General features: G+C 40.9%; 1 protein-coding gene and 1 long non-coding RNA gene across 2 annotated transcripts; one reads left to right on the top strand and one right to left on the bottom strand.

Annotated features, from left to right (window-relative positions):
* Positions 1 to 1,197: 1,197 nt before the first annotated feature.
* TMC1 (transmembrane channel like 1) lies at positions 1,198 to 70,706 on the bottom strand (the record flags this gene model as incomplete). The annotated part of the gene is made up of 18 exons (XM_075932632.2): positions 1,198 to 3,619; positions 5,784 to 5,907; positions 6,010 to 6,088; positions 8,805 to 8,930; positions 10,635 to 10,874; positions 13,767 to 13,834; positions 20,848 to 20,976; positions 24,862 to 25,014; positions 25,718 to 25,897; positions 32,130 to 32,324; positions 34,877 to 35,021; positions 38,900 to 39,042; positions 43,599 to 43,697; positions 45,646 to 45,752; positions 52,589 to 52,670; positions 54,778 to 54,868; positions 64,073 to 64,213; positions 70,270 to 70,706. Coding segments are annotated over 18 exons (2,820 nt in total), but the record flags the coding sequence as incomplete, so codon positions are not given.
* A 9,904-nt stretch (positions 70,707 to 80,610) lies between these two features.
* LOC142829840 (uncharacterized) lies at positions 80,611 to 115,950 on the top strand. Its single transcript, XR_016349863.1, has 5 exons — positions 80,611 to 82,506; positions 102,183 to 102,324; positions 106,099 to 106,172; positions 109,651 to 109,734; positions 111,828 to 115,950. It is a non-coding gene; the product is annotated as an uncharacterized LOC142829840 (long non-coding RNA).
* The last annotated feature ends 2,005 nt before the right edge of the window (positions 115,951 to 117,955 follow it).

The raw sequence follows: 117,955 nt of genomic DNA, 5'->3' as shown, positions 1-117,955 counted from the left end.
AATGTGTGGAAGCATAAAAATCATAGCTTGCCTGGTGTGCCAAAAAACCTTGGGCCGGGTTGCAGGGGTGCTCTCTGGGACACTAGGGAGAGGTCAGAGGTGCAGGTAGCCTGACTAGTGACACTGTTATTACTAGTTTCCAGGCAAACTGAAAAACAGAGAATAAAGGATTTGCCCAAGATAGTACAGAATGTGTGTGAGGAAAGAAGGAATTGCCATTGGGTCCTCTGAGTCCCACTTCAGCTCCCTGCCCATCCATTCTTCCACAATAATAATCATTGCCACAGAAAAACCCATCCAAGGAAATTTACTCACATAAATTTGGAAATCTGATTGTGAGCAATAATTGAATTTCATTATATTTTTCCTTAAATTTATTCACGGAATGCTAATCCAGACCTGCCTGAGTACAGAGATAGAAATGCACAGTTACAGTGCCCATTGCAAGACTTAGGCTACGTCTAGACTACATGACTCAGTCGACAGAGCCATGTAAAATAATTTATTCGGCATAGTCAAAGAAGTGGGGATTTAAATAATCCCTGCTTCATTAAAATAAAAATGGCCGCCACACTGTGCCAACGATCAGCTGATCCGGCACAGGGTAGCAGTCTAGACATGGTGCGGTCAACAAAGGCTTCCTTTGCCTCGTGAAATGAGGTTTACCGGAGCGGTCGACAAAGGCTTCCTTTGTCAACCGCGCCACGTCTAGACTGCCGCGCTGTGCTGGATCAGCTGATCATCAGCACAGCGCGGTGGCCATTTTTATTTTAATGAAGCGGAGATTATTTAAATCCCTGCTTCTTTGACTATACCGAATAAACTATTTTACATGGCTCTGTCGACTGAGTCATGTAGTCTAGACGTAGCCCAAATGTCTTCATGAGGAGGAAAAAGAGCCAGTATGTAGGCAGATGAGAGAGAGAGGGAACTAGAAAGCAGAAAGGAAAAGGGTTCAGCTGGCTGAGGGGTTGATCACTATGGCTACGTCTAGACTACAAGACTTTTTAAAAAGAGGCTTTTTCAAAAGAATCTTTCGAAAAAGCCTCTTTTGAAAGAGAGCGTCTAGACTACAAGCAGATTTTTTTTGAAAAAGTAAGCCGCTTTTTTGAAAGAGTCTAGACGCTCTTTCGAAAAAGCACAGTTTGCATTCAATAGCGCCTTTTTTCGAACGAGTACTTTCGAAAAAAGGCATTATTCCTTGTAGAATGAGGTTTACCACAATCGAAAAAACTGCCACGTTCTTTCAATTTACTTTCGAAAGAACACAGCTGCAGTCTAGATGCAGGTGAAGTTTTTTCGAAAAAACCCTGTAGTCTAGACACACCCAAATATATAGACTTTCACTTCATATATGGTATGAGGCTGCTGTTGAAGTCAATGGAGTTATGCTGAAATACATCAGCTGAGGATCTAACCCTTAATTTCAGTACTCTAGAACAAATTCAACCCTTGGGCGAGGAGGCACAGTTCACAGATTTCAAGGCCAGAAGGTACCATTATGATCATCAAGTCTAAATTGTTTCATGATGTCACAGATTTTCCCCAAGGGTTGCCTTGTGGAACAACATTGCTTCTACATTACAAAACAGAGTTGTGTTGTAACAGAAGATCCCTGGTATGAATACATTTGTATTTCAGATGTGGGCTTATTGACTAACTTTTTCTACATGTTTTATAGATCTCATGCGTCAAATTCTGATCAATCCAATGAAACTGTGTAGTTGTTCTCAAACAGGTGTATGTAAATAGTTGGGCTGAGACCACCTTTTTGTCCTGTTTAGATAGCCACTGTTCTGGTCTGTTTCTGGGGCTCCCAGATGCTACCATCATATACATAAATAAGTAAGCAGTAATAGCAAGTGTCCATTATCCTAATACTGTAAGCTGTGCAGTTGTGTGGTCGCTCAGGAGAGTTTCCAAGCTGATTTGCATAGCACCCACTGCTGATTTGCATAGCACTCACTGTTAGGATTGTGTTTCTCCTGGTGGTGTACATTCACACATGCCTCAGTGCACATAACAAAATTTATTCCTCACATGGATGGAAAAATCTGCACATGGGTGGAAAAGATTAGGGGGCACATTGCCTAACACTCCACCGTTGAGCAACTCAACCTCGAAAAGCATTGTAGGGTTGATACCAAAAGACAAGGCTGAACTGTTTCCTTCAAATGTAGTTTCTGTTTGCATATGAAATACTTCAAAAATGTAACAGGGAAACTTGCCCCATGGGCTGGAGAATTTGGAGTTAAACCAGGCCCTTGTACAGGGTTAGCCACACCTGGGTTGAATCAGGTGATTCCCAGGATAAAACAGAGTAAGAAGTTGCAGATGCTTGTAAGGGAAAAAAAAGTGGAGGGAAAAAAGTTATGGAAGTAGGAGTAAATGGGAGAAAGGCCTCTAAGATAGAAGGCCTGTTGGGAACCCTGTGCAAGCAAAAGAGATACTGTAAAGGCCAGCTGGCATGAAGACTCCGTGAATTTATGTTTTGTGTTATTTGGGATAAATCAGGAGAGTTGCTTGGGGCCTAGAGGGCCAGAGTCTATCAGAGAAATAAATAATTGGGACTCCTTGTGAAATTGTTTCGAACCACCTTTGAATTGTGAGTTTTTAAAGGGTCCTGGATAGATCTAAACAGAGGCAGGATGCTACAGAGTGACCTCTGCTCATAGGCAGGTGCTTGGGGAGGTAGCTGTATGGTACTACATACGATAGGAATTATTACCGTACTGACAGGAAAAGTAGGGATTTTAATAAAATGAAAAGCTCAGGGGCATAATGCTTCTGCACTAGGAAGCATGCACTCCAAACACTAGGCCATATACTATCTCTTGGTGTGTAGAGGTATTGCTTTAGTTGTTGCTATATATTTCCAGTCTAAACTAATCAGGTGAATCTCAGTCCTCTGCTGCCAGCCAGCACAAGCTGTGTGTGCTGCTCCAGGAAAACTGATTCTGCTATAATTTCCAAGCAATATAGTGACAATTAACGGTGGTTTTCAAAATAAACCAAGTGCCCATGGGATGTTACAGAAACACGTTGAGAAGCTTAAGCAAGCATACGTGACTATTTTCATTCTCCTCATACGTATTTGCATGCTTCGAAACACTGTGACACGGATGACAACATATGTCTTTCAAATTAACAAGCAGACTAATGTAGTGGCTTCTGTTCAATTTTGGTACTGAAGCCCCCAATCCTGAAAATACTTGGGCTCACCCAGCAACTTCATGCACAGGAGGAGTCGCATTGAAATCAATGGGACATCTTACCAGGACTGTACCATACACTCCTATCTTTCACTCTTACTAGAGGAAAAGTGTAGTGCAGCCTTATTATCTATAGTTAGGAATGCCTCGCATTCTTGGGTGTCCTCCAGGAAAACCTTCAAAACGTGGATTTCTGGGGGGGTAGCCAGACATGCCATATCCTCTTGGCACGGGTGGTCGAGTCACAGCTATGTGTGGGGGCGGACCAAAGCTTCCTCCTCTGCCATGGGAGGAATAATGAGCACTGGGAACAGGGCCATGCTGCGGAGATTGCTGAGAGGCGCTTGCTTCCTGTGGGTGGCTTGTCTTTTTCTTAGACTCTTTGTCGCCTCGTCCTTTCTGGGTACCTAAAATGTAGTTAGAAAACCAAACTGAGCCATGGAGCCAAGATTGCCTGTTGGAGCGGTGCCAGGGCTGGGGCATTGTCAGGTGCAGACTGTCGCAGCAACAGTAGAACAAGGGCATACTCTGCCACACCCATCTCTGAGACTGAGATTATGGGAAATGGGCCACAGGCTCCCTCTGAAGTTTTCTAGGCAGCCTTTCCCCTTCCCAAAGACATCAAGCAAGGAAAGTAGAAACTCCAACCCGTACAGAAGGCAGCACCAAGTAAGTTGTAGTGGTCAATAGCGGAAGAACTTTGTACGTGTTAGTTTAGGGGTAGTGAGGCCTGCATTCTTTCCCCCCTTTCCCTTTTCCCTATATCGGATGAGCCAGAAGCAAGTCTTTGGGAACATATGCCACTTAAGATAAGTATTGTTGCCAGTATAACAGAAACAAGTATAAGACAACGGTAAAGGGCAAGAACGCATAAACAATTCTGTTTACCCTAACGTACTGATCACGTAAACAGGGCCAAAGAACAAGTAGATCCAGATCAGTAACTAACAGCTAAGCCCTACATCAGCATGTAATGAATAATCCCTGGAAATTTCCAAACTGCAAAACAAAGCAGGGAAAACTGTTTTTAAGTCTGCCTCAGAGCCTAACAAATCGGACCTCACCGATGGGCTTTGTGTACCGGTGCCTCAGAAGCTGAGACAACCTCCCACTTCATCCGCAGGTTACCCGGGATTCCAGGCTTGCAGGAAGGGACGTAAGATATGCCGCTTCTTTTTTATGTTGTTCTTCCAGTTATGGGGCACAGCTGTTAGCTGTCAGGAAATAAACTACTTGGCTACGTTTAGACTGGCATGATTTTCCGCAAATGCTTTTAACAGAAAAGTTTTTCCATTAAAAGCATTTGCAGAAAAGAGCGTCTAGATTGGCACGGACACTTTTCCACAAAAGCACTTTTTGCGGAAAAGCGTACGTGCCAATCTAGACGCAGTTTTGCGCAAGAAAGCCCCGATCGCCATTTTCGCCATTGGGACTTTTTTGCACAAAACAGTTTTCAGCTATCTACACTGGTCCTTTTGCGCAAAGGCATTTCCGGAAAAGGGCTTTTGCCCGAACAGGAACGTCAAAGCATTTGCGCAAGAAGCATTGATTTCAGACAATAGAACGTCAGTGCTTTTGTGCAAAATCAAGCAGCCAGTGTAGACAGCTGTCAAGTTTTTCCGCAAAAGCACCTGCTTTTGCAGAAAAACTTGCCAACCTAGACGCAGCCCTTGTGTTTGACAGATACCTGTGTGACGTATTTTGTACCTTGAGAGCCCAGTGTCGGACCTGAGACTTACTCTGGCCAGCTACGTAAGTGGAGGTGGTTTCTAGGGCTACTGAGAGAGTGAGATGGCAAAGCTTAGCAATTTCATTATAAAACTGGTAAATTGCAGCAGAGTACACTTGGAATTTCCCACATAGCTCTGCTGGTATATCACATCCCTGACCTTCAGCCTCCCTGCTATGGCAGCCTGACTTCTCCTGGTGCCAGCCATGACAAACCCATGTGCCTGTTTTGTGGCCTGGACAATGAGGACAGTTGTGCCTGAGTGCAGAGGCGAGAGCACACCACATCCTCTTTAAGGCAGGTAGAACAGCATATGTCGCCCAAAACTACACATAGGAGAAAGTTTGGTTGAGCCAGAATTCTTCCAGAGGATTCCTACTATATCCTGCACTTCACCCCTTCCAGCAGGAGCCTAGGCTGAAAATCCACAATCTGGGCTTCAATAATCCAGTATAAAAATTAGTATAGTATTCTGTACTTGAGACTACCAAAACACTTATGCACCTGCTTAGTTTTTGAGTATGTGAATAGTCCCACTAACGTTAGGATCCTGCTTAAGATCTTTGCTGGATTGGGGCCTAACAGTTAAAAGTACTATAGCTTGCAGTTTGTGACTGCTGTTCCGGATTGTTATCGAAGGAGTTTAGATATTTCTTATAAGGCAAGGAGGAAAACCAGGCAATGACAATTAAGCTGGTAGCTGCAAGCTTTTGTATTGTGGTTATTTTGTACTGTTTCATTTTAATGACTTTCCCTCTCAGGGTGTCACAATGAGGTGAGTAGCGAAGTTGAGACAGTGTAGAGGGATGGAAGCAAATTTACAGACATCCAAGCAGTTGCACCTTGATCAGCAGTGGAGTCTTGTTTGCTGCCTCGCTGCTTGGGTTTCGGCTCAAGGGAGTTTTCTTCCATCTCCCGTGATGACTGTGCTTTTTGTTTGTTTCTCTTTTTGTTTTCCTCAGCTTGCTGGTTAAAGGGGAGAGAGGGAGACATACTTTAACTACTCAAATTATGTATCTATTTTGCAACAATAAAATAACATTTCTACACTATTTATGGCATCCTTACACTTTGCAGCTTCTTTTTGAGATCCAAATTAGCTTCCTTATAGGATTTGGAGGTAGCATTGAGGTAATAGATGCTCAATCTATATTTTAAAATAAAAAGAATTTAGTTTGTTAGGTAACAATTATAAAAGCTAGCACAATTATTAGTAAAGCCACATAACAATAAATAGGTTGTCCTCATTTTCTACAATGTGTTAACATGAAAAAATGGTTTTTACTCAACTACCTGTATTGTTAACACTGACACTTTTGACAGTTCAATTATGTGCTTCTTCATGGGACGAAAAAAAAGTACATCTCTACTTGATATCACAGGACAACTCAACTGAAAAATTCACTTTTCCCTATTTAAGAACTTTCCTTTTAGTTATAGTAATTAAGGAGGCCGTTCCATACAGCTGTTCTTTCATTACATGGGTATTCTGTAAAATGAACTTGTAAAGGATGTATATTTTAAATTACTAAATGTTGTTTATAAAATCCTTTAAGCCTGCACAATAATAGGCAAATTCAAATGCTGTCATGAGAGCAAAGACAACAAGTAAAACATGAAAAACCAGGTGACTTTTGTTCCAAATCATAATCTTCTAACACACAAAATCACAACTATGTGGCATTTTTCTTTGTAAAATAAGGTTAGAAATGAGCATATTTTCACCCCGTACTCTCATCTAATAAAACTCTAACTGGAGATCCAGCTATGTGGGGGCAATATTAACAGTAAGTCATGCTCCTGGTTGAAATAAGTGTTTAATCTTCTCTCTATTTTGCTTCTATTTTGCCTTTGTATCTGCATTTTTGGCCACCGTCCCCTAATACACAATACAAGTAGTAATCCTTGAAATCAATGGGAGCAACCCATTCTTCAGGTTCGCATGACTGTCAGCAAGTCTTTGCTGTTTCAAAGTTGCATTCTGCATGTGTAAGTTCCTTCTGCAGTGTCTATTACAACACATGTTGTAAAATAGTTGTCCATACTCTTGTGCGATGTTATATCATGACTGAATTTCACCCAAGAGGTGACTGAATGTAATTTTGTGTGTGCTAAATGATCCTATAGGTTTATGTATCAGTTTAACTTTGAAAACTTCTTTGAGAAGAATAGTTTCAGGATTTTCATTCTTATTCTGGACTGATTTATGGACAAACATCCATTCCCAGTCCAAATCCTCAGAAATTAGACTTTGGACAGGGAACTTGCAGTAAAAGGGTGTAGCAAGCCTGGCTGACAGCACAGCTCTTTTACTGGTGTTTCAGAGAGGGAGTCTAGATTGGAAGCCCTCTATGTGGCTTCTCTTCAACATGCCCCCAACTCTTTCCTCAAACCTAGTTTAGCAAAATGATGGTTATTCACTTGCTTTTCAGGCTTCTTTATTATTATGGAAAACTCAAGATGCATAGGAACAGGCTTAAAGAAAAGCTCTGTCTCAAGGGAAGAGCGCTTCAGAGAGTGCACTGCAAAACGTGCTAGGTTTTATGATGTGCAGTTCTGCTTCAATAGACTGATTAAAGTCACTGAAACTTGGATCCCATATGTGTGTGTTTGCTTGCTTCTTAATGATTTTTGGCACTATGGTAATAAAACAATAAAAAAAGCCATTGCACAAAAAAGAGGGGCTGGAAAGCCTGCCCTTAGTGCAGCTACACTTTAATTATGATCAAGCAAAATTATTGAATTCTTCAAGTCTCTCAACAAAAGGCAATCAGTGTTGTACTCAGCTTGATTATAGGATGACTATGAGCCGCCATTGTGACATGGCTTTGAAAAAGGCTAATATGGTCTTGGAATGCAGTAGGCAAGGTATTTCCAGTGGGGATAGGGAGGTGTTAGTGCCGTTATACAAGGCATTGGTGAGGCCTCATTTGGAATACTGTGTGCAGTTCTGGTCTCCCGTGTTTAAGAAGGATGAATTCAAACTGGAACAGGTACAAAGAAGGGCCACTAGGATGATCCGAGGAATGGAAAACCTGTCTTATGAAAGGAGACTCGAGGAACTTGGCTTGTTTACCTTAACCAAAAGAAGGCTGAGGGGAGATATGATTGCTCTCTTTAAATATATTAGAGGGATAAATACCAGGGAGGGAGAGGAATTATTTAAGCTTAATACCAATGTGGACACAAGAACAAATGGATATAAGCTGGCTAGTAGGAAGTTTAGACTTGAAATTAGACGAAGGTTTCTAACCATTAGAGGAGTGAAGTTCTGGAACAGCCTTCCAAGGGAAGTAGTGGGGGCAAAAGACCTATCTGGCTTCAAGATTAAGCTAGATGGGTTTATGAAGGGGATGCTTTGATGAGATAACATGATCTTGGTACCTAATTGACCTTTCATTATCAGTGGTAAATAGGCCAATGGAGGGATGATAGGGTTACTATAGAGAACTTTTCCTGGGTGTCTGACTGGTGAGTTTTGCCCACATGCTCAGGGTTCAGCTAATTGCCATATTTGGGGTCGGGAAGGAATTTTCCTCCAGGGTAGATTGGCAGAGGCCCTGGAGGTTTTTTGCCAATCACAGCTGGAGGATTCTCTGCATCTTGGGGTCTTTGAACTATTTGAAGGCTTCAATATCCGAGATATAGGTGAGAGGATTATTCCAGGGGTGGTTGGGTGAGATTCTGTGGCCTGCATTGTGAAGGGGGTCAGACTAGATGATCATAATGGTCCCTTCTGACCTTAAAGTCTATGAGTCTGTGTTTCCGGTGGGCAACCTAGAGTTAGGGAGACATAACGTGAAAGGAACTAGGCAAAGATTCACATAGGAAAGCTTTGAGCTGAGTTAAAATACTGTACGTACACCATAAGCAATATGAAGGGCAGGATCAGTCCAGGATTAGAAGCATAACTAAATACTTTCCCAAACCAGGATGGGAAGTCATTCTCCAAGGTTTCCGAAATGACCTCAAACATTCTGGTTTTCCCACTGTTTAGAAACAGAAAGTAACACTGTATCTCATAACATGTAGACACCAGTTGTGTATCAACATATAACATGTTTTTATCATACCACGTCTGGGCACAACAATAAGTTATTGTTGTTAACATTATTGAAATGCTTTTTACTGAGTCAATTTTAAGACTCCCATAACATTTTATACATTTTAATAGATTAAAGCAGCACACAGAAAAAGCAAAAATTGGTAGCATGTTCACTCAACTTCACCCCTGGAGGGAGAGAAGAAGAGGAAACTTTATAGGAAATGTTTTAGTTTCTCATCTTAAATTGTACATGGTCTGGGATGTCAGTTACACAGACCTGTCCCCAGAGGGCACCCTCTGACTTACTAAAAGAAAATTGGTAATTATTATCACCTGTTTGTATCAGTTCTGTGACCTCCAATCAGTTTCATGTCTCAGCAGATTTGCTGGTATTTCATGCATTTCTCCCACATAATGATCCTGAGTGTGACACTCTACTGAAAAAAATCTCCTGAATGTTTTGCCTATATCTAAAAGAACGTTTAGAGCTAAGACATCAAGACTTCCTTGCCTTTAAAAGATGCACTGGAATCACTTCACTCATGGCATTAATGGATGTTTCAAGCCTTTCCCTAGAAACTGGATGTCCAATTTACTATCCTTTTTCTTTTACTCCATTAACACATTTTTGCAAGTAGATATCAAACAGTATCATATGTCTCCCTAAATGGCAAACAGGGGTGCTGGAGATTTCTCTCTAATATCCAATTTTGCAATGCACAGGGTGAAAACTAGGGTGTGGGATCAACTGATTCTTGAATGGGAAAGTGTCTTCATACTTATACTCCACTTGTGCTATCATCTACTTGTAGGGGAATGCAGGACCACATTTTTCAAAAGCAACTAGTGGTTCTGGATGCCTTATTTGAGATTGTCAAAGCGCTAGCATCCAGCATTTTCTGAAAATTCCCTTTCATGTGTTTCAATATGGGCATCCAAAACCTGAGGTGCTCATAATCACTAGTCCCTTTTGAAACTGTAGGCCACATTATCTGGGATATTGTTTTTTCTTGTATCAAAATGCATGGATTTACACACATAACTGCTGTCAACACGCACTCCCTTTTTGTCCGTCATTCCTGAGAACTCCAGAGGGTGTCTCACAGCACCAGAAATACCAGTGCTGCTAATAGAACTCCCTGAAGTACTGCAGAAAATCTCAGAAATTTGACCTGGAAAAGCATTGTTAGGTCATCTAGCCTCCCCCTCTGCTACTGCTAAATCCTTTTCTGCAGTATGTTTTTTTGTGCTTGAGGCACACTAGTGCTAAATGTCAAGCAATGAGTCTACTCTCACTCTACACTTGAACAGATCATCTCAAGCAGGCAGAGCATGTATGTCCAGCAGAATGGTTCTCTATTCCTGACATATAACTTCAGACTTGATTACATCAGTAAGAAACTTTATTTAAAAAAATAATAATTTCTGTCTTACCAGTTAGTGAATACTTTAAAATAGTTAATCATTTCTCTCACATTTAATTCATCTTCAGATATTATGGCCCTCTATGCAAATAAAATTAGTATTGTTTATAAAGTGCCAACACCTACTAAGGAAGTTAGTTTTAGTTATGTCCTTCATTGTACAATTATCATCCCATGAGATAACCTATTTGTCAAGAAAGAGATGGATATAAAATGCAAAAGACCTGAATGGACCGCAGTCAAAAGATGGTGGGATAGAGACAATAGTGTACACAGCAGGCAGGGTGGAAAGGAAGAGAATAAAGAGCAGCATGGCCATGTAGAAGTTATTGGATCTAGAGGCTTTAAAGACCCTCTCATGGGGGACATTGCAGCACATCACGGCCCAGCACTGCAGATACATTGAGGTGTGGAGGCGGAACACATTGATGGCTGGCAGGCCTGGAGCGTAAAAAGAACCCATCCTAGAAACAAACAAGAAAGTGCTTTGTAAAACTCTGCAGATTGAGATACACCATAACCTTTCACCCACTCTGGGCTTTCATATCCCCTTATTTTGCAGCAATACATAGTGCATGAACCCATGTATCATCTCCTTCCATTGACTTCCTGCCAGGGATAAAATATTCGTTGAATTATCTCTTTCTCAGTCTTAATGCTCCCCTGACCTCCTTTTATTCTCCAAATGAACTTTAACCATCCATTCAGAAAAAATATTGATTAGCTAGGAAGATGGTGGAACCTCCATCTGTAGAGGTTTGTAAGTCTCGGCTTGACAAAATTCTCTGACTGGGATAATTTAGTTGGGATTGGCCCTGCTTTGGGCAGAGGGCTGGACTTGATGACCTCCTGAGGTCTCTTCCAGCCCTAGGATTCTATGATTTTCCCCTTTTCATGTTCTTCTTTAAATGGTTCTTTCATTTTCAAATCCACTCAAGTAGATTCTTTCATTTTTGTAGAAGAGATAATTCCACACCCCTTAATCTCTTACTAGCCTCTGAGTAGCTTGTTTTATTATAATCTAAGTTAGTCTCAATTTAATTTACCCTTGTTTTATTAAGAATATTCTACTTGTCTCCTGTGCTGACATTTATTTTACTTATTCTGTTACCACGATGTGACCGAGAGCAGCTCTGTAACTCTGCACTACACATTATTGTAATAATCTTGCTGAAAAATATGCCTCATCAGGCATCATTTAAAAACTAATAGCACACTGATCACTAATATTCTTCTGCAATGTGTATATAAACATAAACTGAAATTATGTTTACAATGTGTTTACCAATATGGATAAAGTGGTCTCCCAAAGATGAATGACAAGTTGATGCTTCTAACCAAGTGTCTTCAAAGTTGATCAGCAGTCTCTAATCAAGTGGCCATTCTTTGGCAATGAAGGAGGGCATGAACAGATCAACAGCTAACACAGAGCCTCATGGGGAAAGAGATTTTGAGCCTCCTTCCTTACAGCTGGAATGATCTTTATATAGAGTTAACCCCTCAGGAAAACAAATTTCAAAGGAAGACTGGACTATACTTGAGGCTCATTTGTTCATTCTGTGTCTCACCTAAGACAACAAAGAACTCAGCCCTTTGACTTGGGGAGGGGGGGGGAGATATTCCTGACCTGAGAATTTAGTGAGAGCAGTTGCTAGGAACATGAGGTAATGATTTTTACCTTGAACCAAGTCTAGCTTGTCAAGTTTTAGCTACTAGAAAGTATCTTAGCTTTATTTGTCTTGTAATTACTTCTGACTTAAGTGTCTTTTATTCACTTAAAACCTCTTTTTTGTTAAATAAACTTGTTTTATTTTTAATCTAAATGAATCCAGTGTTTTTGTTTCAACTGAACAGTTTGGTAACTTTAGTTAATGTAGCAGACTGTTGAATACTGCAGGGGCAATGGACTTTTTAATATCCAGACTAGAGGAAGGCTGGCCAGTGCAGAACACACATTTCTGAGGAAAATTCAGGTCTGGGAATTCATTGGTGTCACACTGGAAGCTGACTGAAGTATTGTTGACGTACTGCCGGGGTCAGAGCTGGTGGACCAGAGCTGCAGCTGTACACAAACATTCAGGATGTAACCTGCATGCTGTTAGGCTGTTTATGAGCGGCCCAGGTTGGAGGCCACAACAGCAAAGCACCGCGAGGCATCCGAGGTTGCAGAGTAGGTGGGGACACAGCCCCTCACTACACCCCAATACGTTACACATTGTTATTTAGGGCCTAGTTCTAAATAAGTACCTATTGACTGTGAATATATAGTGTTAGTTACGTATATTTACATGTTTATGACTTTGAAACACTGGGCACTCATGTCTTTGGGCCTGACCTCACTCTTCTTGCCCTCAGAGGATTTACCAGTGTGGCCAAGTAGATAGAACCAAGACTTCTGGGTCCTATTTCCAGCCCCACCATTGGCCTACTAGGTGACCTGGGGCAAGTCACAGCCCCCTTTCTATGCCTCAGTTTCCCCATGTATAAAATGGGGATAATGATATTTCCCCTCTGCAGAAAGTACTTGGTGTCTGAAGAGGAAAAGTGCTATATAAGAGCTAGGTATTACTATTATATTGTAATTTTACCTTTTTTTTTTTTTTCATCTGTTAATACAAAGAGACCACAGTGTAGTGGTATGGTGAACTGTGGTCACTGGGAGCTGGGGGCAGCGGCGATGCTTGCGGGCTCTCAGTGTCAGTAAAAAGTCTCACGAGCTGCAATCAGATTGCCCTGATGGGCCAAAGGTTGCACCTTGCTATAGCAATTCTGCTAGTTTGTAGCTCAGGGCTAATACTAAACTGTATAGCAGAGTTAGTTATATATTTAGGCAATTATTTCTTTCTGCCATTTATTCCATAGGCTTCAGGGGTAAGGAAACAGCTTCTGTGCCTGGGAAACTCTTTGGACTTGGGCCACATAAATACGTTGTTAATTTTCAGTATAAAACTACAAATCAGAATCTCAGGAAAGCTCTAGCACCTTTGTGCTTCTCCAAAAATGCCCAACAGCTATACATTTGACTTGACAGCTGTGGTGTGAAACCCAAGCCAAGTGCATACCATACATTGGTGAATCTGGCCCCATCACCTTAGCCTGGATCTGATTCACCAATGTTACTCTAATGCTATGCTGACTTAACACCATTGATTTCCAGGTATCCAGTTTGACGCCTGTTGAGCTATATTGGCATAAAACTAAAGTAACGCAGTGGTGAATCAAGCCCAGCACTTCAAAATATGAATTTCATGCTTGATTTCATAGGCAATGTGAAAAAATTCACACAGCCCTGCTAACTAAACTGATCTAGTATACAACACCCTGTTGGTATCATAAATGTTCTCTGCCACACCTACCAGATCATGCCTTGGTTAAAGATCAGTCCCAGCACATTTCCACTTATATCAAACTCTGAATAAGAAGGCTGAAAGAAAAGACACAAATGCTTCCATTAGGCACACAGAAAAATTTTTAAACTGACACAGAATAGATTTAAAGTAGATTAAAATAGGAATAGATTAAAATGGTCATTTACAACAGCAACAATATACTGGCAATATCTTCTCTCTGTTGCATAATGAAATTTATTCATGAAACAAATGAATATGACTCAAGACCAATGTGCTGCCTTCAGTACAGCCTGAAGTATTTCACTGTAAATCTTACTGAGCTCTTTGCAGAGGTGAAGATACTACTGGGAAGTAAAAAGAGTTCCATTCTTATGGGATTTGCTCTGAACTTTTAAAACAATGATTCATAGATTCTGAGCCCAGAAAGAACCATTGAGATCATCTAGTCTGACCTCATGTGTAACACAGGCCTGAATGAATTCCTTATTAAACTAGGGAATATCATTTTAGTAAAAATCCATTCTATCTTGATTGAAAAGTGTTCAACGATCGAGAATCCACCACAACCATTGGTAAACTGTTCCAATTAACTTTTGCTAACAACCCTCACTGTTAAAAGTGTGTGCCTTAAAAATGTGAACTTTTTGGCTAGCCTGAATTTGTCTGTTAGACTGGAGAGTCCTCTATTATCAACTTGTGGAAGGAATTAGATAGTGACCAAGTCACTGTTAACCTTCTCTTTGATAAGCTAAACAGATTGATCTCCTTAAGCCTGTTGCTAGCAGCATGGTTTACAATCCTTTTAATCAGTTTTTGGCTCTTCTTTGAACTCTTTTCAATGTATCAACATCCTTCTTGAATTGTGTAATCCAGAACTAGACAGTGTTCCAGTAATGGTCACCTTTGTGCATGTATTTCTAAATGCATATTTAAAGAACACAAAAGAGTTTAAAAGCTTCAGAGGGATAGCCGAGTTAGTCGGTAACAGGAAAAACTTAAGAAACAACAAATAGTCTGGTAGTACTTTAAAGACTAACAAAACATGTAGATGGTATCATGAGCTTTCGTGGGCACAGCCCACTTCTTCAGATGACTGGACAGAAATGAGTTTGTATCTTTGAATTAGAGCTAGTTAAAGTGTTGGAGGCTAGGAGGTTAACGGTTCTCTGGAAAAGTTTTCACAGGCAAGGCAACCTTAGGAGATAGTACAATAAACTTCTGTACTGGACTTTGTAACCTTAATGTTCCTTTAGGGCTGTTGATTTTAATCACAGTTAGCTCACACAATTAACTCAAAAAATGAATTGCAATTAAAAAAATGAATCACAATTAATCAGAGTCTTAATCACGATGTTAAACAATAGAATACCAATTAATTTGTTACATATTTTTGGATGTTTTTCAACATTTTCAAACACTTTGATTTCAGTGACAACACAGAATACAAAGTATACGCTGCTGACAGTATACTATTTTTATTACAAATATTTGCACTGTAAAGAAACAAAAGAAATAGTATTTTTCTATTCACCTCATACCAGTACTGTAGTGAAATCTGATTATCACAAAAGTGCAACTTACAAACGTAGATTTTTTTTTTACATAACTGCACACAAAAACAAAACAATGCAAAATTTCAGAAACTACAAGTCCATTCACAGTCCTTATTGTACAACAAAGCAATTGCTGTACAAACAATTTTGCTTACATTTATAGCAGATAATTGTGCCCGCTTCTTATTTACAGTGTCACCAGAAAGAGAGAACAGCCATTCACATGGAACTTTTGTAGTCAGCATTGCAAGGTATTTACATTCCAGATATGCTAAACATTCACGTGCTCCTTAATGCTTTGGCCACCATTCCAGAGGCCATGCTTCCATGCTGATATCACTTGTTAAAAAAATAATGTGAACCCATTGAAGGGGAATTGTATGTCTCCTACTGTTTTATCCACATTCTGCCACATATTTCCTGTTATAGTAGTCTCAGATGATGATTTGGCATGCAGCTCATTTTAAGAACATTCTCATGACAGATTTGACAAAACGCAAAGAAGATACCAATGTGAGATTTCTAAATATAGCTACTGCACCCAACCCAAGGTTAAAGAATCTGAAGTGCCTTCCAAAATATGAGAAAGATGAGGTATGAAAATGCTTTCAGAAATCTTAAAAGAGTGATACCATGATGCAGAAACTATAGAACCCCTCCCCGCTCCCCCCAAAAAAGGAAATCAACTGTCTGGTGGTGGCATCTACGTCAGATGTCAAAAATAAACATGCATTGGTCCACATTGTTATTGAGCAGCATGGACACTAGTTCTGCGGAATGGTGCATGAAGCATTATGATTCTTTAGTGCATCTGGCATGAAATATTTTGTAACGGTGGCAACAACAGTGCTATGCAAACACCTGTTCTCACTTTCAGGTAACATGGTGAGCAAGAAGCAGGCCGCATTATCTCATGCAAATGTAAATAAACTTGTTTGAGCATATGGCTGAACAAGAAATAGGACTGAGTAGAGTTTTAGGCTCTCAACTTTTCTATTCTTTTATTTTTGTACATAATTCTACATATATATGTTCAACTCTCATGAAAAAGAGATTGCCCTATAGTATTTGTATTAGGTGCATTGAAAAACACAATTTCTTTTGTTTTTACAGTGCAAATATTTATAATAGAAAATATAAAGTGATCACTGCATACTTTGTATTCTGAGTTGTAATTGAAATCAATGTATTTAAAAACATAGAAAATATCTAGAAATATTTAAATAAATCATATTAAATTATTGCTTACCAGTGTGATTAATTACGATTAATCGTAATTCATTTTTTAATCGCTTGCTAGCCCTAGTCCTTTTAACATAATTCTTTGTATAAAATATATATGTCTATATATAATGCTGTGATATGTATGTTGTTTATACAGCCTTTGTTCTAAAGTAATAAGAACACTGCCCGCAAATACAAAATCTCTGTACTTATCCATAAAATAAAATCAATGTTAGTTTTGTTGACGTTGTATGAAGTAAACTATTAGATAAGTTCTATTTTCTGAATATTTATTACTGGTGACGATGAAAGAGGCAGAATAAACAAAGGTTGTTTTTTTTCCAAATGAAATATTGTCAACAAGGCTGGCAGTGGGAAAATCTTGGACAGATTCACCAATAAATTCTGGCTGCTTTGTGTGCTCCAAGAGCATCTAAAAACTTGGCTTAAATGGCTGTTTTAACTAACTAGGGGGGCAACACAAGGTAACTAGACTACAAATCAAAAGCTAAGGGTCCAAATCTCTTAAATGTGATCTTGCATCACCCATCGCTACTTCATTTAGCTTTATCAACCAGTGGCACTTAGTGAATAATAATTAATAACAAAAATAAGGAATCCACTTGCTCTCAAGTAAACATTCCACAGCTTTCATTAACACCTTTTTATCTGAGCATCCCATTTGCTAGCTGCCCCCAAGACCATGCATATTCCCAGGTTAGCCATCAAGAGAGTGCAATTGTATTCTGTCAAAGTGTAGCTGTGCATAACGGGCCTGCTGATGTGTAAAAGGTATGAGACATGGTATTTTGCTCTCTTAGTCCATGCTCTATACTTAGAGCTCTTGTCCATCCAAGCTTTGCTTTATTGATTTTGTTGTTATTCTTTTAACATACACAAAGGTAGCTAAGAGCAATAGGGAAAGAAAAATTAGGCAGTGGTATGAAATACTAACTGGAGAAATTGAAATGTTAGCTGACTGGATTCAAACATGAAAACTAGACACTAAAATCAGTCAGTTTAATACTTTAAATCCAAGTGAGTAAAGCAGTGTCTATTTTGTTCAGAGGGCTAAATTACTATCTTTGTGAGCCAGGGAAAGAGGGAAGAGGAACATTGTTGAAGAAGCTGAGTCAAGATACATGCTCTCTTAGTAGGGAGCAATGCCTCAAGGGCACTGGGCAGAACACAATGAGCAACAGGACTTGCTTCAAGTTGAGTGTCCATTCAGCAATGTGCTTACGCACACACTATTTTTATGTGTGAGTAGCCCATTGATTGTAGTGAGAGTATTCTCAAGCTTAAAGGCATAATTTGGCCTAACCCTATCTCACCTCATAGATCACTTTCTATGAAACAGTGTCTGAGTCACATTGCCCCAGAATCAGGGACAGTATTGTATTGTGGGGTAACAATGGTGATCTCACAAGTGACACTGCTTATTGTTTGCATGTGTCCAAGCTTTAGAAACCATTAGGAAGCAAATTGGCATATTTTTTTCATTCTTCTTCTAAAGCCATTTCCTGCAAAGAATGCTAAAGGAGTTTTGCCACTCTGTTCAAAGAAACTGACTATTATCCAGTCAGTAAGATTTACAGCATATCTACTCCCATGGCCTTTGGTAACATCAGATGCTACTCAGCTCCGTATCTCCTTCCCATCAAACCCTGACACCTCCCAGATTTCCTGGGACTTCAGTGAGGATAAATACCTACACAACGAGCAGCTGGCTGCTCCTAACACTGGGAAAATTAGAGTCGAATTTTGTAGGCAGAGGGAAACAGGCCAAGACTATAACATAACTCTAAATGGACGGCATCTGTTCTCCAATGGCATGAAGACTTGAAATCACTCTGGACCTTTCACTGCCCCTGGATCTCTTAATACCCCTAGTGCCCCAAAATGCCTTTTGCTCCCATTGGCAGGTGGAGAAGCTGAGACACTTTCTCTCTGTGATGACTCTCATGAACTGTCTGAAGTGATTCATGCATCCTTCACTTTCAACCTCAACTAGCCCAGTGTCTGTGGTAAATCTGAAGACTGAGGAAACTCTAGCTGGTCCAACATGTAGCAATCCATCTAAGTAGCACAGAGTAACAAGAGCACATCATTACAGAGCTTCACATGGTATAGTGACTCCCTGTCCAACACCAAGTTTCATTTATGTGCCTGTTTTTCACATGACAGAGGCTGGGTCTTGGTTATTTCAGGAACTGCCTGTATCTTGAGAGCAACAACAACAGCTTCATTTGTCCAGGATATTGGCTGTTAACAGGGCTAAAGCTGAAACTTGCCACAGCAGAGGGCTCTCTCAGTGGCTGGCTCATAGCTATGGAATTTTTCCACCAGAAACCAGAATGACAAACGTCCTAACCCCCGTATTAGCTTTCCCTGAGTAATAACCTGACTGAATGGTTCAGTGTCATTTTTTTCCCTGAAAATAGTGCCTAAAAAGCTTTGAAAGTATGTGTGGATTTATTATTGACTGTAATACAAGGCAAGAGGGATAGATGAGGAACAAAAGGAGAGGTCAGTTTTACCCCTGCATTCTATTTAATGTGTTAGTATTTAATATTATAAAGATGAATGAATGAAAATTACCATGAAATTTAGTGTGTAGGGGAACTCTGCTTACACGTAAAACTTACCTACACTAGGCAGGGCCATCCCAAGGGAGCACAGGGCCTGAGGGGCAAGTCCCTCCTTCCAGTGGCCCAGGTGTGGGACCTGGTGCAATCCCCCCACACCGCAGGCCCCGCCCCTTCTGCAAGCCCCATTCATGCTCTGCCCCCTTGTCCTCTCCCTTAAAAAATGTGACCTGGAGGATTATGGTGCCAGGTGCAGGAGCAGCAGGGATTGGAGCAGCCCGGCAGCCTGCTCTGCCCACCACGCAACCCTCTCCCAGCCTCCTGCACCCCACTTCTCCACAGCAGCAGGAAGCAGAGCTCCCTGAGGCTGGGTGTCAATGGGGTTCCTCCCATCAATAAGACAGTTGGGGTGGCCACTGTGGGAGTCCCCAAAAGCACGGGTCCTGGAGCAGCCACCCCGATTCGTCCTATGGACAGGATGGCTGTGACACTAGGAACCCGTTATCCATATACTTTACCTGTATACTGTACTAGCAAAAGCACTCCTAGGCTATGTCTACGCTCACGGCTTCTTGCACGAGAATTATGCAAATGAGGCTAAGCATGGAATATCACTGAGCCTCATTTGCATACCTAATGAGCCACCATTTTTGCAGAAGAGGCTCTTGCACCAGAAGGAGCTGTCTACATTGCCCCTTCTAGTGCAAGAAAAACCCTCTTGCGCAATGCCGCTATGCCGATTATTTTCAGGAATAACAGCATTGGGCAAGAGGGTTTTTCTTGCACTAGAAGGGGAAGTGTAGACAGCTCCTTCTGGTGCAAGAGCCTCTTCTGCAAAAATGGTGGCTCATTAGGTATGCAAATGAGGCTCAGTGATATTCCATGCTTAGCCTCATTTGCATAATTCTTGTGCAAGAAGCCGTGAGTGTAGACATAGCCCTAGTGTTGGCACAGTTTATATCAGAAAAAAAATGCTTTTACTAGTATATCCCCTCCCTGAGCAAAACAAGCTAAGGCGGCAAAATCACAATTTTGATGGTACAGTTGTGTCTACACTGGAGGCCTTTGCAAGCATGTCTAGTCAGACAGGGATCACAGCCCTGACAAACATAGCTGTGCTGGCAGAAGTCTTTAGTGCAGATATAGGTGTAAGTTTACATCAAGTTCCACTCTGAATGCTTTCTATTGTTGTTTGACTAGCTGGTGTGAATAGTCAAACCAGGGAAGAACTGGCATTAGAAAACATTCTAAACTAAGGATGAAATCCTTGCTCCATGAAAGGCCATGGGGTTTTGTCAAAGACTTAAATGAAGCCTCATGCTCTCATCCTAGATATTTCTAATGCACCTGTCACCAAATTGAGTCACTGTTTTAATCAGGTGAATGTAATATGATCATGATTAATCTTAGTTAAAACAATGTGCCAACTAAATTTCTAACCCATCTAAAAGCAGTTCTTTGCTGCTTTTTCTCCATTCCACTGGCCAGTTTAATCATATTAAACCATTTAAAGCTAGAGCCTTTAAAATGGAAATGTCTGTAAACAAAAGTAGTAAGAGAGCCAAAAGGAGAGGAGAAACTATGTTTAATGTGGGTCAGGGAATTCTGAAGTTAACATATCTTGTCTTCTCTAACCTTGGGATGTACAAGAGGAAAATAGAAATTACTACCAACAAGCCAAGTGAGTATCTGACAATAGGATTGAAAGAGAGAGATACTTACAAATCCGTACTCCAAGTCCCAGCACCAGCAGTAATTGAAAAACCTGACAAAGACAGCTCTCAGGAAATCCCCAATTAGAATTGTGATGTACGTTGTCATAGTGTCAGAGATGGTCAGTCGCACAAACTCCTGTTGACACAAGGTAATTTTTAAGATAAAATTTAGGCTAGTCATAAATAAATACTGGGAGACATTCCCAGATGTGCTCAGCAGGAGAGGGGAACAGTCTGCTCCATTAATACCACTAAAGATCTTTGGGGCTTACCAGGGGGCCAAACTGGTCCCCCAGAATGTTAAAGTAGTACCAGGACTGCTGTAGTATGGTGGATAAGAGCCTGCTAAGTGACCGCTACCCATTGGGACTGCCAGATTGTAATCCAATCTCCTCTGTGGAGTGTGAAAAATCCTCTGTCCTGGAACACAGGAATTCTGCAACAGTGGAATTCTCTTCTAGATGATCTCTGAAGTCCACTTTTCACTCCTGATACCGTAAACTTTCAAACATGTAGGCTACGTCTACACTGGCCCCTTCTTCGGAAGGGGCATGCTAATTTCTAACTTTGGAATAGGGAAATCTGCGGCGGATTTAAATATCCCCCGCGGGATTTAAATAAACATGTCCGCCGCTTTTTTTCCGGCTTGGGGAAAAGCTGAAAAAGAGTGTCCAGACTGGCGCGATCCTCCAGAATAAAGCCCTTTTCCGGAGGATCTCTTATTCCTACTTCAGGTAGGAGATCCGCTTTATTCCTGAGGATCGCGCCAGTCTGGACGCTCTTTTCTGGCTTTTCCCCAAGCCGGAAAAAAAGCGGCGGACATGTTTATTTAAATCCCGCGGGGGATATTTAAATCCCCCGCGGATTTCCCTATTCCAAAGTTAGAAATTAGCATGCCTCTTCCGAAGAAGGGGCCAGTGTAGACACAGCCGTAGGGTGCACCATTATTTCTTTTCCTACCCTAGTTCCCACAGGTATGAGGGCGGGAGGGAGATGTCCTAGTAGAAGCTTCACCACTTATTAGACCTCATCCCAGATTTACTCATCCCTCAATTTTTGGTCCTATTTTTGTGGTTTCCAGAAAGTCTGTCCCCATCACTGGTTGGTCTCAAATGCTGCTGAATTAAAACCTTCGTCCCTCTGTGGCACATAGGAGACTGAGTTTTGCATCTTGTAATTCTGCACCAGAGAGTCCAGCAGAGAGCCTGCTACACTATAGTTTACTCCAGGCTATCTGCTCCCTACTGGTGACATCTCCAGCTGGCTTCCTGAGGGGACTGTATGATTTTCCAATGAAGATCCTGATTTCCAAATGGGGAACTTGGCAGTGTGACTAGAGCATCAAAAGCTAGGATTCAATGAGAATTTGGTCTCCGAGAGAAGCCAAATGTTTGGTCTCAGAGGGTATGTCTACACCACAAAGTTAGTTCGAGCTAACGGACGTTAGTTCGAACTAACTTTCATAGGCGCTACACTAGCGCTCCGTTAGTTCGAATTTAATTCGAACTAACAGAGCGCTTAGTTCGAACTAGGTAATCTTCATTCCACGAGGATTAAGCCTAGTTCGAACTAGCTAGTTCAAATTAAGGGGTGTGTAGCCCCTTAATTCGAACTAGTGGGAGGCTAGCCCTCCCCAGGTTTCCCTGGTGGCCACTCTGGCCAACACCAGGGAAACTCTACTGCCCCCCTCCCGGCCCCGGACCCCTTAAAGGGGCACGGGCTGGCTACAGTGCCCGTGCCAGGTGCGAGCCTGCCAGCACCCAGCCAGCAGACCCTGCACCTGGCACGGAGCAAGCCACCCACCCGATGCCCCCCAGCCCTCCCCCTCTTCCCGGGACCAGGCTGGCGGCTCCCGGGAGCTTGCCCGAGACCGCAAGAGGCGGGCACCCGCCTGGGCTAGTGCGGAGATCGTGGACCTTGTCCACGATCTCCGCACTAGGCACAGGAAAGTGGCCGGCTTGGGCAGGAGATCTGCCAGCCTGGCCACCCAGGAGCAGGTGTGCAAGAGAATCAAGGGGGTCCACTGAGACCCCTGACCCTGAGCCCTGAGCTTACAATGGCCATCCTGGGTCAGACCAAAGGTCCATCTAGCCCAGTAGCCTGTCTGCCGACAGCGGCCAACCCTAGGGACCCTGGAGGGGATGGACCGAAGACAGTGACCAAGCCATTTGTCTCATGCCTCCAGCCTTCCACAAACCTTGGGCAGGGACACCACTCCTACCCCCTGGCTAATAGCACTCCATGGACCCAACCTCCATGACTTGATCTCACTTCCCTTTAAACTCTGTTCCAGTTCTAGCCTTCACAGCCTCCTGCAGCAAGGAGTTCCACAGGTTGACTCTTTGCTTTGTGAAGAACAACTTTCTGTTACTAGTTTGAAGCCTGCTACCCATTCCTTTCCTTTGGTGTCCTTTGGTACTCTTGGGAAGGGTAAGTGGAAGGAGGTGAGGGAGGAATGGGGCACGAGCCCCCTATGGGGAGGACTGGGCTGGCTCTGCAGGCTTCTGGGGGTGGAAGCTCTCCTGCAGCCCCCCAATTGCCCCCTCTCCCCAGATGGCAGCCTGCGGCAAGTGCAGCCGGGCTGATGGCCGAGTGCTGTGATGTGCCCAGTGTGGGCACTCAGGGCAGTCCAAGCCAGGACTGCTTTGCAGAAGCCATATAGGTCACTGTGACAGACTGCTGGCTAAGCCAGAGTTCTGCCTCTGTAACCTAACTGAAGAGGCTGATGGCAAACAGCTGAGCAAGCCCAGACCTGAAGGGCTATTAGAAACAGCTGTGGGCTTCACAAGCAGAGGACTATTTAAGACAGCAAAAGGGGAAGCGAGAGGAACCAGGAGGAGAAGCAAGGAGCTAGGGTATGGCTGAGTGTGCTCACGGGAAGATGCACTTGCTGGCTGTGTTCGCTGTAAGCTTTGTAAATAGAAGTGGGAACTGACAATAAAAGGCACGGGTAACTGCACCAGAAGGTCTCTGGCTGATTTGTGGACCAGAAGGTGTCCAAGGGCAAGGGACTTGAGTGAGGACCTGCAACAGTCACAGATAGTTCAGAAGAATGTGTCTGTTCTACAGATTAAAACAGAACTGCTAGGTATATCCATCAGTAAACTGTGCTGGCTGAAACAGCATAGGGCACATCTAGCATTACTTCAAAATTACCATGCGAGTGTCTATGAAATAATGGACAGCTTATTCCGAAATCTGTAAACCTCATTCTACAAGGAATAATGTTTATTCCAAAATAGTTATTTCAAAATAAGGTATGTGTTGACGCTCCACTTCTGCTATTTTGAAATAGCCCCTCATCAGGGCCATTCTAAGTTATTCCTCCTCAGTATCTCCTGGGGCTCTAAATTGAGAGAGCACATCTACATTAGGAAAGGCTGCCTCCCACTAATTTTGAAGCTTATCTGCAATGTAGATGTGCTATTTCAAAATAAACTATTCTAGAATAACTATTCCAGAATAGTTTATTTCAAAATAAGTGTGCAATGGAGATGTACCTCTACAGTCTTAAATTGCAGCAAGTCACCAGTTATAAAAGATGGAGAAATAACTTTTTAAAAGCACAGTGATGGCTATTCACAGTTTTGTAACACTTGCCATGTTGAACTTCACATTTTGTACCTTTTGACACACTCATTTTGCTGTCACAAATTAGCCTTGGGTTATCAAAATTCTTTGAAGGGGTCAATCGGGCACCTTTCATGAGTGCTAAATATGCTGTACAGGACAGAAAGAAGAAGAAGAAGAGAATAGAAAAACAGAGGAGAAAAGAAACATTTCCAGTCATTGTAAGCTATAGTTAACGTCTGAGGGCAAGGGGAACTGTGAGGCCCTGAAAGGATTCAACAAAGGTACAAGTATTTCTCTGCCCATTAGCTAAGAAGTGACATGGATCCTGTCTTCCCTTAATTCACAATCCTTTCCTATTTTAGGAAAATGCCAAGTGATAACAGAAATAAAGAGTGGTGGTGATATAAAATCCTCTGAGAGATTCATTATACTAAATAAACTGCATTACCTGCCCTACCATTGTTTCCCAACATGGCCCTCTAGGGACGTCTGCAGGATCCACCTGTATTGGAGGGGCAGTGGCATTTTCTGGTATTGTACCATTGTAGAGGCTGGCTTCCCATATTGTCATGTTGTACTTCACTATCTTCTCTTCTTCCAGCTAGAAAAAGAAATCCCAAATGTGTTTTTAATCGACAGATCAACTGTATGAACTTAACTCAGTAGTTCTTAATCTTTCCCATGCTTAGAACTTGCCTCCCTTAGAGCTCGATTGGGAATCATAGGGACATGATGAAGTGATCACTTCTAGAATGGTTGATGGAAGATTGGAAACAATTATCTATCCTGTGAACTTTTGAGATTTTGGGGGGAAAAAAGACCATCTTGAATCTGGGTGAAAAGTAAAGATCATGGGGAAACAATTGCAAAACAAAAAATGAAAAATAATTAGGGTTGCATCAGTCAAAGTGTTATATTTTGATTTTGACCATTACTCTATTTTTTATTATAAATAGTTTACATTTCTAAACAAAAAATTAGTTCACATGAGAGATTTGTGTTCTGAATATTTCATTTTGCCAATTTCAGGGAAAAAAACAATTTTTAGTTGAGGAATTTGTTAAACCAACTCTTTTTTCCAATAAATTTCAGGTTCAACAAATCACTGTTTTTCTGATAAAAAAACCTTTTTATTAATTGAAAAATTCCTCCCCAACTGTAGTCACAACCCTGTAACCCATGTTTGATCTCCCTAGAGATCACAGCACCATCTTGGGAACCCTTAACTTAACTTGACCCTCATTAGAAGTTTAAAAAAAAAACCATGCGTTCAATGGTGATGGAAGATCTCCTGGTTAGCTTGCCTTGAGATTGATCTCATCCATCAGGGCAATGATGAATGTGTAGAGATTGCCCAGGAAGAGAGCAAAGATGCGCCCCAGCTGCCATCTGAGAGCTATTCGAGGGTGGTAGTTTTCCAGAGAACTGATAACATCAAATAAAGTTGGACAGAACATTCCCAAAAGAGACATGACCATGTTCACCTGCAAAGAATCACACAAGAAAAAGTCAGACACAAGTCCTTGACTTTTGATCTTCCCCTGCCATTTTAGCTGGTATTTCACCCAGTGTACAAACAAAACCTTACTGTGGGAGTTTACATGAGGGGCTCGTCTACATTGGCCCCTTTTCCGGAAGGGGCATGGTAATTTTTGAAATCGCAATAGGGAAATGCGCGGGGGATTTAAATATCCCCCGCAGCATTTAAATAAAAATGTCCGCCGCTTTTTTCCAGCTTTTAGAAAAGCCGGAAAAGAGCGTCTACACTGGCCCCGATCCTCCGGAAAAAGCGCTACTTTGAAGTAGGAATAAGATCCTCCGGAAAAGGGCGCTTTTTCCGGAGGATCGGGGCAAGTGTAGACGCTCTTTTCCGGCTTTTCTAAAAGCCGGAAAAAAGCGGCGGACATTTTTATTTAAATGCCGCGGGGGATATTTAAATCCCCCACGCATTTCCCTAATGCAATTTCAAAAATTACCATGCTCTTCCGGAAAAGGGGCCAATGTAGACGTAGCCAAGATGTTTTCATGGGGGACTAAACTATGGAAAAAATCAACTATAAGCTACTGTAAATAATTGGGGAAATGTTCTTAATCTCTGTTTAAATTCTTTTTAACTACTAGCATTGAAAAGGATAATAAAACATTAGTTACTTTATTCCAAATTACACCTATTTTCAGGCCAAACTCTGCATCAGATTTGAGGGATTCACCATTTCCAATAATTTTTCATGTCAAATCCATCCCTTGTATATGTACGAATAATAGATTACCTAAGGGGTCTGGGTTTAAACAATATAAGGCATTTTTAGAACAATGCACCACTAAATCAACTGTGCTCTCCTTTCTATCTTTTGTGATTAGCATTCTGTAACTGCATTAAGTTATCTATACAACTTTATGGAAGTGTACTTTTCCCTCACTCCCTGATAGGGGAATGGGAAGAAAAGCAAGCAGCATCCATGAGTTGAATAGCCTATAGCATAAAGATATCTGCTAATCATTTTGAAACTCAGTATAGATTATACATTCCACAGAGTGAATCTAATTCCATAAGGTGTTCGTTTCTGGAGTACAGGTGAAATTGATTTTTGCTCTTTTGTGCGATTTTTCTCAGATATCTTGGGACTGCCTGAAATTAACCTCTTATGTGCCCACTCTTGCCAAAATGTAAGCAAAATGTAATGCATTTTCAACATTGTTATAACAAAGGATAGATTATACTTCTGTTTGCACACATTACATGACAAAAGAAAGAAACTACACAGCAAGAAAAATTACCCATTTGCATTTGCAAATTCAGAGCATTGGTGTCTCATAGCGTTTCATCAGTGGGATCGGTGTTCTCAATTGTAAGAAATAAATGGCATTTGCTGCTTTTCTATTTTTGGATTTTAATGAGTGCTAATTACTTGATGTTCATATTTATAGACAACCAGTAGCACATTCTGCACAGCGCTAATAGCACAGTGACTAGCAGGAGATTTTATGATTATACAAATTCAGTGCTGTTTCCTATAAATATAGAAAGGTGTTTAATTATCACTATTTAAACAACTAATTCTAACAAAAAGAAATAGCACTTGTTAAAACCAAACAAATAAGTATTTGTAGCTGGCAGCCCTAGCAGCTTCTGGCTTTATAACTGAAGAAGAGAGAATCTATTTACCCCTGAGTGCTATTGATTTAAAAGGTGGTGGTTTTTATGTGCTTAACTATTTTGCAAACCTAAATTTGACAGAAATCTTGGCCATTGGTTCTTATTTTCATGCCTTACGGTGAGGTGTTCTTACTTTTTATTGGTGTTATTACTGAAAAAATACAGGCATATTGATAACAATAAAATATCCATGAGAATCTCAGAAGTGCTTAAGACAGTACCAAGACAGTACTCTGAGACAGTACTGAACCACTGAACTAATGCCCAGAGAGAAAGAGAGACAGGTCATCGGTAGATTGGAATTGGGTGTTTCAATCCTAGAGGTGAATGCACACAAGTGAATTAACCCTGATACCCGCCCTCCCTCCAATATTCAACTTCTCCATATTTGCTGGATTTTTTGCCAACCACTAAAAATCTACAAGGAACAAGAAGTGAATTTCAAAAGTAATGTCTACCCTATGGAACGGAGATTATATTGTAAGCATGGAATAATAATCACCAGATACCCACTAACTGGTGTGCAAACTCTAGCTCCAAACACATCCTTTCCCCACACTGAGAAGTCAACTATTCTGGAGAGCAAACATTTCCATGGCACTTTGAAGGCTAGAAAATAAACAGCTGCACAAGCAGCTCTGATTTTCCCACTAAGTGAGGTTATGAATCTTATAAGTAGTGCTGTAACTGCAGGGAAGTCTAAACACAAGTTCCCAGCATCCTAAATCACACCAACGATGAATACTGAGTGCCCATTGCTTGCTGTTTAAATTACAAGTTTTAAGAATAAACAGTTTAGTCAATATAAATCACTCTTTCCCATCTTACTGAATGCAATAATAATAAGCCCTACAACTGAAGGCAGTAATAAAGGTGTATTTTTCATGTAAAATTAATTAGGAAGAGGATTTATATTTTATAGTAGCAAAATCTCAAGATGTCTAGAATTAAAACTAATATTTGACTTAAGGACACCTTACATACAAATGTGGTGATCTATTCTGCCCCCACTGCTGTTATTTTTAAATTGGAAGATATGTCTTTGTAAAAATCCATTGTCTTCGAGTATGCGAGATCTTAAATGTAAAATTTGTTCATGTGTGGTATTTTTGTTTGCTGTTGGTAAGATTTTTTAATATAACAAGACATTATCTTTCAAATGTTAATGACTCTGTGTTGGCTGAATCAGTGTGTCTTCCTACAAGCTATCTACGCTTTTATTATATGCCTTTTGTTTAAGTAATTCTGCAAGTACACGAGATAAAAACAAACAGAATTTATTATATGCATTTTTCCTGACGCTATCAATTTGCTTCCAAATAATAATACTTAGCTTTTATATAGGGCTTTGCATCAGTAGAGAGCCCCGTGTTTTACAACAGAGTCCCGTATCATTAACTCCATTTTACAGATAGGAAAATTGAGACACAAAGTGGTAAAGTAACTTTCCCATATCACCCAGCAGGCCATTGACAGAACGAGGAGTTAGATTCCAAGTCTACTGAACTCCACTCAGTATCTACTTTCTTTCTTTTCCAAAGAACAGGCTAGACTTTCAGAGTATGTCTAGACTACATGCCTCTGCCGCCGCACTGTGCAGGCTCAGCTGATCGTCAGCACAGCGCGCTAGTCAAGACGCGGATCAGTCGACAAGGGAAGCTTTTGTCGACCACTGCCTTATGCCTCGTGAAACGAGTTTTAAAGGAGCGGTCGACAAAGGCTTCCCTTGTCGACCGATCCGCATCTTAACTCGTGCGCTGTGCCGACGATCAGCTGAGCTAGCACAGCGCAGCGGTCATTTTTATTTTAATGAAGCTGGCGATATTTAAATTCCCACTTCACTGACTATGTCGGGTAGCCTATTTTACATGCCTCTGTCGGCAGAGGCATGTGGTCTAGACATACCCCCAGCTATGTATGGTCTAATTGGTTCAGCTGAGGTGTGTGTGGGATGGGGATATAAAAAGAGCCAGGTGTGACTCACTGTTTTTGAGGTTCTGCTCTGGCCCAGTATTATCCCAGTGGAGAATAGCAAGAGTACAATAGTATTCTGGTCATACCATGGGGCTACCTAAATGGATGGTGTAATAGCTAGTTACACTGACTCTACTCTGCAACCCGATGTACCAAGGAATCGCCCCTCTGTACCATCAGACGGATGTCAAAAGATTGGAATGCAAGAGAGAGTTTTGTCCACTGTTTTTTTAGAAGGAAAATGATGAGTACTATATATCATTGTGCTTAATATAGAGCCTGGCTTATCACTTCTTAATCACTCCTTGCTCTAAAAATTCTCCCAGTGGAGCCACTGAGAGGTTTGCTGGAATAAAGTACTGAATGTGCTTAATAAATCATAGTTTGTAGTTCCTTGCTACGTTAGGTGCTGTTGTGTGGCTGTGACCTGGGAATTAAGCCAGACAACAATAAATAGAGTAAACTTTGGAGAGCACCGACCGATGCTCTTCTCCTTTTGTCACAGAACAAGGATTTTTCCCCAGCTGCGTATAACAAAAATCTGTTATTTTAATCTCATATACATAAACGTACATCAGTGTAAAGCAAGAATAATAGTAAAGACAATGGAATTGCATCAATACAGAATCAGCATAAACAAAAGGGCAGTCAGGCCCAAAGTTTTTTTTTTTTTTTGGTGTGGTCTATATTGTAGGGAAATGTGCCACATTTTTTAGACCTAAACTTGTGTGTGTGTGTGTGTGTGTGTGTGTGTGTGTGAATGTCATGTTTATCCAAAGACTTAATGGAACTCCCCTATGTCCTTGAATTCACTCTGTTTGCTTGAAACTATGATTTATTACTTCTCCTTTTGCCTGTGTTTACCTAAAGTAACCAATAGTAAAGGCTTAAAAAAATAAATGTTACTGTTAATATACAACCCCATCCATCTTTTTGGCCAACTTGAACTACACTACTCAGCTGGAATGCAGAAATATACTGTCCATTTTTTCCACCAACATGGTAAATCGCAAGATACCTCACAATGCCATTAACAGGCTGTATTAATAAAGTAGTTGAGGACCTGTCATTAGTTGCTTTAAATGTGTGCAGGAAATTAGACAGCTTGATGTTAGACTTTGGTCTGTGTAAGGGATTCAACATAAAAGCTGTACTGCTGACAGACGGATAAAGGAAAGGGAGAATGACAGGAATGAATAAGTGCACTCAGATGAATCCAAAGAATCCATTCAGCAAACCCAGATATATAAATCCTTATACTCCCCTTCCCCACAAGTGAAGAAGAATCAATAACCAGCAGTATGAGGGTGGTTTCACTGGAAAGGTAGCAAAGGATGCAAGGAGTGTACACTGAGGGTACGTCTACACAGCAACATCATTTTGAAATAACTAGCACTATTCCGAAATAATGTAGTCCGCGTCTACACAGCAGGCACTTATTTCAAAATAATGTTGACTGTCAGGCTGGAGGACTTCTTACTCCAACTCCTGTAACCCTCATTGTACAAGGAGTAAGGGAAGTTGGAGGACGAGTGCTCTATTTCAAAATAAAAAGTGCTGTGTGGATGCTCCCAATTTCGAAATAAACTATTTCATAATAAGCTATGCAACTGACATAGCTCAATTTGCATAGGTTATTTTAAGTTAAGCCCTGCTGTGTAGACACACACTGAGTGTCCACAAATCTTACAAGTCGGGATGTGAAGGACTAGTCAACTAGTTGCTTCCCCCTCCGCCCCGTTGCTGCCCCTTGTTGGGGGAAAGAAGAAGGGGTACTTCAAAGTGGCAGTACTGCTTGAAGCCTGGGACCAGACCCCGGACTCCATGTGGTGCTACCGATTTGAAAAGTCGCATGCAGCTCGGGGCCAACTGAAGTGTCCCCAGGCAGCACACAGCATTTCAAAGCAGCAGCACCATATGGAGCCCAGGATCACCTAGGGACTTCCCAACTGACCCCAGGCTCCATGCGGCACTGCCGCTTTGAAATTCCACTGCAGCATTTCAAAGCAGCAGCACTGCATGGAACCTGGGGTCAGCAGGGGAGCCATGGGCTCCATGCGGCGCTTTAGCCTTTGAAATGTAGCAACAGCCCTAGGGTCATCCACAGACAAGTAACAGTCCAGTTCAGCAGCTAAGCCTTCTGCATCATCAGCCACCAGGCCCAGCACCCCCACCTCAAAGTTTCCTAGTTCACAATGATTCCCTTGCTCACCTCCCCATGAAACAGATTTCTGTGAAGTCAGTTTTCTTAGACCCTTTGCACACAGACCCTTTGCAGGGTTTTCTGGAGTCCTCTTAGGAGCTGAAAAAGAGTGCCAGACCAAAGAGCATGGAGGACAAAGGGGATATAATCAGGGCTGAAATTAAAGTGGGGAAGCCCAACATGAAAAGCTATTATAAAAAGCAAAACAAAACACACTTGTCTTAATGAATATGAGAAACAGAGAAAAGGGAAATCTCTTCTTACCCATTTACTATCCAAGCCCTAATTAAAAGACAAGAAAAAACACACTGTAGAGCAGAGAAAGAAAGAGAGAGCTGTGCCTTCAAACCACATCTGTTTCATAAAGTGTGCTGGGACTAACTTCATTTCTCTCCCACCAGCCATAGTTATCCAGGCCTTCCAAAGCAAACTTCTGGGATCTCCTCACAACAAAATAGATGAGGTACCCACTTCCAGCAAGCGTGCACAGGGCAAAGAAGTTAGCAAGAACTCTCAGGAATCGGGTTAGATGAATGTTTTCTTCTTTTCGGTTCTCCTGCTCCTCCACAATAGCTTCCTGCACTTATTGGAAACAAAAGTGTAGTTGTAAGTGAGCAGCATTAAGAACATCAGGCTCTATATTGTCTGTTCAGCTATTAGATAACAGGCTTTTTAAATAAATCATGATGAATGGTGTTTACTCCTGGGCATCTCTTAAGAAGGTGACGCTGATGTATCACAGTCTCTCCTGGATCTGTGGGGCCTTGCTGGGTTTGGCTTGCATGAGTATAGTCAGGCTCATTTTCTATGGCTTTTTCCCCATTGAGTTTGTTTCATTTTTTCTTACACCTGAATTCACATGCCGAAGCTGTAATTCAAAAAAAGTCAAAGCACTGATTGAATTCACCAGGTGCTGCCAGCACTGACTGAATTCACCAGGTGCTTTTAGAGACCCAGAAGCGTAAGTGTGGGATCAGCTTTCTGAAACCTTTTTGTTAAGGAACCAGGCAACTCTTGTGTGGCAGTGGAAACAGCTCTGTAAGTCTGCAAGTCTGTAGGTCTGTAAGTCAGAGGGACTGAAAAGGGTTTGTGTGTAGGAACCCCAGGCTAAACCAACTCTGGATGATTTCTGATATTAAAATGAAGGATTTGTACTTCATTTGCACAGTGTAGGCTGAAGGTGAATTTAAGGGCTCTTGAGTAACTCTAACCTTCCTCCTCCCTGAACTTCATCAGCAGAAAGAGTTCACACAGTCTCCAAGATGTTCTTGTAGAGGGAGAGTTTAGTTACAGCTTCTTACATTACTGTACATAAACGTATCAATCGCCCATCAGGGCAGCAGGATTACTGCCTTCTAACAACTCTGTGTGGCTCTGCTTTCTTTACTACTCTTTTGCCTATTACATAAGGGAAATAAGAGAGCAGAAATTCTTGAGTGGAGCCCTGGCACCATTTAAGTCATTGGTAAAGCTCCCACTGAGCTTAGTAAGGCCAGACATCACCCCTTGACTGTTCAGCTCCCAGCCTGGTCACAGAAATGAAGGTAGGATGGCTGTATCATGGGATTTCCATCAAGAACCTCATGTGATCTCTCTAGATCTTTCTCAATTGAATTTTTCTTTATGTCCCCATGTAGGCTGACTGCCCCCATGTAGGCATAGTAGAATGTGAGGGGAGGACTGGCAGATCTTCACAGTCCTCTACCCTCCGTAGGAAACTACACAAAGAGCCACTGTTGCTTGAGCTTGTTGGGCTTTATTCTGCACCCCCAGGACCTGAGTAACTCCCAGCAAAATTACTTATATCGTTGAGTGGGGGAGAGATGCCCTTTATGTGTAAATTGCGGGGGAGGGTTGTCAGCACCCTGGACAGAATTATGGAAAGCACAGGAGGTGTTGCTGGTTAAGTGGGATGGAATAAGCAAAGCTCTTGTTCCTCCAATCCTTAACACAGTTGTAGCCTCCTGCACTCTCCACACTAACAGGGGAGGACAGGGCATGCTGCATTTCCCAAATGAAGCATGTGGTAGAAACAGCTACATGCTCTTGCCCCATGGTGTCCCTAAACTGCTTGCCTCAGTACTCTACTGACAAGCTGCATGCAACCAATGTGGCTGTTGCACTACCCCTCATGTACTCATGAGCACACCAGGGACTGCTGAGGTCCCCAGACAACCCTAAGGTTAGAGTCCAGTCAGTGAATGTGCTGCCGTGCACAGGGAACTGGGCTGTGTCTCCCTGTTCACCTGAAAAATAAAATATTTGTTGCTGTGAGAAAAAAACAAAGTGACCTTTTTTATTTTACTGAGATGCAGGTGTGATGTCAAACTTCTGAATCCATATTTTTTGACACGCCGAATGGGCCCTTGTGGCAATGACTTTGCTGTCTAGTGGCATCTCTTCAGAGCAGCAAGAGAATATGATAATGTCAGTGCTGCAAATGTCACCAGCATTTTTTAAACAAAACTTAAAAAAAAGAGCACCATAGAAACTAGAAGCTAGGAGAGATGAGGAGGAGAAGAAAAACATGTTTACATGGGAATCATTTTGAAAGGACATGTACAGGAGTCCCACAGAACACAGCCATTTCTATGAGTACTGCTTACCTGCTGTAGTATCAGAAAAGAGAGAGTGAGATACCACAGGACCTAGTTCCACTCTCCTACTGGTTTTAGAGCAGCATTTCTTAAAGTGTGTTCTGTGGCACACTGGTGTACTGTGAGGAAGTCAGAGGTGTGCCGCGGAGAGAACAGAATTCAAAATGGCAGCCCTTAAAGGGATAAGCCTCCTTTTAAAAAAAAAAATTCTCAACAACTTTTCTCTGGGGGCTTCTTTTATTTAGTCAACAACTTTTCCCTGGGAACAGCCACCCTTAAAGGGGCAAGACTCCTTTTGGGGGTTTTTTGTTTTGTTTTTTTGGGGGGAGAGGGGGTCAACAACTTTTCCCTTGGGGGCTTTTTTTTTTCTCAACAAAAAAATCCTTGGTGTTTCCCATAAAAAAAAAATTGTTTGGTGTTCCTCGGTCTTGAACAGTTTAAGAAACACTGTTTTACAGTGATATATCTCCATTGACTGACTTTGGTATAAAGGGAGAGTCAGGTTCACTCTTTGTAGTGAGCTCTAGCTTACCTTAAAACTTGTTGTGATTGAGGCAAACTTATTATCCGCTGTTTCAGGATTGCCAATCAAGTAATCCCAGCTTGTGAACATTTTCCAGCTGAAATTAAAACTTGTATCATCCCCGCCACCTTCCTCATTTGCATTCTTTGCCATTCTGCAAAGGCCAGAAAGATGTACAAAGAACCCATGGTTAGAGAGAAGCAGCAGTTCTCTGTGAAGTGATTTAGATTTTCAAATGTTCCTCATGTTACAGAATATCATGTTATGTCATCCCAAACCCAGGACATGCACTCCAGTCCCATGATGATGAAGAAATGATGGGCAGACCATATCGGTGAAGTCGCTTCATTTTCTCACTACAGAGTTTCTTATTTGTTTCTTCAGCAGAATGTTAGAGAAGTTCAGTTGGATGAGAAACTCAGCAGGAAACAAGATTTCAAAAGAGAAGACTAAGTTATCTTAAACAGAAAACTATAGAAGACCTACAATGCTGCTGATCAGATCCTAGGTTTGACCAAGAGAAAAATAAATTCTAATAACTGTCCAGGGGGGAAAAAACCTTATTGCATGACTAAACAAATTACAAATGCTGCTTTCTTTTATTCTGCTAGTCTGTTATGTGCTTGTAACTGGATTTATAATAGCTTCCACCAATAACAAATTGTTTCTTAAGTGGTTTGACATCACCTTGGATTGTTTACTTCTCTCTTTCAAGGTATTGTCAGCTTTGTAACATTGATGGTCATTGCTGCATATTATATTACTTAATTCAGCTCATTAAGCACAAGGAGGGGAGAACATTACTAGGGAATGATACATTTGGCCTTGGATATGTCATTAATTTCATGCTCAGGGTAAAACAAGTTTCTACTTTAAGGTTATATTGTGGAGCAGGCTCCTATTATTAGAAATAAACAACGTGAACCCTGTTCCCTAAAAAAAAAAAAAAAAAAAAAAAAAAAAAACCTCCAATGCACAAGAAAATATATGTGTAATAACCTAGAATCTAGATAATTGTCTGTTATACATCATTCCTCCTTTCTTATCCATAGGAATCGAGTTGTGTCTGGCAGCTAAACTGGTGTGGAGTTGACACTGCAGGTGGGAGTGGTGGAAGATACTAACAGCACAAAGGGTTTCTAAGAGGGCCTGGTAACGCTTCTCCCCTGCTGCCACTCTGTCACATTATAGAAGGATTAATTCTCTCCAGTTCCCAGAAAGAAATTACACAACTCAGTGTTTGGGGATAGAAGGATTTCATCCAACATGCAGTTAGCCAATGTATCATGAAAATGTGGGTGTTAAAATGCATATTTAATATCTGTATGTGTTATATTACAAGTGAGTCTAGGCCGCTAATTTTGAGTTTGTTACCATACGTGTATCTGATATGCAGATGTTTCAGGACACGTCTACACTTGGGAGTTATTTCAAAATAACCCCCCTTATTTCGAAATAATATGGTGAATCTCCAGACTACCAAACCTGTTATTTTGAAATAATGGGATTGTTATTTTGAAATAATAACTCTTGCTTGTGAAGAGGAATAAGCTTATTTTGAAATAGTTATTTTGGGAGTTATTATTTTGAAACAACTTATTTTGAAATAATGTGGTAGTGTAGATACAGCCTAAAGGTACTGTCTTAGGTAGCTGTTTGAAGTTGTATGAAAATAACCTGTTGTGAATATTTCTTCAGACAGTTCTTGTTCTCATAATTCCCTTCTCCTCTGAAAATTATTTGGGAAAATACTCTCCAGTATCACATTCCACATTTAATAACAGCATTTAAATAACGTGATCATCATTAAAGCAAGCAGCAACTAGATAGTGGACACACGCGCACACACACACTTTGCCATTACAGAGAAGAAAAAAGAGGAATGGAGAAAGTCTCCTCTAACCTAACAGCTTCCTTGCATCAATTTCTTGAATCTACCATACCTATCTTTCTGTAATTTGTTTCCTGACCACCCAATCCAGATGAAGCCATACTTGTATGGAGACAGGGGGCCCAGAGACTAACATGGAGCTTCTAGGCTTGGGTGAATGCCAGATGCTTGAAGGATGACCCAAGACTGCTGAGAGTCTATGGATTTCACAGTAGCCATGGGCATGCATGGCCACATTGTCTGCCCACTGCTTAGACAAGCAAATCTAGCCCCAACTGCATCATGTGCTGAAAATTCCTTAAGAGTTTGAAACTAACATTATAAATACGTGAATTCTGCAATCTTAAGGCTGCAGATTTTCCACTTACTGTTGGGTGGCTGAGTGAGAGAGTTGCTGATTGCCCCCTAATTAAAAATAGCTTCTATAAATATAATAGTCAATTCCTCTCTCACTCACACACACTCCTCACATCTCTCTTCTCTGCCCCCAATCACCATCAAAAACAACAACCTTGATAATAGGTTTTAATTTCTGTGCCATTGCTTTTGAAAAAATGGCTTTCAGAAGAATATTACATATATAAAGAATTGATGCAAGCGTTACCTAAATGTGGATCATCACTATTATCTTGTAACCAGATGGAAATTTAGCACATACAGCATATGCTTCCCCAAGGATATTTCCTTTGTTTTGGCCTCAGAGTTTCTGTGTTATACGGATTCTTTTTTCTGGGTGACAGCCACTCAAATATAATTCCCTGAGAGGAATCGGTGAGAAGAGTCTTCTAATCTTCAGGGATATAGCATCAAAGAAACATTTTTAAAAGCTGTTCTTGGTCAAAAACTATGACTGCTGCCTCAAAATGTTTTGTTCTTTCTCTGAACACGCACATTTTTATGAACAGTGAATGAGACACATATAATTTGTTAGGCCATTTTCTTGTCTGGGAATGCTGCTTACCTTATCTAACAAACCAAGTATTTTTTGAGTTAATCTAGTGCTAGGGAAAAACAAACAGCCTGATATGGCACATGAACGCTGTGCATGAGTTTCTGCTATCCATCTGCACCAGAGCATCAGATAATCCTGACCTGCCATTATCTGACTTTTCCAATCATGAGTTTGTTCGGCAGAAACACTTCAATATGCTTGTTTATTTATTGATGTTTCTTATGTTAAGGGATTTTCTGGTGAAAGCAAACAGGTACAATAGTCCAAATCACTACTCTCAATAAACTTTCTTTCACTCTAAGGATTTAAACCCAGAATTCTAGACGTCAAAGTGTAATTATTTAGCATCCTAGCCTCACTTTTCTTTCTCCCACTTACCCATATTCTTCCTACTGTTTTTAATATTGAGCTCTAAATATAATTTAATAGAGAAAGCACAACTGGAGACTAATTTGTCAGTCATGACCAATGGCATCAATTCTCCTACACCGCTGTGTAAGTGTGAACTAACCACTGTAGTCTTGCTGAGAACCATTTACTGCTCACTGTGGCTTATACAGCTGAATTTTGTGTCCTGTGTTTTCCTCTTCTTCCTTTTTTCTTTTTAAGTTTAATTCACACTAAGTATGATTAAAAGACAAACAACTAAATGGCCTGGGTGTTATCTGACATTGTACCAGATACTGATTATTATAAAAGGAGGGGTTGAGAGCTTTGTTCCCTGCATTATACATTCATTTTATACCTTTAAGTTGCAGAGGGAAAGTTTATTTCAGTAAAGATTGTTTTCTCCCCCTCTGTATCAGAGACAGGGAGGGTGTAACTCTATGGGAGCTTAAAAGCTGGCTCCCACCTGCCGCTGTTCCCCTGCCCCCACTGCCTCTGATACAGAGGCAGCAGCATGAGGCAGGGCCTGCGTGTAATCATGATAGTTAGCCAATGAACCCAAACTCATCAGTTAATTATTTACATGTTTACACTTTCACGTCCCTAATAAATAAACACAGGCCTAAGAAATTATAAATGGTTTTAACATAGTCCAGCATTTCCTTGCAGCTTTGCTCCAGCAGAGCTGCATTAATCCTGCAGTTAAAACTGCTGCATTATCCTCTCTGACCCCACAGTTTGTAAAGAGAGTGGCATTTATTTTAACTCATTCTTTACTTCCCTACAGCCAGAAGGAACTCACGTTCGGATGACAACCATGTAGCTATAGGCAATGGTCCCAACTCCCACAAGGAAATAGGAAAGAGGCATCCTGAACTTCAGCCATCCAATTGTTCTCTGGTTGTTGTAGTAGCCATAGAAGAGCACAGAGTACTGTGCAAGGCCCTGAAAAGTAAATGGCACACAACATCTTAACTAATCTGTTATGTACATACCTACATGCACACATGAAACCTCATTAAACTTCACCAAAAGAGACTTCATCAAAGAGACATTCATTTCTACTCCTTCATGACATCGCCAGACATCATTTTGGTAAACCTGAGAGCTGGGGCATGACTATTCTATGAGAATTCAGAACAGCCCTGTTTTGGAACCTTTATAGAGGATCTGAAAAAAGATTTCATGTTGATTGTCAGATTCATAACCTATCAGGGACTTCACAGGTTACGCACGTCATCTAAAACATAGCAGCTGAAAAGTTTTTCATCCAGGTGGTTTTGTTGGAGTGGAAAGATTTAACAGAAAGTGGCTTTTCAACTAAACAAAATATATATAATATACAATATATTCCATGTTCTTAAAATTTCCCTCAAGTCTGGTATAAAATTACTGTCAAAGTCCTGGACAGTGGTGTTATGTGCTGATTAACAGTTGATACATTTTATTCAACACATGAATGTGTTTCATTGGATAATGAAATGGTACTTCTACCTTCAGTTTATAAAACAAATTGCTAGGTTGGTACTAAAAAAAACTGCATTTCTTTAAAAAATTCATATGAATGAAGTTTCTGTTGGCTTGGATTGTTTTCTCAAAAATAATTTCATGGGTAATTGCTGGAGTCTGAAAGTAATCCGGATAGTTGACTTAGTTTGGTCAATGACCATTTTGGTTAGAATAAGCATTTACCACTGTAGAAGAGCATTGCATTTAAAATCCTTTGATGAACAGCATTCCACCTGCAAAGTAGCAGCGAAGCTCCAAACAGGCACAATTAACTCAAGTCAAACACCAGAGTTCAGCATGCCAGTGCATAATTTACCAATATACTGGTGATGAATCTGATATGTTCTGATTATGAACTGACAGTGCTAATTCAGAGTGCATTAGTCCTCCTAAATTAAAATGTCCATTTACTTTCCTTCTGTTTAGCTGCTGGTATTTCTTAAAATCAATCCATTAATAGATTATAATGTCCATAGATTACTGTTTGTGTAATCACAAGCTATTCATTTGATTTATTGGAGCTTTTAAAATGTCTGAAATGTTGTTACGGTTTACAAAACCTCATTTGTAATTGTGGTAGAAGTGAAAATGAAATTTTAACATTTGGTAACTAGAGGAAATATTCACAGATTTCTTGGTTTGGTAATCAATGTATCTCATTATTTGTATTGGTATCAGAACATCCATAATTCTATGCCTACAGGAGAGACAGCATTAGGCATCTGATTCTAGGATAAAGAGAATATTATTATTCATTTGTATAGCACCAAAAGTGTGGAAGGAACATCTATATTAAATAGTTTGTGTTTAGCATCTGTACTTCTATTAAGAAATGGTGGTGTTTCATGTAAGAATTATTATGGTTGTAGATTGACTAATCTGTAGTTGTTCACAGATTCATATATTTCTGGATGACTGTCTAGATCACACTGTGTATTAAAATATCTTTAAAGTCAACAAACTCTGCTAAGTCAGTGTTGTCATAGGTGTTTTAATACCTCTAGATAAGGCCTGCACTGTGAATAATTAAGGATGTTGTTTCCGGGGCTTTGTCTACTGTATTTAATTGTGGTGTATGATCTATTTTTAGCTGATAAGCAGTAGCCATAAGTGTAGGGTCTACTACCTTCCCACAGCAAAACATAAAACAGATGACCATATTCTCTTTCTTTGAATACATGATTATAATGAGCATTGAGATTTTGATTGCTATGGCATAGGGTAATTGTCTGAATCGCAGAATACATAAATATAAAAAATTCAATTCCTGATTAAAAGACAAAAGGCAACCGCCATTTAGTAATTTGTGCAGGATGAAAATAGTCACATTACAAAGGATAATTGGGCCAGGCACAATTTGTCCCCTCATGTTTTGCAAGTTTTAGAGCCCTTTATTATTACTTTAGAAAGAAATGTTATTGGGAAATTATTGATACCAAAGGTGTTTGATTAAGTATACATATTAATGTATCATTTTATTTTGGACCTGAAAAATTATTTTGCCTCTAAAATAATCTCAACTGCATGGTACCTGCTCCCATCCCTGTCTGGAGAAAGGTTTTGTTGTCCTTTGGGAATGTTCTTTGGCCTTATACTTCCTTTGTCAAAGTTCTTTCTCCCCTACCCTCCTACCCCCCCTAGTGCTTGGGGTCCAAGTCTTTCACTATCTCATTGCTTTTATAGCCAACTATTTTTCTCTGTCTCCCTTTTGCTTCTTGTGCTACCTGTTACCTAGTAATCAAGCTAGTTTGCTAGTCTATCCCCTTCAGAGTTGCTAGGTCCTGTTTCTTTCTCAGTTACCAGTGGCCTCTCATCTCCAGCTACCATCTCTTTCCTCTCAAGTCTCCTAGTTTTCACCTTCTCCATACAATTGTATAAACCTCTCTCCCCTTCTTCTAGAATCCACTCTTCTTACAAGAGGCTCTATGTTGCTAAAGAGCTCCCTTTTCTCCTCCAGTGTCTCTCCTCTGCTGAATGTCTCTCTCAGTGTAAATAGCAATCACCACCTGATTCACTGCTGTGTCTCTTTCTATTGCCATTCAACTATTGTAACTCCTGACCATCCAAATATAAGGGAGTACAACTCAATTAATTACCGACATGTGTCAGTGATTGCAGACTACTATTCAGTTGCTCCTTGCCATGGGGCAGGATCTCCCCCTCACCCCCAAAAAAAGAACATGGACAACCTTTCATGGATCTAGAGAGGGGCCATCACCTTGTGACTAAGGAGACACAGTTTACCTGGCTAGTTATGGCTTTATATCCAGCACTGTGGAGAGAGATGAAGGTGTTACTTTAAATACTTTATTAAACTAAAAATTTTAAAAATTCACTGGGTTTCAGTAAGTCGGGTGGGGAGTATTGCATTAAAAGTCAGGAAGTCAGCCTACAGATCAATGTTTCTGTTCTGTTATTCTGCCTGTGTTCTGAGAGCTTAAAAATCCAACACTTCCTCCACAGGTGGCATGCTACCAGGCTGAAACTCTCTAAAGAAGTAAACGAGAGGGCCAGAGTTCATTCCAGGCACTTTACCAGGGGAAGAACCATGAGCTTCTGGGGTAAGGTCCCTATTAAGAATATCCACCTGGGGTTGGAGTGGCACAGGACGGGACCTCTCTAGGTAATCAGCACATGCTTGAAAATGGGCAGTGCTTGATGGGAGGAATGGCCAAGGGCTAAGCTAATTCAGTAAATCCCTATCACATCCTCTGTCCACATGGCTCCTAGGATGATCCAGAAATTCACAGCTGCTCCCAACTGGCAGAACTTCTTAGGCTGAGGGATGGAACATTGCCTGCAACCATCACTACCCTTCCCAGCATCAGCAGAGATGAGTCTGAACCAAGGAGATTTTAACACTTTCATCCCCTGAGTAATATTTAACACTGCCCCTATTGTTTGTAAGTATGGAGACAATGAACTCTTCTATCATGTTTGCCATGTCTGAGCTGTAAACTGTTCCAAGGAACCTGCCATATCTTTTACCATACCTATCATTGTGGAAATCCATAACAAGTGATTAAAGTTAAATGTATTCATAAATCTTTGAAGGATTGAGGCCTAAATGCCAAAGGGAGATTGGACAAAAGCTGCAGGCAAAATCACCTTTATCTAAATGCTGGTCCCATTAATCTGGAGAACACTTGTACAATTCCACCTTTTTTCATTTATGCAGAATCCTTTAAATGATTCCATCATTTGTGCTGCCTGACAGACAATGTGGATACTTTCATTACCTTTCATCCAAGGTACTGTTATCTGGATTCATTGTGACATGAAATTTGTCCTCAGCATGGTCATTTTAAATTTACTTTTGTAGACGTGCAATAACCACACTAGGTAGGCATGCCGTGTATGAAACGTGGTGAAAACATTGTTTCAATCTATAAAAAGTATTATACTGTATTTAGAAGTCTACCTTCTGACAGTTATTAGAGAAAGATCATTGCTTAAGGATATGATAAGCATCAAAGAAGCAACAAGGGATTCAGCCATTCTTCTCACTGCAGCTAAAATATTTGCAAATTTTAAAAACAGAATTTTGCTTCTAATTTATCCTTAAAAGAAACCCTGTAGTATAAGTTTTTGTCTTACTTGGAGTTTACATGGCAACAGTATGAAATCTAAATGCATATAATGACAAAGAGTCAAGTTTATTCATAGTCGAACTCTACTGAACAAATGAATTACACTAGAGACTAAACAAATCTACTCTCTTTTCTTCCCAAATTCCTCTCATTTTTTTTATTTCTAAAGACACAGTAATGCACATGGAATGTTCATATGTTCCATTTTAGATCAAGAAAACATCTATACCCAGAATTAATGGAAAAATTATTTGAACTGATTTCTCTCTGTTTGAATTACCTCCTGACATACTTCATTTAAAACTGCTGAATTTGAACTGTGAAGCACTAAACATTGAAATCAAAGCCTTATAGAGCCAAAAGAGTTGTATAATAAGCAATCTTGCAACAATGCACACTTACACTAAAGTCCCACAAAGTTGCAAAATTCATAGCACTTGCTTCTTCAGCTCTTGGGACAGTTTTTCTAGGCAATGTGCCGTACGGTTTCCCCATCAGTACCTGTAGCCAAAATATGATGAATGTAGATAACCACTCAAAATACCACCAACAACCAAAAAGCATAAAATGCAAATATGAACAATTGCACAGGAGATTCACTTTGGATTCTTCATAATTCTCTCCAGATACCAATTCACCTCTCCAAATTCTTTCTCTTCACAACTTTGAATAGTGATTGAGGCTATTTTTATTATGCCACACCCATTTTTATTAAGTGGCATTCTACTAAAAAATCAATGGAATATCAGGCTGCACCACTGATATGCAGCAGCAACAAAGAGGTTAACAAATATTCATTCGATCGGTGAGTTATTTCAATGATGCAAATTCACTTTGGTTGCATTAGTTCATAGAAAATATATTGGGTCATTACATGCATATAATTTTCAGATGATGACAACCAGAGTCTCTGTTGAGAGGTTTGCACATTCATGGAAGGTACTAGGCCAGTGAAGTTTCCAACCTGTTCCACTACAGTCACTGGGAGTTTCTCTTTTGACTTGTACACTAGACCAGGCAGGTGATCTTAAGGTACACCATCCCACCAGGCAAAATGCGTAGCTCGATTCAGCTTACCTTAAGCCAAACCACTGCAGCATTTACACTGCAGGAGGCCAATGGGAGGACATGCTCCCATCGGCTTCTCTTACTCCTCACAGAATGAGGAGTACAGGATGCCAGCGAGGGCTGCCCTCAGCATTTGATTTGGGGAGGGTTACACTAGATCCGCTAAATCAAATGCTAGAAGATTGACCTCCAGTGGGTCGATCTTCTCTGTCTTGTAGACATGCCGTAAATGTGGTGTAAATCCAAAGTAACCCTGTTAGTTTAAATTACTCTACTGAGGGGTGACTGGGTGCAGAAATTGGCCCATCAATTGGAAAAAATTTGGAAGATGTCATATCCTAAATAAATCTTCTGAGCTTGACATTATCTGATACACTCATTTACATGCACACACTGGACATAAGTGTAATCAGGAAGATATTCTCTGTGGCTGAAATTTAGGGGCCAGCCCAAGACCTATGTACTATTTACATTTGATTTAAATCCTATTTTGAGCCCTGCTTAAGTCTTATACTGAGCCTTTGCATAGGATAAATTCAACTCTGGTTGAATTCCACCTTATGCTGAGATGCTTTGCAGCACATCTAAAGATACATCTATACTCCGAGTTGGAGGTATAATTTCCAGCTTGAGCTACCACAGGCTAGCTCTAAGCAAGCCCGCTCTCTAACAATGAAGTGTAACTATGGCAACATGAGCAGAGGGAGGAACTAGCTTCCCTGAGTACAATCTCATTCAAGATGCTAGGTACAAATGTGGGGTGGCTAGCTATGCTTGTGCCATTGTGGCTAGACATTTTTAACTCTTGATCATTGCTGGCATGGGGTCTATTTCAAGCTCAAAGTGCAAATATTCTATTGGGGTGCAGCACAGAACTCACAGACCAGCGGATGGGGGCTAAGGTAGCTTTAAACCACCTTTGTGGTCTTCCTCCCCCCCAGTGCCCAGCATGAAGATGCCCCTCACATAACTTAGACAGACTTTCCAGGGTGAGCTGGAACTCCACCTGGAATATCCCCATCATGACAGGATGTAGCCCTGACTCCCACACCTGTCTCACACTTAGTTCTGCTGTGGCATCCCTGCCTCACTTGCCCCTGTGGTGCTATCACTGTTAAGTGGTGCTAGGAAACTTTATGGCTCTCTTGTGCAGTGCCTGGGCCAGGAATACATCCCAGAGCAAAACCACAGCTTTTAGGACCATTTTACACGATCCTGTCTCTTTTCCATGGCTTAAAAGTGTTGGCGCATTTGTAGAGATCTCCCCGTAAGTGTTTTAGTCACAAAGGTAAAAGTTTAAACAACTTTCCTCAGTAATATTTTATGTGCCTATAGAAATAAGAAACTCAATTTAAGAAAATCCCACATCACCCATTCTTACCTCAGGCACCATTACAAGGCCAAATGTCAATCCAAAGAGAATCATATTTATTCCATACATCCAGCGCAAGAATATGAAATAGGAAGCTACTGAAGAGCCAAAATGACCTATGAGAACATTTGAAGTGATAAAAAGAGATCAGTTAATCTACTTGTCTTCCTACTTTGAGACAAGGATTACTTGAGCATTTTTGTGAGTGCTTACAATGCAAAAAAAATCAGATTTTTCTTCATTCTATGTTAATTTGTGTAATTTTATCATTTAGTAATTGTTCAGTTTTGCAGCCTGCCATTCATTTAATTGACATGATATAAAAAAGAGAAGTCAAGACATCATTTACCAAAGATTATATGTTTATACTGAAGAAATAAAAGTAACATGACACTAACACAATAGAATAAAACTTCAAATGATTTCCCTTGGCCACATTCTCAAAGGTATTTGGTTGCATAAGGATGTAGATAGATGCCTCATCTGATTAGGACCTTTTGAAAATCACACAAGGCACCTAACTCCCACTGAAATCAGCAAAACATCTTTGAAATCCTGGTCTCTAGAGCTTATCAATGTCTTTCTGCATATGCTTTGTTTCTGGGCTACTCTCCAGGGAGAAAGAAAAGTGTTGCTGGAAAGACAACTTGTGGAATTGAAAAAAACCACTCACATACTGTTCCCCAGAAGTGGTCCAAAATACTAGAATTTGCAGTGGTGATACTGTGATTGTGTAGAGTACAATGGTATTTTTATGCTAAATCATTAACAGATTGCTGTCTGTCACAACACCAGATGCAGAATACCTAGAAAACCAGGAGCATACAGATACTCAGTGCAAAAGATTTTTCACGCAACAGACTGATTAGTCTATACTTCACCAATATAAAAGTTACAGCAATGATGACAAGAAATGGTTTAAGATTCAGGTTTAGGGAAACAAGTGTATACTGTGCAAAGGATTACTAGTGTAAACAGGAAAGGCTTAGGAATAAGAATGGCACCTTGAACAGAGGGGCAGAGTATTAATTGAGTTCTGCCAGTTAATATCTTTTAGCGAATATACCCTGTGCCCGAGTATACCCCACACCCGAATATAACCTGTGGTTTTTGCAGTTTGAGTAAAAAAAATCTTGTATACCCCACGCACAAGTATAACCCTCAGGGTATACAAGACTTTTTTTCAAACTGTGCAGGGGAGGGGAGACTTCTATGGGTCGGGGGGGGGGGGGGGAGTTAGCCACCCTCTGGTTGGGGGAGCACTCACCCCGCCTGGTTCCTGTGTAGCCGTACAACCTCCGGTCGGGGGAATGAGAGTGCTCCCCTGCCCCTTCCTGCAGCTGCGCAGCCGCCAGCCTCTGAGAGGGGGAGCACTCATCCCCCGGTTCCTGCGCAGGCACAGGAAGGGGCAGGGGGAGCACTCCGGCGCAGGGACCGGGAGATGAACGCTCCCCCTCCCAGAGGCTGGCAACTGTGCAGCGGGAGAAGGGACAGAGGATCGCTCACCACCAGGTCAGTAAAAGAAATTTTGTACACCCCACACCCGAGTATACTCTGAAGGGGGGGGGTGCAGGGTTTGTAAAAATGAATATAACCCGCGGATTATATTCGCTAAAATACGGTAGTTCTATTTTGACTAATTGTGTTCAATTTTGAACATAAGCATTATGGGGCAGGAATTGTGTCTCTCTATGCACAGTTCCTAGTTATTACTACTACTATATTACTACTAATAAACATAAAATAGCAGTTTAGGTTCTGGTTTGGCATGCCCAAGTGAAGAAACCTCCTGTTGCAATCAAGACTGTTATAATTAAATGAAGATTCAAAGAGAATTTATTCTCTTTTATTTTATTTATGTTGTTCTAATGTTGTGTCTGCTGTAAATGAAAACACTGGCCACATGATCTTTTTTATTTTTGGCTAAAGTGGCTCCTGTTGGTTTGGGGGTATGTAAACCTTTATTCTGTCTGACGATTTCATACACTATTTTGTTACTATGTTACCTATTTTCTCTGTTAATGGCCCTTTTGGCAAAACATCAGTTAAGATTACCCCAGTTAATTCTTACCCCTTGTACCCCAGTTAATTCTAACACTGACCTGTTGTTATTCATGAAAACGGTCAGTAGCTGGGATTGAATTAAGGAGATGAGATTCATCCAAAGTCTTTGTTGAAGATGAGCTGAAATTCCTATCCTGTTTATGTAGATGTGGAGCTTTCATGCTATCATTTGTAATTGGCACTGCCTGTACAGGACATTGAACTTTTCAGTTCCTAGAAGAGGAAGACTTTATACTTTCTAATGTTATTTCCTAGATGCTTCCAATAGTAGCACCATTTAAGTAGACAACTATAACAAGACAAAGGGACAGGTTTTGTCTCTGACCTACTCTCGACCACAAAATAGCCAGCAATCTTCCTTTAATGGCTCTCTCATATAGGAGAGTGCTCAGCTCCTATGCCATCCTGTCAGTACCCCAGCACATGGCTGCATATCTGGGGGAGGAGGATCAGCCCTAGGAGGCTCTAGCTGTTCTTAATTCCTGGCCCACATAAAGGACCTTAAATTGCACATCAGCTGATTGCCAGATGTTGTAATGAGCAGATGTTGGGATTAGACAAGCACTTGGTGACCCCAGGATGGATGGACAGGCATAAAGGTGTCTTAAAAGTAACTTCATGTCCAGCCCTCTTCTGTGCTAGATGGGGGACGGAAAGTTCTGAAAATCTGACTGAGTCATTTCATCTTTGAATTATATGGTTTGCTTTGATGATCTTCTGGGTTTCAAATTTCAACTTCATTGTTTGATATGGGTTAGATCAGGGCTACTCAACTTTGGAAGCCCTGGGGGCCACAATGATACTCACAGCACATGCCGAGGGCTGCAACTTAAGTGTGGTTGCATATACATGCAAATATATGCAAATAGCTTCTTTCACACTGACATGAATACATGAATAAGAACATAAGAATGGCCATACTGGGTCAGACCAAAGGTCCATTCAGCCCAGTACCCTGTCTGACAACAGTGGCCAATGCCAGGTGTTCCAGAGGGAGTGAATCAAACCGGTAATGATCAAGCGATCTCTCTCCTGCCATCCATCTCCACCCTCTGACAAACAGAGGCTGGGGACACCATTCCTTACCCATACCCATAAATAGCCATTTATGGACTTAACCTCCATGAATTTATCTAGTTCTCTTTTAAACCCTGTTATAATCTTTTAATACAAAGATTAAAGACTACATAACACACCAGCCCCATTTAAGTCAGTTCTGCTGATATTAATAAAATGCAATATTTACCCCATTTCCAACCAAATGACAGCACTTTTAATGATCAATGACAGTCCAGGAATTTAACTACTAAAATGCATATCAACAGAAGACCATTATATGGACTACTATTTTTTTTGGCTTCCACTCGGGGGTCACAAATAAACGGGCTGCAGACTACATGCGGCCCATGGGCCACATGTTGAGTAGCCCTGGGTTAGATAGTCATGCATACAGTCCATGCAAACTTGTACTGTAAAAACATATACATTTGCAGTAACCACTCTAGTTAATGTTGCAGAATAGTTTTCTCTTAGGTTGACATAGGTCATGCTTGGTCTCTGTCCAAACTTGTTTTGTTTTGTTTTTTTAATAAAGAGAAATTTCACAATCCTACTTCTTGAGGGGCATTATAAAGGTAACATTTAAGCTGTGGTAATCTCAGTATCGAGGCATTTTTAAGCTCAGGAAAAGAGAAAAGCTTATTTCATTACAGGAGAGAACTGTACACTGGAAACACTTTGTCAATTAATGATCCTAGTCTATTTTTACATACTTAGTCTACTTACTTTAAGCAGACATGAGTTTTAATGGCAAAACAACTTATTTACCAAATATAACTGAAGGATCACTCACATGGGTTCTCAGAATGAATTCTATTCTGTTACCAGCCCGCCAAAAGAACCACTTGTCTCCAGCTGCTCAATTTAAATTAACTACATTTATTCAACAGCTTCTTCTGTGTACTAAATTACATCCCAGTGATTGCATGAACTGCTTTGTCCTTTGTTGATCACGATGCCATGTGTTTCAAGTTATTATGTGGTGAGTTGCCCTTTCTTTTTGGCTGAGTATCGCCTTGCCTAGGAATGCTTTGCAACACAAAATATAAATCACCTAAAACAGTGGGCCATTTCCCTGGTCATGGCCACCCTGACACTGCATGTTCCAAAGCCACTATCAGCAAAGCTATCTTGCACTATTATTAGGACTGATTGGTGGCTGAAGCTCCCACTCAATTCCCTGTGATGTTAAGCCAAGTTTGTTTCAAGGGGGATTTGCTGGTGACTTAACTCATTATTGGAAGACATCTCTCCCTATAAAACATAAAGCTTACTTTATTATAAGAAGATTCTCAAATTTTGCCACAACAGTAATCACAAGTCCTTTCCGCTTTTATATACATATTCTGATACCTGTGGTCACATTCTCTTTTTCGTCTTTATTTTGTATGTTGTGATTTGAGAGCTGTTAAATTAATAGCATATTATATGCAAGCAACAAAGCCAACCTATGAGCTCTATGCCAAGAGCACTTTTCCAGAGCTAATTTCAATACTGGGTAATAAAAAGGTTTAAACTTAGCAGTGGCATCTATTCTGGGCATTATTACCATAAAGACTTTAAAGGATATGTTTGATTATTAGCTGTTAATGCCTTTTCAAGCTAAATACATTTTTCACAAAAGAAGATTTAGTGGCAGAGAGGGTACACTTATAAAATATAGGCATTATACAATGACCTTTAAAAGTATTTTTAGATAGTATGTGTTTCATGATCTCCATTTGGTGAATGGGCCTCGTGACTAAGCACATAGTTCCCAGAAAGACCCATACCAAGGGTAGCTCACAATGAAACTGCCATTTGGAAGTAATGGGCATTTTACAGTTGATGTAAAACTCAAGTATAAATAAAACTCTAGTATTTATCTTTTAAAAATCGTAGAAGATGGGAGAGATTGCAGAAAACTGGGAAAAGGCAAATCTAGTGCCAATCAAGAAAAAGGGGTAGAAGGACAACCTGGGAAATCACAGACCAGTTTAACTTCAGTACCAGGAAAGATAATGGAGCAAATAATCAAGCAATCAGTTTGCTGTGATGTAATGAGGTGATAAGTAACAGTATGGATTTCTCAAGAACAAATCATGCCAAACCAAGCTAATACTGTAGCTTTCTTTGACAGGGCAATGAGCCTTGTCAATAAGGGCAGTAGGTACATCTTGATTATAGTAAGGTTTTTGGTACCATCTCACATGACTTTCTCATAAGCAAACCTAGGGAAGTACAACCTAAATGGAGCTAATATCAGGTGCATAACAGGCTGGAAAATCATTCCGCGAGAGCATTCTCAGTCAAGCTGTAAGAGCAAATCAGGAGGAATCCCTGAGTGACCAGTTCTGGGTCTAATTCTGTTCAATATCTTCATCAATAATCTAAATAGTGGCATTGTGGGTACACTAATAAAGTTTGAGGATGATACCAAGCTAGGAGGGGTTGTAAGTGCTTTGGAGGTTAGGAATATGTTTCAAAATGATCTCAACAAACTGGAGAAATGGTTTGACGCTATTTTGAAATAACTGCCTGCTGTGTAGACACGGACTAAGGTGTTTCGGAATAACGCTAGTTATTTCAAAATAATGTTGCAATATAGACGTACCCAAATTGTCCTTGAAAATAAGAGATGTGCAATGCAGTCAAAATGATAGCAGTAATCATTTGAGCTACCTGAAAAAATAACTTGTTTCTACATACACCAGCACAGTAATGTACATCTGCTGATGTTCTTGAAGGAACAATTTGTATGTGTCTAGTGGTACTCAAAAGTGCCAAATTGAGAGCCATGAACACAGAAGTCTATTTTTCCCCACAAAACAGACGCAACAAACATACTAAAGTGCCTTAATCCTGACTGCAGAGACCTTTCTAAGGGTCACAGGAGTGTTTAGTCTTCATATACAATCAGTACATTGAGTACATTGCCTTTTGCTTTGGCTGGTGTGCTTCTTTGTCCCATCTTCTTTGTCCCATTTCAAAGATCAAAGCATGTTAACAAACTGTTAATGCAGGATCCATGTGGATTTTAGTCTGGGACAGGCTAGTGTGAGAGAGATTCACACTCCAGCTTGCTAGAAGCTACATGTTTGTGTGGACTAGCTTTACTATGAAGCTTGTTTCATTAACCATAATCTCTTGGGGTATGTCTACACTACCCCGCTAGTTCGAACTAGCGGGGTAATGTATGCATACCGCACTTGCTAATGAAGCCCGGGATTTGAATTTCCCGGGCTTCATTACCATAAGCGGGGAGCCGCCATTTTTAAATCCCCGCTGCTTCGAACCCCGTGCAGCGCGGCTACACGGGGCTCGAACTAGGTAGTTCGGACTAGGGTGCCTATTCCGAACTACCGGTACACCTCGTTTCACGAGGAGTAACGGTAGTTCGGAATAGGAACCTAGTCCGAACTACCTAGTTCAAGCCCCGTGTAGCCGCGCTGCACGGGGTTCGAAGCAGCGGGGATTTAAAAATGGCGGCTCCCCGCTTATGCTAATGAAGCCCGGGAAATTCAAATCCCGGGCTTCATTAGCAAGTGCGGTATGCATACATTACCCCGCTAGTTCGAACTAGCGGGGTAGTGTAGACATACCCTTGTTCAGAATGTGGCTTTATCCTCTATTGTTACTCCTAGGAGGAGTGAGAGTGCTCTAGCATGATGAAGAGATCGTCTTGGGATAACTGATCATTAAGAAGGTGGATCCATCTTCCTTTCTAAGGAGTAGAACATTTGGAAAGCTATTTTTAAAAACCAGTGAGGATGTTCTTGGAATCAGAGATGCCTCTGGGATGTATACCTGCTGCTCAGTGAAAACTGTATTGTTTTCCACAAATACTTACTTTCAATCTCTTTGATTTTCATTTCCCATGGTATGCAGGCTGTTTTAAAATTCTCAAAGTCTCGTTGAAATTTCATCCATTTCTGTAAAGTATCACAAAGAAAAAGAGGCAGCATTTTTAAGGTTCTCAGATGCATTCTTAGTCATTCCTCTGTTATTCAACATAGAACTGAATTAATCATTTGTAACAAACCCTTAATTTGCTATATATTGCGCTGTCATGAGTGGAAGGGGGACTAGCCTTTTCTGGGCATTCTAGCCATTCAGTTAACTTAATTGCCTGTAAGTGTTAAAACTATAGACAGTGGGTCCTAGAGAGTTTCCAGGAATGCTAAGGAAGCAGGAAATAAGTTGGCAGAAGCCAGGAGAGCCAATAAAAACAGTGTGTGGGTTTTTAATTGGAAGCAGCGACCTTCTTGTTCCAGTTTTTGGGTGCATCTACATAGCACCCTAAACTTGAAATAAGATACACAATTTGCACTACACAATAAATTTTACTTCAAATCTATTTCAAAATAGCTTATTTTGAAATTTGGCACATCTACACAGTGCCAAATTTCAAAATAACATGCTATTTTGAGCCACCCCTTAACCCTCATGCAACAAAGTTTACCGGGATGGTGAAATAGCACACTCATTATTTCAAAAAACATTTTGAAATAACGGGTGGCTTGTGTAGACGTACCCTCTGTGTGACCAGAGGAGAGCTGGGAGACATGAACTGAGCCAGGGAACAGGTCATGGAGTATCCAGTGGCATCCATGCATAGGAAGGACTGAACCTTGAAACATCAGATATTGGAGTAGAACAGGGGACGTTTCATCAGATGCTTATTTTCTTTATTTTGGAGTTTGCTGGACTTCTCTGTGCAAAGCTTATGTAACTACCCCCTTACACTGTAACTTTCCAAACTGAATCATAGGGAAGCAATTCTCTATGTTCTATTTTTCAGTTGCTCTGTAACACCTAGCAAGCAAGTACTACTTTACCAAGCATGTTTTCCTTGTTTTGTTAATAAAAATCACCTTGTTAAGACCATGGTGTTATTCCTGTGTGCTAGAAGGGAGGAGGTTCTGTGTGCACATGCAAGGTGAGCTATTTAAAAAAAATTACAGTTTTCTTAAATTCTCTCCAGGAGGAGCATTAAAGAGCTGAAGGGTACCCCACTGGAAGAAATTACCAAATGCATCTTCCAGGGTTCTCAAACGGGTTTTTCCATTCAGGTCGTGACAGCGATACCAATCCAAGGTTAGGGAATCTGTGACCTTGGGGAGTTTTTAAAGAGAGGCCTTAGTGCCAGGGTGTTTTCAAGTCTTTTGTGGGCCTCCATATTCAGCACTTGAAGTGCCAGAGTGGAGAACAGCCTTGACATGCCCTCTTCTCTCTCTCTGCAATGTCTGAGCAGATTGTGATTTTTCTTCACTATTATGATTCTATGATTATCTGAGTTGAAATCTGCTTCTGATCATTTAACATACTTTATTCCAAATCTGAAATTCAAACTGTACTTCTTAGTTGTAGTTGGTACTGTCTCTGACCCACAACTGGAAGAATGTAATTATTATAATCAGGCTTTCCAGGAATATTTCGGAATGTCAAAATAGAAAATTTGTTGTGGGTTTTTTGATGAACATTAATGCTAGTGAAATGTGGTTGCGCAAATGTCTACAGAAACTGAAGCCAAATTGATAGCGACCATGGTTGAAGCAATATTTGTTTTAAAACTTAAAAAAATATTTGCACTGATTTTTTTTTTCAGCATTCTCTCAGCTCTGATGCAAAGAGACAATGCGTCCAAGCACTATATGAAGGAGCAGGGAACAGTTCCAGTTTAATACGTAAGCTGCAGGTTTGCCATATGCAATGAGTTTTTCTGCTGCAATGGGGAAAGCAAAACATTCTGAATCTTCTCAAGGAGCATGATTTTCATCAGCTTTCTTTATTTTAGGCCTAACCCATAATCCATTTTTTAATCTCCCCAGGATGGAACTCTTGATGGAACAAATTGGGAGTGTCTTGAAGATAGATCAGAAACAGCAGGTAGAGGTTTGATTAACATTTGCTTTGGGACAATGGGAGATTAAAATTCACGTGAAGAATGGGGTGGAATTTGTTAAGGTATGGTGAGTGGTAATCTATAATAGTCTATTGTTTTTGCCATGTACAAAATGGATTAAATAAAATCTTTACCTTTGTCATCATCACTTTGTATGCGTAAAACTTTTTCCCTTTTCCTTTTCCAAGGGCACCTTCAAATTTTTCTACAAAAAGCTGGGCTTCCCTGAGAAATAAGGACCAAGAGACATACATATAATATTATTGTAAAACCAGGAATTCCTGCCACTTAAACTTTTAAAAGGATGTCCTATAACTCTTCATTGGATGCTTATATATCACTGTTCTCTTAATGATACTCTTATACTTCGCATTTTCTGGAAAATTTATCACAGTTAGTGCAACCAGAGGAAAACAAGTTGAGTCATCTAGTCTGCTGAGCCAACTGCATTTTCCAGAATTGATCCTTACTTAATTCCTGCTAATGTTAGCTAGCCTATTCTTGAATATCTGTAGTCACAGTGTCTTGTTCTGTAATCTAGCCTATTCCCCAGTAGTGCTGCTTCTTAAGAAATATTTCTGTTTCTTCAGGCATTGGTCCTAATCTGTTCATCCACTGGAACACTATGAATTATTCTTCATTTTAATTGTTACCTTGAACATTTTTATAGACTGTAATCAGGGTTCCCTTGTGTCAGTTCTCTTCTAGACTATATATAGTCCACACATGTCTTATTTTATTGTACCACCCTGAATCAATTTTTCATAATTATGGTTTCAATTGGCTCCAGAAGATGGGAGTTTTGACTGACAAAATTATTAAAGTATTCCCTAGTGAGACAGCTAGGAGATAAGAATGAAAAGGAGAAAAGAGCGTTCCTTTCACATATTTATAAGATATAGTATAATGTCCGCATATTAAAATGGTGATCAGGTGACACCAGTCATTTTACTCATCATCTTCACCCCCATTTTATTCTCGTTTGTGAGCATGAACTCTAAGACATACAAAGGCAAGTACTTTTACTGAAGAGAAGTGGCTGCTTTAACTACTGAATGACCAGGTCTAAAGTCTACTATATATTTGAGAGAGTTTATCTGTCTGAGTGTCTGGGGGCTCATCAAGACTACGAAAGAGCTTTTGAAAGTGAAAGTAGTTTGGACACGGCTTTTCTGGCAAGCCCCGTCATTTTTCGAAAAGTCTCGTAAACCTCATTTTTCAACACTCTAGCATAGTCTAGATGAGCCCTGGCTGTTCAGAACTTCCACCTAAATGGTAAGAGCTAGGACCACCATATTTAGTATGCAGCTTTCTCTTATCATGACTTAAAACAAGGTGAGGGTTTGGTTGTGCCAGGACAATAGAATGTGCCTGGAATGTGATTGTTTCTCATAAAATGGGCAGAGAGGGTTCTGCTAGCAGGGACAGTTATACTGCAGAATGATCACAGCAGGGAGCAAGGGGACAGATGAGGATGAGGATAGCTATAACCCTATTGGGGAAGCAGAAGGCAGGGAAATTTGTCTGTTTATGCTTCCGTCTGTATCTCGGTCTGTCCCCCAGCTGAAAGACAGGCATTCCTCCCCAAACTGTGCCTGCTGCAGCTGCAGTAGCTATGGACAGGCACTTTTCCCCTGGCCCCAAGGTGCTGCAGTGAAAGAGGGCTGGGGTTGTCCTCTCTCCCTGGAGCATCCTGCATACTAAACTCCTCATCACCAGCCCCACCCCAGATCAATGATTTAAATGAAGAAAAATAAAAAGGATCCGAACAACACTTGGGTAAATCCTCTAGTACTATATAAAAGAAAATAGACTTCGTAAAATCAAATGTTTTCACAGTCCCATCAAAAATATTATATTGATGGTAGTCAGCAAATCTGACTGTATAGGTATTTGGTGACTAAAGAAATGCTAGTTATTTATTGTGGTGCAGTTATTTTCTGGAAGCTGTGCAAACAGGTTAATTGCCTGAGTCCCTCTGACTGGAGTTATTAACAATAGATCTGCTACCCACAGGTTTAATACACATGGAAACAAAAACATTGCAATGTGTCAAAACATCACAAAAGCTGCAGGTGATGTTTATATAAGAAGAAGAAGAAGAAGAAGATTAGCTAGCTCAGCATTGCCACATAAACCAAAGCTAATCTCTCTTATTATGAAAAATATTGTGGGAATTTAATGACAAGTGTTCAGAAGTAGCCCCTTTGTTCAATTAAGAAGGAAGAGTGTCACCTAATGAATCACTATCAAGACATTTACTGTGGCATTAGTTGATTTGTGGAGACTTTATATCCAAACACGAGACCCAGATTGTGAAAGGACTGAAGAAACTACCGACTTTATTTGACTGTTCCAGTCTTCAACATTAACACTTACAATTCTCAAAGTGAAACAAGAGGAGAGTAGAGAATCAGAAGGATAATAGTCAAACAAAAGACTGACACAGCATCACTAGGGTGAAAACATTTTCTCCCTAGTATACGTTAGATCTTCCTACATACATAGCTGAGCACAGAAATTCTCCAGAAATCCTCTTTTCTGTTATAAAATGAGCATGAGTTTAGCTAAGCCCAAACAAAGAAACTATTTTCCACTGGCAAATTTTATAAACACGTGTATTCTTAGATAACTAATTCAATGCTTCAGTTAAATCCAAGGATGCAAACTGGAAACGTTTGATTATAATGCTAAGAATGTTATATTAAATGTCTTTTATGTGTTCTCCTCTGCATTAGAATATAGTATGTCATTCCTCTCTAAGTGCTAGATTCTTTGGCTAGGACGAGGGAGTGGCAGGTTATTTCTTTCTGCAAGATGGATGCAGATTTCTAGTTCAAACTAAATTCTTGCCCTTTAGATGTAGTGATCCAGGTTTCCTGGACTACTGCTGGAGTGTTCCCATGACTTCCCCCAATAAAGCTCTCCTTCCCCCTCTCTCTTTCATTTAGCCCCTCCCTCCTTTATTATTATCTGTTAGGCCATATCTTTTCAGCTGTCTAACAAGGCCACTGGTGGTTCCTTGTATATGTTATGAAAATCCCTTATCTGCAGGACAGTATTTAATTTCTCTGTATTTTAAGGGCTTAACTTTACTAAACACATTGGGTCATACTTATCCACTTAGGCAGATATTCTGTTTTAAATAGAAGGGGACCCTTTACTTTACCCGGGGTTAACTGTATATTTAATGCTGAGCTATTTGCCTGTCAGAATCTAAATACCTTTGCACTCACCATTCCTGTTAAAGAACCACTCAGAAGCCTCTCCCACATCCCACAGCAAACAAAAGCAAATATAGATTACATGGTATTGGTTGGTAAATGGAACAAGCTCTACACTATCCAGCATCTTGTATCAGAATGAAAGCACTTGAAATCTCAAAAGTTACACTAGATATTTTACATACGTACCTTCTTCTGGAGTAGGTGGTGCAGGTTGGCTTAGAACTGACTTTTAAAGAGCATTTTTGTACACTCATTACAGCTTTAGGAAGAGCCAATGAATAACATTCTTATGGGGAAACCCTGGCCCAGGAAAATATATGGAGAAGCCATTCTGGGCTCTGCTGCAATCCAGCTGCATTCAGGAATACTTGCATGCCTAATTTCAAGTCCCTATTTAATAGGTAGTTGCGTGCAAATCTCAGTAACAATTTAATTCCATGAAAAATTCCCATTAGAGTATTTAACAAGAGATATGACAAACAAATCTAGTGGTGGAGTAGAGCTTGAAAAGGGGCCTGTGGGCGATGGGGCAGGGAATATGTCTGCAGTAAAAATTCAAGGAAACGAATAATGAAAGCACATAAGCCCTATGTGATGCTGTAGCTATTAAATAGTTACTGAACAGTGCTTTCTCCTTGCTCCTGCTCAGACCTTCTCCCCCCAGAAACTCTCAGTGGCTTTGTACTGGGATACCCCAGTGAATTAAAATGGGTTACTTCTGATTTAGTTGCTGTGAGGGATTTCTAGTCCAGGGGGAAAACTAAGGAAATTCTCCCCCACTCCCTGCTAAACTTCCTGTGTCCTGGCTGGCTCTGAACATGCAACTATCAGGTTATATCCAGCCAACAAATGTATTTCCCTGTCTTCTACATGTTTGTACATGAGGCACCTTATTATTTCTAGGCATATTTTTGAAAAGCCCTTTGTCTCAGTCCCTACCTTTGAGAATAAGAACTTTATTTATTTGTACATCCCTGGAGAATCTTAAGAAGCCTCTTCACTTTATGCTAAGGAAAGTGAGATGGACAGGAAGATCAGTCCTGTCACTGCAACAATTTATTAAATCCCATCTGCTCATTTTCTGAGAAGCATCTTCAAAAATATTACGCACTATATGCTAAGTGATACAACCCCACTGATAGGAGGAATTGCCAAAAACAACACAGAAAAGTGAAAGTGAGCTTTGTAATCACTGGTGTCATGTTATAGGTAAATTATCAATAGTGTAAGACAGGCCCAAGGTGTACTCCTTTACCTAATTGTGAGAGCTTTTTTGGTTCAGAGAAAACTTATTAATCTAATTACCAATACAAGGAGCTACTAAATATTTCATGGGGCCAGGTAGTATTGCCCTTAAGTAGCCCAAGTTAATTATTAATCTTAGGTATTAGGTTGCAGCTTCCAAAGTGCTAGCTACATTGCATGTAGGACAGTTCAGCATTTACAAAGTAGAGGATGTATTACAGCACTAAGAGGTTGCTGCTGGTGAACAGGATTCAAGTGGATCGCTCACGTTTTTCAGTAACAGTTCAGGAAGGTTTCAGTCACCAACATGTAAAAAGTCATTAAAAAGAAATGTCCTATTAATATTGATCACTTTGAACTTCTCCAAGTCAGCCTTAAAAAGACTGGCTAAAAGTTGACAGCAACACAACTGTTGCCAGGTGGCAGCTCACTTAGAAAGTGGTTCAGCAGTAATAAGGGACAAATGATAGTGCCATTTAATTTGGGTTTGGTGACTGCCAATAAGATCATTCCAACAGAATCGAAGTACAGATATGGGGCAGGAGGGGGAATGAAGCTAATAGCAGAAGAGTATCTTTTCCTTTGTCCCACTGAAGTTCGCGATTGTGTCTTGTCATGCTGTATTTATAGAATATTCTGGGACAATACATCTATTTTTATGGCTACTCTTGATTTGGAAAGTAAAGCAACTGGAGAAAAAAAACAAAGTCTAAACGGCCTCTCCCAGCCACCTCCCCTCTTATTTAGAAATCATCCACTGAAAATTGTTCACGGGTCCCTACTGCACTGATCCCACAGGATTCAGAGGGCTACTATTGATTTCAATGGAACCGAGCCCCAGCTCCTGGGCTCTGCTTTCCCTGTTGCGTGCTGCTTTTAACAGCCTCCGGAGTCTCTCCCTCCTCTTTTTATTTGATATGAAGCAATTATGTTTTAGGGGCCCTCCCAAACATCCTTTGTCACCATTCCTACAGACACTCCCAAGTTATTGGATACGGGTTTGATCTATGTCTGCCATCTCCTTCATATTCTGTTGTCATTCATTTAATTATAGTTCACACAATGGCATTGACTTGACTACTTCCTTGTTTAAAGTTTTCCCTAAATATAAAAACTACTCAATATAGTTGTAAGGCATATTATTGTATAATTGCAAGATTGCATGGTAATGAAATAGACTGTGCTCTGACTACATAGCAATTAATGGCCTCTGTAGATTAGACAATGTATACTTTGTGTCTGTAAACCATAAACCTGTGTCAACAATGAGAATTAGAACTGTTCTCCAGAATCAAATATAGAAACTCAGTTTTCAAATGTGGTCCTATCGCCATAGGACCAAAAACCGTTCACTTGGAAGCCAGACCTTAATGTAATAGTAAGTGTCTTCCTTTGTGTATTCTAGTTCTGCACCTGCGCATTAAAAATGTATATTTCACACATTTTTGGAATGAAGGTAAAGAGCAAATAACAAAACAACACACTTCCTTCTAAAACAGAATGAAATTCTTTACAATGTGATCACTTTTTGTAGTCAGTGTGAGGCTCATTTAGTACTCTAACATGGTCATCAAAGTTGAACAGAAGCTTCTGTGTTAATGATTTTTCCCCAAAGAAAAAATAAAGCAAAGGAAATGGAGAGAATGCTGAGACAACCTCCAATAAAATCTCACTTTGTCAAGATTTAATTAAGTAAATGGACAACTCGACCCTCTCCCCCCCCCTAACTCTAGGGCTATGTCTAGACTGTAGACTTCTTTTGGAAGAAGATTTTCTGAGAGATCTTCTGAAAAAACTTCTTTCTAAAGAGAGCGTCTACAAAGCAAAACTGCATCGAAAAAGCGATCTGCTTTTTCAAAAGATAATGTCCACACTGAATGGACGCTATCTCTCATTTAAGCTGTGATTACTATGGACAAAGTGGCCACCAGGGCACCTGTGCTTTTTCTTCTTTCCTCTTCTTTCGAAAGAACTCCCTCTTCCACGTCCACACACGCCTTTTTCCGAAAGAGCTCTTTTGGAAAAAGTCTTCTTCCTCATACAAAGAGGTTTACCAATGTCAGAAAAACCCCTCTGTTCTTTTGATTTTTTTTTTTTTTGAAAGAACATGTTTGCAGTGTGGACGTAAGTGAGGTTTTTTCAGAAAACTAGCCATTTTTTGGAAAATCTATGCAGTGTAGACATATCCTAGAGCAGTGGTTCCCAACCTTTTTTGTACCGCAGATGGCAAATCCATTCACAAAGTTTTGGCAGATTGGTAATGTTTTATTTGCATAGTCATTATGCAAATAATGACTCTGTAAATACAATGTTGCCTCTCTGCCTAGCCCCAACCCAACCCTTTGCTCCCCAGTGCCTAACACCCTTTGACCCCTCACCCCTACATCCTGTGCCCTTTGATCCTTTAACCTCTGACCCCTACAGCCCATGCCTCACCCCTTGCCCCATGACTCACCACTTCCTCACCCAACACTCCTTTAACACCATCCCACTCCTGCACTCCCCAAAGTGAGGCTGCCCCCCCCAGGAAGCATGGCCATTGGCGGCCTCCTTCTTCATGCCCCCTCCCTCCCCAAGCACCTCTCACACCCCCATGGATAGAGGCGTGGGAAGAAGTGCAGAGCCCCAGCCAAGCTGCCATCTTACTTGGGTGGGAGGGGGGAGGGAGGCGCCTCCTGCTCTACCTCCTTCTGCTGCCACCACCTCAGCCCCAGCATACCACCAGGCAAAATCAGCCACCACAGTGTCTGGAGCTGGACCACTGTGAACAGTCGGCTTCAGCTCTGGCAGCTGCCACTTTCCAGCAGCCAGTGGTTCACAGACCAGCACCAGTCCGCAGACCAGCGGTTGGGAGCCAATGTTCTAGTGCATTGGTATACATAGCCAATTCCTTCGGGTAACAACTATTTGATATGAATTGCACCACTCCGCTCCCAGCTCAGTTAGTCAGATGGTATAGCTACCCGGCAAGGATGGAGCAAATTATTTAATAAAAATAAAATTAAATTAAAAATCCAACATTCTCAAACTTGGGTTATTAAAATCAGGCGTCAAGTGGTAACATTTTCAAAAGTATCTAAGGGTATGTCTACACTAGCTCCCTAGTTCGACCTATTACTGAAATTGCAAATGAAGCACGAGATTTAAATATCCCACACTTCATTAGCATATTCCCGGGCGGTCGCCATTTTGGAAATTGAGTAGCCCGGAATAACTGTCCGCGTCTACACGCGGCACCGAAATGGGAGTTTGAAGTAAAGCCCTAATTCAAATTAGCTGTTATTCCTCCTGGAATGAGGTTTAACAGTTTCTAAAACAATGAGAGAACTTTGACAGACACTAGAGAGCATATCCACCTGTATGATAGTAGTAGTAAAATCAGGGGACTGGTTACAATGCAGTTCATAAACCTACAGATCATAAAGTGGCCAGAAGTGACCATTATGATCATCTAATCCAGGGGTGGGCAAAGGGCCCTCCACAGGCCAGATCCGGCCCACTAAACTGCTGGATCCAGCCCGCGGCTGACCTGCCGCTCCCCCAGGCCAAACAGAGCCTGGAGATAGGAGAGCACGTGAAGTCTCCAAACCCCCGCAAGAGTGTGCAGTGGCTAGAGAGACACACCAGCTGTTTTAGAAGTGCTGGCATCTGACTCTAGCTGCCACGTTCTCTTGCGGGGGTGAGGAGACTTCGCACACTCCCCCACCCACAGGCACTGATTGGCCTGGGGGTAGGGGTAGTGTACGAGGTCTCCTCCTCCTAGGCGCCTAGAGAGAACTGCCAGATGTTTTAAAACAGCTGGTGTTTTTTCTCTAGGGGGAGGGGAAAGAGGAGGGAAGTGGCTCCCTTTTAAAAACTATTGCCCACCTCAATCTAGTCTGACCTTTCACATAATACAGGCCATAGAAATTCAATAAGTGATTTCTGTGTCAAGCCCACAAGTTACTACATGTATCTTAAAAGGATCTGGTCTTAATGTAAAGACTTCAGATATGGGCAGCGGGTATAAGAGGCAGGGGAAGGTAGTACCTTCCCAAACTGTGGGCATGGTCCCACCCACAGTTTAAGAGGCAGAGAAGAGGAAGATAATTTTTCCACAAATCTTGAAATATATGCTAACACTGCAGCCAACACAAACCATCAGAGGGCACTCAGGACACCTCCAAAGAAAATTATGGGAAACTATCATGATCAGAAAGTTCTGATGAGGGTGTGTAGCGGAATCCTAGGCTGTGTCTAGACTACATGCCTCTGTCGCCAGAGGCATGTAGATTTGTTGTTTTGGCAAAGTCAAATGAAGCTGCGATTTAAATGATCGCGGCTTCATTTAAATTTACATGGCTGCTGTGCTGAGCCGACAAACAGCTGATTAGCTGTTTGTCCGCTCAGTGCGCTAGTCTGGACACTCCCCTGTCGACATCAAAGCCCTTTGTCGGCAGCCCCGTTATTCCTCGTGGGATGAGGTTTACTGGGGCTGCCGACAAAGGGCTTTGATGTCGACAGGGGAGCGTCCAGACTAGCGCGCTGAGCGGACAAACAGCTGATCAGCTGTTTGTCGGCTCAGCGCGGCAGCCATGTAAATTTAAATGAAGCCGCGATCATTTAAATCGCGGCTTCATTTGACTTTGCCAAAACAACAAATCTACATGGCTCCGTCGACGGAGCCATGTAGTTTAGACGTACCCCTACAAAACAAATCTGACTCTTTTATCATTTTTACCCCCGATCTAAGGAGGTGAAGGAGCAGTAACACAATGCCACTTGAATCCCAAGGATGGACTGTCAGAGAAAAAAAATAAGAAGAGCCTGATCTCTTATGGGGGCTATGTTTAAAGTTCAACATAGAGAAGAAATAGAAAGATATAGAAAAAAAGATAAAATGAGAGGAAAAACAACAAGAGAGTATGCAGTACAAACACTACAGGGACAGTGTTATTCATTATGAATCTGATCATACTTCAGGATGTCTAGTTTCTTTTTCATCTTCCAGGGCTTGTTTCGCAATGTGGCAATTAGTTTCTTTTTCTCTTCTACCTCTTCCTTCAGCTTGGCCAATTCTTCCTCTGTAATTGGCTCCTCTTCAGACTCAGATTCAGAGCTTCAAACAGAAGTGGAGGGATAAATACAGTAAGTTTCAAAATGTGAGTGTGATTGAAGGTTTCATCGAGGCAGATATTTGGTACTAATTCCTTAACTTGAAACACTAGATGATCCTCTAGGTGTGTGTCTTGCAATTGTAACTCTGAACTTGAATTTCCTTAACCCTGAACCTGAAATGAAGTATTTGGAGCTTGAAATACTGAAACTGAGCTGCACTATGACAGCAACAGAGATATAGGACCTGATCCAAAGCCCTGTGAGGCCGATGGGAATGTTTCCATTGACTTCAAGGGGCTGTGGATCGGGCCTTTACAGAGCAAGAGATCTGCTCCTCCTAGGTAAACCAATCTGTTAGATGTAAAGGTTCATGTAAGGAAACCCAATCTGGAACATCGTGAAGGTTCTTTTTAATAAGGGTGTTTAAACCCAGGGGAGAGAGGCGTTTCTTTCAAACTGCAGTTTTGAGCGAACCATATCCCTGCCATTTTATGATTAAAACAGAATTCCTTCTGAGGGATGGAGTGTGTCCAGGAGCCCCAGACTTGTTTGGAGTAGGAAGAGCTATACCCTCACTCTCTCTTTCCTGATGCCAGAACAGCACTAGTCATAATCTGGTCTATAAATTGCAATAATGACTATCATCCATTTTATTATTAATACGGAAAAGCAGAGCATATGGCTTTTTTAAATTATTCATGTTTTATACAGTCTGAGGGACTACAACCAGAATCTCAGCTCTGAAACCCTTTGAATTTGGGGGAAGGGAGTGTTGTATTCTAATCTCTGGATTTCTGCCCCACTGTAGGGGTTTGGGTCAAAAGGGTCTTATTTGCTGGGTCCAATTTATATGTGGCCAAAATCTTGTGACACCATCTATCTGTTCATGTGAGAGTATGCAAATTTTGCATGAGAAATTGCTTTTGCAAAATTACATATCTCAGAATTCTCCCAAGATCAGCTATTTTCATACGATTTATGCTATTTAGGAGCAAAATATAATGAGATTTCAAGCAATGCCCTACCCCAAACTTAAACCAGAATGAAACTTAAATTTAAACCCTAGTCTAAACCCAGTTAGATGCAAACAACATTGCAGTGAGTGACCCATCTCCAATTATATATAAATCCAGATACACTACTGCAGTAAAGCAAAGCCAACACTACACTGTTAGTGGGTATCTCAGATTATATTGGATATTGGGACTGTGGTGGGTAACATTTCCTCAATATTGGACTGGATAACATGACTAAAGATTATTGTAGCAGATACAGCAATTTCTTGTGATGCTGAAAGATTGTTTGGTATTAAGCATATGTATTACTATGGGCCAGGATTATACTAGGATTATATGTATCTTTTTTATGGGGGTCCATTGTTTAAACTGAATGGTTGATAATAGGATCATGTTCTACTTCATGAAGCAGGCCTACCACAACACTGCCAGGAATGAAAAACAGTGTGTGGCAATGAAAGCAAACCAGCCAGGATGCAATTCCCTCACAGTGTAATACCATATCCTGGGTTGGCTTGTATTTACTAGCTCAAACTGGATTCTCCAGAGACCAAGAGACAAAGAATGAATCCTACCAGCGTTCTTGTTTTGGTAGTAGAGTGATCTTTGGGGTAAGTTATTGGCAAGAGTGTAGTTTTTTTAATTGTTTTTAATATGCTTTCTTTGTAACACTTTGATCTTAAGATTAAAGGTGTTTGTTTATAAAAAGCTGCCCTATGTGGCAACATAAAGCAGCAGCCAATTACAAATGTCCATAACCTTTGAAGAGAAAGTAAAGTGCAGGTGCTAGCCTATTTAGGCAGTCTGGCTTGCTGCAGATATCACAGTGTAGGCAGGAAACAATGCAGCCTGGAAAAATCCCTGATCAAGAAGAAAAGAGAGATATTGGTCTCTGCAAAGCCCTGGTCTACACTGGGGAGTTATTTCAAAATAATCCCCCTTATTTTGAAATAAGTGGCGCATCCACATTACAAAGCCTGTTGTTTTGAAATAAGGGGCTGGTTATTTCAAAATCTATATTCCTGCTTTCCTCGGGGAATAATACTTATTTCAAAATAGTTATTTTGAAATAGCATTAGTGTGGATGCTCCACTGCTGCTATTTCGAAATAACTACTCCCCAGAGTCATTCAAAGTAATTACTTCTCGGTGCTTCTTGGGGCTCTAAGTCGAGGTACCATGTTGACAATAATAGAGCCTGCCTTCAACTCATTTCAAGGCTCCCCTGTAATGTGGTCACACTATTTTGATTTTGTAATTTTGGGAGTTATTATTTTGAATGTAGTTATTTTGAAATAATTTCCTAGTGTAGACTTGCTCAAAGAGAGGTGACTGCTGAGGAGCAGGGAACCTAAGGTGCCCTGAAAGGGAAGTGTAAGTGCCCTGAACAGTGGAAATAACTACTTACTGTTCTCCCATATATTACCAAAAAACAGATAGCCGTCAGTCCCAGAAACCATTTTTTGCAGCAGCAAATGGAGGGAAATATTTAGCGATCATTGAACTCAATTCAAATCAATGCTGAGAATGGTGACTAGAGAAGAGCAAACAATTTACAAAAAACAATGTATCCTGTGTATTTAACGCTTTTCCTTATTTTGAATGTTCTGTCAATGGACTGAGGCCTTTATGAAACTGTTTTCTAATTGGATTAGTTTTAGGAATAGTTTGTTCCTGCAAAGTTTAGACTATAGACTGTTTGCAAATAGCTTGCTGCCACTACACCTTTGGATGCTTGATATGCATGATCTAATATGTGATCAAGTCACATAATATAGTTTGTTCCCTGATTGGAAATTCTTTTTAGAAAGCAGCAAAACATGTTTTTTTCACTCTTCGGTAAGCTCTAGCTTTGGTAGCAAATGCTATGTGGGAAGAATATAAAAAGAGATGACTCTATAAAACACATTAGACTGAGTCAGAAAAAAAGAAAACAGGATTCTACAATTACCAAATTGTTAGTACAGAATCACATTAAAGAGAGCTGAATGTTAAGTCAGTTGAACTCATCATCCATAAAATTTCAGCAAGAACAGGTCATTAAAAAATCACGCTGCTTAAAAAAACCTTTCCAGAAAAAAAAACTATCTTTGCTGAAAACCAGACATATTTATTATTTGGTGTTGAGATGAGCAAGTGGAAGAATGATATGAAGACTTAGGACAATGTATAGAAAATCAAAAATCAGATATCTGATAGCATCAGGATGCATTTGAATACTAGTGCAAAGAAGTACTCTTTTTTAAACACAGAAGGACTGATAAGGAACTGAATATTATACTATTTATAATGAAGGGCTAAATCTTTTGCCTCTATTCCAACTGAAGCAGCACAAAGCAGTCAGAAATCTTTCTTATCAAAGTGGCTGAGGAGGGTTCCCTTTGACACAAGGGAATCTCTGTGTTATAAAAAGTGTTTTAGCTGGTTTCAAGGGGAGTGTGTGGGGGCGTAAGAGAAATAAATCATGATACTGCAGAGCTAGTAAGGAAAAGATGCTGTACAAAATGACTCACTGCAAACAAGGCAAAATAAAATATGTATTAAAACCCTTATTTGTTGCACTGCTCATTATTGAATGTAATGTCAGACTTTTAATGGTCAAAAAAAAATTTCAAAATCAAAAATTGTTTAACAAAATTAAAAATGAAGCTAACTAAATTTTTTATCTCTTCTAGTTAGATGAAAATAAAAACATCATTGAAAATACAGTCAAATTTTCACAAAATGGTTTCAATTAAATTGTAATTTTAAAAATAAATTAATTTGGCTAAAAATTTCTGACAGTTCTTTCCTTTAGCTCAAGTAGAAGAGCTGTCCTTTCGGAACCATGAGATCAAAATACTGCTTATATGACGTCAGTGGGACTACTCCTACAGCTCTATTCAGTATAGGAGTATCACAGTCTGGCCCTATAACAATGAACAGGTTCAGTTAAAAGGTTTTCAGAGCTTTCAAAGAGACCTTGACAAGGTATTTCACAGGACGCTGTTAAGGGATCTAAGTAATTGTGAGGTGAGAGGTAATGTACTATTGTGGACAGAATATGAACAGGGAAAACAAATATTTGCACAGCATAGTAAAAAGTTATCAGTGAATGCTTCAAGGTTCCTTGTTACACTTTTATTTTCCTTGATTTTTTTTTTCATTTTCAATACCTTATTTTCTCTCAGCATGCCAGAGACGCCAGAAGTAGTACTTCATTTTTTAACCAGTAGGTCAATGGTCCCCACATTTTTTGGTCATGACTCTCTGGAAGCCATGGTCTGGAACTGAAGCCAGGAATGGAGCTGGGGTTGTTACCAAGGGCTGCAGCTGGCAGCTAGGGCCAGAAGCAGGGCTGAAGCTGGATTTGTCCCTCTGACTCTCCATGGCTGGGAGCAGGGCCAGGAGCAGGCTGTCAAGGCCCAGGGTCAGAGCTGTGGCTGTGGGCAGGCTGGAGAGGAGCTGGGGACAGAGCAGGGCTGGATGGCACTCTCTCCCCTTCCACCATGAGGACAGACGTGGATCTCACCGTGCTCCCCTGGATGTTCTTCAGCATGCCCCTAAGGGAGCATGCACCACAGCTTGGGTAGCACTGCAGTAGATAGTCATTACTGTGGTTAAGCCACATAGACATACTAAAGAGTTCATATTTTCCACCCTCTCTTCCTACCCCAAGGTTTGCAAATGCTCTATCTGATAATCAGCACCTCATTCTTTGTTTGTTCATTATTTTGTGTTTGCCTATAAACAGTCTTTAAATGCCCTTTGTTGTTGTAAGGAACTGTCGAAACTAATAAGCAACTTAAAAAACGTCCCTTGACTCATTTCAACTTCCTTACAATTACTTTTTGAAAATCTTAAAGATGTCATTTTGTGACATCTGAGAGGCTTCTGCTGCCAGATGAAAGGACAAACTCTCTACTCTTGGTGTCCCAGAGCTTGTACCTAGTTGAAAAAAAATTATCTTATTAGGTGTCTCACTTACTGTCTAAGGAGACAATGTTCTTGATGTACTTCCAGCAATAAATAACTGTCTTCAGTTATTTCTCAGATGTTATCCTTGATATCCCCATGATCTAGTATGTTCTAGCCTGTATAATATTTCTGATTATTTATTCTAAATGAATATGTCCCTCTATACTGAAATTTTTAATCTAGTCCAAAAAGTCCTGTCGTCATTCAATTTTACAATTTTCTGTGGGTCTTTTTTTCTTAACGTGACTATTCAATGTTCATAACAGAAGACAATAATAATAAGTAGTGGAAGATACCAATTGGCATAGTCAGGAATACAAACTGAGTAAAATTTACTTGAGCACAGGAAACCACAAAAAGGAAGGGTAATGCTATAATGATTTTCATAGTAAAGAGGTGGAACAAAGATAAATTCTAGGCCTGATACAAGTAGGGGAAATGGAGCAGCAGTGTACTGAAATTGGGGATGAATGAATGTGTAAGGCAAGACGGCATGTCTCTCATTATGGGTTCCTTTCCTTTGATTCCTGTGATTCTTAGGGGTATCTTTGGGGGCACTGATGTCTGTAGTGAAATGTAAAAATGAGAGAAGTGGAATATCTCTCCCTGCTCATTGGGATAAATGTATTTAACTCCATTGGCTCCATGATGCACCCACAGAAGTGCTTCCTTTTCAGTGACTGGGATTCAAAAACACAAAACATGGTGTGGTGGAGAGAGTGGGAGATGAAGAAGGAGAGCTAGCAAAAAACACAAACGTTGGAATTTTTCAGAAGGCCACAGTGAGTGCTCAATTGTCAAAAGCATTCAGATTACACAAAGGCTCCTAAATAAATAGACAGATTTGCAAAATAGCTCAGCATAGCTGGCGATGAGCTCTTGGGAAACTGGCCATAAGTATCACAATGGGAGCTGTGGAAACTAAGCTCTTTTGAAAATCTGGCCTCAGCTGTTGGTTCCGAGTCCCTGGGTCTCTGGCCTTGATCTTTTCTGAAAAAAAATTACTGGCCCTTATTCCTAAGGGATTCATGCTAGCCATGGGCAACTATAAATTCGGATAGGTTTCAGATTATGCAAATAATTACCTTGAACCTTTATTTGATTTATCCTTTTTCTTGTTCTCCTTATCCTTCTTCCCTTTCTCCTCAGGTTTTTTTTCCTGTTTGGTTTCATTTTTGCCTCTTCCTTTTCTGCCCCCTTTATTGTTGTCTGCACCCTCATCAGGCTCCTGCTGCTTGGATATCTGATTGGCCCTGTTCTTCTTGGTTTTGCAGGATTCCTCATCAGAATCACTGTCCTCCTTCCCTGCCTGTTTCCTCTGTGCTCTCCTGTTTCTCTGTCTGCGCTGCCCAGCTGTTCTTGTCTCCTCTTCCTCTTCCGAATCTTTTCTGACTCTACCTCTGGCATTTCCTCTTCTGGTTTTTGGATTTACTTTTTTCTCTTTTTCAGATTCCTCTTCATCTTCACAACCATAATGGGCAGGGGAGTGGAAAAGACAAAAACAGAAAGTTAATGTTGTGTGTCAATGTCTGCAATTGTCACTCCCACATCTGCAGAGAATTTGTTAACAATACGATATACTGTAGCTACACATGACATAACAAAATAATAAAAAGTTTAGACCACCTGACCGATGAAGAAATATTTTAAAAAAAAATAAAACCTGGGCATGTTTAATCTTGAGAAAAGAAAACTATGGGGGGAAGGGATGTGATGCGGTGTACAAATCCACATGGGGGAAGTAAGGATTAAGGAGCAGCTCTGGGTCCAGAGAGTCCTTCTCAGCTGCCCCTGCTGGGCCTGCTCTCAGCAGAGGCTAAGCTCACAAGGGAGCAATTTAGCTCAGTCTGAGTGGATAGCTGCAGCCTCTTGCCAAGAAACTGGTGATGTCTCAGGCAACCAGGCCCAGTCCTCAACACCAATTCACCACAATTGCAGAGATGGCTGAGAAAGAAAGACCCTTCAGAGCATGGAAAGTGAGAACTTCAGAAGAGACCCACGGGTGAACCAATGACACCAGCAGGAGAACCTGCCCCTTAGACCACATATATTTTAATTACTACTTCATTAGGCCTTGGGTTAGAACCCAGTGGAGCGGGGAAGTCTTGGGTTTCTCTAACCTCATCCATTGACTCTCACCATCCTGTTGGTGGGTGGGCAAGCTAACCTTTCAAAACCCTTTCTGCCCTACTTTCTATGATTTTATCATTACAAATCATCTCACTCCTATTCCCATGACAGATTAAGATACCAAGTTCATTATATTACCAGCCCACCTTATAGGCTTCCCTGCTGCCTTCCAACCACTTGGAGTAGTTTTCCAAAGATAGGAGTTTAAATATGAAATTAAGTGCACTACAGTCAAAACAGAATTACAGTAATTTATGAACTATGGAATCAAGAACAACTTGGTAAAGAGCTCTTCACGTCAGAAGATTAGTTTAAATCCAGCCTGAGTCTCTTCACGAAAGCCAATCATTTTGTTAAGTGGGGACCTGCAGAACACAAACTGAATTAAGCCTCCACGTCTCATGTCATGCACTGCAACAAGAAACTGTCTGAATGAAGAATTGAAATTGTCCATTACTGATTACCTATTTTGCTGTCATCGTCTTCGCTCTCAGCTGCACTGCCTTCTTCATTGTCAACTTCAATGCTGACTAAGAAAGAAAATCATATCATGCTGTACAATATGAATATGAATAGCCATTAAAGACATTTTTTAAACAATATGCTTAGAAACTACTTGACTGGGTCATATTCAGGCTCTTAATTGCATGAACCAAACATACTGGAATACTGATGTTTTAGAATATATATTTAGTGCCTATAAGCAGGGAGATATGAACCAATATCACAAGCATGTGGTACCCTTTACCCCCCCTTTCTTCAGCCAGAACACTACAGCTGAGAATGGTGGTAATAAAAAGTGAGCTTTTCTTTTTCTCATGGGAAGAACACAGGCTGAGAGCGAGGTAGGAGTCTCCTGAAAGAAAGAAAATAAAAAAGTACTGTCTGCCTAGGCAAGTCTCAATTTTTTTTAAAAGTGAAAAACTAACAGTGACTAGAGTTCTGGAATTTTCTAAGATACCTGCATGCTTTAAAAAAAAAGCATTTCCTGGTAAAAATGAATGGAGGGAGAAAATGAGATTTTGGAGTAGCAGCACAGCTGATGGGTAGAGGAGAGAGGAGTTTCTCTTGAAGGTTCAGATTTAGAAATCAAAACTAATGAAAGTGGCAAGAAATGATTTTGTTCTTTCTTGGGCAAGGATTTGCCCTACCTCATAACCCCCAAGACATGAGATAGGGAGTACTGGCCACCTTCCACTCCCAGAGCAACAAAACATAGGTTGCACTAGGGCCCCTGATCCTAAGTTAGATGTTAGGGACATGGCTGGGGTGTTACTGTCTGAGGGTATGTCTACACTACCACCCTAGTTTGAACTAGGGTGGTAGTGTAGACATACCCAGAGAGAGTCCAGGAATGAAATGAGGGAGGAAGCTGATGGTTGGCTTAAGGAGGGAGGGATGCTTATGGACAGTGGTTGTAATGAATAGAGGAGGTTGCTGTGTTTACTGAGATATGATTGGAGAGTGTGTATCTACAGTTCTGCAAACGTTATCAAGTAGGTTACCTATATGTTTATGGAACTGCGTTAATTATTCCTGTGGCGCTCTAGAACAAAAATACTCATTTTATGGTGTTGTCATTCTAGTCACACTGCTCTAATAGTTATTACTGATGGGTAAAGCATATATCCCAGATATAATTTTGGGGGCATTTTGAACTAGTGTTGGTGGTAGGAAGCCCTATGTATTTAATTACAAAGAAATTCAGCTATAGAAAAGAGGTATTTGGTGGCCTGTGAAAGTGATGGCCAGCTGATGACCAGTGAAGTTCCCTCAGAAAGATTTCTACTGGTGTAAGAGAATCAGATTGCAGCTGAGGTCCAGAACCATGAGGAAGAGGACTAGAGGTATGCTGGTGAAATGCATAAGTTGATATGTGCTAGGAAAAATGTTTAGGAGTAAATCAAAAAAATCCGGTCATTTGAAGAAGTGATACCATCTACATGTTTTGTTAGTCTATAAAGTGCTACCAGACCATTTGTTGTTGTTGTTTTTTTTCAAAAAATATTGTCCCTTACTATAGCGATGCAGCTGTTATTCCATTTACCATATATTTTCAGGCATGTGCTATCTAACGTCCTCCTAGTAAAGTCCGGACAGTACACTATAGTGAGCTGCAGAACTTCGTATCTCAAAAACAACCTTTCAATCGACAGTAAACTAAAATCAACTTCCTTGTGTTCCTTTTCACTTTTCCTCACTCTTGTAGTAGTTTCACTCAGCCCCTTCTGTCATGAACTCATACTAAGCAGCTCATAACCTCTTAAACCCTGATGTACAAGTTAATTTATCCAGTAAAAAAAATCTAACCAAACAATCAGACATTGCTGCTTAGTTTTACTGAGATAGGAGATTATAAATTAAAAATGGTAAAATATGTAAAGCTGTAAACAAGAAACAACCAAGAGTCTTGTTTCTGTCCTTCCATTAACATGGAAAGGGTTATTATCCAGAATTTGCCAGGCATATTAAAATAAGAATGTATGCACAGAATTAAATTCCCTCCACAAAGCATCTCTTTGTAATAACATTTATCATTTGCACAACATCTGCATAATAATTTTTAAGATTATGCAAAAATGTAATCCTGTAATATCATCAGTGGGATGTGAAAATAAGTGCTCTTTTGTTCGGCCAGGACATATGCCTTCTGTTGCTGGCAGTAACTGGATCTACATTTGACAAAGATCATTACATCACTATTGAGAGCTTGCAATGATGAAGACAGACACCTCTAAAAAGATATGTTGCATGCAGTAGTAGCTCATGGTCTTTTATTTTCAAGTAATTCCTTTGCTGAGCTCCTCCAGCCAAAGAGAAATTCCTAGGGAAGCATTATAATGATATAGGATTGGCCTTACTGCAGATTCTGATGACTGCAGACAATAAGCAAACAGCTGGGGGTTTAGAATATATTCTGAATCATGCGTTGGAGCTAAAAGTACGTCATGCAGAAATTAACATTATATCTGGTACAAATAAAACAATGCACTATGTAGAGACTTAAAAGCAATAGAAAGTAATTGATTGATTTTAATTAAATATAGTTGCATGAGATAACAAATGTGCTGAATTCCGTTTAGCACATCAGACAAGATAGTATGTTGCACTCAATAATAGGTTCACTCATCATCCTGACTGGTGAGGAGAAGGAGAAAATAAGCCATTTTCTTGCAAAAATAGAAAGTTAACATGTTTACATGCTTGATTATCTATGTGACCAACATTAAAAGTGCTTAAAAAACCTTTAAGCCAAATGGAAGTGGATATTACTATGGAAAGGAGGTGAGAAAAAGCATTGGATTAGCCTGGAAGTGCAAAGAGAGGATTAGACGGGATCTCACAATTGCAAGAGTAGTGAGTTCATAATGCAGACTCTGCACATTCTTCAGGTTGTTGTTTTTTTCAAAAGCAATTTGCAGCACTCTATTGAAAGGTAGTTACTGCTTCCATGACCTCATTCTTCTGCAGATGTGGACTCTATAAAAAACTCCACGCATTTGCTGTGAAACAGCAAGCATTTATATTTGCTGGAATTACAAATGATTATGCTTCATTCCACAAACGCTCTGGACTTCTCTACACTACATGAGACCATAAGAATGCCACACTGTACAAGTTAAATGTCTTCTTTTTATTTTTTAGATACAGAGCTCAAAGGGTGGACTGGTGGATAATAGCTCAGTGGGTTGCTGAGCAGACAGTATCAATATCTGCAGTTCAATGATAGTTGAAAGTATCAAGAGAGAAGTTGTTGTCACATGTGCCTTTCATGGTAATCAGTGTCAGCCACATTGTTACTGATGCTAATTTTTAAAATACTTATGAGACTTCTGACCTGACATGGTAGACAATGCTTACTGATACAAAGTCACATGTATGACTCATACTACCTCCTTGCCGCTGAATGCAAAGCAGAAAAAATGGGTATCCTGTATGAGTAATACTAGGGCCAGCAATAAGCCTGGCAAGTGGCACTTGTTAGGTGAATACCAAAACTTTCTCTGCTCCACGGGAATGTGTGCACAGTACAGGATGTGTTCAGGTTCACTTGAAAGGCCTGTGAGATTTTTGACAAGCCTAATCTAAGTTTGGACTTTATAAGAAAGCCAGAAACCAGAAATATTTCTAGTGGCTTCCTCGCAGACATTTCACATAACTCTGCGCTTTATTGACATGAGAAAAACTGGATCATGAAACTGATCATGAAACTAGCAAATATTAAGTATGTTAAAGAAATAGTTCCCTTCTCAGCTGCAGCAGTGAAGAAGACCACAGGCATAGAAATATCAAACAATTTTTAAGATCTTTACTGTATTAATAACGGATGTTTGTTTTGTCACATATCTAGGGGTGTGTCAGGACTACGGGGTTTTGTCGACAAAAGCGGCCTTTTGTCAACAAAACTATACCTGCGTCTACACTACCGCTGAGTTCTGTCGACATAATGTTGACAGAACTCGGCAGTTTTGTCAATGGCGGTAAACCTCATTCTATGAGGAATAACTCCTTCTGTCGACAGAGTTCTGTCAACAGAAGGCGTTATTGCATCTAAACTGTCCTTTGCATCTACACTCTCATATCAACAAAGTGGCTTGCTTTGTCAACAGAACTGGATGTAGTCTAGACATTCTTTGTTGATAGAGGCTCTGTCGACAGTATCTGTCGACAAAGCCTCTGTCGACAAAGGGCTGTAGTCTAGACGCACCCTAAAAGACCAACATTGATAGTTTGGATATTTGAGAGATAAGAGCAATACACTGTTGGAAATGTACTTGAAGTTTTTTCTAGAAAGCTACTTCAAACCATTAACTCTGTAATATTTTTCTAAGAGGAAAAGAAGGAGCTAAGCAGCCCACAGTTCAGTGCTACCATTATTCACAGCAAACCGTGTCTTACTGAATTATTAGAGCAGCATTTCATCCATATAGAAATTACATGGTGGCACTAAATCTAACTGCTATTTAGCACTATGCTTAAATGCACTTCTATGTGACACAGCCTACAGAAATGGTAGACACTTGACTATTACCCTGCATCAAAACTGAAGGCTTCAAGATACACTGGTTTGCTGAAGTGGTTATTTATAATCTTTGGCGCAAGACACTAAACATCAATATGTGGGATGTTTTCAACTGTACAACTGTCACTTCTTTCCGTGATCAGACTTGAGAACAGCACAAGGAAGTAGGGCAGAGCTATGCAGCAACATCTAGAATGATGCAGTGTTAACGAGAAGGTTTGAAGAAGATTTCAAACATCTTGGGATACGTGTTCACTGCAGAATTATCCAGCACCAGGATCATAGCCTAGTCCCCTGTGTACAACCGCAAAGCAATACTCTGCCTAAGTGATTGATATTTCACTCACTGAGGCTATTTCAGGATATCAGCGGTATCCCAAAATAGCTACCCCGTGTCTACACAAGCCACCCATTATTTTGAAATATTTTTCAAAATAATGGGCACACTATTTCGGCATCCCAGTAACCTTCATTCCATGAAGGTTAAGGGATGTCTTGAAATAGCACGTTATTTCAAAATAAGCTATTTTGAAATAGATTAGAAATAAGATACCCAATTTGTATAGTGCAAATTGCGTAACTTATTTCTAGTTTAGGGTACTGTGTAGACATACCCTAAAAGTTCAGGCTATGCCTCTGATGTGAAGCAGTAAGCTGAGTCACTCTGACTCTTTCCCAGTGAATTGTGGGAGAATTTCTCCACCCTTCTGAGTGCAGGGAGGGAGTTATAGAAAGGCACTAAAGGACTATTCCCATTCAAGCAAGTTAGGCTTCATCCTCAATGCAAAGTGGCCAGGTTAACAACGAAAGACTCACATTTTTGAGGGGGTCGGGACAACAGCCAAGTAAGAGCCTGAGTTAATGCTGCAGTGAAGTCTGTCCCTTAAATTTAAATGGACTGCTCAGAGGGAAATCTGGAATTTTCTCACTTTGATGGCCGCACATGGAGCACTCTCTGAGTTCTTGAGACACTCTGCCTAAATAAAACTGTGGTTACTAAGCGTGAGTGCACATGCGCGCGCACGCACACACACCTTTGTCCTAAGAATGAGGGATCAGTCTATTAATGCCCATGATTGTCTGTGAAAATTGGGAATGTAGTTGCAAATTGGGAATGTAGTTCCCAATTGCATATTTCTGTCCTTTACAGTGTTCCAAAATGTGACTTGCTCATTTTATTCCTATTGGCAGCATTGATAACAAGAAGAACAGGTGGTAATGCCAGCTACTGAAAAGAGAGATTCTGTACACGTTCCAAGTCTAGCGTACATAAAACCAACCTGGTCCCAATCCAACTCCCAGTGCTTCACTATTATCAGGATCATCTCTGTCCACTTCCAGACACTGTAGAGGGCATTCTGGATCAGAGGAGTGGGCTGGTCAGAACTGAGGGAAAGGAATTCACTGGCCCTCTAAAGATCAGGAAATATGGATTGTGTGACCCTGGGTCGCTTTATATTTCCTCTAGGGTCCTTCCATTATGGAGATGCCCTCATGTTGAGTAGTACCTTAAGTAGTCCAACTGGGTACACTTCTTTGGAGTACTCCCAGCTGTGAGTCACCTTGCTACCACTGAGCTTAGTGTGAGAAGGCCCATGTAGTCATACAATGCTAACACAAAGTCTACATCTACACAAGCTGTGCTTTCTATCTACAGGTCAGTGATAAGCACACTCCATTCCTGAGCCCTCTGAGCACCTCCCTGAAGCATCCAGTTTCAATGGAGGCCTGCCATATGCACAGCTACTGTCCTACCGCAGAAGCACTACACACCCAGCTCAACAGTTACACCTCTCAGCCCGCTCTGCTCTGCATCACACACAGCACGCTCAGAGATGTTTACCATGAGAACAAGGAAAAGCTTAACCAAGGGCAGTAATGCAAGTGATGGCAAGTGTCAGGGTTGGAAACAAGTGGCTATATAGCAGATCATAACCTACCCAATTCCAGAATGTATTATGTGACCAGATTCCTCCTTGCCACTAAGCCCCATATCTACTTAACTTGATCCTTTCATATCTTAAAGAGCAATGCTCACCCACGTCTGCCTGCGTTTTACAGTCAGGCTTTATTGTGACTCTCCATTGAAAAGATGCATGCTGCTGTTAACTTGCCTCCTCAGCGAAAGATCTAGGGTGTACCTCTGCATCCCCAGTTATGCCCTCCCAATAGTCCATTGTGTATATTCAGAGCCAGGTGCCATTCTGTTTATTTCTTCCTGTAAATTTCCTCTCTTGAAGAGCTTTCAATCTCTTGATGAACATTTTGCTCAGTATGCAAACAAGCATCGACAATGAGCCCCGTGAAGCCTAATACGCAGCCAGAGAGAGGTGCCTCTGTTAGCTCCTTCCTGAAAGGAACCTGGCTGAGACATAACACCTCTTGGTGACATGCCTGAATTTAAGATCCATAATTTCTTAAGTATTATACATCACTGAAAATTGTGTGGCTGGATGATGACAAGCAGGCTACTGGCATTCAGCAGTCCTCACATGCCACCTTCTAATGCATGGCCGATACACGTGGTAATAATGTGTGTTACTCTAACAGAAATGACAATGAAAATAGAAAAAAGTTTATATTTGCATATATACAGGTACATAGGCAAGGATGTAATTATTATTTTTTTATTATTATTTAGAGGCGCCTCATAACCCGAGGCCCTAAGACAGTTTGTCAAAGTGGTCCACAAAACCACTCTCAGAAACTTGCTAACTAGCTGCTCCAGTGTGTTTATTTACTGGCTCCGCAGCCATGGAGCCACGTGGCTCCCATTGCCTCCAGCTCGCCATTTGCAGCCTGTGGGAGATGCAGGAAGCAGAGGCCTGGCCCACACTGTTTCCTACAGTTCCCTTTGGCTGCAAACAGGAGCTTCCATGCCTGCAGAGCTGGTAAATAAACACACCAGAGCAGCCAGTTAGCCGGTTTCTCAGAGTGGTTTTGAGAAACACTGCCCTAAGATGTATTTTACTAAGCTTATGCATAAATCTGGCACTACTCTAGTGCAGGGGTCTCCAACCTTTTTAACGATGAGACCACTTTTTGAATGTAAATGCAATCCAAGATTTACCTCAAATATAAATTGCCCTGCCTCCTTCCCACCCCTTCTCGAAGCCCCATCCCGGCTTATGCCATCCTCCCTCTCTTGCCCATCATAACTCACTTTCATCAAGCTGGGGCAACAGGTTGGGGTGCAGGCTCTGATCTTGGATTAAGGGATCTGGAGTGCAAGAGGGGCTTTGAGCTGCTCTTGGGGCAGGCAGTTGGGATATAGGAGGAGGTTGCAGGTGCAGGCTTTGGGACAGTGTTTGGATGCAGGGGTACTCGGAGCTAGGGCAGCGGCTTGGGGTGCAGGAGGGGGTTCATGACTGAGGTAAGGTTTCAGGATGTGGGCTCCAGATGGGCACTGCTTATCTCAGGTGGCTCCTGGGTGGTGGTGCAGTGGAGCTAAGGCAGGATCACCTGTCAGAGGCTCCAAGATCTACCAGTAGATCCCAATCTATTGGTTGGTGACCACTACTCTAGTGAATTAAGCACCACATCCAGGAAGTTCCAGTCAAACTCTGTGCACCCCCTTCTCTTCCATGCCAGTTGGCACCAAGAGGTTCCTCATCCACAATTCATAAGCCTGGCAGAATTGAATCTTGTGTGGCTTGGCAAGGGCCATACATTAAATCAGTAACAAAGCTGGAAATAGAAGATTTAAGTCCTAATTCCCATGCCCCTGCTGGGTCCACCAAACTATGTTCAGGAGACCATATGTTTCTGTGCCTCTGAGTGATCTTTGACTGATCATTTCACGTCACACAACATAACAATGAACGACTGTTACACCATCCTGAATATGCCCAGAAAACAACGCATCTGCAAAATATTTGAGTAAATGCTATACTTTTCTAAATTGTATATATGGGTATGTCTATACTAACTCCCTAGATCAAGCTAGGGAGGCTAATGAGGGTGACCGAAATTGCAAATCAAGCCCAGGATTTAAATGTCCCGCGCTTGATATGCATGTTCCCTGCCGGTCGCCAATGTAGAAATTGACTAGCCCGAAGTAATTGCCCGCATCTACACGCGACAGAGAAATGGGATTCTGATTTAAAGCCCCTAAATTGAATTAACTGGTAAACTTCATTGCAGGAGTGTAGACATGGGCAGTTACTTCGGGGTAGTCAATTTCTAAAATGGAGACTGGCCGGGAACATGCAAATCAAGCCTGGGATATTTTAATCCCGGGCTTGATTTGCAATTTCGGTCGCCCTCATTAGCCTCCCTAGATCGATCTAAGAGTCTAGTGTAGAGGTACCCTATGTGATCACTGAAGCATTGCTGCTCATGAAAAGAGGTGGGTCAGGTGTCTTATACCTGTCCTTGAAAGGTTTAGATTTTTATCAGTTAAGTCTTGGTAAACTTCTATTTCACCATACACATACCAACCAATGAGAAAATATTTAGACAAAGTAAGAAAAATGCTGCTTGGGAATTTATCTGAATCTAAATCCAGTGACGTAGGTGAGTGATTTGGGTTTATTATTATTATTATTATTGTTATTATTATTATTATTATTAGGCAAATGGACTAGTGAATGCATAGTAAAAAAACAGACATGATGATTACTTATTTTGACATGTGATAGACAGTTTGTGGTTTAAAGCTTTAACTTTGAGGAGCCTGTGATAGTGCTCCAGCCTCTCACGGCTTCCCCACACAAAATCTTCTAGGCTCTGGTATGCAAGGGGAATATGGGTAGTGTCTTTCTCCTCAGTCAGGGGCATCAGTGAGGGTGTGTGGGGGTGGCTTCTCACTTGTGTGGCTCTCAGCCCTGCACTAAATAGTTGTCTGACACCCAGCTATAATTTCATGCAACTGAACAATTTAATACATTAAAAATAAAAACTTAAATAATATCCAAAATTATAAACAATATTGAATTTTGATAAACCTATTTAGACCAAATTGTTTGACAGGAATTAATTCAGACAAAGTACCATGACTGATGCTACCACAAATTACCACAATTTTATCCAGCAATAATAAAATAAAATGTAACCTTTTTATAGCAATAAAGTTAGAGATGAGCTTGATCCAAAACAGCAGAATCCAATACCCCCTGTCCTTGAGGGAGTATGAAATCCAAACATGGATCTTTTCTTAGATAGTTCCTATATATATTTAATAAACTGAACTAATCACAACTTAATTTTGGGTGTTTGAAATCCCAGATCTGAATTTAACAGCAATTTAACCATCTCTAAATAGTCAAAAAGATTTCACTAATACAAATGGATTTTCATATAAACTGTGAAATGGACATTCTGTTACTAATAACATCAGACGTAAAATCTACCTAAAGTTTAATTATGATCCTATTAGCCACTGCAGAAAAGATATAACAGTCTTGTTGGTCTTCGGAATGCTAATTCTGGTAGCATAACTATTTTTGACAGATAGTAACATAACTAAATTATTAGTCCGATATCTAGACCTAAAGAACAAATGCTTACAAATGACTAGCCAGCTAGAGGGATTAAAATTTAGCACATAATAATCAGAATTAACATGGAAATACCACAAAATATTTCTTATTCATATAATATAATAACTTAATATAATACTGAGGTTACTAGGATTTTTGCTTCTAAGTATTGATTGCAAAAGCCACCAAAAATTCTTTGGGTTTTTCAGCTGCCCCTTCTGTTGATAGAATTGTAGATTGATTAAGCAAGGGTGGTTGTTTTGTTTTGATTTATGAAATAGTGAAAAACTAAACTAACCTCTTCCAAGAAGCAAGCTATAAGCAAAGGTGATTTCAATTCAAATTTCTAAACAGATAATATATTACATTTTGAAGGTAAAATTCTATTAGAAAAAATAAGGGGAGAATAGTTTCAAACAATCCTGCAGAATGTTGAGCTGTATACAATAAGTGAATACATGTATAAAATGTATAATTATATTTGTAATTACCAGCACACTCAGTGGTGGTTGGCTTTTCGTTTCTAGGCATCCTGTCTGTATTTCACAGGACTGCTCTAGCTGCTGCCTGTACAGGAGATTGCTTGAAGGATAAGTGGTTCAAGACAAAGTATCTAGCACATCAACTGAGTTTTGCCTGTCAGTGAAGAGCAGGTGCTGCTGCAGTTTCCTGGACTGAAACATAAGAAGGTACTAATTTCCCAAGTGATTAACTTTTCATGAATGTTTAGTTTACCATTTAGGGTTCGAGTACTGGGGTCAAAAGGAAGGGAGGGTTTGTTTGGGGTTGGGTTTTCTTGTTTGTTTTTTTATTTGAGAAGGAACAATTCTTTTGGCATATACCTTCTGACAGATGTTAGCTGATACAGTTGTTTAAATGACTAAGTGCTTTACTAAATCAGGTTTTCATGTCTTGGCTACACAAGGAAGTTTCACCAGTTTTACCAATATAGTTATAATACCCCTACAGTATGCTTGTCTTATTCTGGTATAGCGGGCAGAGGTTTGGGGGGGGGGGGGGGGAAGGGTTCTATGTTAACTCTCCCTAAGCAAATGACCTAATCCTCCCTCCCCACAAAAAGAAAGTAATCTTACCAAAATAAGATGTGAGGTGTGAGAGCTCATATTGATTTAAATTCATAGCTTAGTTTATATTGAAGAAAAACTTTTCCATTTAGACATGGAATATAGCTGAGTTGCCTGGTTTTCATTGTGCTGGAACTAGGAACACTGGAGTGCATGAAGTAGTAATAAACACCAAATATACCGTTTCCATCATCAGCACCCCCCACCATGAAAATTGTGCCAGCACTCCGGCTTAATTTTTTTAAAAGATGTTGAGCATCCATGATCCAAAATCAGCCATAGATTCAGGTACCTAAATATGGGGTTTAGGATTGTCTCTTTGTTTCTTTATAATTCTCATTACATCTCCAAACATTGAAAAAGAAGTAAAGACGGAAAAGGAACCTCTCCCAATGTAAGTGTTTAAAGATTAGGATAACAACAGAGTTCACTTTTCTGAAATATTTTATTAACACTATAAAATATTTCAGTGCTTTCAGTTAAGGGAACTATACATCTTTCACTTTCCTATTATTGTTTAGCTTTTAGAGTGTATTAGCACCTAAAGTTTTCAAACAGGTTGGATCCCATTGTGCTAGTCAGTTTACAAAAATGTAAGAAACAATAGTGTCAGCCCCCAAAGAATTTAAAAACGTTATCCTGCTTTAATTTTGTCCCTAAAACTTGCAAAAATATATGCAGAGTTCAAAATAAGAAAATCCTGAATGACTGCTGCAAACTGACTTCTTGTAGGGATGTAAGAGCCCACTCAGTTAGGGTATGTCTACACTACCCTCCTAGTTCGAACTAGGAGGGTAATGTATGCATACCGCACTTGCTAATGAAGCAATTTTTCCCGGGCTTCATTAGCATAAGCGGGGAGCCGCCATTTTTAAATCCCCGCTGCTTCGAACCCCGTGTAACGCGGCTACACGGGGCTCGAACTAGGTAGTTCGGACTAGGGTGCCTATTCCGAACTACCGGTACACCTCGTAGAAATGGAAGGGACCTCAAGAGATCATAAAGTCCAGTCCCCTGCCCTTATGGAAGGACCAAGCACCATCTACATCATCCCTGATAGATGTCTGTTTAACCTGCTCTTAAATATCTCCAGTGATGGCAATTCTATAACTTCCCTTGACAATTCATTCCAGTGTTTAACCATCCTGACAGTTAGATTGGACATTACAAAAAGCTTCCTAAACCTCCCTTGCTGCAGTTTAAGCCCATTGCTTCTTGTCCTATCATCAGAGGCCAAGGAGAACAATTTTTTCCCCATCCTCCCTGTGGCACCATTTTAGATACCTGAAAACTGCTATCATATCCCCTCTCAGTCTTCTTTTTTCCAAACTAAACAAGCCCAATTCCTTCAGCCTTACCTCATACCTCATGTTTTCTATACCTCTAATCATTCTTGTTGCTCTTCTCTGGGCCTTCTCCAATTTCTCCATATCTTTCTTGAAATGCGGTGGCCAAAACTGGACACAATACTCCAGCTGAGGCCTACTCGGTGCAGATAGAGAAAAATGACTTCTCGTAGAGAAGAATGACTTCTCATGTCTTGCTCACAAAACTCCTGTTAATGCACTTCAGAATTAAGTTTGTTTTTTTTTTTTTCCAACAGTGTCACACTGACTCATTTAGCTTGTGGTCCACAATGACCCCTACATCCCTTTCTGCAGTACTCCTTCCTAGACAGTCATGTCCCATTCTGCATGTGTGAAACAGATTGTCATTCCTAAGTGGAGCACTTTGCATTTGTCCTTATTAAACTTCATCCTGTTAACCTCTGTCCATTTCTCCAGTTTGTCCAGATGATACAAGAATAGTCTCTTCTTATGACAGTCTTACACCACTCCTGAAAATTTGTCTATAAAATTAGTCTCCTTAACTATTATCATTTAATGCAATTTAAAATACTCCTTTTTATGTGACTGGATTTTCCTAATTATTTACACTTCATAAAAGGGAATATTGAATTACATATGAGATGAACGTGGGAAGCACTGGTTGTTCAGAAAGAAATACAGGGATAGATTCTGATCCCAGCTACCCAGTGTACATTCAGATTAATTCACTATCCAACAATCCTCACTTTTAAAGCTGTAGATGGAATAACAGTACCAGAAATCTTGTAATTACCATGTGGGTTTAATTTAATATTCTTTTCTTCTTTAAAGGAATCACGAGCGTGACATTCAAATTCACGACACTGCAGGCATTTCAGTGAAGCTGTAGGCATTTTTTAAAGCATTATAATTGTGCATGTTTTAATTACAATGCAATGAATAACATCAATCTGTGAACCAGGGAAAAAAATCCTTGGCAGAGTTTTATATTTCACCCTGAAGGACTTGAGGTCACTAGTATCTCATTTGTCTGTCAATCACACTGAAAATAGCTAATGAAATAAATAAACTTATCCCTGTCAGAAAGGGACTGTTGATGCAGACCTGGCTGTCTGACTTTTTTTTGCATGGAATTAACAATAACTCTAAGACTAGAAAGTCAAGCACTGGAAATTAGGAAATGCCAGAATTAAGACTGCCCTTGCCTGGTGCATACCTGTTATGGTAGGTAGTCTTTAATCACCTACTTTTTCTAGAATCCTTGCCTCATTTGGAGCACGCCATGGATAATGCTCAGTTGAATAAGTGGTCATTCAATATGTTTTTGTCTTAGCCTTACTGTTCAATGTATGATTTTTACAGGATGCTTTTCAGACCCTACTCTGAAGACAGAATTACTAATTTCCTTTTCCTCCCTCCCCCCCTCCCCGAAGGGCTTTCTATGGCACTCATCAATATAGTATCCAAGTTCTTATGCAAGATAAACCTGAGTTTATCTTCACTGGTATATAGAGGCTTGTCCTGGAACTGCAGGCGTCACTCTAAGAATCAGGATACATTTAAACAACAAATAGTCTGGTAGCACTTTAAAGACTAACAAAACATGTAAATGGTATCATGAGCTTTCGTGGGCACAGCCCATTTCTTCAGATGAGAGGAAGGGTCCTGTCCCTGACTGTAAGCTAAGGGGCTCCCTAACAAAGTGTATGATCAAAGTCAGTCAGGAAAAAGCTCTTAGAAGTAAGGTTAGGTATGTTACGGTTTGCTGGCTTTGGGTGCTGTCCCTCTCTCTCTCTCTCTTTCTCTCTGGGTTCTTGTACATTCTAGGAAATACATTTACATTATTATGTTCACCATGTGCATAGGCTGCATGACTGCTACGAGCAGATCAGGCATCTGTATCAAATAGGGACTGACTACAGAGATTCCTTATCAAATACACCAAAGATGGGTCTTCCTATACATGTACTTCCAGGAATGGCTGATATTAGCTTTAATAAGATATGTTGTGCACACTATCCCTTAATAGCTGAGCAATATAAAAGAGTTTGAGTCCATTACATCTCCCACTTTAAGTTCTAAATTACTACCATTTACAAAATGTACACTATATTTAAAATTCAATGTCTTTCAGCCTGCAAGTGTCTTTGAATTGTACTGGTTGTCTAATTACCCAACGCAAATGCGTAACAACTTAGTCATCTGCTGTCCACTAGGTGCAATGACTGACTGAGCTTGGCTTCTTTTTCTGCATTGCCATCTGTTTTTGTTTTTATCCTGAGGTACCAACTCAAGATGTTGATGACTTCTCCTAAACTCTACATCATAATCTTGATCACATATATGACCTGGACAATGAAAATTCTCTCTTAGCAACTGCTGAAATTAGCCATCCCCTTCCCCCACTGTTCCCATCCAGTTTGACACCAGCAAAGGTTCTAGTATCTACAGTTCTCGGAGTGCAATCTGTTGCAAAAATGTTTGTAAGCTCTTTGCCTTTCATCCAGTGGTGCAAGTAACTTGAAACTTCTTAAAGGTACTGTCCTATTGCAACCCAGGTCCCTGCCAGCTCTTTAAATAGTTTCCTGGTGGCTTTTGGTACAGCTCAGCCAGCTCTTGCTGGAGCTGCACACCAAGGTGCACCTGCTTGCTTTCACCTCTTATCTGATTTTTAGCCATCCTCTCTTTATATATCCCACTTTAGAGATTAGTGGGGGAGAACACCCTAAGTTGGAAAGTAGTTCTGAGATGCCATCCACCAGCAGTTATGGTGGACTCCAACTGATATTGGTGTTGATCTGTTACTCAGAAGATCAAGGAAAGGATCTTCCTGCTGTATGATTTCTTGGCTCTCTCACCCTTTGTGTAATGTGGGCTGCAAGTCATCTGATTCAAGTCATATTTTATTTGGAATGACTTAAATCTGCTGCAGTGAATTTTGATCATTGTTCTTGAATACTGAAGTGAGCAAAAATGAACTTCAGTTTCTTAGGAGAAACTGAAGTCCAAAACTGCAAAGTCCATGTCATGACTTTCAAGAACATTATTTCTACATATCTGGAAAAATAGTTCTCTGTGACCAGGTAGATGTCTTTTGGATTCACATGAATGTGCAAATAGTCTTTTTTTCCCTAGTTGTGTCTGTTAGAGATACTGTTTAAAAGCTCTTTGTGTTGTGTTCGGTCTGTTAGCTCTGCAATGCTCACTGGTGGATTCTTTATTGTTTAGGCCCTCACTGATGCCTGGCCACCAAGGTGACTGATTAACTAAATGCTATGAATTGCCCAATGCTGGGAAGGGTTTCAGGATAGGATTTGATTATAATTCAAAATGATCAGGGCAAACTGGAGCAATGGTTTGAAGCAAACAGAATGAAAGACAAATGCAAAGTACTCCATTTAGGAAGGAACAATCAGTTTCACACATACAAAATGGGAAATGATTGTCTAGAAAGGAGTCCTGCAGAAAGGAGTCTAGGGGTCATAATGAACCACAGATTACATGAGTCAGTGACTCTCTGTTCCAAAAAAAAACAAAACCCAATGTCATTGAGATGTATTAAAGAGTTTTGTAAGCGAGACATGTGAAGTAATTCTTCCTGTCCATGCTGATTAGGCCTAGAATATGTGGGAAAAGGTGGACACATTGGAAAAAGTCCAAAGAAGAGCAACAAAAAATATTCAAGATATAGAAACACAGCCTATGAGGGAAAATTGAAAGAACTGAGTTTGTTTAGTCTAGAAAACAGAAGTCAGAGAGGGGACTTGATTTGGAATCTGTTCTGAGGAAGATTGTTTTTAACCTCTGATGATTGACAAGAAGCAATGGGCTTAAATTGCAACAAGGGAGGTTTAGGTTGGACATTAGGAAAAACTTCCTAACTGTTAAACACTGGAATAAATTGCTTAGGGAGATTGTGGAATCTTCATCATTGGAGAGTTTTAAGAGCAGGATAGACAAACACCATATTAGACAGTAATGAGGTCTCGTGTTCAGTGATAAGTGACAGAGTTATAATACATATTAAGGCTCGCCAGATTAAAGGCTTCCTGTACTATTACTGATTATCTCAAGACATTACTCCCAAAATTCAATTTATTAGAAAAATGAGCAATTTTTGAACTGGAAAGGCTATCTGCATTTCAGCAGCACAGACAGAAAAGGGTCAGTGAAAGAAACTATTTTGAACATCAAGCAACAAAGCCAACAATGTCTACAGCATACAAACAACTTGTGGAGGCTCAGAACTATTAGGAATGTATAGCCATTTTGCTCCCAACTCAAATATATTACTACAAACCTAGAAGATATGCTATAAACCTTACTGCTCAATAAAGGATGATTTACACTATAGAAGAGCATTTGATAAATGTAGCATTGACTACATTAAATCCATGTCTTAAAGTTACGATTTGGGCAAAATTCAACCTGTTTTGTAAATTATAGAAATTTATCTACATTATCTGTAAATGATTCTCTCTATACATTATTATATACAGGCATCAAGACAAACTGGTTTACAGGCACTTCTTCAGTGTATCAGTCTGGTCTCTTCTTGTGGTACCTAATTTAACTCCTGCAGCAGCATGTAGTCATAATCTGAAGAGGAAGTGCTATATAAGATATAGCTTTGTGATCCCAATGCAGAGCAGAAACAACAATATCCTGTCTGTACCAAAACTACAGAAGCCAAATTAAAGCTTTTGATGTGATGCCCCATATAATACAAACTGGATCACCACTGTGGTGATTTACTGCTTGTGGGAGGGATAGGATGGGCAGGCAGGAGCACTATCTTGCCTGGTTCCTTGTGCTCTCCTCTTCACAGCTCTCATATCTGCAGGACTGCCGAGGGGAGAAAGGGCAAAGAGAGCAGTTTCCCTGAGGTCCTGCTTTTCCAGAAATGCAGAGCTGCCCCACAGCCCATGACCCTGACAATTCTGTCCACTCCCCTGCGTACCTTCTAGGGTCAGGTACAAACTGACTCCTATGCCTAGATTAGAGTCACTCTCAAAGTCAGGGAGTGTAGGTAAGGTTTTCAAAGTAACTAACTCGCCTATACTGCACATTCATCATAGTTCTGATTACAAGTTCAGCTGTTCACACAAGGGACCGTCCTGGAAGCAATCACAGCAATAAGGCCCATCATCTGTGATTCATCTTTCCTTTCCTGGAAGGTCAGAGAAGAGGGTGCTATTGGGGCCCACTATTAACATTTGGTCAGCAATACTCCTGCCTCTCTCAATGCAAAATGATGCTATTCAGCACAGCTGTCCCACAGTAGTTCTCCATGCCCAGAAACAACCCCCACCACAATGCACCTGTCAAACCCACATGCTGGGAAAGACAGATTGTCATAGACAAGGAATTATTAAAGTATAACGATGATGAGTGCCTGACAAGAATTTAAATCCAGTACATTCCATGCAGGTAAGCAATATGCAACATTTGCTTTTTCTACATGTGTTGTTTTTTATAAGTGGGATTATTTAATTTTTATTTTAACAAACTCTCATTTGAAATGCTTTCTTTGAGGAATGGCAGTTTTAGCTGCCACCAGCAGATGGAGATGGACATAGATCCATCTCTCATGAATGTACTGAGGCTCAGAGGGGTAGCTGTGTTAGTCTTTAACTTTAAAAGCATCGAGCAGTCCTGTGGCATCATAGGACACATTATCATGAGCTTTTGTGGGTAAAATCCACTTAATCAGATGAGTAACACATGTAATGCTTCAATTCCGAACAGAATTGCAGGCAATGAAATATAAATGTGTCATCAGTTAATCAAGAAAGGAAAAAAATCCAGCAAAAACAGCTGATTTTTCTTTTGAGTAGCAAGAAACATCACGAAGCTTCATCACGTTAATCTCTCACTGGCCCTTCTGCAGATGAGCGCATTGTGATCTTTCCATGATTTATCATATATAAATTAATCTCCCCCACTCACCTGCAGAAGAGAGATAAAATGGGATGTTTAGAGTTAGATTGGCAATGGTATGGGAAATGTAATTCATTTTCAATTATTTTTTCCCACCTCTGCCTTAAGCAAAGAAGTTTCATAGGATCTGAACCTAGCCTGTGCAATTAACTTCCCCAGGAGGTAAGAGTGATCTTAGGCTAAGCCACCTTCAGAACTAGCTGCAGTGCTCATTTCTGTTTGCATTTCTCATAAGCAAGTTCCATATACACACTGCGAAGAACTTGAACATACAAGCAAACAAAGCAGCTGTAAATTGATCAAGCTATTTGACCAGGAATTTGGGGAGAGAAAGATATTTATTTCTCAAAATATTTAGGAGATATGTGGATACTATGGTGACATGAGCCATGGAAGTATCACTTAGACTAACACTCAGAGAGAACCATTTCAAATAAAACTGAGCTGAACAGTTACACTTTCTGCCCCTTTAAACCAACCTTGGTTTTTCCTCTCCATGGCTGTGCCTAAACTGCATCCCTCTGCCGACAGTGCAAATCAAGCACTTCGGAAGTGCAAATGACCCCTGGATTTAAATATTTAAATATCCCAGGCTTAATTTGCATACTCACGTTCCGATGCTGTGCCGATCAGACTCAGTGGTGAAAGTGAAAGTGAAGTGAAGCCGTGGCTCTGCCGACAGCGGGGAGCTTTTTCGGCAGCTCCTGTACTCCTCAAAAAATGAGGAGTACAGGAGCTTCTGAAAAAGCTCCCCGCTGTTGGCAGAGCCGTGGCAACACTTCACTTTCAACACTAAGCCTGATCAGCACAGTGTCGGAACGTGAGTATGCAAATGAAGCCTGGGATATTTAAATCCCGGGCTCATTTGCACTTCTGAAGTTCTTGATTTGCATCCCTCCGTCATCAGAGGGATGCAGTCTAGACATAGCCCATTTGCCCACACATCTGAAGGAGCCATCCATCCCTGTGATTCCTACTTCCAGTGTTCCCTACACCTCTGAAGACCGTTGCTTGAGTAGGGCCCAAAAGACTAGGCCTCAACTCAGATCTGAGCCCCCATTCTGCTAGATTTTGTGGATGTACATGGTAGGGTATAGCTCCTAGAGCTGGGTGCAGTTTCAGGTGAAACACTTCTCAACTTTAAAAAAATGCAAATTTAGCAGCACTAAAATGTCTTTTCCAATTTATGTCAGTTGGGCCAAACTGTTTCGGTCAAAAACCAAATTGTCAAATTTCGGGGAGGGAGGTTGGTTCAATTGGTTGGGCGGTTCCCTTCAGTTTTATTCCAAAACCATTCAAATATTTAAATGTTCACAACTAAAGCAAAACATTTTATTTTGAGTGAAACTTAGTTCAATCCAAAATGACTTTCCAATTCACTCAATTTCAAACTAGCCCTTTTGTTCAACCAATATAATTATTATTATTATTAGAATTGCTAGTGAACTGAAACATCCACTATGTGCAGAACTCTTAAAGTATCTTCTATCCCGATGTATTTACAATCTAAGTAGAAGGATCATAAAATCATAGAGCTGGAAGAGACCTCAGGAGGTCATCAAGTCCAGCCCCCTACCCAAGGCAGGACCAATCCCAACTAAATCAACCCAGCCAGGGCTTTGTCAAGCCGAGACCTAAATACCTCTAGGGATGGAGATTTCACCACCTCCCTAGGTAACCCATTCCAGTGCTTCACCACCCTCCTCGGCTGTGTCTACACTGGCATGAATTTCCGGAAATGCTTAAAACAGAATAGTTTTCGTTATAAGTATTTCCGGAAAAGGAGCGTCTACATTGGCAGGCTGCTTTTCCAGAAAAGCCCTTTTCCAGAAAAGCATCTGTGGCCAATGTAGACGCGCTTTTCCGGAAAAGAGCCCCGAGTGTCATTTTCGCAATCGGGGCTTTTTTCCGGAAAAGACTACTGGGCTGTCTAGACTGGCCCTTTTCTGGAACAGTGTTCTGGAATAAGGACTTATGCCCGAGCGGGAGCAGAATAGTTTTTCCGGAATAGTGGCTGATTTTGTACAGTAGAGCATCGTTGCTTTTCCAGAAATTCAAGGGCCAGTGTAGACAGCTCGCAGCTTATTCCGGAAAAGCGGCTGATTTTCCGGAATAAGTGGCCCAGTGTAGACACAACCCAGGGGCGGGGATGCCCTTGCACCCGGCACCAGCATGTGCCCCAGGGCCAGGGCCGGGGTCGCCCGAGCGCCTTGTGCCGTGGGCCCGGGGCCAGCGCCGCCGCCCAGGCCACGCACCTGGGGCCGGCAACGGCGCTGCGCACCCGCATGTGCCCCGGGGCTGGGGCCACCCGAGCACCGCGCACTAGGCGCCGGTGTGTGTTGCGCGCCTGGGGCCGGCGCCTCCAATGCGCCACGTGCCGGGGGCGGGGCCGGGCCGGCCCATGTTGTCGGCGGGCGTACACAAATGCCCCGGCGGGCGCCATGGCGCCCGCGGGCACCGCATTGGGGACCACTGGTGTAGTGTCTTCCTAACAAGATCATCCTTTTCTCTAGCAGACAGTTTTCACTGTGGCTGTCTAGACAGCAGGCTTCTTTTTCAAGAAGCTTTTCCAGAAGAGATCTTCTGAAAAAACTTCTTCCGAAAGAGAGCATCTACACAGCAAAAGCACATCAAAAAAGTGATCTGCTTTATTAAAAGATAGCATACATTCATTGTGGACATTATATCGCATTTAGGCTGTAATTAGTATGGACAGAGTGGCCACCAGGGCACCTTGCTTTTTCCTCTATCGAAAGAACTCCCTGTTCCCCGGTCGCACACGCTTTTTTCCGAAAGAGCTCTTTCGGAAAAAGGCTTCTTCCTCATAGAAAGAGGTTTACCAATGTTGGAAAAACCCCTATGTACTTTAGATTTTTTTTTTCAAAAGAACATGACTGCATTGTGCACGTAAGTGAAGTTTTTCGGAAAAATGTTCGTTTTCCCAAAACTCTGCAGTGTAGACATACCTTGTGTCTCAGGGCCCAAGGTAGTGGGGCTCAGGCAGGTTTCAGCTTTGGTGCCTTCCCCTCATCCCTCAGGTCATCTAGCAATTTGTTATAAGAAAGAAGCCACAGTACAGTGAAGTGTGAGAGAGACTGATGGTCTAGCCCATTCTTTCCCCTGCTGTTATGCTTTTTGATTTTTGTGGTATTGTGTATGCAGTGGGTGTGAATGTCCCAAGAGGCTTGTTTCTTTTCATAGGGAAGCTCCCAAAAAAAGATTTCAGTAACACTTGTTCTTGCTGACTTTCCTATCACAAATCTTAGGGTACGTCTAGACCACAGCCAGAAAAGCAGATGCGTTTTTTCGGCATCCCTGTAAACCTCGTTCTGTGAAGGGATGTTCCAACGCAGACAGGCCAATTGCTGGAAAAACCTCTTTGGGGAGAAAAGCATAAAAAGATACGCAAATGGCGGTTCACAATTTGCATCTCTTTTTCTGATAGAACTTTGTAGTCTAGACACAGCCTGCTGGGACATAACAGGGAAGCATTGGCGGACCCAGCTGAAAAATTGTTCGATGTGTTTGGCCAGAAATTCTAAAGATAAGGTGGTAGAAATGTAGCCGTGTTAGTCTGGTGTAGCTGAAACAAAATACAGGACTATGTAGCACTTTAAAGACTAACAAGATGGTTTATTAGATGATGAGCTTGGTGTTATTGGGGAGGTTATCTATGTTGTGTAGTTTCCTTAGGAAGTCAGTAGTGTCTCGGAGATAGCTGGGGGTGTTGGTTGTGTACAAGATAGACCCAAGAAAACCAACAATAGAACACCACTAATCATCACCTACAGCTCCCAACTTAAACCTGTCCAACACATTATCAATAAATTACAGCCTATACTGGAACAGGACACTAAACTCCAAGAAGCTCTGGGAGACAGACCCATAGTCTCCTATAGACAACCACCTAACCTCAAGATGATTCTTACCAACAACCACAGGACATACCACACTAATACCAACTCTGGTACTTTCCCTTGCAACAAACCCAGTTGCCAGCTTTGGCCACATATTCACTCTGCTGACACCATTATTGGGCCTAACCAAGTGAGTTATAAGATCAAGAATACATATTCCTGTGCATCCAGAAATATAATCTATGCTATCATGTGCTGAAAGTGTCCATCTGCTATGTACATTGAACAAACGTCTCAGACACTTCGCCAAAGAATCAATGCCTACAAAACAGACATTAGACAGGATCACAAAGAAAAAACAGTTTCTTGTCATTTCAACCAGAAAGAACACTGTCTCAATGACCTAATCACATGCATCTTACTTCAGAAGACTTTCAAATCTGCACTTGAAAGGGAATCCTCTGAACTGGCATTCATGCTAAAATTCGACACTCTCCGCAGGGGGCTGAACAAAGACCCCAACTACCTTACCCATTACAAAGATAGCTTCCCCAATTATCACCTCTAATACCATTAACTCACAGACATCTCCCCTTCCCCACCTCTAATATCATTAACTCACAGGCATTTACCTTCCTCCTCCCCCACCCTCAGCATCCCGCCTCTGTTCTGAAATGTGATTTGTCCTTTTCATATGTGTTCATTTCTTTAAATTGTATCCTTTGGTATATATGGTTGTGACTATTTTCTTCCACTATTTGATCTGAGGAAGTGGGTCTGGCCCACAAAAGCTCATCATCTAATAAACCATCTTGTTAGTCTTTAAAGTGCTACATAGTCCTGTATTTTGTTTTATGCCAGTAGATGGCGCTCAAGAATATTCAGCATTGTTCTTGGGTTATGTAGGCCCAATAAACAGGATGATGTAGACTAAGCTTCTTGCATGCAGATTTTTACATGCAATTTCTTAACAGAAGAGAAGAATCCTGATTCTTTTTAGACATTGTAAATGAGGAAACAAGTAGCAGCTGTAGGAATGGGTACCTGCAGATAGACATCCCAAAGTTAGAGGATAGCCAGCCTACCCAAACCTCTGGATCTTTGAATTCACCCAGACCTGACATAATCCCTTCCAGTTTCAGTGAATCGGCCTGCCTTTGTTGATTCACCCTAGGAGTCACTCCACTGTCTCCTTGCTCATGCTGCAGACACATGTTCAACAGGAAAATCTATTGTCAGCAGTGCAAATTATAGCATTTCTGTAGGGGCTGACCAAGCAGTGGCGAGACGCTAAAAATAGAGCAAAATGCTGTGCTCTAGTTGGAATAAAGCTATTTTAACAGAACAGCCTATGGCAAGATGCATTCCAGGTTGCATCTTGATCTGCTTGTTTTCCTATTGCAGTACTATGCATGCTGTTCTGCTGAAATGGCTAAATAAGCAGCATGGCCAGTGAATGATTTATTGGCAAGGAAGCAGTGAAACATGAGAAGTGCAGGTTCTCAGAATTCTACCACTCCTGGGTCTGTATACGCAGAACTCAGGAGACAGTCAGACTGGTAACTGCTCTGAAACAGCCTTAGGCTTCATTTAAAACCTACCACTGAACTATTTTACCCTCCCCAAAGAAACTGACTCTGAAATACTGCTGAGGTCAAGAGATTTCCTTGATGAGGTAGCTAAATCAAATGGATAGAAGAGTTTTATTTTTCTATCAAGTTCCTGGTTCTGCCATTGGTTAAGTATGTTTTTCTCTCCACCAGGTTGTTTTAAAAGACTTCAGATTGCAAACTTTTGGTTGTTTTGTCAGTTTTTATCCAGTTTTTTCCCCATCTTGTTCTAATTATAAAGAACATTGCTGTTCCCATGTAAATATAATACATTCAAAGTGGAGATTCTAATCAGTGATCTCAAAAAAATCCTTTGTCTGTAAATGCGTTAAGTTTGTTCTTTTGTGCCACAACACACGTGCATCCACACAATGCACAGATTGGTAGAAGAGTCAAAGTTTAAAGCAGGATTTGAACTCTCTTATATTTGAGGCTATATCTACATGGCAGCAGCCCTTTGGAATAACTGATGTTATGCCGAAATAACATAGTCTGTGTCTACACAGCAAGCAGTTATTTGAACATTATGTCAAAATAATGGTGAGCTGGAGGACTTCTTACTCTGACTCCTGTAACCCTCATTTTACGAGGCTTTTAGCACTATTTTGACATAAGCTATGCAATTGATGTAGCTTAAATTGTGCTGCTTATTTCAGCTTTAGCCCTGCTGTGTAGATGTGCCCTAAGGTATTTATAATCCAGTGTAAGGATGAAGGACAGACGTGAAGTTCAGACATGGATTGAAATAACACTACAGTCGGATTTCCAATTTTAGAATTTTTATTTAAACCCACCCTGGATATTTCAAAATTAGACTCAACTTTTCAGAGCTATGTAGAAAGGTTATTTACAGATGAAAAATGATGGCTATTGAATTTTCACCAATGCACCATCTTCCCCCAACTCGATAAAATGGTGCCTTTGGGGGTAACAGATCAGCGTGGGAGAGGGTTCTTGACTCATTTTCCATTCACATGTTTGAATATTTGCAAAGTAAAAACTGATCATATTCAACAGATCTGTTTGTTATAGCTACAGAATCATAACTACCCAAGCACTGCAGATTATCATACAAATGAACAAACAACTGGGCTGTGTCTACATTGGCACCCCTTTCCGGAAAAGGGATGCTAATGAGACCAGTCGGAATTGCAAATGCCATGGGGGATTTAAATATCCCCCGCGGCATTTGCATGAACATGGCTGCCGCTTTTTTCCGGCTCAGGGTTTTGCCAGAGAAAAGCGCCAGTCTAGACAGGATCTTGCGGAAAATAAGCCCTTTTCCGGAAGATCCCTTATTCCTACTTGAAAGGGCTTATTTTCCGCAAGATCCCGTCTAGACTGGCGCTTTTCTCCAGCAAAACCCCGAGCTGGAAAAAAGTGGCAGCCATGTTCATGCAAATGCCGCGGGGGGTATTTAAATCCCCCGCGGCATCTGCAATTCCGACTGGTCTCATTAGCATCCCTTTTCCGGAAAGAGGTGCCAATGTAGACACAGCCCTGGAGTACAAGCTGTGTTGTATTATTGTCTAGGCATGAAAATGCCAACAAGGACTGTGCTGGTAAGATCTTACTAACTTGTGACAAACTTTAGATATCCTTGAATATCGATATATCAGGCAAAAGTCTCAGTAGAGTAATAGATTCTGGAGCCCAGATAGAAAACAACCACAAACACCACTCCTACCATTTCCCCCACAAAGAGGGGACATACCTAGTTTCCTTCCCAGCTGCTAAACCCATCCACTGCATCTTTGTGTGAATGCCAAATACACCCAAGCTGCCAAACAGAACTGGTTAGAGCATTTAACAAAATGGTTGTTTTTTCTTTAAATATTCTGTTTCACTGAAGCAAAACTGTTTTGCAAAGATACATCCATATTTGATGGCTATTTAAAATGGGAAGATCTAGGGTAAACTCACATCTTATCACTTAATGTGAGAGTGAGCCAAATGGAAAACCTGACCTTTTTGATCCAAAATAAATGGTGTTAAATAATTCTATTAAAGGGTGCTGTGATTAGAGGTTCTGGGGATGCAGTAGCACCCTCTGTCTTGAAATAGTTTCCATCACATAGGAGTTAATTCATCCAAGGGCTCTAAAAGAACTTAAATGGGAAATTGCTGAGCTATTATCTGTGGTTTGTAACCTACCCTTTAAATTGGCTTCCGTACCTAATGACTGGAAGATAGCCAACGTGACACCAATATTTAAAAAGGGCTCTAGAGGCGATCCTGGCAATTACAGACCAGTAAGTCTAACTTCAGTACCAGGCAAATTAGTCGAAACAATAGTAAAGAATAAAATTGTGAAGCATGTAGAAAAACATAATTTGTTGGACAAAAGTCAACATGGTTTCTGTAAAGGGAAATCCTGTCTTACTAATCTGTTAGAGTTCTTTGAAGGAGTTAACAAACATGCGGACAAGGGGGATCCAGTAGATATAGTATACTTGGATTTTCAGAAAGCCTTTGACAAGGTCCCTCACTAAAGGCTCTTATGTAAATTACATGGCCATGGGATAAGAGGGAAGGTATTTTATTGGATTGAGAACTGGTTAAAAGACAGGAAACAAAGGGTAGGAATAAATGGTAAATTTTCAGATTGGAGAGGGGTAACTAGTGGTGTACCCCAGGGGTCAGTCCTGGGACCAATCCTTTTCAACTTATTCATAAATGATCTGGAGAAAGGGGACTCCAAGAAGATCTCACCAAACTGAGTGATTGGGCAACAAAATGGCAAATGAAATTTAATGTGGATAAGTGTAAAGTAATGCACATCAGGAAAAATAACCCCAACTATACGTACAGTATGATGGGGGCTAATTTGGCTACGACAAATCAGGAAAGAGATCTTGGAGTTATCGTGGACAGTTTTCTGAAAACTTCCACACAGAGTGCAGCGGCGGTCAAAAAGGCAAATAGGATGCTAGGAATTATTAGGAAAGGGATAGAAAATAAGACCCAGAATATCTTACTCCCCCTGTATAAAACTAGGGTACGCCCACATCTTGAATACTGTGTACAGATGTGGTCTCCTCACCTCAAAAAAGATATTTTGGCCTTGGAAAGGGTTCAGAAAAGGGTAACTAAAATGATTAGGGGTTTGGAACGGGTCCCATATGAGGAGAGGTTAAAGCGACTGGGACTTTTCAGTTTAGAAAAGAGGAGACTGAAGGGGGATATGATAGAGGTCTATAAAATCATGAGTGGTATGGAGAGGGCTGATAAAGAAAAGTTATTTATTAGTTCCCATAATAGAAGAACTAGAGGACACCAAATGAAATTAATGGGTAGCAGGTTGAAAACTAATAAAATAAAGTTCTTCTTCACACAGCGTGTAGTCAACCTGTGGAACTCCTTGCCAGAGGAGGCGGTGAAGGCTAGGACTATAATAGAGTTTAAAGAGAAACTGGATAAATTCATGGAGGTTAGGTCCATAAAAGGCTATTAGCCAGGGGATAAAATGGTGTCCTTGGCCTCTGTTTGTCAGAGGCTGGAGAGGGATAGCAGGAGACAAATCGCTTGATCATTGTCTTCGGTCCACCCTCTCTGGGGCACCTGGTGTTGGCCACTGTCGGTAGACAGGATACTGGGCTAGATGGACCTTTGGTCTGACCCAGTACGGCCGTTCTTATGTTCTTATGTTCTTACGATTTTTCAGTTGAAGAGCAGATATATGCCACAGAATTGTTTTGTGACAAGGTGAGCAAGGTTTTGGTTCTGATCTAATGCAGCACAAAAACAGAAACTTGGAAAGTTTTCACAGAATTACATAGTTTTCCTATGGTTCTAAGGCCAGACTTCCATCTCAACTTTCTGTCTCAGATAACAAATCTTTCACCCGCCTGAAGAATCTGGCCATAAGTATAATTCTACTATGTTTAGGAACCATGCATAAACTGAGGGTACGGCTACACTGTGGTGTTGGTTTTTTTTGGAAAAAGGTATGCGAATTGCACTTGCTTTTGCATATCTTCTTCCAATTTTTTTTCCGGAAGAGGATTTTCTGATATTTGGCCTTTCTGATATTTGGCCCGTATAGACGGGCCAAATATCGGAAAATCCTCTTACAGAAAAAAAATCGGAAAAGATATGCAAATGTGAGTGCAATTTGCATACTTTCTTCGAAACCCCCTCCTCCCCCATACACACAGTGTAGTTGTACCCTGAGGAATAAAGGTGCAGACTTTCAGAGGCACATAGAATAGGCCTAACTCTGCTCTCATTGAAGTCAAGAATAAACTTTCATGGGATCAGCAGTGGGTCAATGTTGAGTGCTTTTGAAAGACTACTTCCATAATATATATGATTTCATTTTAAACAGACAATTCATCAGGGCCAAAGGCAAGGATATATTTACTGGGGGGGTTGTTTGTGGGGTGTTTTTTAAGACAGCAAATGTTGAGCAAGGAAAGGTGTAGCCAGACAAAGTGAAACTGAGAAGCACCCCCAACACACACCCATCTCCCACTGATCAGCTGTTCTGTGGCATGCAGAAGATGCTGGAGAAGGAAAAGAGAGGAGTGGAGGGATGGCAGATTAACTTGGGTGTGAGGGGAAAATGGGGCAGGAAGAGGCAGATAGGGATGGAGCAGTGGCAGGAAATGAGTTGGGCCTTGGAGAAAGGTGTGCAGTAGGGGTGGGACATTTAGGAGAAGACAGAGGGGAGTGCCTCCCCCCAACATATTAGAAAGTTGGTGCTTCTGCATCTCCCATAGAAAGAATCTACATACAGTACAATCCCAGCCCATAATTAGGGGGCATTGCTCCAGCCCAGCCAGGGTGTTGGTTAACTGGTTACCCATAAGCATCACTGGATAAGGGTGATGCTAACCAGGTAATCGGTTAACCCTTTACATCCCTAGCCCACAATAGTAATAAGCTTAATACCATAAAGTCTTTCAAGGATATTGCAGTAAATTGCCATATCTGTCACACTCATTCCTGTCCTTAACCCACTAAATAAGAAAGTCATAAACGTATTTTTTCCCCTGGAAACATAGCAGCAAAAGTCACAATACAAAGAGTAGGCTTAATGGTTTCCAATGGTGGTCTCTGTTTTAGCTAGTGCAACTCTGTCAACACGTTTTTATATCTGCAACATTTTCAGATGTGGCCACTAAACTCTGTCTGGATCCCAGTTGACTTAGGCACCTTAATGAATTCCACTAGGCACCTATCTGCATCTTTAGGCACCTAAACACCTTTATAACTTTGGCCTCTGGTGCACAGCTGGCCCAGACTTAAAGCCAGTTTCATACACAGAGCCCTCCTTCCCAAAATGTGCGGTGTGCTCTTCCAATATTTAGAAAACCTTCAGTCTCTGCCCACCAAACATTGCTTCAGTTCGAATCTTGTGCAGGGCCTTGACAGTCTACTGCACTCTCTACTTTACCCAAGAGACAATCAGTATCCCAAATATAGTTGGCATGGCCTGGAGCAATGACACATCTCCCCTATATTAAATGTGCTTGGTTAAAAACAGGAAAGATAATTTCCATTTTAAATCAGTGGGTGCAGCTGTTACAGAATGGACAATTGCACAGAGTATAGGATTATAAATGTTTAAAATCCCAGCAAATTAATATAACTGAGCTAGAGTCACAGGATGTCTATTAGTCTGAAGTGTGTTTTTAAAATACTTGCATTATTTATATGGCCTCACAAAATACTGGCCCAAAAATGGATGTCACTATCTGGAATACTTATTCCTTGCTCTCTTGAAGTGCCATTCACATGTGAGATTGCCTCATTCACCATGATTCCAGACAAAAATTCAGACAATCATTGCAGAAGATTGAATATATAAATGTCAGTCATACTATAGATTTCCTCTTTCCAGAATAGCAGGGGTGTCATTCTTTCAGCAAATCTATAAAAGGCAGAAAAGTGCTAAATGTGGGGAACAGGATGGCTTGAGGGATCAATAACTAGGTACAGACCCTTTCATCCATAGGTGAGTGGTGCCTCCCAGTACCAGGGGGACATGTGACTGCCTGTCAGTGGGGGAGTGTGCCCAGCCGCCTCGGAGGCAGGGTGTTGAGCCTGTCAGCATGGAGCCCTCAACACATGCTCCATCCCATGAATATTATAGTCTCCCAAAGGTCCTCCAAGCCTCTCATATCCCCTTTTCCCGATACAAGAGTCCATCCTAGTGGCAAAAATCAGTAGCTACCCCTTGTCTATGGGGCAGTAGGGCCCAGTGGCCTGAGTCAATAACAAATCTCTGTTCAAGAGTAGTAGGGCCTTGTGACCCAAGTCAGTAACAGCCCCTGTCCACAGGGCAATAGGGCCTGGCGGCCAAAGTCAGTAGCAACAACAGTAGTGCCCCTTTGGGGTTTAATGGGGGTGGAGGGACTCAGGCCTCTCTCTCCACTGAGTTCCAGCCCAGGGCACTGTCAGTGGCAGGTGTGTCCCACCATTAGCTCAGTGGGGAATCTGCCAACAACATGCAGAGCTCTTGAGGGATTCCAACTCCCCACCCTGGGCTACTTCCTATCCACCTCACAACAGTCAGCATCTTTCTCACTTGCCTCCTTCAGACTGGGAGTTTCCTCAGCCAGTCTCTGCTGGCTGGTCTCCACTGTGGCATCCATCGTTGTTGTTGTCGTCGTCGTCGGCTGCTGCTGCTGCTGCTGCTGCTGTTGCTGTTGCTGTTGCTGTTGCTGCTGCTCCCAAGTGCTGGTAGTAGCTCCTTCCTGTATGGTGGTCAGCCCTGACTAAGCTGCTCCGCTGGCCTTTATACTGGTCCTCCAGTTGGAGCATGCCCAACAGGGCTGCGGGGTGGGGCTCTCTCCAACAGGTAGGCCTGTTTAACCCTTATCGGCTCCTGCAGGGTTGGTACACCCCATCACACTACCCTATGTGTCTTCCCTGCCCAGTGAATCCCCTGCCTTGCACACAGCCCGGGCCCACAGTGCTCTCTCCTCCCTGTATTACCTGCCCAAGGCCGGGGGGAGAGGTGCTCTCTGTCCTTCATAGCGGGGTCAGGGCAGGGAGCTGGATGGAGCTGCTTCTGTCTGAGAGCCTGGCTAAGTCTCACATTAGTATAGGTAGCATGTGAACGTTTCTTTACAAAGATCAGTTTCATTAATCCCATTTTACTGAGGAGGAACATAAGTCACAGAGAGAGGAAGCAATTTGTCCGAGGTCATAAGGCAGGCCAGTGGCTGGCAGAGCCACAAACAGAACTGGTGCCTCATATTTCAGTCTGCTGCTCTAGCCATTAGGTAACTCTGCCACCCTAAAGGCCATGCACATATAGGTTTCTGTATTAACAAACTAATAACACATATTTGCTTAGGCACCATAAAACATAACTCAGCAAAATGCACATCTTTGCCCATGTCTACTTCCAAAATGAACCTTTTGGAAGTTTCTAATTATTTGGGTCAGCTTTTCTCTATTTTTCAGCTTAGCTTTCTTCTCTGTATTTCTTGGTTATGTCTATCATAGGAGACAATAGTATTATTTACTTACTGCCTACAAGTTCTGGATATCTCAGAACACGTACAGTGACATGTCCAAAATTAGATGATAAATGAGATGGAGGGTTGGTAAGATAAGGAAAGAAGATGATAATTTCCATGTTATTATACTAGGTTCTTTCATAGCCCCCTTTGTCACAGTATCCAGTCATCTTCCAGATCTGTGTACTGTGACTGGCATCTTTAACATGAAAATCTTTCTTTCCTTCTTCCTTTCCACAAGGGTAGAAATGTGTTAATTTTTTAAGTATATTATTAGATATACATCGTACGTCATATTAGCAAAGACAAGGTCAAAGCACTGCATGTTGCATGTGGAAAGGAAGCTGGAGAGATTTGTGGTGGCTATTAGTTTGTGAGGGAGTTCATTCAAACATTGAGAAATCTGTCTGCTACAGAGATAAACTTCATGCTTAATTCTAAGATCCTAAGCTTATTCAGTTTTTGTGTATGGCTCCATTAAAATTTGTTTTTAGTGTTATGGAAATCTTGTGAGTTCTATATCAGTTTTGGAAATACAGTCTCACAATACAGCTGAGGGTCTTGATAAACATCTAGGCTTTGGGGGATTTAGTTAAACTGAATTTTAGTATTAAACCCACTAAAGCACAGATTGATTGCAATCTCTGATTAATTGTCTTTTCAGAGACTGTTCAGTATCATCCATCCCTGAAAAGTATCAGGCATAATTAGCAGGATTAAAGAACATCTCATTAATATTTCAAGTATTGCCAACCCCCAGCCATGAGTCAGATTCCCAAAAACCAGGAGATTGGTTCAATGATCATGAGATATTAAAAAAAATTAAAATCAGTTATTTTTATTTTATTTCTGATTTTTGAAATTTGAGGGTCCATTTGTAAACTTATTTCTGAAGACTGGAAATGTTTTTAGTAGAATATGAGATTATAGTGTATTCATATACCAGATCTTAAGGCAGTGATACTCAGACTGAGGCTTGTGAGTCACAAGTGGCTTCTTAATATCTCCCCTGTGGCTCTTTGCAGCATATGAAAATAAAACACTGTGTGATTTGATATATTAACCAGTCTAAGTTCTTAACCAATCAGGATGTTTTTACTAGATTATTAATCAGTTATACTTGATAAAATTAAAAGACATAAGACATTTTTCAGGGAAAATAATATATGGGGAAATATTTAGTACATGTATGAGACTATTTTAATATGAGTATATGATGCTAATATAAATGAAACAATGACGGTCAGACTGCCGTGGCTCTTTTGGGTAATGTTGTTGATCACTAATTTGGCTCCAGAAGCACTGAGGTCTCATTATCTCCGGTCTAGGACTTTAAAAAAACTGAAATATTGTGAGACTTGATATAAGGTTGCAAGAGTTGGGGAGCCACATGCCATTGATATGACAATTGTTTTAGAAAAAACGAAGCTATTCAACATAATGCAGAAAATTTCTTTTATATATTGAGATCCTGGCCTTGTAGACACTAAAGTAAGTAATCTCTGTGTGTTTGCTGGACAGTAGCTCTATGAAGCATTGGGCCCTTTCTAGCTCAGCTTATATAAAGAAATAAGCACCATTTCAAATAGCAAAGGGCATTATTCCATGTTAGGTATTAAACACCTGTCTTATTTTTTTAAGTTACAGCTAGTCTTCCCCACTCCAACTCCTTGGTGGTTTGCTAAAGGGAGGGAAAAATGCATTAATTGAAGCTACTAACAATGATCTTTTCTTCCATAAAGAGAGAGGGGGTGTTTGGCCTTCTACATGCCAAAAAAATGACTAAACCAATCCATTTCAAACTGAGGCATGCATGTGCTGGCCAAATGCTGCTTTTTTTTTTTAACTAAAGCCCTAACAAGGGGGATTTGTAATGAAAATGCTGTCTGTTTTCTGGGCTCTTTGTTTTTAGGCCCCCATGCTCTCACCCTTTATCCTTCTATCTAGACCCAGGTGCTCTTTTCTGGCTGTGGTTCAGGAACGTACTGAAGCACATAATTAAAATTAAACAGGCTTAAGTTGCATTGCTCTAAATGAGACTTAGGCGCATGCCTGAAATCAAACCACACTAAGGATGAGCTTAAGCACATGCTCACGTGTTTCCTCCTTTATTCTTTCTCTCCATAACTCCTGTGCGCTCTCCCCTTTCTAGGTATCCTACCTCAATCAACCACATTTTGTTTTCTCGTTTGACCTTTTCTTTCTCTTCTCCTCCCTTTTTCTCCCTTACCGCAGATGATTCTCTCAACTACACATGGTAACCGGGCCTCCCATTCCCCTTGTGCCATAGACGATACCCTCCCAAGTAATTTGCTTTTTCGCTCATCTGAGTAGTATTCCTGTGTGACACTAACATGACATGACAGGGAAAGAGATGATGGAATAGCGATTTCTCTGAACATTCAACTAAATGTCTGTGATCTGTGATTCTTGGCAGCAATTGTGAGAGCAGACTCGTGAGTTCATTGTTGGATCATAGAAAAAATAGAGACGTGCACCCGCAGAACATGAAACCATTCAAGAAACAAGCCTGTGAGCAGAATTCAAAGCCGTGACGTTTAAACAGGCTGACTCACCATTTCCTTTTAACACATTCTCCCATGATAAATATAGCTGAAAGCTGCAGAGACCATGATTCATGACACTGCAGTACACACCAGACTAATTCTCCTTTCTAAGAGAAACATGAATCAGCAAGGCTTGCCTAGAAATGGGAAATTTAGGAAGTATCAGTTCGCTGCATGACAAATACAGGTGAAGCAATGGTAGTGATTAACAACCCCTTTTCCTGCAGAATCAGCCTGAGTGTGTGTCCACACAATTCCCCACTCTCTCAGATGTGCCCTAAGTCTTTGGAGCACTTAGATCCAGCCTGAATATGACTTTTTAAGGTACAGAGAAGTAGGAGGCCAGTAAACTCACCGTAGGACAAACCATTTTATGTTTCACACCCTCAAATACCTGGCTTTCTTTTAATCTCTCTTCCTAGGCTGTTGAGGGTGCTCTTCAAAGCATCTCATCGAAGAAGTAGTTGTCAGCTGGGAATAGAAATCTCTCTACTCGGTAAGTCAGCAGTGGCTGAGTGAGATGGAATGACAGCACAAAAGCAGAACCACTATGGGCAGGCATTGAGCAGGAACAGTCAACTGCTGGCTCGCCATGTTTTGAAAATCTATCATTACAACTCCACTTGCATAAAATTCCAGTGTGATTCATACACTTAAAAAAAAACAAAAACAAAAAACTGCCAGGTATCATCTTAGACACACCTTGCATGTTACAACAGTAGGTAATGTACGGTGTGTTTGACACAGCTACTTCCTCTTTCTGATATAGAATCCCCTAAACAACAAGAAACCAAACAGATATGGACAACACTGAGGTTAAAAACTCGAACATTGATTTCCTGTTGAAAAAACAGCTATAGTAAATGGTGTTAGCAGAGTCTAATGTGCCTTCACTTCTACTTCACTTTCTCCAAGGGTGAAAGGAGCAAGCACTCCAGTCAGGTAGATCCGCTCTGCTTCTGATCCATTTTTAAATAATAGAAATGACCCACCTCCAGGTAGTGATCAGTTGAGGTATGTCTACACAGCAGCGCTAAAACCAAAAAAAGCTATGCAACTTGAGCTATGTCAATTACATAGCTTAAGTCAAAATAGCTTATTTTGGTTTTTTGGCACTGTCTACACAGCAGGAAGTCCGAGAAAGAGTACTCTTCCTCCGACTTCCCTTAGTCCCCGTAAAATGAGGGTTACAGGAGTCGGAGTAAGAAGACCTCCAGCTCAACATTATTTTGACATTATGTCAAAATAACTGCTTGTAGTATAGACATGGACTATGTTATTTCGGAATAACATTAGTTATTCCAAAATAACACTGCTATGTAGACTTATCCTTGGATGATCCCAATTAGTTTGGATGTTGGGTCAAAGTGAGGGTAGTGCAGACAATGCAGCATATGTGCTTGTTGTGTTGCTTTTGCCAGGTACCAGTTGCACCTGTTTTCAGAAGTCTTCCTCTGAAATTAATACTGGTCCAAATCATCCCCTTCCATGTAATGCCCAACAGGTTGGGATCAAAGGATCCCCACACAGTTATTACCCCACAGAGTGGGGTGAGTGCAAGAATGCCATTTATGGGAAGCTGGGGGGGAGCAGTAAACCCTCTCCCCCGAAATTGGAACCCCTGGATTTCATACTTGAAGTCTGCTCACAACTTCATGCCTTAGCTCCAGAGGCAGTTCTTAAACGCAACAGATTTTGAGCTGCTTGCAGGTGTACTTTTGGGACAGGGGGTTTGTTATAAAAAGAGAGAGGTGGGTGAATAGAATAATAAAAGGCTGGGCATTCAACTTATTGAAGGATCGTTAGATCATCATGAAAACATTGCAGGGTACTCCACTTAAAAGATGGAGGGAATAGTAGGAATGAGTGTTGTGCTGCTGGGATTTGCATTTGGATAACTGTGTTAAATTTATAAATGTTCTTGAAAAAGGGGTGAACAGGGTCTAATCCAAAGTTGACTGCAAAGAGTTACAAAGGGATTTTACAAAACGGAGTGATTTGGCAACACAAAGGCAGATAGAATTCATTGTTGATAAGTGCAAAATAATGGACATGGAAAAATATAATCCTAACTACAGATACAAAATAGCTTGTACCACTCAAGAAAGAGATCTTGAAATCATTGTGGATAGTTCCATGAAAACATCTGTTCAATGTGCAGTGACAGTCTAAAAACTAAAACGGCTAACAGAATATTGGGAATCATTAGGAAAGGACTAGATAATAAGACAAAATACCATATTGCCTGTACATCAAGTCAATGTTGGCCCACATCTTGAATATTGTATACAGAACTGGTTACCCCATCTAAAATATATATATATTGGATTTAGAAAAGGTACAGAAAGGGCAACAGAAATGATTAGAGGTAAGGAACAGCTTCCATATGAGGAGAGATTAACAAGACTGGGACTTTTCAACTTGGAAAAGAAATGACTAAACGGTGGGGGATATGTTAGATGTCTAGAAAATCATTAATAGTATGGAAAAATAGAATAAGGAAATGTTAATTATTCCTTCACTAACCTAACACAAGAAGTTGACCCAATTACATTTATAGGCAGCAGACTTAAAACAAACAAAATAAATTATTTTTTCACAATCAATTCGGGAACTCTTTGCCAGGAGATGGTGGAAAGGCCCAAACCATAACAAGGTTCCAATAAGAACAAAATAAGTTCAAGGAGGATAGGTCTGTCAATGGCTATGAGCCAGAATGGGCAGGGATGGTGTCCCTAGCTTCTGTTCGCCAGAAGATGGGAATGGGCAACAGGGGATGGATTCTGATTATTGCCTCTCCTACTTATTCCTTCTGAAGCACTGGCATTGGCCACTGTTAGAAGGCAGGACACTGGGCTAAAAGGACCTTTGGTCTGACCCAGTATGACCATTCTGATGTTCTTATATAGAGCTGAAATGTATCTGCTGCCTGCTGTAAACCCACTTGACCCCATTACTCTTCCAGAGCTGAGATAGACCCCAGGAAGCCTGACATGGTCTGTCTGTCTCCACAGAAAAAACTTAAAAAACATTGAATAGTCTAGCAGCACTTTAAAGACTAACAAAGCAGTAGATGGTATCATGAGCTTTCATGGACACTGGGTTGTGCCCACAAAAGCTCATAATGCCATCTACATGTTTTGTTAGTCTTTAAAGTGCTACTTGACTATTTGTTGTTTTTTAAGTTTTTCCTGTTACAGACTAACTCGGCTACTCCTCTGAATCGCTGCACAGAGTTAGTAACAAAATAAGAATATATATTAAAATTTTAAGACTAATCAATGTCCCTTATGTGACTTGCCACAAGATGTCAGAATATATTAGTGTTAGAGCTAAGTGGGTCTAACATTTATTTAATTTTCTTTCTTTTATATAGGAATTAGATACAGTGCTCCTGTCAGCTAACTGCTAAGTTGTCAACCAAAAAAAGTAGAGTTTTCCCATGATTTGGTAGCCCCTGGATAGAAATGATGTATGTAGGGAGGAGGGCAGATGGGATTGGTTCCCAGCTCCCCACTTAGTGCTTGGTTTTGTACTGAGCATGTGCGATAACACTGCAGAAGCCTCTATCCTCAGTCTGCTCCCTCTTCCAGGCTCTCACTCTCTCCCCTGCCACACCCAATCATGGCATGCATAGGTCAGCCCCCGCCCCCCACCACCACCACCACTTCCACCAGCAAAATCTGCAATGGCACCCTGGGTGACTGCAAGATTCCTGTTCCCCACTCTGAAAAAGTCAGGGTAGGGACAATTCCAACCTTAGTAGATTACAAGGGGTCTGAAAGGATCTTCTGGGATCCATGGGAGGCCAGGATCACATGTATGGAGGACTTGTTCTTCAGTGTCCTTCCTCTATTGAGCACTTACATGAGTACTAGTAACTGCTTGGTGATCAACATAGATCTACCAAGTTTGGGAATGGACGCAGTATGACAGCATCACAAATTTTCTAATTTGCACGTGTCTCCTCTCAGTCCACCCAGTTGTCATCCCCTCAACCAACAGAGATCCTAGACCAGTGGAGTCATCCAGAGAACCATCAGGATGCATGATCACAGGTAGGCCCCAGGGGACTAGACAAGGACAGCAGCCATCGTAAAGGCAGACCAACAAGAATGTGTGTCCATGCATATTGTGACCTACTAAATTGTGGTTTTATACAAAGGAAGATCCACAAGAGAGAAAAAACTCTCATTCAAGGAGGTTGCAGATTGTCATAGTATGCTATTCAAAATATTTCCATTGGTTCATGAAGTGTTGGAGCGGTTATTTACAAGCTAACATCATCTGAGGAACTCTAAATAGGGCCTGATATTTTGCTCTCCATTACATCACTTTCATGTTTGCAACTCTGACCCACAGTTGGGGTATGTCTATATTAGCTTGTTAATTCAAGCTAGGTAGGCAAATGAGGCGACCGGAGTTGCAAATGAAGCCTGGGATTTAAATATCCCGGGCTTTATTTGCATGTTCCCGTCCGGTCGCCGTTTTGAAATTTCACTTGCCCAAACTCACTGCCGTGCGGCTACACACGGCAGTGAAACGTTAATTCGAACTAAGTCCTTCATTAAGAATGTTAAGAACGTTAAATCCTTAGTTGGAATTAACATTTCACTGCTGCGTGTAGCCACGTGGCAGTGAGTTTGGGCAAGTGAAATTTCAAAATAGCGACTGGACGGGAACATGCAAATAAAGCCTGGGATATTTAAATCGTGGGCTTCATTTGCAACTCCGGTCGCCTCATTTGCCTACCTAGCTCGAATTAATGAGCTAGTGTAGGCATACCTTTGGAATTATTCAGATTCCTGATTTGCACTAGTGTAAATGAGAGGAGAAGCAGTCCCACATTCTTGGAGGAATAGGGTTATGTTGCGCTCCTACAGAAAGGCTTCTCAGGCCACTTTTTCTGCTTGCATCACTGAGGTGTCTGGAGTCAGTAAAAGATGCCACACGTGCCAGAGGTAGAGCACAGACAGTCATCAACAATGCTCTAGGCTAGGATCAGGCACTAACAAGAGAGCTGATCTAATATTGCTCCTACTGGGCCTGTGCAGACTGGAAATCTTGATGAGTGCTAAATCCCCTTAGAAATGTAAAATCTTTCCAACAAGCAGCTTAAGCAGGTAAAGGCCAAAACACTGTCCTATACAGTTGATGGACTCTGGAAACGACTTCCCCTCCTCCATAACAGCCACATCCCAAGACATTTTGTGGCATATTCTCAGCTGATAGAAATCAACCTGGTTCTGTTGAGTTCAGAGTTACAGTGAGGTACACTAACTGAAATCCAGCCCTCATGAGGGTGGTGCAGTCATATTGAGCTACACCAGATGAGGATCTGGCTCAGAAAACATAATATAACATCTCATTTAGCTGGGCCTTGATGCAGTTGGAGCGTTGTGGGGGAAATTATTGCAGGGCTGGGCTGTAATCAGCTGGGTTGCCAGCTTATTTTAAGTAGTCACAAGGAATATGTTTTCTATCTGACTCAGATCTTTTATAATGCATTTATGTGGAAAGTTTAAGTTAAGGGCCTGTATGATATGTTTGAATATGGAGCTTGGGGAGCTGCTGCCATTTCATATGTTGTACAAAGAACCTGCCTTTTCTTGTTTTTAATCAATCAGTTTCCAAAAACATACCTTAGTTATTTTGAATGCTAAAACCAAGAAGAGCAATTAAGGAACATTATCTTTTAAAGATCTTGGGCAAAAGCATCCCAGGCTTAGGGGAAAATATCCAAATCGTCTTTATGCAAATATTCCAACTGGAAGCCTGTTCCGGTGAGCATTTCTTGCAAGTTTTCTACAACACATTCTGTTCTCATTAAGATTCCAGATAGAGGCAGATTATCATCCCAGGGCTGAGACTTCATATACAAGCTGCATGCTGGAGTTCAGCTTCAGAATCCCAACCTCGTCTGGATTGAGAAAAGGCCAGGGACATTCCTGCAGCTTGAAGGGGGTGGTAGTAGTAGTAGTAATAATTAATTAAAATAATTAATAATAAAAATATATGTGAGTAGCTAGTGTGTGTGAAGAGAAGGGGAGCAGAGAGAATATTGTGGAGTTGCAAATCCACCAGTGTCATTAACCCAAATTCCATCCTCAGCAACACAGAACAAGAAAGGATTTGCATTGCTTCTTTGCAGGCTCCTGGCTTCCATCACCTCAGGGAAAGGAATGGACCTTATTTACCTCGTGATGTTTTGCTGTTTCTCCTTCAGTCAAAACTAGGAAGGAGCACAAAGATGTAATTTTTAATTTGTTTATTTTTCTTGTAAATTAGCCAAAATTTTCAAATCTCAAAATAAATAAATAGGTTCAGTTAATATGTTGGGCGAAGGGACAGGCTAAAGTTCATTTCAGACCATCCTAATCAGTTTTCTCAGCCCTAATTGTTTTCTTCCTTCCCCAATTCTATGTGATATCCTTCAGCAGAATCTTTTTTAAGTATACAAAACTGCTCCACCCATTGTTCCTTTCATCACAGTTGTGTGTTTATGTGTGCTTATTATCACTAACCGTCTTATTGACTCGGGCTTGATTTATACATGGAAAGTTATCCCAGAAATTCAAGCCCATCTTAAAACTGGATGGAATTGCAGAGCACACAAGGCACCACTGTCTGGAAATGTCCTCAACTTATTCCAGGAAGCAGATTTCACTAAACCAGTTATAAAAACGGTTTTAGCTGCCAAAGCTTTGTCTAGACTTTGGCTGGGTTTGCCTTAGGAGTGTTTTAGTGGTATAGTTAATGCCGATATACTATACTCACCAAGCACTCCTATTATGAAATTAGCATACAATGGCAAAGCTACACTTTTGCTGGTTTAGCCTTACCATCACCTCCTTTTCATATGTGTTCATTTTTTTTAATTGTATCCTTTGGTATATATGGTTGTGACTATTTTCTTCCACTATTTGATCTGAGGAAGTGGGTCTGGCCCACGAAAGCTCATCATCTAATAAACCATCTTGTTAGTCTTTAAAGTGCTACATTGTCCTGCATTTTGCTTCAACTACCCCAGACTAACACGGCTACATTTCTATCACTATTCTCCATAAGTAAGATATGATATATCAGTAAAAGCTTAATAGTCTTGCCAGTATAGCTGTGTCTGGACTAGAGGGATTTTGAATACAGCTAGCTATCAAAGATGGCACCTCTTCCCACTTCTGATCAAAATTCTGTAGTGTGGATGTGGCACCAAAGACTCAAGAGTAATTTCCGAGGCCAAATAATGAGAGATTCTGTTCTTAATTTTGCACTTTCTAGATGGTGAACATAACTTGAGAAGACCATACTTTTGGTTATACTGAACCACAATGGCTCTCTGTGGGGAAAAAATGGCCTATTCAATACTGACATACTGAGTTCTAGCAGGACCCATATGCACAGCCCCAGCACAAATACAAAAGATACCAGAGCAGGACTTTAGCACCTGGTTTTATATAGGAGTATCCTATCTAACAGTATCCTACCATTACTCAACCACAGAAAGTCAGTAAAATCAAATGGTCCCCAAAAGCACGTGTTTCATTAACTGCCCATGAAAGGTTAGATTAAAATATCAGCATTTTGGCTGTCACAAATACAAAATGAAGAGAGTATAGACTACAATAATTATTTATCAAAGAGCAGCACTGTGTGTGGTTTTACACAACATACTACTATTACTATTGATCATCAGCAGAGAGAGGCTAGACTCAAAATGACCTTATGTGGCAACAACATTTCCCAGCCTTCTGCAGCTTGAGCAATCTGAAATACCACCTTGCAATTATAATTTTCAAAAAATAACATCTCCAGAAATCATTACTTCCCAGAAAGGGGTCAAAGGATGAGTAAGTCAGTTCTCAACTAACATATAAGCTTTAGATGTTGCTACAAAATTCCTAATGTAAACAATCTGTTCAGTTGACTGAATTAAAAACTAGGCTGTGAATTGGTCTCTTCATACCCATTTATTCAGTGTTGTTTGCAAACATTCATGCAAAATGTTTCTAAAAAAGATTGGAAACATCCAAATTTTGTGCTTAAGACCAAAAAAAAGCTTAATCAAAAAAGTGATGTTTATAGGGAATGAAACAAAATTCATCTGAGGCAAAGGGGAAATTGTTCATGAAAAGCTAAGTCATCCAATCAGGATGAATATCACATAAATGACTAAATATTCACTACAAAATCTGTGACTCATCTCAGCAACAACTTACTCTCTCTCCTTCCCTGCACAGGCTCACTTCTGCTAACCTGCATAGTGGCAGTCCTGAGGGCATTGTTCTATTTTACTGTGATTCAGAAAGCAACAAATGCAGAATTCCCCCAGAACTATTAGTGGGGGCAGAGCCAAGGCTCCTTCCATTCCCCACATACTTGTTTGGGTGGAATAAGGGTTGCCTGATTCCTATTTATCCATCGTATTTATCCTGGGTCCAAAGTGCTGATAGTCAGGGTAGGGGCATAAGGATGGGTTCTTGCTCACCTTACACCTGTGTGTGCATATACAGTCCTGGTTACAACCTATCCCTTCTTTGGTACCATGGTGCATTCAGTTCTGTACTATAGGTGGATTGTACCAAACACATTGCAACTCCCTACTCTCACGTGTTTACCCACTGACGGAAGAAGTGGGTATAAAGCACGACCATGCCGGCTCAGGAGGGAGGAAGTCCACAAATAGCAGGGGCAGAGCAGCAAAGTAGACCATCCCTTACACCCACGCCCTCCTTGAACTTCCCTCCAGAAATCCAGGAGAGAACTAGTATTGTACAGAGGTGCATTAATTCCCTCTGTGTCTGCTGCTGAGCAACTGCAAGGACCAAGCTAATGGCAGCATTGCCCCTTCATGGGGGAAAACATGGGCTAATGAGGATCATTACATGTGCATGGCTTCTTTTCTGTATATCTAGGGGTTCCTTCCCTTTGAATCCCTTGGATGTTCAGTGTTGGGAGACTTTACCATCTACAGATACTGTATGTTCCCAAATGCCTACTCCCTGGAAGGGATGTTTTAAAGGCAACTTGAGGAAGTTCATCTCAGAGTTGTCCTGTCCCTACTAAAAAATTTCTCTGGGATAATGGATAATCTGGGCCTACAGATGATTTATAGCCATAATGGCTGGAGTATCACATGGCACACCTAGTAATATAGCCAGTCATTAAAAACATTGAGAGAAACTGTTGTTTCTCTTACATGAAGGCAATAAGTGAAGAACTAGCTCAAATGAGTGATAGATTAGCTGCAAAAGCAGCAGACTGTCTTTGGTGTTTAATCATACAATTATATCTGAATAAATCCACTGTAGGTGAAATGCTAAATGATATCATAGGTCAGCCAGAATATAATTATTAATCATGTAATGAAAGAATTCTTGGCAGAGTTTCAATGCTGCTTCAAAGGTTATTAAGGAGTAATGAAAAAAACAGACAAGAAAGACATTATTCAGATATTTTTATCATTCATTTTGAAATCTACATTGCTGAGCAAATTGTCAGAGAGGAGCTAGTCAAATGAATGTGTTAAAGGACCTCTGACAGATTGACTTCTATTTATAGTTTACAGAGCATATGTGTGTCATAAAATGGTTGCAAAGAAATTCTCCAGACAGTTACAACAAAGGCAAAAGTGAATTATGGGGAAGCCTGTGGGGATACTAGTGTCTACCTGGAATCACCATTTTTTTGTTTTTAATAATCAGTCTAGAATATTAAAAAAGCTTTGTGCTTATGGAATATCTTCCATCTGGGGGTATTTGGCAAACATTAGTGAATTATCATAACGTCCCTGGGCTCTAATATGCCAGTTTGGCACAGCTTGTGCAGGTGTGGACAAAAAACAGCCCTAGAGAGACTATTGGAGAAATTATGCCTCAGAGTAGCAGAATTCCTGCTAAGATCCTTCAGGAGCTTGTAGCCAGACAGACTCCACCCCACCCCACCTCCCCCCCCCCCATCTCATCCATCTTATTTGCCTCTCTGAGGTTCCTGAAGCATACAGGACAGAGAAGGAGCAATAAAATCAGCATAGTCTATGCTGGCTCATCTGATCCCGAGAAGCTGAAAACATAGATATGAGGAGAGAACGATTAAGGCAATAAGCTGGCCTCGAGGCTGCGAGAAGTGCCCAGCTGGCACCCATGTTGATACGAACACACAGCCGTCCCTGGGAGAGGAATCCCCCACTGAGAAAAGAATCTCCAGTACTTCCAATTTAATCCTCTCAACTCTCTCTGGGTATGTCTACACTACCCCGCTAGTTCGAACTAGTGGGGTAATGTAGGCATACCGCACTTGCAAATGAAGCCCGGGATTTGAATTTCCCAAGCTTCATTTGCATAAGCGGGGCGCCGCCATTTTTAAAACCCCGCTCGTTCGAACCCCGTGCAGCACGGCTACACGGGGTACGAACTAGGTAGTTCGAACTAGGCTTCCTAGTTCATGCCCCGTGTAGCCGCGCTGCACGGGGTTCGAACGAGCGGGGTTTTAAAAATGGCGGCGCCCCGCTTATGCAAATGAAACCCGGGAAATTCAAATCCCAGGCTTCATTTGCAAGTGCGGTATGCCTACATTACCCTCCTAGTTCGAACTAGGAGGGTAGTGTAGACATACCCTCTTACAAGTGTAAATTAAGTTCACAACTCCCTTGTAAGAACTGGTCTCACAAAAGGCAGACCAGCACTATTTGGCATCACAGATAAGAAAGAGAAATACGTGACCCCATGGGTATAAAGATGGGTACAGCAGCACACTCACTTTTGAGTGTCATTCTACCTTCTACCTGCTGGTCGGGTTAGGTGTTTGACCTCCCGAGGTTCTATGGGGACGCCCACCTCGTCTTTCCTAGGAATTGAGGGACCGGCCCTGGCCTGACACGCTGGAGTCGAGAGGCACAGAAAGGGGTAAAAATTGTACCTGGATGCGGTCCTCTGTCTTAAGTGTACACAGACTTAGAGCTCTTTAAAGATTAAGCTGATACTTGGTACTATTATTTCTGTTTTCCTATCTTTATCTTCTTTGTAACCATTTTTAAGATCTATATTTTGCTAGCAGTTAAGAAATAGAACAATAGCCATTGCAACCATATGATTTATAAGCTTCCTCAATAAACCTGTAACTGTTTAAGCTTTAACCTGACTCCTTCAGTTGCTGTAACAGAACCAGGCACAATTTAAAAGAACTTCAGCCGGTCTTAAGGGACAGATATAGGGAGAGCTTGGGCGTTTGGATTTGTGTCACTCCCAGGCAGCAGATCCGTTGGGGCACTTCTCAGCCTCCCCCAGGCTGCCCACTGCGAAGGAATCACAGATTCTAGCAGCTAAAATCTGAAGTGTAATAAGCTCTCCCTGCAAACTTATTGGGGCGCTCGTCAACCTCCTCCAGGTTGCCCGCTGCAAGGGACCCCGGTCTCAGCAGTTGAAGTCTCGGGTGTATAGCACACACACACACCACACACTGCCCTGACTTTCAGCTGACAGAGCTAAATACCTTCTGCTAGTCAGTGTGTGGGTAGGGGAGCAGAGGGCAGGGACAGTAAGTGAGCAGGGGAATTACCGCCTCCCTGCTCCTTCCATTCCTGAGGATGCCCAGGGAGACCAGTCCTGGTACTCCCCCAAGTAGCGAGACTACATTCAGGCTTCAGAGAACACAAAGGAGAGGCTGGGTCAAAGGGTCCTTGTGCACTGCTCACCCCAGGGTACCTGGAAGTAAGTATTTTTATTGTCCCCATTTTACAGGTGACCAAACAGAGTCACAACAAAGGTAAGTGTCTTTGATTTGGGGCAATCACAAATCTGAGTTTTAAATCCTGACTATTGTGATTTGTGTTATTTATTTTGTTGCAGTAACACCTAGGGCATGTCTATACTGGAAAATTATTTTGAAATAACTAAATTCGATTTAATAACTCCTGATTTTACAAAATCGAAATAACGTATCTCTCTCCCGCTTCCCCCCCCCCCCCCCCTCATGGGGAAGCTCAAAATTAGTCTGAGGCAGGCTCCATTACTGTGGATGTGCTACCTCAATTTAGAGCTCCAGAAAGCACTGGGAAGTAATTAGTTCGAATTACTGTTGGGAGTAGTTATTTTGAAAATAATGGCACCAGAGCATCCACACTACTGCTATTTCAAAATAACTATTTCAAAATTACGTTATTCCCTGATTAAAGGAGTACAGATTTTGAAATAAGTGCCCCGTTATTTCAAAATAACAGGCTTGGTAATGTGGCTACTCTGCTTATAAATTTGACCTAAGGGGGGTTATTTCAAAATAAAGTCC

Source organism: Pelodiscus sinensis, chromosome 6, assembly GCF_052426305.1.
Source record: "Pelodiscus sinensis isolate ZL-2025 chromosome 6, ASM5242630v1, whole genome shotgun sequence".
NCBI lineage: Eukaryota > Metazoa > Chordata > Testudines > Trionychidae > Pelodiscus > Pelodiscus sinensis.
Note: the sequence above shows the minus strand (reverse complement) of the source record. Positions and strands in the feature narration are given on the sequence as shown.